Below are 144,179 nucleotides of genomic sequence, written 5' to 3' on the forward strand. Positions count from 1 at the left end.
AAATACAATTCATTAATTTTCTCCTTGGAATCTGTCTGTGTCAATCTATTATTTAGATTAGTATAAAGAATCAAGTGGAAGCTTTCTATACTTTTTTAAAGTTTTTATTATTTATTTATTTATTAATTTATTTATTTTTGTTTGCTCTTTGGGTCACACCCGGCAGTACTCAGGGGTTCCTCTTGGCTCTACGCTCAGAAATCACTCCTGGCAGGCTCAGGGGACCATATGGGATGCCGGGATTCGAACCACTGTCCTTCTGCATGCAAGGCAAACACCCTACTTCCATGCTATCTCTGGCTCCTGAAGCTTTCTAAATGTCAACCAATGGGTAAGCAAATTGTTATATAATGTCCACTAGATTATGACTTAACCATGAAGAGAAAATGAAGTACTACCACATGCAAGTACTTTCACTTTTATGTAGAGTGAAAGAAGGAAGAAACAATGATGCCATTTGTATGAACATTCAGAACTGATCAATCCATTGAAACAAAACACAGAGCAGAAGTTGTCGGGGTATGAATGAGGAGAGAAAGGAAGAGATTGCTCAGTAGATCAGAGTTTTATTCTGGATTCTTTGAGATATTTTAAAATTAGAGAAAGATGGCTGCACAATGCAAATGCACTCAGGCTTCCACATTGTTCACCAGAAAATAGTTACTTTATGTTCTATGAAAAGTTGATCAATATGTCATTTATAAAAGGCAAGTAAATAGATACAACTCATGGCCTATTGCTGGCCATGTCCTATTACAGTGCTTGGGTGAACAGTGAACTTTAATTGCTTGAGACTATTAAAATAATTTATCCCATGTAGAAACAGAAATAAATCAATACTTGAAGTATAGCATTTTTCAGAGCCAAGAATATTAGTGAGCATGAAGATGCTGCCAAACCTAACCAGGTGGGTTTTGGACAAATTTCAAACAAAGTTAAATACATTAAATCTTTTTTTTTAATTCTTTTTTTTATTATGAATTATGAGAACAAAAGATGCAAAGAAAGAGGATAAGGTAAAGTTACAATGGAAGGACAATCACCCATAACATAATTATCAGAAGTCCCCTTGCTGATATCTTAACTTTGAACTTTCACCAAAGAAAGTTAAGATAAATAAAACAGAATCCATGTGCAATTACTTTGTCCCTCAAGTCCCCAGATTGTAGCACATTATAATATTTCTTAACAGCACACAAGGCAATCTAAAGCCATCAAACTTACGTAACTCCTTAAACATTAGAGGCATAGTATTTTTTACATTTCCATGTACATGCATATTAGCTTAAGTTAGCCTCAAATTTTAAGTTGGGTGTGTTTTAAGGATTAGAGTCAAAGGAGCACAGTAAAAACGGTGTTAGAGTGGCAATTGTTGTTTGCATAGGCCCACCAAAATATGAGAGGCATGGAAAGGAATAGCCTTGGCCTAAATACAAAGAGATCCTACCCCTGAAGTTTCCTGGCATAAGACCAGCTCTAGGCCTCAGGAAAGTTATCGTTCGCTCCAAGACATTGTCCGTAGCGCCAATACACTTATCACACAGTCTCTGTTGTCGGTCTCATGTTTCTGTATTAAAGATTCTGGAATCTGCATGTCCTATATTGAAGTCATGATGTGGAGTGCCTTCTCGTTTCACCTCACCATGAAAGGGGAATGCAGGAAGCCCTGTCCTGTAAGCAGGTTGTTGTTGAGCAGGACGATGTCTGAGCAGTGGTAGGGTCTTCTGTGGTAGAGGATTGCTTCCAGGTGATGTTATAGACAAACCTCACCATAAAGGGGCAATACAGCAAGCCCTGTCCAGTAAGCAGGTCATTGTTCTTGTTGTCTTCTCAGTGTTAAGGGATGTCTCTTTTGAGTAGATCGATGTCAGAGCAGCTGTAGGGTCGTCCCTGGTACAGGAATGCCTCCGGGTGATGTTATATACAACCTTGGATGTTTTGTAAATGTCTTCTGTAGATCAAGGGGTAAATGGAGAATGCCCATTCTTCTGAGGCCTGTGCCAGGTCTTTATGTCAATGTTCAGGGTGTAAGGTCTCATTGCACTACAAGATTTGTGTGTTCCCATTTCTATTAGATAAGAACTTATTGGTATGTATAGTAATTTCCCATGTTAGTGTGCCTACGCAAACAAGTAATAAAGCCACGTGGTGCTATCAGATATATGGGGGCATAAGAACATTTCTAACAAGACCCATGACTTGGTTCAAACATAAGTATTAAACTGAGGGATTCTTTCACACCAAATTCCATATTGAGCAGTTCACAAAGAGAAGATAAAAAACATGGGGGGGGGGAATCATCACTGTATAAGAAAGTATTTAGCAAAAGTTATAGCCGTCAAAGAAAACACCCATAAAATGTTGAAAAGATATGCGTCATTTTTATGCCTTTTAAAATAGTTGGGTGGGTGTTAACTCTAAGGCACCACTTTGGTCTGTGAATTAGGACTCAACAGTACTTAAGTTAGAAAGGGTAAAAAAGGAGTAATGATGATAGGAGATAAAGAAGTTAAAGAGAAATATGAACTTATGAAGGGGTATGCAAAAGGGCAGAGTACAAAATGGACATTCTGCATACATAAAAACATAATTCAATGATAGTGAGTACTATTAATGTTTCTTGTGAGAGTACTATTAATGTTTCTTGTGCGCGCGGGGGCTATCGCCCCCGCGCAATTTTGAGAATGTAGACTGGACAGAGATTACCAGTGCCAGCCAAACCTCCTCCTGCTAGACTCCCGGCTCCCAGGAAGGAGAGATTCTTCAAGAAGCTGGGAGACCAGAGGTTCAGAGCCCCACCCAGACCCTCCCTAAGGAGCCGCATGGATAGTGGGGGAAGGCCTAGGGTACCTTCGAGCTCCACCAAGGGACCCAACTCACCGGCTTGCCCAGGCGTGTGGCCTGGGGAAGCCCTGGAGATCTGGAGCAAGGCGGCAGAGGGGTGCTGGGGTTACCCAAGTCCCGAACCCCCCCTAGGCCTGGCCAAGCAGGCCTCCGGCATGGCGTGGGCTTGCCAAACCTCCTCCTGCTAGACTCCCGGCTCCCAGGAAGGAGAGATCCTTCAAGAAGCTGGGAGACCAGAGGTTCAGAGCCCCACCCAGACCCTCCCTAAGGAGCCGCATGGATAGTGGGGGAAGGCCTAGGGTACCTTCAAGCTCCACCAAGGAACCCAACTCACCGGCTTGCCCAGGCGTGTGGCCTGGGGAAGCCCTGGAGATCTGGAGCAAGGCGGCAGAGGGGTGCTGGGGTTACCCAAGTCCCGCACCCCCCCCTAGGCCTGGCCAAGCAGGCCTCCGGCATGGCGTGGGCTTGCCAAACCTCCTCCTGCTAGACTCCCGGCTCCCAGGAAGCTACATTAAATCTTTTGATAATTTCAATGTTAAGGAAATATTACTATTTATAGTGCCTACTAGATGCCTCCAATTCTAATTTTGGGAACGAAAACAATTGGTTCTTTTTTTTGTCTACTTCTTGTTTCTAAAGAACCTAGAAATATGCCAGAAGGTTTCTGTACCATTCAGGAATTTCACAGAAACCAAGGAATAAATTTATTATAAAAGAACCTGAAGAGATTGGATAATTTTATTTAATAATAATTATGGATGGCTTTCTCAAAGACAATTTAAAGGACTAAATCAAAGTGGGGTTCAACAACCCCAAAGCTATGTTCATTTCAGACAGGAAAATAAACTGGAGAAACTCTATGGGAAGAAGAAAACTTCTCACATGAAATGGGAAAACTTAGAAAGACACTACTTTAAAAACATTTTAACAAAAAATATGAGAGAAATAAGCTGTTTCAAAGGAGAAGAAAGGGGTGGGAAACAAATGATGGTTTGGACTTTGTACCTCAAGCTAGTTTTCACAGGTAGCTGAGAAGCCTAGGATGGTCTTTGTCCAAGGAAAACCAGGCTTAAGGGGCCCGGAGAGATAGCACAGCGGCATTTGCCTTGCAAGCAGCCGATCCAGGACCAAAGGTGGTTGGTTCGAATCCCGGTGTCCCATATGGTCCCCCGTGCCTGCCAGGAGCTATTTCTGAGCAGACAGCCAGGAGTAACCCCTGAGCACCGCCGGGTGTGGCCCAAAAACCAAAAAAAAAAAAAAAAAAAAGAAAACCAGGCTTAAGTTTACCATCAGGCCCATAAGGTCATAACAGATAAAGCCTCTAGAAAGACTGATCCTTCTTTTTCTTGGGGGGAGGGGGCACATCCTGTGACACTCAGGGGTTACTCCTGGCTATGTGCTCAGAAATCTCTCCTGGCTTGAGGGACCATATGGTACACAAAAAGATCGAACTACGGTCAGTCCTAACTCAGCCGCATACAAGGCAAAAGTCCTACCGCTGCGCCAACACTCTGACCCCTAGGAAGGCTGATTCTTGACTCCTGAATGAGGACTGCTTCCAGAGCACGGAGCTTCTGCCCCAGATGCTTAGAGTTCTGAGATGTTGCTATTTCTCTTTGTAGAAGCATCCAACAGTCCATATGACTTTGCTGGGAATGAGTTTGAACACATGCCTACTTATATTTGGCTCAATTTAATTGTGAAGTAACAAAGTCTGTCCTGGGTTCTGGCTCGAGGTGAGGGGGGGGGGTCGGAGATTGGAAAAGAACATTTATGAGCAGGAAGCCTCTTTAGGAACCTTAAGTCTTCTATGGGCTTTAGTTTACCCAAGACTAAGGTTGGTCTCCAAAGTGTCGGCACTGGGGTAGGAAATGGTTGAAAAGCTCTTGGAAGAAGGGCCAAAGCTCTGGGATTTTTGATTGGGGGAAATCAGTTCAGCTTTTATACTTAGGGTGCTCTGTGGTTCACAGTCAAGGTGATAGAAGGGTTGTTGGTGACTTGTTTTATGTTTTGCTAATATTTTTATGATAAGCTTTATTATTTTAATTTAAAAGTGATTTTGGGCTAGATAGAATATAGGAGGTAAGTATTTGCCTTGTATTTTAGGTATTTAATATTTGTGGTAAGATTATTATAGATAAAACTCATTTATTCTTATTTTTGGTGACTTCTTAGCATGTTTGGGGTTCACGCTAAAGGACTCAGGGGTCAGAAGTGCTACACTTGACCCTACTGAGTGTTTATAGAGCATTGGTGATTTACTGCAGGGCCTTGGACATGCAAGATATGTGCTCTACTACTTGAACTACTCCTTGGCCCCTCAAGTTTCAATCTTTCATGGAGATGTCTTTTTACATTTTTGTGTATATGTGTGCTTTGTGTGCAGTTAGAATACTAATGCAATTGTGGGGTGATCATGCTGAGGTCACACCCAGTAGTGCTCTAGCGTTGTTCCTGTTTCATTGCTTGGGACCATGCAATGCTGGGGATTAAGCACAGGTCTTCCACACGCAACATTTGTGTTCCAGATCTTTGAGTTACCTCCCCTTTTTGCTCATGCAGTGCTTTAGTCCCCTACAAATGATTTGAGATACATGACTCATCTTTAGTGGAATGCATCTTGATTCTATTTATGAGCCCTTGCAATGAAAGCATGGATGTTGGAAACAGTTCCAGTTTCCACAGACACAGTTCCCCTTGAACAACTTGTTATAGTACTGTTGTAATCTGGGATTTGCACATTTGGAATCTTATGGCTTGTAGTGAAATCAGAACTTTGAGAAGCTTCCTGGGTCAACCAAGGGCTTGCAAAGCAATTTAAGAGTCTAGCTTTCTTTTTCAGCCTGGCATCCTTGGTGCTCTAAGTTGGTGGGGTCATTATGTTTTAAAAATCTTACTTTACATGTATCATTAGATCTCCAAAGTAAATCAGGTTTTGGAGACTGATTCCCAATAATCAAACCTACAAAACTGATGAATAAGCCTACCCCAATATTTGCTTTGGCAAATTGAACAAAGTAGTAGATCTAAAGTTTGCTTAGCTTTGGCTTAGCATGTATAGATAAATGTGCTGGAAATGTTGGCTTCTGTTCCATTCAATAACCCACTAAGCAATATTTACAGCTTAATAAACATTGACAATTATTTTCACTTTGGCTTCTTAGTACAGATTCCCAGATTCACACCATCCTTCTCTCTGGCAGTCACAATGCTGATAACATAGGTCAACTGCAAAGCAGCTCACATTCTCAGAAAACCATGGTCCACACTCTAGGTACTCCAGGCTTTTGATGGTTTCAAGAAGTGCTCTTGTCTCCTGATTATAGCTAGCAGAGCTGCCAGGCTGTTTACAATGCCGAAGAGCTTTGCTTCTGCAGATGGCCACTATAGTCTGTCTCTGTTGACTTTTTATTTTTGTTTTGTTTTGTTTTGTTCTGGTTTTTGGCTTTTGGTTTTTGGGTCACACCTGGCAGGGCTCAGGGGATACTCTTGGCTCTACGCTCAGAAATCGCTCCTGCCAGGTTCGGGGGACCATATGGGATGCCGGGATTCAAACCACAGTCCTTCTGCATGCAAGGCAAAAGTGCTACCTTCATGCTATCCCTACAGCCCCCTCTCTGTTTATTCTTGTTAATATCTGACACCCATCAATGAATGACTCACTAACTGAACTTAAGCTCAGCTCTGAGTTTGTTTGGCACATGGACCTATGACCTATGAACCTGGGTGGAATTTTCTTTCTGTGTTCACATTTAACACTAGGGTATGCCTATGGCTCAAATAAACTCTCAATTTCTGAATAGCATTGAACTCTGATGACCCTCCCATCCTTGCTTTCCATTCAACCAACCTTCAGAAACAGAACACTTGGAGACAGAGGGAGGAGACTGGTTATGGTTGTTAGTAGAAAAGGTGGGCTGGGCTAGGGTCAAAGGTCCTGGGGATTCAGGATCCCACTGAACAGCATGTAGTGCCCCCAGAAAGATGGAGGTTAAGATAATCTGTGCAAGAGGTAGGCAGTGAGAAAACAGGACTGAAAACATCAGTCCTGGAGGTGGAGAAGAATGTAGAACATGTGTGTGTGGGGGAAGACTGTGCTACACTGAGAAGGTAGATGATCTCCTCCTGGGACCAGCAGAGCTGGGGGAGCCTCTGTGGAAGTGTGTGGTGATCTGAACTGGTCAGCAGCATCATAGCTCTGCCAACCACATCAGTTCCACAAACCAGTTTTATTCAAAGGCCAATTTGAGAAGGAAAACACAGACCAAAATACAGTGATCTGTCTCATGCCTGGGGAAGATTCTTGGATGGTTGTTATCAGTGATGATTTCGGGAAGGGATGAGGACAGACATGAGAAATCACTACAAGGGGATCTATTTCTCTTTGTCCCAAAGACCAACAAGGCTATGCAGGTGCTTGCTCTGGGGAGCCAGGCGAGCTCCCCAGCAGGAATGTGTTGGGTACTCCTGGCAATGGATAAGAGATCAATGTTAGACAAAGACAACTATCCTTGTTACAAAGCTTCAATTGGTTCCTTTCCCCCAACGTGGTTTTCACTTGGCTTGCGTTTGTAGGTAAGAGTTCCTCAATGGACAGCCCATGATGACTTTATTGTTCATTTTGACACCCATTTATAGAAACTACCCTTCTTAAGAATGCATTCTCCTTTTCTCTTTTTCTTGTGGGGTGAGAGAGAGAGAATGCAAAGGTTAAGGTGCTTGCCTTGCATCTGGTCAATATAGGTTCTGCCCCAGCACATTTGAACTCAAAACTCTACCAAGGGTTGATCCTTGAGCACAGTCAGTAGTATACCCTGAGCATCACAAATGTAACCCAACCACCTCACCACAGGTTAAAAAAAAATTACAGTATGTTTTCAAATGGATAAGTAGGTCTTTGAATAATTCATTCATTAACAATTCCAGAGGAGCTAATGTGGGTGAGGATCTGTGCTGTTTATGTGGATGCAAAAATAAATCAAGTTTATGCAATCATAAACCACTCTCTTTTTAAGGAAGGTTGAACAACAATGACAAAATTCTGCAGAGAACCTTACTCATCACTTGCTTCTTGCAGTGACTTCTCATACAAGAATCATTCCCACATATAGATGAAGGATCTGCAGGTAAGGGGCACTAAACATCTTTTGCAGCTTAGATGCGGCTGTGTGTCATGAAACAAACACTCAGAGCAGCCACATTCAGCTGCTCATTCGTGACTATATCTGGTGCATTTGCCAATAGTGGGTAGAACACTTACTTTTCACACTGCTGACCCAGATAGTTCCCTGAGCATTGCCAGGGTTAATCCCTGAATACCTAGTCAGAAAAAGTCCTGAGCACTGCCAGGTGTGGCCCCCAAAAAACAAACAAATAAAAGCTCAGTGTGAATCACTGTGGCCATGTGAACCATAATCACCTCCTGTCCACTGCTCACTTCATAAACTACTGACAGAAATACAGAGGGGTGGGTGATGGGGAGTCGAAGTCTTTGATATTGGGAGAGGCAAGTGGCCTCCAGGGACAATTGAAGCACAAGGGGTTAGGCCCTCAGCAGGGTCAGGAAAGGCTGCTGACACTAAGTGACCAAGTGATGTGTATCTAAGTAAACATTTTCATTTTAATGCTGAAAATAATTCCTCCTGATCTGTGGCTGAGTTGGTGACAATGTCATCAGTCTTTTCCCAGATGGGACACATTATTTGCTATTAAAAATCCATTTCCAAGTAATATGACCATTCAGTCTGTTTCAATGTCAGCTTATCTTTTAAAAAGAACTGAAATGGAAAGGAAATGGAAAAAGTTTTTTTATTTTCAAAGGAAGGCCTGTTGGGCTTCTCTGAGGAAATGGCAGGGCTGTGTCCAGCAGAGCGAGGTCAGCAGGACGAATGTTTTTATAGGACATCAAAGACTATTCAAATGGTGGAATCAAAGCTAGAAATGAGGAGTACTTCTGATATACTTTTATAATGCCTGGAAAGGCTTAGAAAAGCATTCCAGTTGTGGAGAGCTGGCCTGAGTTGATACATTAAAATCCCCAATAAGGGAGGAAGGGCAGAAGATTGAAATGCGTGCATTGCTGACGAACATTGATGCTCTAACCTCTACATAGCGGCCACCCTCCTCACAAATTCTGTCCTCTAATTCTAGCCCTCCAAGAACCTTCTCTGGAGCTTCTGGCTGTGCTGAGGGCCTATTGATGGTTTGAGAGATCAAACCCCAGTTGGCCAAGCACAAAGTAATTGAGTCTCAGTCCAGGTGCTCTCCCTCCAGCTCTGATCTTAAACTCTTGCCCATTCTCCTGACTATGGAATCTGGATGTATTAGGGCCCAGATTATGCAGACATTGCCTGTAATCAATTCTTAGTTGCCCTCTCAGCCCTCTCGTTTTACTGTCAAGAGATCTTCAAGTTCATCTCTGTGCACCTGGAGCAGAGGCTGGAGATTGGGATCAGCTTCTTCAGTGGATAGCTCCTGCTGTGCTCAACATTTTAGCTCAGAGATAAGGATATGAGTCAGTAGAAATGTGGGGAAGGGGATGAATCCAGAAGAGGGAAATCACATGATCTCGGGAATCAGCCTGCTTTAGTTTGTTTATTTATTTATTTTTAAAATATTAACTTTATTTAAGCACTATGGTTACAAGCATAATTGTAGTTGAGTTTCAGTCATAAACAGAACACCCTCCTTCATCAGTGCAACATCTCCACAACTATGTGACAATGAACAACTAACCATGTGACCATGAACAACTAACTCAGAGCAGTTCTGAGAGTGCTATGGGGCAAAGCTGACATTTTCTTTGTAACATAAATTTTGCAATAATATAGATAGATGGTCTTCATATTGACAAAAGCAAGCAGATTTTTACTTCAATAGAAATCATTTTCAACATTTAAAACACAGAATCCAACTAGGGTGTGGGTACAGATGGCAAATAAAGACATGAAAAAGATGTATTATTAGCTATGAGGGGAGAGGAAATAAAACCACAATGAGAAGGCACTGCATTCTTATTAGAGTGGCTCAAATAAAGAACAAAGCAAAACAAAAAATGAGGACAGCAAATATTGGCCAAGAGGTAGAAAACTTTTGATGGTGCAAATCTAAGCAATTAACAGTTTCTTATAAAGCTGAACATGCTTTTACCATAGAATCCAGGAATTATACAATTGGGAATTTACCCAGAGAGTTGAAAAATTTGTTTGCTACATGAATGTTCAAAACAGCTTGATTTTCAATAAGTTCATTTTTTCTACTTAAGTTAATGGTAATAGCATCACCAGACCGTATGACATCCTTCCAAATAACCTGACACTTCATACCAAATAGGATTATTCTATTTTTAGATAGTGGGAGAAATTTATAATCTCCAACCTAGAGGGGAATGTGGACAGCTAATCTTCAAAAAGGGAACAAAGAGTATGGGGTAGAGCAAGGAAAGCCTCTTCAACAAGTGTTATTAGGAAAACTGATGAGTATCTGTAAAAAAAAAAATGAATCTAGACCTCTATCTAAACCCAAGTACAAAAGTAACTTCAAAATGAGGTTAAAGCAATAGCTTTACATATGGCAGACCTGGGTTCAATCCCCAGCAAGCATATGGTCCCTCGAGCCTGCCAGAGTAATTCTGAACTCAGAGCCAGGAGTAACCCTTGAGTGCCACCAGATGTGGCTCAAAAAGAGTGGTGTCAGGACATCTACCAAGACAAAGATAGTTGGAATTGATCACTCTGGATAAGAATTGGGTGCTCACACCACAGATACTGGCACACATCACAAAGACCAAGAACAATCAGTGCTGGTGGGGATGTAGAGAGAAAGGAACTCATTCACTGCTGGTGGGAATGCTGTTTAGTCCAGCCTTTATGGAAAACAATATGGAGATTCCTCAAAAAAACGGAAATTGAGGGACCAGAGTGGTGGCGCTAGAGGTAAAGCGTCTGCCTTGCAAGCACTAGCCTAGGACGGACCGCAGTTTGATCCCCCAGTGTCCCATATGGTCCTCCCAAGCCAGGAGTGATTTCTGAGTGCATAGCTGGGAATAACCCCTGAGCGTCAATGTGTATGGTCCAATAAAAAAAATGGAAGTTGAGATCCCATATGATCCAGCTATACCACTCCTGGGAATATATCCTAGGAACACAAAAATACAATTCAAATATCTCTTCCTCACACCTATAATCATTGCAGTGCTATTTACAATAGCTAGACTCTGGAAACAACCAAGATGCTATTCAACAGATGAATGGCTAAAGAAACTGTGGTACATATACACAACGGAATATTATGCAACTGTCAGGAGAGATGAAGTCATGAAATTTTCCTGTACATGGATGGACATGGAATCTATTATGCTAAGTGAAATAAGTCAGAGGGAGAGTAATAGACATAGAATAGGCTCACTCATCTATGGGTTTAAGAAAAATTAAGGACATTGTTGTAATAATTCCCAGAGACAATAAAAATGAGGGCCAGAAGGACCGGCTCACAACGTGAAGCTCACCACAAAGAATCGTGGTGCAGTTAGGGAAATAACTACACTAATAACTATCATGACTATCTTAATGAGTGAAAGAAGTAGAATGCCTATCTTAAATAAAAGCAAAGGTTGAGAAGGAGGGAGCAGGGGCATTGGTGGTAGGAATGTTGCACTGGTGAAGGGGAGTGTTCTGTTTTTTTTTTTTTTTTTTTTTTTTACAGCCTCCTTTAACATTGCCTTTTTTTTCCTTTGGTTTTTGGGTCACACCCGGCAGTGCTCAGGGGATACTCCAGGTTCTACACTCAGAAATTGCTCCTGGCAGGCTCGGGGGACCATATGGGATTTGAACCACCGTCCTTCTGGAAGCAAGGCAAATGCCTTACCTCCATGCTATCTCTCCAGCCCCTAACATTGCCATTTTTAAAATTATTATTATTATTATTTTATTTATTTAAAAACCATAATTACAAACATAATTGTACTTGGTTATCAGTTGGGGGGTGTTCAGTCGGGGGGTAACTGAACAATATCATCAACCAAACAAATGGAAGCCAAGATAAACAATTGGGACTGTATCAAATTAAGAATTTTTTGCAAAAGAAACAGTATCACAAATAAAAAGACACACACACTGGGAGAAAATGTTTTCCACTACCCATTATACAAAGGGTCGATATCCAAGATAAATAAAGCATAAATACAACTTAACAAGAAAAAATTCATCTTCATCAAAAAACAGGGAGAACAAATAAACAGAAACTTCCACCAAGAAGATATATAGAGAGACCAATAGTTAAGTGAAAAATATTGTTGCATCATTTATAATCAGGGAAATGCAAATCTGAATAGCAAGATGCTACCTCATATAAGTGAGACTGGCACACATTACAGAAAACAAAAATAACCAATGGTGTGGATATGGGGAAAGAATGAACCAATCATCAGGTGGTTGGAAAACAATATGGAAACTTCTCAAAAACTAAGAATTGAGCTTCCACATGATACAGCAATTCCACTTCTTGGCTTCTATCCCAGTAACTCACAAACTGTATTTAGAAAAGATATTTGCAATGTTCACTGCAGTACTATTTGCAGTAAATAAAATATGGAAATAACCCAAATGTCCAAGAACAGATGACTAGATAAAAAAAAAAACTAGTATACCAAAGAGACAGTATAAGTAGTGAGGTGCTTACCTTGAACAGGTCAACCTTGGGTGCAAGGCACCTCATGTGGTCCTTTGAATCCTGCCATGAGTGCAGTCAGGAGGAACCCCTGAGTAACACTGGTCTTGCCCAGAAACCAAAAAAACAAACAAAAAATACTCACTGTGGTATGAGAATCTCAGAGATGATGACACATTTCATTATATAATAATATTATGTTATATAATAATGAAAAATCACATTAACACCATCACTAAAATTATCAAAAAAGTCTTTAAGTGTTATACAACTTGCATAGAAGATATAAAATTTTCGAAATTTTACTCTTCGTATGAAAGCTCAAATTTTAAAATTGAGATCAAAGTCAGCTGTCAGTAATTTCCCTTGACTGGCAGCTTTACTTTTTTGAGACAATGCCTGCCAAATAATCAAGACTGAATAATCATAATATTTCTTTTAGTTATACTTTTGAGATGGCATTCCTTGCAAAGAACAGTTGGTTCAGTTTGTAAGTCAATAGTATGATACATTTCTTTAAGACCACCATTCTGGGTTTAAATGGGGGTTGTTGAGAACATGCTAGGCCCCAGAGTATAGTGAGGAGAAGGAAAGAAATTGAGTGGAGCAGGAGAAACAAATATGAAAGGATGGGGGCCAAGGGCCAAGGGGTCTCATATGCATTTGTGGTGTTAAGAAAGTATGGAACTAAAGAGTCAACAACAATAAAAACATGAGACCCAAACTTTAACAACCATAATAATAAAAAAGGCCTATTTTGCTGGCAGGCTGGGTAGTAGGGGGTTGGTGGCATGAGATGGACTTTGGGAACATTGATGGATGGAGGTTGACACTGGTGGTGGGATTGATCCTGAAACGTTGTATGTTTGAAACTCAACTATGAAGAACTTTGTAAATCAAAGTAGTTTCAATAATTTTTTTTTTAAAGCTTGAAAATAAAAGACCACCATTTGATACAGATGAAAAAAATGTAAGGGGCTGGAGAGATAGCATGGAGGTAAGGCGTTTACCTTTCATGCAGGAGGTCATCGGTTCGAATCCCGGCGCCCCATATGGTCCCCTGTGCCTGCCAGGAGCAATTTCTGAGCCTGGAGCCAGGAATAACCCCTGAGCACTGCCAGGTGTGACCCAAAAACCAAAAAAAAAAAAAAAATGTAAAATGTAGTGCTAATGAGACAATATAGGGGTTAAGTTTTTGCTGACCTTGATTCAAATCCTCAAACTCCATATGATCCCCCAAGCACAACTGGGAATGGTCCCTGAGCACCAACCTAGAAGTAATCCTTGAGTAGCACAGGGTGTGCCCTCCCGAACAAAATAAAACAAAAAGTAAATAGTAAAATGGGGTCCTGGGATGGCTCCATAGTAGAGAGCCAGCCATGTTTGGCCTGAGGCTGCAGGTTTCATCCCCAGCACCTTCTCACCTACCTGTGTGTATGAGCCCCTTAGTCGCAATAAGAATGTGGACCACCAAGTACGTGACATCACAGCTAGGTGTGCAAGCACTGAGACCAAGTATATGTGAGGATCACAACCACGAGTGTATCCTCTGATCACTGCAACAATAACAAGAACAATGCAGGGCAGGGGGAAATTTTTTAATAAAATAAAAAGTTCTTAAGCTCTTCCAGCGGGACATATGTAGATGGGAATGGCTCTTTCTCCATGCCAGATGAGGCAATGATGAATACAGAGTCTTTTGCCTTGAAACTGGAAAGGCACCAGTTTTATCAGTAAAAATGTCAGAGAGATAGCATGGAGGTAGGGCATTTGCCTTGCATGCAGAAGGATGGCATCCCATATGGTCCCCCGACCCTGCCAGGAGTGATTTCTGAGCATAGAGCCAGGAGTAACCCCTGGGTGCTGCCAGGTGTGGCCCCAAAAAACAAAAGAAAAATGTCATTACAGTGAGAAAAGCGGATGATGTCTCAGCATTGTTATGAAGTGACTCCATGATGCCACCAAGAGAGAGTCAGGGACTCACAGGGGCATAGCAGATAGCTCCCCAGTAGAAGTAGACCATTGTTTTCTGGCATCAGAACTGTGAAACACTGCATGGCTGACTATTGTGCTCACCTCTGCAGTTCTCTACTAAGGAGCACAATTTCTACCCAGATGAAATGCTAGAGCCAAGAGCCAACAGAAACAGTCTGGGCCTCCCATATCCTAGAAAGTGGTTTGTTGCTGCCTTTACCAACAGCTCGTGTCTTGGGCACCTTGGGCACCAAAGGGGATTTAAAACAGCATTTCTCAACCAGAATCTATATGGCCATCACTGTGAGTCAGGATATTCCAAGGGCCACACATGAATATTGCGTAAATGACAGGAGGGGGCATGGCATGAGACTAGGGGACACAGAAAGGAAACAAGATAGGATGGAGGTCATGATCAGAAAAAGGTTGAGAAGTACTGTTTTAAAGAGCAGGCATAATTTTATTTTTTTTGTGTGTGTTTGTTTGGGGACCACAGCCAGCAGTGCTCAGAGGCTATTCTTGGAGGAACTCCTGGTTGTGCTTGGGATGGTGTTAGGGGAGTTGAACTGGGCCCATTTGCATGTGAAGCATGTATTTTCAGGAAAGAACAGGCATGGAAGAGCAGTTGTGCACTCCAGATTAACATACCAGATTCACATATCACAGGAACTCAAAAGAACAAACTCTGGGGTACCTGATGGGCTCACTCTGTTGCCTTCCTAGGAAGTACCATTCTGTAGCGAGTCCTTGTTACTTGCACTCTGCTCTCCTTTCTCCAGCATTTCATTTTCTGACAACTGTTCGCTAGTACCCTATTCTTTCCCACTGGGGCTTCAGATGACCTGGAAAAGGAATCAGTGCCCATTGGAGAATGGCCATAGAAGTGCTCCGTGTGGAAGGCAGGCATGGTGCTAGTATAACAGGAGATTCCTGGGGTTCTGCTTAGTAAAGGAAATAAGCTGTTTTATAAGGGGAATATTTTTTCCAGGAGGTTGATTGTGGCTTAGGGGCAGTGAGGTGACTCCGGAGTCGCTGAGATTGAATCAACTGTCTATCCAGCTGTACAAAGTCAGCAGCACTGGATGTGCTAATGGAGGAGGGAGACAAAATTTACAGTCTTAGTGTGTTACTTCTGGGGCTGAAGGCTGACACATTTTATTTCCATTTCAAATGAGTGAAAAATTGCCTTGTTTATATTGCCCAAAGCCAAAATGAGCCAGGACCTACATCTCAACTACCTCTGCTAAATTTATGGCTGATCTTATTTCTAACATTTCCATAATTCGCCTTTGAAGACACTGAGACATTATTTCAGTACATCATGGTTTACTATTTGGGGGACAGCACATATTTTCCCAATTCACTGCTTTCTTCCTTAAGGAGGTACTCCTGTTTGCTGTGTAGAGAGGGAGGGGTGTTCCAGGGATCACCTTTGGATAATTCAGCAGCTGTGTCAGGTTTACTTGGCCACCTCTCTTGTTTGGAACAATGGGGATCCTATGCAGGTAAGTTTGGGGAATAGTGTTGCTGAGCAGACACCTTGTACCTGAAATGCACACCTATGTGCCGAGCTAGTGTCCTTCTGTGGCCTCACCTGCAGGTGGCCAGCTGGCATTCTCTCAGGCTCTCAATTATGGAACAAGGCTGTGCACTTTTGGAAAGTCCCTCTGTGGGCACAGCTTCTAGAAGCCCTCATTTGTCTTGCATTTTCTGCTGGTTCTGGGAAGACTTTTCTGCTTCCACCTCTGCTGACCTTATGAGCAGAGAGGAGCATTGGAAATCACTCAGATGCTCTATGTCCCTCTTTTGGAGTTGGAAACCAAGTTCAGAGAAACCAGAAATTCTGGAATCAGGAAGGGAATTACTAGGGTCACAGAGCCCCATTATTTGACATTGTAAAATGGTGCTTAGGGGATCCTAACTCTTGCACCTAGTTATACCCCAGGGGCTCTGATTTTCCTAGTTAAACTCCACTAACAGTTTCCTTGCAGCCTCCACTCTGACCTGCTCTGCTGGCTGCAAACAGAGCTGACTGGCTCTGGCATTCCAGGCTCTGAGTGGATGCAATTCTTTCTGTTTTTCTTGTGGGAAGTGGACTTGAGCTATACTCTGGGATCCAACTGGATCCCGTGTAAGTGCCTTAATTCTGTACTATCTCTGGCTTCTTTTTCTTTTATAATAACAATTTTTATTTTGACCAAAGTGGATTACATATCTTTCACAGTAATATTTTAGGTACATATTGACATTGAATCAGGGGAATTCCCACCAGCAAAGTTGTTCTCCCTCCACCCCGTTCCCAACATGCACCCCATATTCCCCTCCTTTACCTGCTGGGCTGCTAGTATAAGTGGTCCCCTGTGTCTAGCTTGTTGTAGATTGGGTATCGATTCTGTTGTCGTTGGCTTTAGATTTGATGTTTAAGTCCGATCATTTTTTTATTACTACTTAGTGATCATACAACTATTTGGTCTTGGTACCCTCCATTATTTCCCCTTCAATTTGTGAGGCGGAACAAGATGGTTCAAGTTATGTGGTTCTGTTTGAAGAAAAAAAAATAAAATGGGGAAAAAATAAAACAAGCAAAAAATGGGTAGAGTCCTTCTAGAGGTTATAAACATCAATTTGAGAGAAGAAAGGGAAAAGGAAGAGAAACACAACAATACAGAAAGAAAAATCAAACAAAAAACCCAAAAAGCACCACAGCTACATATATACAATGGAATAATATGCAGTCATCAGTCATGAAAACTTCTGTTGAAATGAGCTGAAAGGACTGGGGGCTCCAGTGAGTTCCTGTTTGAGAACTCAGAAGGAAAAAATAAATGCCTTTGTGTGCATGGCCCACAAACCAATCAACCAAACCAAACAAAAATTACTTAAAATAGTATTATTTATATATACTACATTAGAGTAAAGGTAAGTAAGCAAGTTGATGAAGAGAAGAATAAATGGTTTCTAGATTGGCAGTGATTGATTACATGTACATGGAATCTATTATGTTGAGTGAAATAAGTCAGAGGGAGAGAGATAGACGCAGAAAAGTCTCACTCATCTATGGGTTTTAAGAAAAATGAAAGACATTCTTGCAATGATTCTCAGAGACAAAAGAGAAGAGGGCTGGAAATTCCAGCTCATGACATGAAACTCAACACAAAGAGTGATGAGTGTAGTTAGAGAAATAACTACAGTGAGAACAATCATAACAATGTGAATGAATTAGGTAAGTAGTACAGGTGAGGGTTGGGTGGGGAGGAGGGAGATTTGGGACATTGGTGATGGGAATGTTGCACTAGTGATGGGTGGTGTTCTTTACATGACTGAAACCCAACCACAATCATGTTTGTAATCAAGGAGTTTAAATAAAGATATCATAAAAAACCCCAAAAGCACCACATCAATAAAGACAACAATCACACAATAACCATGGTCCTGAAATAAAAACAAAACAAAGCACAAAAATAAATTTTTTTTTGCTGCTTCTTTCTTTTTTTTTCTGCATAGGCAAGTAAATATTGGAGAGATTAGAAAGGGAATTCCCTTGGCCTAAGAGATACAGGGTTTCTCTGCCCTTGAAGTATACTTCTTGAAGTGCATGTTTGTTTGTTTTTAACTGCTCTCTGTCAAGACTCCTGAAAGGTGCTTATCATCTGGGAGAAGTTGATGAAGTTTGGTGAAACTTTCAAGGTTAGGTGGTATCAAAGTCTAACATGAAGTAATTTTCTTGACTGTCAGACTGACTCATCCATCACTAGCTCATTTGACAAAATAGGAATTTTTTTTTATATTTAAGGAAGTGTTGGGCTGCATTTTCCTTGTTGCACCTCCTCTGGATGCTCTTTTTACAGGTCTGAATGAATGTGCATACAAAATTGTCTTAAAATGGCTATGGAGAACTGCCACCCCATTCCCTCTTATTGGCTCTATGCAGACATGCCATGAACCAGGATGGTCCTCTGGTCATTGGTTCGAACCTTCTCAGAACAGCCAAGTTCCATTGGAGCGGGTGTGCTGGGAGGCTGGAGGAGAAGGTGTTTAATTACAGGTATTGTGGAAAGTACATGAAGGTCCTGAGGATGGCTTAGTTCTACTAAAGTATCTATTTCCAGAACAAACATTTGAAAACAGAAGGCAACTAAGTCCAGTCCAATTCCAAGTCACTTGGTCCGCTTTTGTTCTTATGCATGTTGTATCCCATCCAGATCTTGTGAGTTGGCTTTTTTATTTTCTTCACTGTTTGTGATGTCGTTTGGGAGAGAGCTCAAAGGGTGGAGGATGTACTTTGCATGTGGGAGGCTAGGGTTTGATCCACAAAAATTCATAGTCCCCTCAATACCTCTGGAAGCAATTCTTGAGCATAGAGCCAGGAGTAGCCTCCAGATTACCATCAACTATGACCCCAAAACAAGACAAAAAAAAAAAGGAGGCCTAATAAATTCTGTGAAATGAGCTGAGAGGACTGGGGGCTCCAGTGAATTCTTATTTGAGAACTCAGAAAGAAAAAAAATGTAATTGTTCCTTAAGAGTTAAACAGTAGGAGACCGGAAAGATAGCATGGAGGTAGCGCCTGCAGAAGGACGGTGGTTTGAATTGCGGCATCCCATATGGTCCCCCGAGCCTGCCAGGAGCGATTTCTGAGCATAGAAACAGGAGTAACCCCTGAGCGCTGTAAAGTGTGACCCCCCCAAAAAGTTAAACAGTAGAGCAAGATTACTTTATATTCAGCTAAATTGGGTTCAAATCTCCAGCACAACATAAGGCTCCTGGAGTAAAGCCAGGAGTGATCCCTGAACACAAATCAGGAGTGTGCCATGAGTACATAAAGGCATGGCCCACAAACCAATCAACCAAACAAAAAAATTACTTAAAATAGTGTTATTTATATATACTACCATTACAGTAAAGGTAAGTAAGCAAGTTGATGAAGAGAAAAATAAATGGTTTCTAGATTGGCAGTGATTGATTACAACTTATCATGCTTCACGCAACCTAAAAAAGTGATTGACCATATGAGACACCAACAAGCCTTTAAAATAGTGCAAGTCTTAGGGAAAGTCACAGGCATAGATAAAGTTTCAGTACCAGTTGCAGGCCTCTAAAGATAGGCATCAACCTGTAGCACTTCCAGATAAATTCACATTTTATAGAAACTCAGGAAACCATTTCCCCTACCATGTTGGGGGTTACATTATAAATTTAAATAAGCTTGTATCTCCGTACAAGTCTTAAAAATTTTAGTTATTTGTATCTATTTATATCAAATGGCACAAGTGCTTTACATCACAGCAATTCTATACATTCTGAGATAGCAAAAATGTTCATCAGCCTGTTAGATTCTATTTAATCCATTACTCAAGTGAATATTACTTAATAGAGTTTTGTTGAATGGGAAATATTCTTACTATGAAGGGCATTTAGATATTTATATCATCATTCATAGGCCATATAATACAGACGGACTGTGGTCAATGGACTCGAAGCATATGCCTGTCCCATCATGTATCAGGAATCAGGCCACCGTATTCCATGGGTTATAAGGGTCTGTGGGCCAGATGTTACCCATCCTTGGAACAGGATATACAGATAAATGTTAAAAATACTTTTAATTGACCAAGCACTTAATCTGGGTGGATAGAGATAACCTTGATGTGGAACAATCAAAATATAGAAACAACTCTACCTCCTAGGACAGGCATGATCTTAGAACTGTCTTTCATAAATCCAAATTTTTAGTTTACTTTCAAATTATAACTTCCTTATAAAAAGATATCATCTACTTAAGTATAAGCCTACTCGAGTATAAGCCAACCCCCCTCCCCAATTTTACCCTAAAAACTGGGAAAACTTAGTGACTTGAGTAAAAGCCAAGGTGGAAAATGCAGCAGCCACTGGTAAATTTCAAAAATAAAAATATATACCCAAAACAATTACAATAATTGAGGAATCAGTAGATTAAATGTTTTTCAATATTTATTGCTGAAGAAAAACTAAATTAGCAACAATAACTTTAGAACTTTAAACAAAGTGCAGAAAACCATAGCTTAACAGGTAATCTTTTCTTCTTCCTCCTTCGTTCTTCTCTTCTTTTCTTCTCCTTTTCCTTCTTCTCCTTCCCCTCCGCCTCCCCCTCCTCCCCTCCTCCTCTTCCTCCTCCTCCTCCTCCTCTTCTTCTTCTTTTCTTCTTCTTCTTCTTCTTCTTCTTCTTCTTCTTCTTCTTCTTCTTCTTCTTCTTCTTCTTCTTCCTTCTTCTTCTTCTTCTTCTTCTTCTTCTTCTTCTTCTTCTTCTTCTTCTTCTTCCCCTCCTTCTTCCCCTCCTCCTCCTTCTCTTCCTCCTCCCCTCAACCTCCTCCTCCTCCTTCCCCTCCTCCTCCTCTTCTTCTTCCTCTTCCTCCTCCTCCTTCTTTTTAAATATGGAACTCTTCACGAATTTACATGTCATCCTAGCACAGGAACCACGCTAATCATCTCTATATTGTTCCAGTTTTGGTATGTGTGCTGCTGAAGCGAGCATTCTTTCCTCTTTGAATGCAGTCTATCACTAAAGAATTTCTTCTTATATATATATATATTCTATTTGAGTCATTAATGGAAATTTTATCTTCACTTTTAATTAGGCTTTTCTTTGCAAGATAGTCTTATTTGTTCACTTTCTATGGATTTTTCATTCCACTGTTTGGACTTTTGTTCTTGGGCCACAAATGGTGATACTCAGGACTTATTCCTGGTTCTATGCTCAAATGTACTTCTGGAAGTGGCCTGATTATAAGCTCTGGGAATTGAACCAGAGCCAGTCACAAGCAAGACAAGTACTTGAATGTTTTTTGTTTTAGTTGTACACAAAAATTTCTGCCCCTGCATTTTCTATTTTATTAAGTCCTATTCCTATTTCTATGACAATGTGCATTTGATCTGTAACATTGATTTTCCTTATAATGGTTATTATCTTGTCATAGATTCTGTCTTTTTTGTAATTGTTTTGTTTTACCAGTAGGAGACAGTGTGCTCTAGTTTTGGTGCTGTTTTTTATTAAGTACATCGGATCTGTGCAGAGAAGAGTCAATCTATAGGTGTTTCTTTCAGCTGTTGCTCTGAGTTGTCAGGATTTTTTTTTTTTTTTTTGTGGTTTTTGGGTCACACCCGGCAGTGCTCAGGGGTTATTCCTGGCTCCATGCTCAGAATTTGCTCCTGGCAGGCACGGGGGACCATGTGGGATGCCGGGATTCGAACCGATGACCTCCTGCATAAAAGGCAAATGCCTTACCTCCATGCTATCTCTCCGGCCCCAGGATTTTTTTTTAAACTTGATTGATTGATTGATTGATAGGCTTTTCGGTCACACCTGGAGGTGCTCAGGGGCTACTTCTGGCTCTGCACTCAGAAATCACTCCTGTCATGCTCAGGACATATCATATGGGATGCCAGGAATTGAACCGGGTCCCTCCTGGGTCGACAGCATGCAAAGCAAATGCCCTACCACTGTGCTATCTCTCCAGCCCCTGAATTAACCTCAGGATTAATTCCATTCTTGTGACCAGGTCTATTCTGCATTTATTGTATAGTCTTGCAGCCTTCCTCAAATGACCAGGTTATGGGTCTATCCTGCTGTCAGATTTCTGGGAACAGATTTCTCTGGTTTACCAAGGACTACATGGTAAATGCTATAATTAGTCGTTGGTATTCAGTGTCTGGCAGAAGTTTCTTTCTGGTCTCTGGTGGCTATGTAGATCTCTCTTTGCTTAATAAAACAATGGAGCTCTGTCCTGGTCTGCAATTTATATTGCTATGGTTCCACAGATCTCTGTTTGTTAAGATTGTGGCTTGAACTTTGACCTCCCTCACCCTCTCTGCTAACTCCATTGGCTAACCTCATTTGGCTACCCACTTTCAGAAATGTGAGAGATAGCTCAAGTGGTGGAGCACATGCCTAGAATGTGCAAAGCCCTGCATTGGGCTGTTAGATTCCCAGTAGTCAGACTGATACCATGAAGGAAGGACCCTGGTGGTTCTAGATCACCACCAGCTCAGGAATTGCTAGCCTTTGCCTGAGTTTAGTTTTGCTGGAATTGAACCCTATAAATACAATAGGAAATATATGGATTGTTCAGATTGCTCTCTGGTGATCAAATGATGCAAGCAGCATGAGATCCTAGTTGATTTCCAGGGTCTACACCTTGCAGAATTCAGTCTAGTGGTATGATCCTGATGGTTTGGTGCTCAGTGATGCAGAGCTGCTTGGGGCATGTGGTGCAGTGGGCCACCAGGGCTATAAGCAGTGGTGGTCAGGAGGCTATATGGCACTAGGAATCAGACTCAGGGCTTGAGATACCTCCAGGGTTGGCCCTTTTGGTTGTATTTTAAGGTTTTCCCTGACTATTCCACCATATTTTATTGAAGTGTTTCTATATTTGTGAAGTTTAAATCAGAGGTTCTCAACCTTGAAATTCAGAGGAAACCTGTGATTAAAATGTATTTGAACTGCTGGTGGGAATGCTGTCTAATCCAACCTTTATGGAAAACAACATGGAGATTTCTCAAAAAACTGTAAATTGGGGCAGGAGAGATAGCATGGAGGTTAAGGTGTTTGCCTTGCATGCAGAAGGATGGTGGTTTGAATCCTGGCATCCCATATGGTCCCCCGAGCCTGTGGGAGCAATTTCTGAGTGTAGAGCCAGGAGTAATCCCTGAGCACCGCTGGGTGTGACCCAAAAAACCAAAAACCAAAAACCAAAAAAAAAAAAAAAACCAAAAATCCCAAAAAACAAAAACCCCTGCGAATTGAGTTCCCATATGATTCAGCTATATATACCACTTCTAGTGATGTACACTAAGAACACAAAAATACAATAAAAAAAAACCTTCTGCATATCTATATTCATTCAGTGCTATTTACAATAATCAGAATCTGGAAACAACCCAGATGCCCTTCAACATATGGATGGCTAAAGAAACTGTGGTACATATACACAATGAAATACTATGCAGTAATCAGAAGAGATGAAGTAATGACATTTTCTTACACATGGATGGACATGAGAAATATTATGCTGAGGGAAATAAGTCAGAAGGAGAGAGATTGACACAGAATAGTCTCATTCCTCTATGGGTTTTTAAGAAAAATAAAAGACATTATTGTAATAATACATACATATTGTAATAATACAATAGTGATGAGGGCTGGAAGGACTAGCCCTGATATGAAGCCATTTTTTTGGAGGGGGGAACCATACCTGGTGATGTTCAAGGGTTACTCCTGGCTGTGCACTCAGAAATCGCTCCTGGCTCGGGGGACCATATGGGATGCTGGGGATCGAACCACGATCTGACCTGGGTCAGCTGTGTGCAAGGCAAACATCCTACCACTGTGCTATCACTCCCGCCCCTATGAAGCTTACCACAAAGAATGGTGCGTTCAATTAGAGAAATAACTACACTGACAACTACCATGCCAATGGTAGTGAGTGAGAGAAATAGATTCCCTGTATCAAATACAGGCAGGGGGTGAGGGAGGAGGGTTATAGGGGACATTGGTGATAGAAATGTTACGCTAGTGAAGGGAGGTGTTTATTTATTTATTTTTTGTAACTGAAACCCAACTACAAATATGCTTGTAACCATGGTGCTTAAATAAAGATATTATAAAAAAAATACCGAAAGGAGGGAAGGTACAGAAAGAATTTCATATCATTCAACTATATTGACAACTATCATGAGATGCTGGGGATCAAATGCATTGGGTGTAGTCCAAAAAGCAAACAAAAGATAAAGCTGGTCAACAGCTGATTACAAAAAGAATACAAACATCAGTATACCAAGATTTGTAAGATGAATGATGATAAAATTTAAAGTACTAGTTTATAGGGCCAGAGAGACAGTATAGTGGTGTTTGTGCAGTATATATCTTGAGTCCTTGAACCACATGCTCATCAGGAGTGATCCCTGAGTGCACCAGCTCTGAGTATCAGCTAGTGTGCCCCCAAAGCAAAACAAGCCCCCCCAAATAACTAAAACAATAGTTACAACAGATTGAATCACCCCTAAATGCATAGGACAGACCATTTCTTCTAGTCTTCTGCTTAAGTTGCCTTTTAATTTAATTTTATCTTATTTTATTTTATATTTTGGTTTTTGGGCCATATCCAGTGGTGCTCAGGGGTTATTTCTGTCTCTGTGCTCAGAAATTGCTCCTGGCAGGCTCAGGGGGCCATAGGGAATGTCAGGAATCATACCTGGGCCCGTCCCATGTTGGCCTTGTGCAAGGCAAACTTTGTCTTATTGCTGTACTATCTCTCAGGCCCTGTAAGTTGCCTTTTTAAAAACAAAATTAAATGGCTTGGCTATATATGAAAGACAAAGCATGCATTTGCAGTCAAGTGGTTGTAAGTCAAAAAGAGGACAGATACTGAATGGATCTCTGTCATATGTGGGATATAATGAAACATAGGAAAGGGATAACAAACTGCCAAAGGCTACAGAACCTAAAAACTATTCTACAGAACTAGCTATGGTAGGAGATGGTAGGAGAGAAGGACGAGGATGAGGGAGATACCGGTGGAGGGTGTGGTGTTGGAACATTGTATGCAAGAAACCACTATCACGAAGATATAGTAAGTTACAGTAGCAAAAAAATAAAATCTAAAAAACCAAAATTTGTTGGCGGTATAGTGTTTAAACTTTATATCCATTCAAATTTAAATGTTTCTGGCATCTGGAAAACTGATTCTAGAATTAAGCAATGCAGGCTCTAACTTCATCTCTAAGTCAGTAGGAGTTAGCAAGTGACAAACTGACTTTTGAAAAACCTAAGTTTGATGGGTAGGGCTTTCATGAAGCAGTATTTTTGTTTTTGACTCAGGGATCACACCCATCTTACTCAAAAACTACACCATGAACAGTGAGTGGGGCTCTCAGGTGTTTACGTAATATAATTATTTATGTGGTGCTGAATAAATAGTACTTTTTAAAAATAATTTATTCTGCATTGTGGTGCTGAAGATTATGCACTTTGTTTTTTGTTTGTTTTTTGGGTCACACTCGGTAACGATCAGGGGTTACTCCTGGCTCTATGCTCAGAAATCGCCCCTGGCAGGCACAGGGTACCATATGGGATGCCGGGATTCGAACCACCATCCTTCTTCATGCAAGGCAAATGCCTTACCTTCATGCTATCTCTCCGGCCCCAGATTATGTACTCTTAACCCACAGACCTATCTCAATTTTTAAAAGCTTTTTGCTCTTTTGTTTCAAAATAAAAATTTTAATTGAATTATCATGAGATAGCTATGAAGTTGCTCATGGTTGAGTTTCAGTCATCTAATGTACAACATTCATCCCTTCACAAGTGCACATTTCTTTGGTCCTGGATCGGCTGCTTGCAAGGCAAACGCCACTGTGCTATCTCTCCGGGCCCAAGTGCACATTTCTTGCCACCAATGTCCCCAGTTTCCCTCCCACATTTTTCTTCTGTCTCTTTTTTTCCTTTTGACACTGGGGTTCGCAATATTGTTACTGAAGAGGTATCAGAAATATCACTTTATTTCCCTTCATCACGCAGTTCTTTTCCAGAATAATCATTCCCAATTATTCTCTTCCTGCCCTAACTGCACTCCTCCCTCCCCTGTAGCAAGCTTCCCAACATGGACTGGTCCTCCTGGCCCTTGTTTCTATTGTCTTTAGATATTATCATACTTTTTTTTTTTTTAAACTTCAAAGTAAGTGCAACCATTCTATGTCTGTCCCTCTCCCTCTGACTCATTTCGCACAACGTAATGCTTTCTAAATACAATCATAAGCAAATTTCATGAATTCATTTTTCCCAACAGCTGCAGAGTATTCTGTTGTGGATCAGTTTATTTGCTCATCTGTTCTTGGCACATGGGTGGTTTCCAGGTTCCGGCTATTGTGAATAGTGCTGCAATAAACATAGGAGTGCAGATGCCTTTTCTGCATTGTGTTTCTGGGCCCCTAAGGTATAGTCCCCAAGAGTGGTGTAGCTGGGTCATATTGGAACTTGATTCTTGTTTCTTTGAGGAATATCCTTATTGTTTTCCCAAAAATCTGGACCAGTCAACATTCCCACCAGTAGTGAGAGTACCTTTTTTCAGTATCTGCACCATGACTGGCTGTTCTTCTTCTTTTTGATGTGTGACGGATTCTGTGGTGTGAGAGGCTATCTCATTGTTATTTTGATTTGGTCCTGATGATGGCTAACAAGCACGTGAAAATTTGCTTCACATCTTTAATCAATGTTTTAAACCTTTTAAAGAGTGAAAAAAGCATTACGTGGGGAGTGGGGATATAGTTCCACAGTAGTACACTTGCCTTGATTTGTGAAGCCCTAGGTTTGCTCACTTTGCAATAAACACAAATTCTCATTTTTTCCTGTCTATTTACTGTTTAGAGCATAGTCACATTACTAGAGGAGTATTAACTCTTTTGATAGGATTTTGCTTATTTGAGGGCTGCACAGGGTGATGCTCATGGAATACACACTACATAGAGAGAGCAAAGTGGACTGGGCTGTGTACAAAGTAAGCACCATAACCTCTATATATTTCTCTGGCTCAAGTTTTTTTTATTATTTTGCCACACCGAGTGCTTAGGCTTATCCTTAGTTTTGCACTTAGGGATCACTCCTGGCAGAGTTCTGGCATTTGTATATGGTACAGGGGATCAAACCTGGGTCAGATGCTGCAAGTCAAGTTACTCTAACTACTGAACTATTTCACTCTGGCCCCAAATATTTTAATTCATCGGGGTATTTTTTGGTCACACCCTATAGTGCTCAGGGCTTACTCTTGGCTCTGGATTCAGCTTTGGCTCTTTTTTTTTGGAAGAGGGAGGGTGCACACTCGGTGGTGCTCAAGGGTTACTCCTGGCTCTGTGATGAGAAATTACTCCAGCCAGGCTCCAGGGACCAGAATGAGATGCTGGAGATCGAACCCAGGAAACCCTACCTGTGTAAGGTAGAGGGTTATCACTCTGCCCTCATCAGGTGTGACTCTTGGTGAACTCAGGGGACCATATGCAGCACTGGGGATTAAACAAAGTCAGTATTGTGCAAGAAGAGACTTACCAGCTATATTGCACTATCTGCCTTCTTTCTTTACCTTTAACTTCTTTCTTTCTTTCTTTTTTTTTTATAATTATGAGGATGAAGGACACATACAGGTATTAAAGCACAAACCAAAATAAGTCTGGGTCCATGAAGGCATCATTGAGCTTAGTAAAAGGTCTTAGATCTCCAAAATTAAGATACTTCTATTTTATTTTTGATTCTGGGGCCATACCCAGCAGTGCTCAGAGGTTACTTCTGCTTCTGCACTAAGGAATTACTCTTGGTGGGCTCAGGGATACTGGGGATTGAACCCATATTGGCCATGTGCAAGGCAAGTGCTCTACCTGCGGTACTATCACTCTAGCTCCTTCTGGCAGTTTATTAAAAAAAAGTTACCAACTGGGAATAAAAAGGAAATAAAGAAAAGATGCATGATATTCCATTCAATAACGTTATTAAAAACCACTGTGCCTAAAAATATAAAGAGAAGGGAGGGAATGAGGGAGGGAGGGAAGGAGGAGAGAAGTGGAAGGAGAGGGAAAGATGGAGTTAAAGGTAGGGTAAGAAAGGGAGGAGAAAGAGTAAAAGAGGGAGAGAGGGAAAAGAGAGGGATGAAGAGAAAGAAAAGAAAGAGGCAGCTGGGAGTGGGGGTGGGTGGGATGACTGTAGAATAAATGAGGAAACGTGGTGGGAAATGAATACCGATGAAGGAATGGGTGTTGGAACATCATATGATCAAAACTCAAGTAAATTAAAAAGAAACAAAAAACCTTGTCATTTGTTGCTTAACCTGTTTTATAAGATGCTTCCCTCTTTTTACAGCTTCATATTAAGCTAATACATAAACAAGTTAATTTGAAAATTAGGAGAAAAATATTGTGCAATACAGTCCAATAAATGGTTGTTATTTTGGGGAGATTAATTGACTGTCTGCAGTGAATAAAAATAAGATAAACAATAAAGGGAAGTGCTGAACAGAAGTAATAACAGGATAGTGCCAAACAATGCATATAGAGGGGTCTGAAGTAGAGAAGGTAATTAGATAATTTATTTTTAATCCTATGTGTGACAACACAAATTGATATTTATTCACATGAGAATATTTATCTATGAAGAAGACAAGAGTAAATAGTAAAGAGTTTTAGGGACTCTGAGAGTAAAGGTGATTTCCATAAGGATATTTAGATTTTTGAGCCATTCTATCAGTGAATCTAGTACTCATACTTACACAATACTGTCCAAGTATGACTTAAAACAATAGATGAACAAAAAATGACTAAATAAAATGCTGTTACAAAGTTGGCACAGGGTTGAAGTAACAGTGGGTAGGATGCTTTGCCTTCAATATGGCAGAACCTTATTAGATCCCTGACATCCTGATACTAACTAGGCACTACCAGGAAAGATCTCTCAGTGCAGAGCCAAAAATAAGCTCTGATTGGCCCCTGAAAACCAAAAATTAAAGGTAGCACATATATAGTCAGTCATCTTAACTGGTCCTAATGGAAAATAAATTGCTAAAGAGAGAACTACTTTTCTGCTAAAAAGGATGTTCATAACATTAGTCAATCCAGGAAAACAATACATCTGGACTTGAACCCACAGGAATATAACTCACTCATTCTGCTTGAAAATCATAACAAATAATAACAACCACCACATCCCTCCCTCCCCACCAAAAGCCCCACAGATGATGAAAGGAACATATAAAGTGCTATAACATTATGATTATATATATACTGTTAAGCTATAACATACAGGAATGGAAAACAGTTGTTTGTATAGTAGTACTTATTAATGTAGTTTTATCTCATTTCAGGTCAATAGAAGACAGAACCAAAGGTTAAACAAGTATTAAAATGTAGCCTTAAAGATTTAAATGTTAGATAGGAATGACCTACCTAGGACCAAGTGATTAAAAAAATTAAAATTTGTAATAATTAACATGAAGTTATTGCTGGATAATACCAAGGAAGATGGAGAAAGAGAAAAAATAAGATAGGCAACAAATCACAGACAACTATGATATTTTCAAAACTGTAATTAGTATTAACAAATAAAGTATATAAACAACTCTTAAATTAGAGTGCAAAATGAAAGCACCTTCCTCTTTTAAAGGTGCAAAAGCAAGAAAATACAACAAACAGACCCTCCTTTTAAATAGATGTGTGTATGGTAGGTAAATGCCACTTGAAAATGTTTTTAATAGAAAAATGATTTATAAATCAAATTAAAGATCAAAAACTTAATATTTGACATCAATTTTAACTATAAATAACTAAGAAATAAAAAGTTGTCCTGTGACATCCTGCTTTGGCTTGAACATCTATATCTTCTGCTCCTTGCCTTTTGGTGAAAACATTGCATTGTAAGGCTGCCGTCTCTTCGGACGGGGACAAGGATCAAGATCCTCCTTAATGTAACCTTAAAAAGAAACGACAGATTCACAAGATTGTATTTGCAACATCTATATCTTTCAGTATATATCCAGTCTTAATCTAATAAATTATTAAAACAACAACAAATAAATAAATAAATAAATAATCATTAAATTAATTACAAAATAAGTGGTAAATTAATTAATGAACATTAAATACATCCTTAATAATTAATAAAATAATAAAGCAAGTAAGTTATATATTAAGCTTATTTGATTCTTATTTTTAGTGAAATGCTGACAAATTTCACAAATTAGTATCAATTTCTTAATTTATATTAATAGTATACATTTATTAAATTGTGTGTAAATCAACTCAGATACTGTTCATTCTTTTGAAATAGATTCTACTACATCTATTTCGTAGATGAGGAAATGGAATCTTGGAAATTAAGTAACTTACTCAAATTCACAAATAGCTAGGAAGTGAAAGAGTAAGAACCTTGTCTATGAGCTTTCTTCAGAAGCAAAGCTATTAAGTATTATGCACTTTCCTATTTTGCCTACTGGAGGTAGCTAAACACAAACTATTTTTTATGACAAATTCTAGATATTTCTTGAAAAGGTTTTGCTATCACTATTACATTAGATAACATTCTTCCTATATTCTTCAGACTATTAGTTTCCGTGGTGTCTCCCATCTTTGCAGTTTGCTTGGGACAAGTGTGCTTTGATGCATCTCTAGTTCATATAGTAAGGGTCTAAATTGAGGTGCTAACCAGATTGTTCAGTTCTACTTAATCACTGGGTAGAGACATCATGTCAAGGGGGGTTTAATTAGTTTTGTTTTGATAGTGGAAAATAAGGTAATAGCTGTTAAAAGTCTTGGAATCTTTTGGAAAAAATAACTTATTAAATATCTGGGATTTTATTTCTGTAGTACCAGGATTAAACAAACCAGGTCTCCTACTTTAAAACATGTTCTTTATCAATGAGACACAACCCTGTTCCTAAATATCTGAAACTTTAAAACTGCATACATTCTCATACTACATAAAGGTGCCATATATGAAGTAGCTAGTTGCATGTCAATAATCCTCTAAACAAAAGTCTATTTTACTAAGATAGGATTAATAAATACCCAGCTTTTTAGAAAACTAAGTTTTAAAATATAAGATTCAGAGAACTTGTTTTGAACATATGTTCTTATTTTTGGTAACAATTTACCAGTAACTTTGGTAAAGTTATTTATTTAAGTCATTTTTGATGGTACAATAAAAATAAGATTACTTCTCTAAATTTGGATGACTTTAATTTTGAGTGCATATATAATCACATTAAAATAATGATAAACGATCTTTGAGACAAATGAAATTGCCTGAAGAGTTGAAAGTAATCCTTTTTAAATGCTTTTATGTCACAAAACCAGCATGTAATTTAGAGCAGAAGATAAAGAGAACCAATCATAGAGAAAATTAACAGGTAACTTAGGTATATATAGCATTTAAAAAATTTCAAAATGTTACAATCTTTACTTTTACCTCTTTCCATACAAGTTTGAGTAGAAGGAAAACCAACTTCCCAGAAATTCTCTGGAGTGTTAGGAGGAATATATCGGAATCGGTGTCTAGAGCAGGAAGCCAACTTCTTTTCTCTTTCTTCTGCTGGAAAATCTGCATAGTACTATAATAAAAATGAATAAGTTTTCCATTTAGGAATAATAAGCAGAGTGCTATGTGCTTACTGACACTGGAAACTAAGAAATCTATTATTCAATAGGTTACGAATTAATCAATGTATTTACAAGTACTGATAATAGAAAAGGTTTGCTTCATAAATAAGTAAAATTTACCTTACTATGTAAATCAACAAACATACTGCTTACCCATCAAAAAGCTTTAAAATGAAAGTGTTAACTAAATATTACTTGTGGGACAACCGATACATATGTGTATATGTGTGTAAAATTTTCTTATATTTGTCAGATCAGTAATAAAAATGCAGTGTTGTGCATAATTTCTGATACTTTTCTCAACAGTTATTTGGGTGTAACATGTCTTTGGAAGTAACATTTCTTGTTTTTATTTCTAATTAATTTATTCATTTTTATAATACTTTATTTAAAAACCATGATTAAAAACATAATTGTAGTTGGGTTGGATTTCAGTCATAACAAGGAATAACATCTCTATTTCTATAGTTAATGAAAATAAAAATGTTTATCTATAAGTGCTGTGGCTATATGACTTCCTTCCCCTTTAAACTGGATTCCTGAAAGAGAGAGAGAGAGAGAGAGAGAGAGAGAGAGAGAGAGAGAGAGAGAGAGAGAGAGAGAGAGAGAGAAGAGGAGTAAACTTTCATATTAGAATTAAAAGAACAGGGTTTTTCTGCTTTCCTGCATGAGGCAGCAAAGATAGACCCCAGAAAACATAATCTCTTCAGGGCTCATCACAAGGTAGGCTGTCGCTGCTGCAAAAAATAGAAGCTGACTCCTGCCAGTACTTGGGGACAAAAGGGACAGTATAAAACACCACTGCTTTGCTCTCTCCTGATTTCCTGCTTTCCTACATGAGGCAACCAAGAAAGGCCCCAGTGAACATACTCTCCTCATGGCTCATCACTAGGTTGGCTGTCTCCACCCACAAAGGGTGGAGCCAGAGGAGCATGGCCACTCATTTCGCTTCACAGCTACATGCATCTTCTAGCCCATGAACCCCATCACAACACATAGTAAAAACCATACTATAAGCATATCAATGGGGAAACAATGCAGAATAACACCATGCATAGAGAATAAAGATGGCAGTTCAGTTGACCCAAAAAGTACCAACCACCTAGTTAGCCTCTCAGATAAAGAGTTTAGAGAAAAAATATGGAAGATGTTCATAGAACCAAAGAAAGTATAGATTGAGCTGAACAGACCACAAAGACAGAAGTCAGAAAACTCCAAACTGAAATAACAGGACTAAAAACCTCAGTAGATAAAATGAAAACCTCTATGGAAAGACTCTCCAACAGAGAGAGGACAACTGAGGACAGAATCAGCGAGCTGAAAAATGAGATACAGAGCAACTCCATACAGCAGAAGAAACTGGAAAAGAACCTTAAAGCAAATGATCAGACAATGGAAAAAATACTCAAAAGAATGTGAACAGATGAAAGTAGAAGTTCTTGACAAATTCAACAGAAACAACATAAGAATCACTGAAGTCCCAGAGACCCAGGAAGAAAATACCCAGCAAGAATAAACAGTCGGGCCCGGAGAGATAGCACAGCGGCGTTTGCTTTGCAAGCAGCCGATTCAGGACCAAAGGTGGTTGGTTCGAATCCCGGTGGCCCATATGGTCCCCTATGTCTGCCAGGAGCTATTTCTGAGCAGACAGCTAGGAGTAACCCTTGAGCACCGCCGGGTGTGGCCCAAAAACCAAAAAAAAAAAAAAAAAAAAAAGAATAAACATTCAAGGACATCATTACAAAGAAATTCTCAGAGCTAAAGATGGCATGCATCCAAATCCTGCATGCCCAAAGAGTACCAGCTAAAAGAGACCCAAAACAAAGCACCCCAAGACATATCCTAGTCACAATGATGAATCCCACAGAGATGTAATACTGAAAGCAGCAAGATCAAAAAGGGAAATTACATTCAAAGGAGCATTTTTAAGATATACAGCAGACCTTGTCACAAGAAACCCTCAAGGCCAGAAAGCAGGGATGGGATATAGTGACAACACTCAACAAAATGAATGTTTCACCTAGAATATTGCATCCAGCCAGAGTCACTTTCAGGTTTAAAGGAAGGATACATAGCTTTAAGGATAAAGAACAGTTCAGAAACTTTACAGACTCAAACCAGCCTTAAAAGACAAACTGAAAGGTCTACTTTATGACAAGACAGACCAATAGACACAGCAAACTTCTACACAAAGATGACACTAAATTCCATGACAATTATCTCTCTCAATGTCAATGAGCTAAATGCACCAGTTAAGAGACAGAGTAGTGAAATGGATCAAAAACTGAAGTCAACATTCTGCTGCCTACAAGAAACATATCTGAATAATCAAACTGAAGCCTCATCCCCCACCCATATTTCCTAGGTAACTTGACCTTACCTGCAAGACCCCACCCATTCCTGGGAGGGGTCTTGGAAAAGGTAGATAAGCCTTTGAACCGGGGGATTCGGCCCTTTTTGGCTTTTGGCTGGGTCTCTGCCCTTTTGGTCTTTGACCAGCATGGAGGTCAAAGGGAGATGGCTGAAAGGAGTTAAGATGCAGGGCTAAGAATAACTAGTGCTTGAAAGGTTATAATGTAGGCCACACACATGTGGTGAATAGGTTATGAATAAAGTTGATGCTTCCTGATGCCTGTCTCTGGATGAGTCTGATTCCGCCATTCACCTAAACCTGGGACCCGCCGGCTGAATGGGGGTTGCGGAGCCACATGGCCTGGGATGGCAGAGAAGAATCTCTCCATCCTTCACCATCCATTGCCATCCACCACCATCGTTAATTATTTAACACTACATCAAACAATCATAGACTCAAAATCAAAGGTTGAAGGAAAATCATCCAATCAAATAACTCCCTTAAAAAGGTGGATGGCCATATTAATATAAGATGACACAAACTTTAGACTCAGAAAAGTTATAAGGTAAAAGATGAACATTTCCTAATAATCAAGGGGTATGTACAATAGGAAATCACACTCCTAAACATATAAGTACCCAATGATGGACCAGCAAAATATTTAATACAATTGTTGACAAATCTGAAAAATGACAGCAATACAAAAATAGTGGGAGACCTCAACATTGCCCAGTCACTCCTTGATAGGTCAACCAGGTTGAAACTCTATAAGAACAAACTAGTTCTGAAAAGAGCAGTACTCAGAAGAAAATTTATATCTTTGCAAGCATACATTAAAAAAAAAAGAAATTTAAGTTGTTTTGATTTTAGTATTGTAGGTATATATTTAGAACAAATGATTAAGTAAGCAACATTTTGGCATTGTATGCTTATGAGGCAGCTTTATCTAGGAAAATTTAAAATATAAGAATTATCAAGATAATATATTACTTTACTAATTATTATTATTATTATTATTATTATCATCATCATCATCATTATTATAGTTTTTTTGGCCACACCTGGTGATGCTCAGGGCCTGGCTAAGTGCTCAGAAATCACTCCAGTCTTGAAGGACCATATAGAATACTGGGGGATCAAACCGTGGTCCATCCTAGGTTACTTTACTAATTATTAAAAGCACACGAAAATAGGAAAGTTCATCATTAGCAAATAGTTCACAGTATTGTGTGAATTCTCATTAAATTTAAATAAAATACATTTACATATTTGTATTCAGAGTTTTTTGAGGCATGTTGCACTGTAATGAGGATAAGAAACCTGAAACTGTCCTAGTGGTACCTGTTCCTCAGACAAACATAATCAGCAGTATTGTGCTTCTTCTAAGCAAAGAAGGCGTTTTTTTAAAGTTCAAGTTAGTGGCCTTCATTTTTCAGTCTTTGAATTGCTATCTTTGACCTGGTTTTTAAAGTGGTAATGCTAATGGATGTAGGATTATAAAGTTGATTTCCCTTTGCTGTTTTTTGAATTCACAGCTAAAAAAGAATTGACATCATTTCTTCTAGATTTTCACTGATGCTGACAGGCCCCCATCAATTAGAGTATTATAAAACAACAATATTAGGTTAATGTAGCTAGAAGGAAAATGAGCAAATGGGAAATGGTAGAAAACAAAGTGAGAGAGGAAAGCAAGTCTTCTTGATATGTTTCTTTCTTTTTTTTTTTTTTGATATGTAACTTTCATTTCACTTCTCAACAAGATTGAGAAGGCATTTAAAGGTTTGTTGCAGAGAAGTGGTATGATTTTTAACTTTCATTCTAAAATAATTATTAGTATAAAAATTAGTGTAAAAATCATTACTGGTGGGCAAAAGTATACTGTGAAACAAGAATATAATGGAGAAAGACCACAGGTACAGATGCGTCTACACTTCCTGCTCAAGTTTCCTGTGAGCCTAAAACTGCTTTAAATACATATTTATACTATTACATATGTATATTTATATATATATATGTATAAAAGAGGGGGCACTTAGAAGTTTAGCCAGACAGATAAAATGATGCTTTGGTCCAGATGGTAAATGTTAAAGATATTATGTAGCTGGAAAGAGGATATATTTTGCAAACATAATCAGTGAGATTTAATTATAGATTGAGATTATTGAGATAACTAAGATTAAAAAAAAGGAGAGAGGGGGCCGGAGAGATAGCATGGAGGTAAAAGCGTTTGCCTTTCATGCAGGAGGTCATCGGTTCAAATCCCAGCGTCCCATATGGTCCCCTGTGCCTGCCAGAAGCAATTTCTGAGCCTGGAGCCAGGAATAACCCCTGAGTACTGCCGGGTGTGACCCAAAAACCAAAAAAAAAATAAATAAATAAAAAGGAGAGGATAACTATAAATACTTGCATTTAGGGAAAAGAATGACAGTCCAATAAGAAAGGGCTTTGCTTTGAACATGGCTGATTAGGGTTCAATTCTTAGCATTGTTGAACATAAAGCCAGGTGAAAGCCTGAGCACCACTGGGTACTGTTGAAAAACCAAAACCAAACACAACCAAAGCAAGCAAAATTTTGAATTTAAAATAGAAGAATATGGGCTGGAGAAATAGCACAGTGGTAGGGCGTCTGCCTTGCATGCAGCTGATCCAGGAAAGACGGTGGTTCGAATCCTGGCATCCCATATGGTCTCCCATGCCTGCCAGGAGCAATTTCTGAGCGTAGTGCTAGGAGGAACCCCTGAGCCCTGCCGGTATGACCCAAAAACCAAAAAAAAAAAAAAAAAAAAGAATATAGGAGACTCAAGAGTTAAGGTCTAGGAATCAGAGAGAAAGTATGTATTTTATTTATACCTGCTTTTGGACTATCACACACATGCTATAGAGTTAATATGTGGCATGGCAATGTGGTGAATTCACAAACTATAAGCAAATAATATTAAATATATTAGAATGGTCCTTTCAGTCCTGGTCATAAGGGAGTAAATGGGAACAGACTTATTCTACTCTATAAAACTAAAAAATGCAAATTAATCATATGGAATCTCAAATTCTGAGCAACAGAAACTCATGAAATTATTTCTTTTTTTTTTGGGAGGGGGCCACACCCAGCGGTGCTCAGGGGTTACTCCTGGCTGTCTTCTCAGAAATAGCTCCTGGCAGGCCCGGGGGACCATATGGGACACCGGGATTCGAACCAACCACCTTTGGTCCTGGATCGGCTGCTTTGCAAGGCAAACGCCGCTGTGCTATCTCTCCGGGCCCATGAAATTATTTCTAAGAGAAAGCAAATAAGCAGTGTTTTTAAGAGGCAGCACTAGTTCCAGATTGTAAAACTATGCCTAAAAACTAGGAATGGTTTATTTTGTCCACATAGCCCATATTCCTTAGTTAAGATAGCAAGGCTTGTGAAAACTCATTTTATAGGAGGTTTTACGTTACTGTCAAATTACTTTTCAGTATAGTGATTCCAATTTATATCCCTATGCTTTGGGTATCAGAGCATATTTTTTCTAAATTATTTTTTATTGTGACCAAAGTGAATTATGAATCTTTTACAGTAAATATTAAAGGTACATAGTGACAATGAATCAGGGCATATGCTTATCTGTACTATGACCTATTTCGAACATACATTAATGTAGATGGTCATTGAAATTTTTAGTCCAATGTTGTTAATAAGAAAATTTAAAGGGGAACTAAACAGCCGAAGTAGGCAACTGACAGCTAATGTAAGATAACAAAAACAAGTAAAAACAGAACCTATTGGGATTATTTATTTATTTATTTTTTTTTTTTGGTTTTTGGGCCACACCCGTTTGATGCTCAGGGGTTACTCCTGGCTATGTGCTCAGAAATCGCCCCTGGCTTGGGGGGACCATATGGGACGCCGGGGGATCGAACCGCGGTCCGTTCCTTGGTAGCGCTTACAAGGCAGACACCTTATCTCTAGCGCCACCTTCCCGGCCCCTATTGGGATTATTTAATATAGGATAAATGGTTAGTACAATCTACTTCAGAAATTCAAGAAGTCAATATATAAAGAAAAATTTAATTATGTTATAAGGACGAAGAGCTTACATACTTTGTTTAGAAAAGGAAAAGGAAGAAATATAAAGAGCTTATATGATTGTACCATTATTTTGAAAATGAACTATATTCCTTTCTTAGGAGTGCTGGTTGTAGTTATAAATTTACAGTTTCCTACATAAGTAAGAAAATGTTTTCCTGAAATGCAAATATAAGCCATTACTTTAATACCGAGAAAAATAAAAACATACAAATTTGGGCTGGAGAGACAGTATAGTAGAAGGTATTTGCTTTCAATATGGCCAACTTGCTTCATTTCCAGAAATCCCCACATGATCCCCACCTGAACACTGCCACGAGTAATTCCAAAGCAAAACAAGCAAATATATATGTAATATATATTAAAAAATATATATAAATATATATAATATAATATAAAATATGTATATAATATATTTTATATATATAAAAGAGGGGCCTATGAGATATTTCAAAAGGCATGCTGAAGCTTCAATCCGAGCATCAGATGATCCCAAATACTGCCAGGAAGGATTTCGGTAAATAGAGTAAGGAGTAGCCCAGAGCACTGTCAGGTAGCCTCCAAACTAAATAAATAAAAAAGGTAAAGAAAAAAAATGGCACAAATGTCTTTGGTAATAAGATCTAGGGCTTAGGCTCCAGATCTAATTAATTAAAATCTAAGAAACTGAAAGTTCTCACTTTCTTTTAAAATTTTACTTATTAATTTTTAGAAAAGCAAGGTAATTTTTACTGAACAAAATTGTTTAGAAAGAACATAGAAAGTGGGGGGGGGAAAGAAATGGAAAGAGGGGCTGGAGAGATAGCGTAGAGATAGGTCATTTGCCTTGCATGCAGAAAGACAGTGACTCAAATCCTGACATCCCGTATGGCCCCCAAGCCTGCCAGGGTCGATTTCTGAGCGTGGAGCCAGGGTATGTATGACCCACCCGTATGGCCCCCAAGCCTGCCAGGGTCGATTTCTGAGCGTGGAGCCAGGAGGTATGTATGACCCAAAAACCAGAGGAAAAAAAAAAAAAAAGGACATGGAAAGAGAGAAAATCAAGCTCAAAGGAAAACAGGGGCTTGAGAGGGCAAGCATATATTTTATTTTTTGAAAGCTCTCACTTTCATGTATTTATTTCTCACAGGACAAAGTCAAAATCTTTTATTTAGGAATAAAATATCAGGAATAGCCTGCTATTCTTGACTCAAACTAGGTTTCTAAGTACAAATATTTTCACCTACAATTTTAAAATTATGTACTTATGATCTATAAAGCCATTCTTAAATAACTGAAAGAATATCTTACATCAGTACTTACAATTTCACATTCCTTACATGTGTGTCCAAGCAACTTTCTTCTCTCTTCCTTTTTCCGAACTACCTCAATATGAGGAAAATTTTGTATGCCGTTCTCTCTGAGGGAAATAAATTTTAAATTAATCCATATGCTACTATAAAGGTTTCTGGCTTATGTTTTAAATTAAGTAAGGTAAAAACTCAGGGGAGAAATAATTCCAAAACATACATTCATTTTATTGAAACTGCTTAGTTAGTATGTCAGTAAAAAAAATTTTCCTCATCTAGTCTTCATGAAATATTTATTAAATACCAATTGTATGTTAAATATTTTTACCACTATTTTTCTTTAACTGTAAAGGATAACTCCAACTTTCTATTTTTGCCGCTGACCTGATAAAAATACTTTGGAGGCAAGCAAACAAAGAAATAATCAAAAACAGAGAAAAGAGTTTTGGGGGTAGGTTTAGGACACCTGGCTATCTTCAGGGTATTACTCCTGGAGGTGTTTCAGGAACTCTATGTGGTGCCTGCATTGAACCAGGTTGGCTGCATGCAAAGCAAGTGCCTTTCCTACTATAATATCCCTGTGTTTATAATTTAAAATTGATAATAAAAAAAAATTGGGGGTAAGGTTTTAGAGGGTACTTTTTTCTTTTCGTTTTTGGGTCACACCCGGCAGCACTCAGGGGTTACTCCTGGCTCTATGCTCAGAAAACACTCCTGGCAGGCTCAGGGGACCATATGGGATGCCAGGATTCAAACCACTGTCCTTCAGTATGCAAGGCAAACACCTCACCTCCATGTTATCTCTCCGACCCCGATTTTAGGGGGTACTTAAAAACTATTCCTGGCTCCATGTTCTGGAATGACTTCCAGCAATCTTGAGGGAACCACATGGTGCCAAGAATTGAACTAGGATTGGCTGCAAGCAATTTAACTCTTATACTACCTTTCTGACTCAGTAAAATGATACCTTTTTTAACATCTGATCTCTTTTTAAATAGGGAATTAACTGGGTAAAGAGGATAAGTAAGGACAGATGCAAAACTTATCTGAGCATACCTTGTTTTTGAACCTAAAATATATAAACATACTTGAAAAATAATTACCAACAAATTCAATTAATCTTTAATTAAAGGGACAAGAAACACAAAACGAAACAAGTAAGGCCTCTTCAACAGGGTATTGGGAAAACTGGTAAGTGACATGCAAAAAAAGCGAACTCATAGAACAAAGTCTAGGATAGTCTTTCATTATGATTCTAGAAGATTTACTCTGTCATGTTTGTTGTAACCAGTCTTCTGTAATAACTGATCTTGTTTTTTGTACAGATTCTAGGTCCAAGCCTCGGATAGTCTTTTCCTTATGGCTCTAGAAGATCTGTCCAGTCAAGATCTCTAGCTACAGAGGACTGATTTTGTCATCCAGAATTGAGCAGAAAGTTTCTTGGCACCATAAAAAAGACCTTGGGGTTTGATAATGAGCGAGCATGAAGCCTGTAGTTGCTCCCATGATAGTATGCTTCAAGGGTAGAGGAACTCTGTATCTCTTAGGCCTAACCCTTTCTTACTTCCCCAATATTTATTGTGCCTATGCAAAAACAAACACATAAACAAAACAACAACCCCCCCAAACCCCACAAAGCCTTGCCCATCACTCCTTTGTTTTTTTTTTCCTTTTTTCCCCTCTTTTTTTTTTCTTTGGTTGCTGCTAGTGTGTTTTATGTCATTGCTTGTTTTTTGTTGTTGTTGTTTTTCTCTCTCTTTTTTAAATTGATAGTTATACCCTCTAGATTCCTCCCAGTCTTTTTTTTCTTTTTCCAATAGAACCACTGACCTTGAATCATTTTGTTCTCCCTCATAAATTGAAGGGGAAAAAGATGGATGGTACCAGGAGCAACCAGTTGTATGAACATTGAGTGGAAATAAAAAAAAATGATCAAACTTAAGCATCAAGCCAAAGTCAATGACAGAATCGATACCCAATCTACAATGAGCTATCACAAAGGAGACTTGTTACACTAGCAATCCATGGGGCAAAGGGGAGAAGTATGGGACGAATGCTGGAAACAGGGGTGGAGGGAGGACAACACTGGTGGTGGTAATGGCCCTAATTCGTTGTCACTATGTACCTTAAATATTACTGCGAAAGATTTGTAGTTCACTTTGATCACAATAAATATTATTTAAAAAAAAGTGAACTCAGACTTCTAACACTATACACAAAGATCAAATCAAAATAGATTAAAGATCTTGTATCAGATCAGAAACTATAAGGTATATAGAAGAAAATGTAGGCAAAACACTCCAATGACATTGAGACTAAAGGCATCTTCAAGGAGGAATCACCAATGTCCAAACAAGTGGATACAGAGATAAACAAATGGGACTACTTTAAACTGAGAAGCTTCTGCACTTCAAAGTAAACAGTGAATATAATACAAAGGCCCACCCATGAAATGGGAGAGACTATTCACCCAAAACCCATCAGATAAGGGACCAATATTTAAGATACAGAAGGTACTGACAGAACAAAACAAGAAAAAACATCTAATCCCATCAAAAAATGGGGAGAAGAAATGAACAGATACTTCCCCATGCCCAAAAGGCATGCAAATGCCCATATCACTAATCATCAGGGAGATGCAAATCAAAACAACAATGAAGTATCATCTCATGTTACAGAGACTGGCACACATCACAAAGAACTAGCAGTCAGTGTTGGTGTGGATGTGGGAAGAAAGGAACTCTCATTCACTGCTGGTGGGAATGCCATCTAGTCCAGAATTTCTGGAAAACAATATGGATATTCCTCAAAACTGGGAATTGAGCTCCCATATGATCCAGCAATAACACTACTAGGGATATATCATAGGAAAACAAAGACACAATGTAAAAATGGCCTCTGCACTCCTATGTTCATTGCAGTACTATTTACAATGGCCAGAGTATGGAAACAACTCAGGTGCCTGACAACAGATTAGTAGCTAAAGAAATGTGGTACATCTATACAATGGAATACTACAAACTGTTAGGAAAAAATGAAGTCATGAAATTTTCCTATACATGGATGGACTTGGAAACTATTATGCTGAGTGAAATGAGTCAGAGGGAGAGAGATAGACACAGAATAGTTTCATTCATCTATGGAATTTAAGAAAAATAAAAGATAGTATGTTAATAATACCCAGAGACAATAGAGATGAGGGCTGGAAGGACCAGTCCATTATATGAAGCTCACCACAAAAAGTGGTGAGCACAGTTAAGAGAAATAATTGCACTAGCAACTACTATTACAATGATAGTAAGAGAAAGAAGTAGATGCTTGTCCTGAAGGCAGGCATGGGGAGGGAGGAGAAAAGTGGTGAACATTGGTTGTGGCAAGGTTACACTAGTTGAAGGGAGGTGTACATTCAATGACTGAAATCCAACTATAAACATTTTTGTAACCGCAGTGCTTAAATAAATTATTATTAAAATAAAAATTATTAAAGATATTACTGAGAAATTAAAATCCAGATGAATAAAGATAGGTACAGAGTTGGTGGCAAATTACATGAAAGATAATTATCTAAAATACTTCAAAACAATGATCTGAATATGATTGTATTATATTTTGGAATAACATTTTTGCTTGTTTGTTTTTGGGCCACACCCAGCAATGCTCAGGGGTTACTCTGTGTTCAGAAATCACTCCCGGCAGGCTTGTGGACCATATGGGATACCAGGGATCGAACACAGGTCTGTTCTGAGCCAGCAAGGTGCAGGACAAATGCCCTCTAATTGTGCCATCACTCCGACCTTATCTATTGTAATATCTTAGAACAAAAATAAATGCCATAACAATATTTTTAATAATCGTATTATTAGTGACAGTTATTATTTCGAGACTGCTTTGTGTATATGTGTGTGTGTGTGTGTGTGTGTGTGTGTGTGTGTGTGTGTAATGGAATAAAGTCAGATGAGAAAAGATGGAGCCGAGAGGTAGATTTCCAGTAAGCAGGAAAGTAGCTGTAGATTAAACAGAGGTTACATACATACAGAGGTTACTTCCACTTGAAGTAAAATCATCAATATAAATAAATGTAGTTTATCTTCCACTGGGATTTCTGTTGAAATAGCAGAGTCCAGGCTATGGCAGCAAGTATCTAAGAGAACTGGAGCATCTTATTGTAACAAATGGAAGCTATGAAAGATGACTAGGATAGGGCTCATTCAAAGAGGATTCCACTGGTTAAAATAGGACAATGGCATTATCAGTAAATAACTGCAAAAGTTTAAAACTCCTAAATATACATAATTATTTATTGGGGCCTCCTAAGCAGTATTAGGAAGCCTAGGGATTGTTCCTGGAGACCACAGTTCCATACTTGGACAGGTCACAGTTCAATACTTGGACAGGTGATGCAGAGATACTGGGGATGACAGGGTCACACTGCTAATGATGGGCCTGACTGTAGCACAGGGAAGGCTCTAAAACTACACCTGCTGGTGCTCAATGGGCCACCTACCATAGGGGTTTGAACTAGGGTCCTTTGTGTGCACAGTATGTATCCCTGAACTTTGTGCTGGCTCTCCAGCCCCTAAATATATTGAAATTCATGAGTTTACAATGATACTTAGATAAAAAAAAAATTATAGAATTTGAGATGCCAGGGCACTGTTTCTTTGAAAAATTGGCATATAAAATAATCATTTAGCAACAAAATAACAAAATGCTACTAGAGTCTTAAAGGTATCAATGAAAATTTCTAAAACTCTGAACAGAAATGAAAAAATAGTGAACAATCTTACTAACTGAGCACCTCAATTTGCCAATATCATAATGGGAAAGATAGCATAAAGTATTTTTAAGAAATTTTATGTCTTAATTTAGAATGACTATTCCTTATTCTAATATGAATAATACAATGTAGAAAGTTAACAATTTGGCATAAAAAGTACACAGTATCATTAAAGTTCAAAATAAAAATCCTTAAAAAAATTTTTGGTAGGGCCATCCCCATAAAGGTCCTGCTGGTGATGCTGCTTGGGGCTAGAGGTCCTTTTGGGGGCCACCAGAGCCAACCTGGCAATGTTAGAATGGCTAAGTGGTGCCAGGAATCAAACTATAGGTCCTGAATATGCTAGGCATATGCTCTACCTTAAACTATCTCTCCACACATGTTCCCCAAGATGCTGCCAAGAGTCAGCACTGAGCATAGAGCCAGGAGCAGTGCCAGAGAACCACAAGGTGTAGCCTCAAAGAAATACAATAACCCCTCAAATAATAGTAAATCATTTAATACATCCTCCAAGTGCAAAAAAGTTCATGTTAAAACAAAAAATATCCATCACCACTGCTTAGAAACAATGTAATGGTAGGAAAAATTTTCTTATCTGAAAATTTTCACTTTATGCTTGAGTTCCCTTTTTGTTCTAACCATAATGTGAGTGATATGTATTCTATTTTAACCAAGTTAACAGTTTACACTCTGACATAGATAGTGCTGTTTTATCACATTGCTATCAACAATTTCAATGTACCTTTCATTATCCTTAAAATATGGCTCCACTAATGCTTTCCGTTTGACTTTATCTTGTTTATCACCATGACCTGTAAATAAAACAAACAGATCAAAAGCTGAATTGAAAGTTACTGAAAGATGCCCTAGAAATTGTACAGTGCATAGGGTATCTGGCATGCACACTAGCAGACCCTTGTTTGATACCCAGTACTCCATCTAGTCCTTCACCACTCCCTGCCAGGAGTGATTCCAGGTACAGAGCTAGAGAAAATCCTGAGCACCTTCAAACTTTGGTCCAAATGCTGCTCCCACCAAATAGCAAACTGAGTAAATAAAAAGACGATACAGAAAGTAATTACGTATATTAAGAAAATATAATAAGATCTCATTCTTTTGTTTTTGTTTTGGGGCCCACATCTGGTGATGCTCAGGGCTTACTCCTGACTCTTATACTCAAGGAATCACTCCTGGCGATACTTCAGTAACATTTGGGATGCTGGGGATCAAACCTGGGTTTGGCCAAGTGCCAAGGCAAACCTGCTATACTATTGCTCTGGCTTTACAAAATGTCAATTAAATTTCCTGATCTAACTTTTTTCTTTTTTTTTTTTCCAGATGGATGGAAAGGATTTATCCTATTTAACCTCAGAACTGAAAATTATAAAACAAACATGCAAACAAACATGCATACTATAGAAGTATATAGGACTTAAAATACTCTTTTTTGTTTGTTTGTTTGTTTTGTTTTGTTTTTGGGTCACACACAGTGACACTCAGGGGATACTCCTGGCTATGCACTCAGAAATCTCTCCTGGCTTGTGGGACCATATTTACAAAACATATGTAGACATGTATATTTTATATCCACTTCTGAACCGTTCTTTCAAATGTAGGCCATTATTAGAAAATATGCTCGTCTATGCCAGTATAAAACACTATGTCAGTTTAAAACACTTTGTATTAGATTAATATTGTAAAATTATTGTCCCAATGAAAGGAGATCTTAGATATATATACACTCATCGTATATACATACATACACACGTTATATTCATAGTATATCCTTTTATATCACATATATGCATATATACTTACATATATATCTATATATACTAACATAAATATGTACAACTTTAGATGCCTTTTGTAAAGCATTTCCGAATAGAATATGTATCTAATTTTTTGGCAAAACCTTTTCTTTCCACTCTATTACAATTCTATCTATCTATCTATCTATCTATCTATCTATCTATCTATCTATCTATCTATCTATCTATCTATCTATCTATCTAAGTCAGTCAAATTAAGCAGTGGAGGGGTTATATACCAACATTTGTGATACTAACATTAATAAGTTCTGATAAACCACTGCCATCAGACCAGCCACAATATATTTTTATATGCTTTATGCTTATGTTATGAAGAAGCTTGTATATATGATACAAACTTGTATATATGGTACAGTGAAACTAATTTTTGTATATATGATACAAACTTGTATATATGGTACAGTGGAACTATTTTTTATATCTCTGTTAGTGTGAAGTTACCTAAGAAAATTGTGAAAATTTTACACAAGAAACATTAATTGTTAAGGCACCTATATTATAAAGCCTGTTAATCAGCTTTATTTAATTTATAGAATTCAGTGGTAAAAAAAGCCAGTTAGAAAAAAAAAACCAGAGGCCAGAAATATTACAGCAGGTAGGGCACTTGCTTTGTACAAGCAGTCTACCTGGATTCAATACTCAGCATCCCTAATGGTCCTCCACCTCCAGGAGTAATGCAGAGCAATCATTAATTAGGTGTGGCCCCAAAGCCCCACCTCTTCACTCCAAAATTTAAAGAAAACAATCCTACCATTTAATTTCTTTGTGGCAAGTGACACTTCTTCGTCTTCACCTGCTTCTTGTGGGAAGCTACCAGGCAAATAGGATTCATATTCTTCATGTGTTGTTCGATCAAACATGTCTTCTAAACTATCATTCATTGTTCTTTCTCCATCTATTAAAAAAATTCAGCATACAGAAATAAGCAAACTTCTTGCATTCTTTGTGGAACAATGTGAAATTTCTAGTAACTTACATAAAATACATCATAATAAATGACAAAAAAATTGGTGTTAAATAAAATGTGCACAATTATTTTTCTAATATGGTAGCCAAAAAGGTATTCCTTTGCATCACCATTGATGACTGGTAATTTAGTATTGATAGAAATAATAAATTCAATTATATATTTTATATTTAAGGTCCCAAATACATCTTTAGTATATAAAACATTATACTAATCACATACAAAAGTTTATAATAGATACTAGCAAAAAAGAACAGATGTCTACCTATGTTATTCTCTATTAAAAACTACTAACCTCTCTACATTTTGTGCTCTAGCATTTTTATTATTTTGTCATTCTCTGTAGTACCTTGCAGTATGTCTACTACACCATTTATTTGCTTGCCTTTTTATTAAAATTTTTCCATGAAGTTTCTTTCATTATTTACTCATTATTGCCAACAGTTGGAACATTTTTTTTTTTTTTTTTTGGTTTTTGGGTCTCACCCGGCAGTTGCTCAGGAGTTACTCCTGGCTCCATGCTCAGAAGTTGCTCTTAGCAAGCACGGGGGACCATATGGGACGCCGGGATTCAAACCGATGACCTTCTGCATGAGAGGCAAATGCCTTACCTCCATGCTATCTCTCCGGCCCTAGTTGGAACATTTTTGATATAGAATTGTGACTCAATATTTTAAAATAATTTTAAAATTTCTTAATTTTGTGAGCTAAATTTATGAATATTATGTAGATTCTAGATACCAGCCAGTGAGCTAGGCACTTTCAAGAAATTCTGATTACGATGTTAGTAAAACACACTACTGTAAGTCTTTTTTTCTGTGAAATACTATGAATCACATCTCTATTAAACTTCTTGTCATTTAGGAAATTTAAGAGAGACTAGGGATATAAAATTTTCTGAACTTAAATAGTAGCATGGTTGGTAATTTTCATTGATATGTTTCATTTTTGTCTTCTTTTTTTAAAAGAAGAGATACATCTAAGTGGTACCTTGGGAAGAAACTATGTAGTGCCAGGAAAATCAACTCAGAATCTCACACTTGAACAATCTTCCTGGTCCCTGGTACATAGCTTTTATTTTTGAATATTGCAGTTACACTTTCTGATGATTAGATCTTATTCCCAGCTCTGTGCTCAGGGGTCACAACTAGTAGTGATTGGGGAACTACATGTAGTATATGAGACTGAACAAAGGCCAGCCACATGAAAGGCATTACATTATCTGTTGAACTATGTCTCTGGCCCTACCACTAAAAGGGTTACTATGAGTAAAATAAACATACTTTTTCTTCAAGTATGGTTTCAAGGATGTCTTATATTTTGGATCTGGGAAATAGCTCAGCAATAGAACATGTTGGTTTGCACATTGGAGCCTTGAGTTTAGATTCTGGCACTGCTTTCAAATCAACAGCTTTTCCAACAGCTTTTCCAGAAAAATAAACAAACCAGTGATCTTAGGATATGATGGCTATCTGGAGATCTGGCTGTGGACATGTCACTCCCTTGATTACCAATCAGGTCTAACTGATCTGGTTTGTCAGACTGGTGTCCTTTCCTCTCCTTTGTCACTCCATGTGTATCTCTCACAAAGAGGAAGACCCTACCCGAATAGAAACAGAATGTTCTTTGGCTGAGTATAGACAAGAAAATGATCACCTGACAGAGTTTCCAAACAAGCCCTGAAAAATATTACATACTGTGCTGTTCTTAAAATATTATTTCAAATTACTACTGATGAGAAAAGTTAGACTGTGTTTGCTGGCTTTGAACCTGGGCAGATCTTTGTGACATTATGCATTTCTGAGGAAATATCATAAATATGTTCTATATTTCTACCTTAATCTCTTGGGATGTTTATCCTGGGAATCTAGACTTCATGTGAGTAAGAGAGCTCAAAGTACTTGACATGGACAGTTTACATGAATGAGACTAAATGAGATGAAAAGATGACAAGTTATCTCCACCTATTAAACCTATTAAATATTCTGGTTCTAGTTACATCTGCCTACACTGCAAGAGAGAATTTGATGTAAAACCACCCAATTAAGCTTTCTTGAACTAGTGAGCTAGAGAGACTATAAGACAATAATCATTGTTTTAATCCTAAAGCAAGAGCACCAACAGTACTTGATTTGGCCAAAACAAATTCCTATCAGTTCAAGTTCTAATTTCACTTCTACATATACTGGCTTCAAATATACTTGGTTCTAATTTCACATCTATCTATACTTGCTTCAAACGTACTTGGTAAGTTTTCTTCTTTTGAATCAAGTGGATAAATTTGAAGCCAAAGTAGTCATATTTTGGCTTTAAACCCTTTCCTTTTTCTTGTAGGGGGTGAATAAGAAGACCACATCGATGGTGCTCAGAGCTTAAATGGCTCTGTGCTCAGGATCATTCCTGGGGATGCTTTGGGGACAATCTGCAGTACCAAGGATCAAACTAAGGTTGGTTGCATGCAAGGAAAGTGCCTTATTCCTTTACTAGCTCTCTGGCCCTACTTTCCCCCTTTTAAAAAAATGAGAAAAACTTTAATGGAGGTGGTACCAGAAACAAAGTCATTTTAAAAAGAAAGTATACTTCTAAGAATGGTAGGGGTTCATACTTAGTGGAATAAAATAGAAGGAGTAAGACAAATTTGCTGGATGATCTCACTCATATGAGCTTTATAGAGGAATACAAGTCTAACAATGTCAAATGATAAGTTCTTAAGATTCTGATGACAGAACTGAAGATACTAGGTGTGGGGAAGCTAGCTAAAGGGGGCCAACATATTTAGTATAGTATTTCTGGCATAGCGTCAACACATATAAACATTTTCATTCGTGTAAATAGAATTTAACTCATAAAGTCATTTAAACATCATTTACTATTAAAATCCAACAAATCACTGTTGAATTTTGTTTAGGTACTATCCTCAACCCAAGAAGTCAGTTACTTTATCATATGGAATTTTCATTCCTAAAGAATAAAGAATAAAAACAAAACTATTAAAAATTTCTCTCATCTTACATTTTAGGGAGGCAAAAAGTTAAGGAACTTCAAAAGAAATGAAAACAAGACTGGTGGCTTTATTATTTGGCCCTCAGCAGGTAGAATAGAGAATAGAAAACGGATATATATATATTGAAAGATTTTTTCAATAAACTTTGAAAAATAATTACTGCAGCTCTATGTGACAGGTTCTAACTCTGATATGTAAGAGGGACTGAGGAATGACAAGTCTTAACTGATTTCATGTCATATATCTTTGTATTTAGGGATGTCATTAAACATTAAAGTACCTTCTGGAAAATTAAAATTTAAAGAATAAACAGGTACTTTAAAGAGGCCCCTCATCTATCCAATGCTCCTTTTCTACAGAAGTAGAAAATAGCAGTTAATTTTACCACATTAACTATCATTTTTAGCTTATTGTTAATCTGCAAATCTATACTAGTGTTTTTCAGTGCAAACCTGTCCTCTTCCATTATTAAATACTTTAGAAAATCATATTTCTAAAATAGAATTCTTGAATTACCTACCCTTTATGGTTTCTCTAAAATCATTTTTTAGAAAGGGTCAGCAAACTTTTACTTTTTTTTTTTTGGTTTTTGGATCACATCCAGCAGCGCTCAGGGCTCTATGCTCAGAAATCGGCCCTGGCAGGCACAGGGGACCATATGGGATGCTGAGATTTGAACTACCATCCTTCTGCATGCAAGGCAAAATCCCTACCTCCATGCTATCTCTCCAGCCCCCAGCAAACTTTTTCTTAAGTCTGACATATACTAGACTTGTGGGATCATAAAAGTCTGTATTAAGTTCTCAAATTTTCTGTATATTATAAGAAGCCAAAGATAATATGCAAATTAATAAGAAACTGTTCCAATAAACTTTTTTGTTTGTTTTTGGGCCACACCCAATGATGCTAAGGGTTTACTCCTGGCTATGCACTCAGAAATTGCTCCTAGCTTGGGGGACCATATTGGACGCCGGGGATTGAACCAATGTCCGACTTGGTTAGCTGCGAGCAAGGCAAACGCTCTACCACTGTGCTATCACTCCGGCCCCTGTGTTCCAATAGATTTTGCTTATAAAACATGCAACTGATTTTAGTTTGCTGAACCCTAGAAACAACTTAAAATTCTTTCTGAAATAATTATTTGGCTAAAATGTATCCCCCTTGAAATACAGAAAGTGAGCATTGCTATGAAAATCTAATTATTACTAGAATAGGAAAACAAAACAAAAGAAAAAAACCCTCATTTTATAAGAACACTTATTATACTCATCAGGGTAAAGGTAGAACCACAAATTTCCCTCCATATTTTTTTTTAAAACGAAAAGCTACAAAAAAGCTTACCTAGACATTTTTCTCTCTTTTGTTCTTGTTTCGTCATTCTTAAAAGCACAGTTTCACTAACCAATGTACAGTCCACGTCCACAGTCTCTCCCCCTGCTAATTTTGACTGACTTCCATCCTAAGTATTAAAAATATCAAAACTGTAATGCTATCACATTAAGGCCTTATATCTACTTAAAACATTTTGCTAAATGAATATAACTTTCATCTTTTAAACCACCTTTAAGTGTACATTTCAGTAGCACTGCTATAATTTAACTCTAAGAATACAGATAGATTTAGGTTTTATTGACTAAAGAATATTTTATCTAAATAGAAAAAGTATCTTTTTTGGGTTTTTGAGTCACATCCAGGGGAACTCAGGGGTTGGTTACTCCTGGCTCTGCACTCAGAAATTGCTCCTGGCAGGCATGGGGACCATATGGGATGCTGGAATTCAAAACACCATCCGTCCTGAATTGGCTGTGTGCAAAGCAAACACCCTACCACTGTCCTATCTTTCCAGTCCAAACAAGTATCTTTTCTTAAGCCCAATAAGAATGCTACCAGAAAGAGAGAGCTATATGCTAGCTAGCGAACATTCTTCTGAATGTGGACTAGAGCAGTAATTTCATAAGGCAAATTTGATTCTTGATAGGTAAGATCACACAGGCAAATGCTAATACTCATTAATACTCATTAATGCTAATATTCATTATTAATACTTAATAATGCTATTAAGTGGAGAAATTCTCAAATGATGTAAAACCAAGATCCAAGCAAAAAGATATTTTCCTTATGAGTTACATTATTCTTTGAGTTGCTGTTTTGTTTGTTTTGGGCCATATTCAGCAGTGCTCATGGTTTATTCCTTGACTCTATGCTTAGGGATCACTCCTGGTTGGGCTTGTAAGCTGAAGATTCAACTTGGGTCTCAACCCCCAATATCCTCTGAGCCTGCAAGGAATAATTTCTGAGCAATAGAGACAAAAGTAAAGCCTGAGTACTGCCAGCTATGGGCCCATCCCCAAAGTTAATAAAAGTTAAAGACAAATCATTTTTATAGAAAATTATTTAAAATATATAGCTGGAAATTTGATTTTTTACTTAAAATATTTTTATAACTTTAAAGTAAAAAAGAATTAGAATTCTTTCAAATACTAATTTTGAAGTAAAAGATTACTATTTTCAAAACCACACTTTTTAAAAAAGATCTTTAATTGAATCATGAGATACACAAATTCAATCATGATTGAGTTTTAGTCATACAATGTTCAACACCCTTCACTAGTGAACATTTTCTACCACCAATGTCACCAGTTTCCTTCCGATCCTTTCTTCTCCCCTCTTGCCTGCCTTGGTGGCCAACATTCTCTTTCTCTCTCTCTCACCTCTCTCTCCCCCTTCTCTCTCTCTCTCCTCTCTCTCCCCCTTCTCTCTCTCTCCTCTCTCTCTCCCTTCTCTCTTGCTCTTTCTCTCTCTCTCTCCCTTCCTTTTCTCCCTTTTTTCTTTTAGACACTGTAAGAACCCTGATACTTTTAGTCTGTAAATTAAAAAAAAAGAGTTAGTAGTCTTTCAAAATACCACAAAGTTGGAACAATAATCATTTATTTCTTATTTTCTGAATAAGTGCAAATTTTAAGATATATATGATTATCTTAAGGTCACAGAATGAGTCAGGAGGACATTTAACAACTCAATAGAATAAGAACTGCATGGAATTTGGTTTATTTTCGATCTTACCTTTGTATCTATTACAGTAATATCCATTTTATACTGAGAAAGGTCTGCTCCTGGATCTATACTCCATTGGTTATTTTCTAAGGATATATCTTAGATAAGGGGAAAAAAAAATGAAATGAATTTCAAAAGTTTCTATAATTTAAAAATATTATTGAACCCAGAAAGCAGAGAAGTTTATGTTTGATAAAAGATTTCTAACTAAATTATATAAATAATTCTTATAACTCAGTAATAAGACACGGGTCCCAATTAAAAATGAGCATAGAGGTTGAATGGATAATGCTCCAAAGAAGATGGTTCAAAACAAATGAAAATACTTACCTTTATTAGTCATTTGGTAAATACTAATCAAAATCATCTTGTACCTGTCAGAATAGTTATCATCAAAAACATAAAAACAATAGGAGGGGCTGGAGAGATAGCAGAGCGGTAGGGTGTTTGCCTTGCACACAGCCAACCCAGGATAGACTAGGGTTTGATTCCAGGCATCCCATGTGGTTCTCCAAGCCAGGAGTAATAGAATTCTGAGGGCAGAGATAGGAGTAAACCCTGGGTGCCACTGGGTTTGGGTTTGGGTGTGGCCCCAAAACAAAACAAAAAGAACAAAGGACTGATGATAATGTGGAAGAAAAGGAAATCCTCATGCACATTTGGAGGAATGTAAATTGGAACCATCTCACTGGTAAACAGTATAGAGTTGGTTGTTTTTTTTTGTTTGTTTGTTTGTTTTTGTTTTTGTTTTTTGGTTTCCTGGCTTGGAGGGGAATCATACAGGATGCTGGGGGATAGAACCGTGGTCCGTCCTAGGCTAGTGTTTGCAAGGCCTTACCTATAGTACCACAGCTTCGGTCCCCAGTATAGAGTTTCTTGAAAAAAGAAATACTGGGCCGGTGAGGTGGCACTAGAGGTAAGGTGTCTGCCTTGCAAGTGCTAGCAAGAAAGAACTGTGATTCGATTCTCCCAGGCATCCTATATGGTCCCCCAAGCCAGGGGCAATTTCTGAGCGCTTAGGCAGGAGTAACCCCTGAGCATCAAATGGGTGTGGCCCCAAAAACCAAAAACCAAAAAAAAAAAGAAATAAAAGAAAATGAAAAAAGAACTACTTATATGATCTAGCGATTTTCTTATGGGTATTTATTTGAAGGAAAAAAATAGTCATTCTAAAAGATATAGGTAGTCTTCACTGCAGGTCTAATTACAATAGAAAAAGATGTCTTTAAGAAGAGGAATGGATAAAGAAGATGTGGTATACATAATCCTATGTCTCTTAACGATGGAGATACATTCTGAGAGTAATTCCCCAAGCACTGCTAGTGTGGTCCAAATATTAAAAAATAAAATGCAGTATTAAATTATTAAATTCCTAAATTATTTTCATTTTATTTTTGGGACATATCCAGTAATGGTCTAATGGATTACTCCTGACTTAATAATTAGAACAGGTGGTTCTAGGAATGGAACCCAGCCTACTGCAATAAAAGCATGCACTCCAGTCCACTGAGCTATCATCTCTCTAGCCTTCTCAATACATTTTTTTAAAAAAAAAATTAAGAGTCTAGTTATCACATGTAAAATTCATTCTTAAATTTCCGTAAACAGAAACATGTGGAGGAAAACAAATATTTTTCCAAGACAGATCAATCTCACATGTAAACAATATATTACTCAATGTAAGATAACTAAAAAAGACTAGAAATATTAGTGTAATATACCTTGGCTGTTCTGCAGAGACTGTGTTTTAGCAATTCTACAAGGATTTAACTGAAGAACTGATGTAAGTTCACATGCTCCATGAGCTGATCTTTTTTTTTTACTTGGCTCACGAGATACAGCACCCTAAAACATAAAAAATCATTAGCATCTACATAAAATCACAACCCTTTCAAACAAAATCCTGGAATACTTAATATACCTTCATGTCATCCAAAAGACTCTCTGTCTCCAAACTTTCACTTGGACGAAGAGGGATCTTAAAAACGGGGTTTTCTTCCTTTACTTGTAACGGTGTTTTACTGTCTGGAGATTTATTCAGGGACTGAAGGATGCTGTCCTGTAAACATGCCTCTTCTTCTGAGGAATCTTCAGTTGACACAGAGCTCCTACACAGGGCCTTTCGGTTTAAGGAAGAGCCTTTTGAAATGGGCTTTAAAGTCTCATAAAGATTTAATTGCCTTAATCTGGTTATAGTGGACTCCCTTACTTGACTTTTTTCTTGTTCTTTCTCTTGAACAGCTGAAAATCGGTCTGATAGATCCAGAGGTTTATCCATCATATAGTCTCCATTCCCGGTACAATGACTATCCATTGGAAAGGGGAAAGCATTTTCTTTGTCAACAGAGGCTTGAGGGAAGTTTACTCCATCTTCACTATCTTCATCAGTTTTCTTCCTTTTAGATGTTTTGCCTCCCAGTGATTTCAGGGACACTAAATGTTTATCTTTATCAATAATAGCATCTTTGATATGATCTGTATTCTTCTGTTCACCGATGGGCTCACCAGCCTTTTTATTTGTAAACATATGCTTATTAGAAGATGACTGACTAATCATTTTACTCACTTCAGACTCAATATTATGATGTATGAAAAGGGCACCATCTTCAGATTTTGATCTAGCTTTCTCTGATCTAGAATTAAAAGAATTGCTGAAAGGTGCTATTCTCAAATGAGTTTTTTTCTCAGTCTCTAGAAGAGAAGGGGACAAACTTATATTCAAACCTAAACCATTTTTCACATTATGGGTAGCTCCAAACACAGGAGATGACTCCCGAGAAGTCACTTCTTCTTGAGGAAGGTTTGGAATAGAATCTGAAAATCTAAATAGAGTGTGAAACTTATTATTTGACTAAACTAACAAGGTGAAAATAAAAATACACCGAGAAAACCTTTGCTAATAGAGAATATTAAAAATTTCCATTTGAATAAGAAATTGAACAAAATTTATAGCATATTCATAATTATCCATTTGTTAAAGGCAATTAATCAAAATATAACATAAAGTTGTTGGTGCTTCTTTAGTTGTCAGAGTGACAAAAAGCAGAGCTAAATGATAAAGAAAAATCAATACCATGATAATTCTATTTCTATTTCTCTAAGAAAATCTTTTTGCTGAGGCTAGAGAGATAGCTCAAAGAGCTGAAGCACAAGCTTTGCCTTGCATGTTCTATCCCTGGCATCTCATGTCCCCTGAGCAGCAATTGCTGAGAAAGCCCTTGAGAACAGAGCTAGAAGCAGACCCCAAATACCCATCTTCAGAGGCCAGAACGATAGTACAAGGGGGAAGGAGCTTGACTTGCACATAGCTGACCCAGATTCGAGCTCAGGCATCCCATATGGTCTTCCTATCCTGTCAGGAATAATTTCTGAACAAAAAGTACCCTGACAGCTACGGGGAGTAGCCAAAAACCACACATGAAAGACACAAAATAAATAAGAAAACAAACCAAAAACCCAACCCAAACTAACCCTAAGCCAAAAAAAAAAAAAAAACCAAAAAAAACAAAAAAAAACCACCCAAAACAAAACCCCCAAAATCCCTTTCCAAATTATTACTCAAAATTTAAAACTATAAAAAGAGCCACAACCAGCAGTAATTATCTGCCATGATCAAGAAAATATTATTTTAATAAATTTGGCCGAGAATGAAAATTCTTTGGCATGACATCTTGTCATGCAATTACTTAGTTACAAGAAAGAAAAAACTTCTTTTTCCTTTGGCAAGGGTCTGGGCAATGCTCAGAGCTTACACCAGACTGTACTTGGGGACGATTGGTAATGTTCAGGAGGATCAGATGAATGCCAAGAACTGAACTGGGCTTGACTACATCTATCATCTATCTATCAATCTATCTATCTATACTACTTACTATCTTACTATCACTCTGGCCCACCATCACTCCTGGTAGGCTCTGGGGATTGTGAGTATTGAACCCACGATGGCTATGTACAGGGTAAATGCCCTACTTGCTATACTATCATTCTGGACACAATAAGGTTAGGAACGGTGAAGTAGAAATATTTAATATTGACAGAAACACACAAGCACATGCACACATTCACACACTACACATACAATCCCTAAAATAATATGTTCTACTGTAATAAAAAAGTCCTCAACAGTAAAATATTGAAAATAAAAAAGAAACCAAAAACCAACTAAAATAACAAACTTACTGAGGAAAAGAAAATAAAGATAATGAATATGATCAACAGTTTTAGGTTTTACTAAAATTCCTCAAATTACCTTGAAGTATCTTCACTATACCGTGTAGATTTTTCAAAAGATTGCTTGTCACTTCCTTCCAGACAGTGGTAGAGTTCATCGCCAAGAGGGCTCATGGGACCTTGAGGTTCCTTCAATTATAAAATACAAGTATATACTTAGAATAGGCTATTATTCATCCTTAAAAATGAAATATCGATACAAATATGGATGTGGATGAAACTCAAAAATATGCTAAAAAGAAGTCATATTTAAAAGACTCAGTGTATGATTCCAGAACAGTTAAACTCATTAGGAAAGAAATAAGATTTTGGTGATTGCCACGGGATTCTGATAGTAGGAAATGAGAACTGTAACAGTATGTATTACTGATAAAGTATGTTTATTTAATAGGGCTTTTGTTAGAAGTGATTAAAATGCCTTAAAATAAGAGGCAGGTGACAGTTTATATACTATGATAAATATTCTATGTGCTCCTTAACTATATACCTTATTTATTAAAAAAAATTGGGGGGGGGGTTGGGCCATACCTAATGGTACTCATAGCCCCACTCCTAGCTCTGAACTCAAGGTCACTCTTGACAGTGCTCTGGTAAACATACAGTGCTGTGGATCAAACCAAGGCCACCCAAATGCAAGGTAAGTGTCTTAACTATTGTATTATATCTCTTGCCACAAAACTTGCATACCTGAAAATGGTTAATTTTATGTAGAAAATATGAAGCAAGTTTGAAATAAAGGAAAACAATGTTTCATAAAACTACATTCTATTATGAATGTATACAAACTCAAATTAAAAAATAAAACAAGAAAAAGACATAATGATTCATACTGATAAGTAATAAACTTAAATGGATCCTTTAGAGAACAATGTTTCACAAATTTTAGTGTATATACAGTCAACTGAGATTCTTATTAAAAATAAGTTCTCATCATAACAATGTGAATGAATGAGGGAAATAGAAAGCCTGTCTTGAGTGCAGTGGGGGTGGGGTGGGGAAGACGGAGAATTGGGACATTGGTGATGGGAATGTTGCAGTGGTGAAGAGGGGTGGTTCTTTATATGACTGAAACCCAACTACAATCGTATTTGTAATCAAGGTGTTTAAATAAAGATATTAATTAAAAAAATAGGTTCTCTCTTAAGTCTCAAGCTTTTTATTTTTAGGGATTAGTTAAAAAATGTAAATATAAAGAAAAACTAAAATACTAAAAAAGGAAATCATGTGTTTAATTACTTAATTCCTAAGTATTAGGTCAGTTGAACTGGCACTAAAAGGAAGAACAATAAATAATAACAATAAACAATAACTATAATAGACCTAAGAATTCAGTCTGCTTTTTAATCCAGTTATTAGAAAAAGTTAATAAATTTCAAAATAAACGCCAGCGATTTTATTTTTCCCTTAGAATGAAAGGGGAAGAACAGAAATGGTGGAAAGGAGAAGAGGACTATAATCTGTAAGCCACTATTGCTTGCCTAAGTTTTGATTCAACTTTTAATTTATTCCAAATTCTAAAGACTTCACATATGTCTGGGGACTGTCTTAGGTAGTTAATAAAATGGATCTTTTGGGGCCAGAGCAATAGCACAGCAGGTAGGGCATTTGCCTTGCATGCCGCCAACTTGAATTCAATCCCTGGCATCTCATGATCCCCGAGCCTGCCAGGAATGATGTCTGGGTGTGGCTCCCAAACAAACAAACAAACAAACAAAAAGGATCTTTCTAATCACAATGATCTATGGAGACAACATTTTTTTTGCTTAATTCTCTAAGTACTGAGCTAAAAAAATTAATTTTTAATTCATCAAACAATAACTTACAGATTCTTCTTGACTGTTAATTCCAAGTGTCTCAGCAACAATTGTAGAATTATCAAAAGATGATTTAACAGTGGAATAACTTTTTGTTCCATGTGTTCCTAAGTAAGAAATTAAAAAAATCATATTATAATAGAAATAAGATGCATAAAAAATGCTCCCTCCTAAAATGGGAAAAGAAAGAAGCTTTAAGAAACATTTTATAAACTGTATTGGACATTAAAAAATAAACTGTGAGGAAAAAAAGAATTCAAAATATCTATTGCAGATGGCAGTAAGTTGCAAATATAAACATGTATACTTGCCAAACATTTTCAGATAGAGAATATGTGATTTTTATAAGTGAATGTAACAGATATTTGCTAACAACTTCTATATGACTCTCCATCCTAGAATTCTCTGTAAATTCATGTCTACCTACCCACTTTACTTAAATGACCACCCAGCGTATCAAAACAGAATACTGTCAAAACCAAACTCTTTATTTCTAAATTATTAGCAATAATTAATTTGTATAGGGCTATAAAATAAATTGATATAGGATAATATTTTATATCACTTTTCAAACTGAAAGCTTACCAACCAATGTTACAAACAAAATAAAATGCTTACATGTTTTAAACTTGTACAATAATATTATTTTGCTTACTAGTCATTGGAGATTGACTTTGATCACAAGTGTCAGGAACAAGAATTTCATTTTCACCGGGGTTATGTTTTGACTGAGCAGAAGTCTTTGAAACCTTTCTTATTTCTAAGGGAGAAAAAAGATCATATAAAAATAATAATGATAATAAACAAAATCAAACCATTATTTTTCTAAGTCAGTACAAAACTTGCTTTTAAGGTTAATATTCTGGTAAAATAATTGTTGCTTTCAATTCACTACAAAACAAAGCAAGAAGTTAGTAAAGTAGGATAAGGACTAGAAAAGCCTCTTGTAACTTATATTTTTTATATAAGTGTTCAAATATTTTAATATTTCTTTTGTGTTCTATTTTTGAAAATTAAAGGAATAATTTAAAATGAGTACTGTATTACATATCTCTACAATCTTTCTTGTAGTTTTAGTTGCTGGAAGAAAATCATGAAACATTCATCCTCAGGAAATCAATTTTCTACTCAGGGACTTAATTAAAATTAAGTTAAAAGAAGAACAAAGTAAAGAGAAAGAAACTTAGTAATTATAGCTTGAAAGTAATATTAGTAGTCACTCTCAAGTTTTAAGTTTTAAGATAAATAAGCTGGAAATAATGTAGGCATTAAATCTATTTTAAAATAATTGACATAGTTTAAAATTTTTATTTTAGAACAAAAAAAATTTTTTTTGGAGGGGCCACACTCAGCTACCCTCTGAGGTTACTCCTGGCAGGTTCAGGGAACCATATAGGATGCCAGAAATCGAACCTGAAAAGGCAGCATGCAAGGCAAATGCCCTTTCTGGCCCTAAATCAAATTCTAAGTAAAAATAATCAAAACAAGATGAAAATAGCTAAATTAAAGCTTAAAATAATTACATTCTCATATAATGAAGAAATATATCAGAAGTAATTGTACTAGACATGAAAGGATAATAAAATTGTTGTGACTTTGTTTTTACACACAGACTTAAACATGATCTATATTATACAACTGCTTATATGTCAATGATTCATGACTTGTCTGAAGCAGAATAAAAGATCAATGCGTGTGCATTGTAGATGCATGATTTTATAATTTTTTTACTCCAAGTTTATTAACAGTTCTTTTATTTTCCACTAGATGGTAATGCAAGCTCATCTAAAATGGGAAAATTTGACAATATTCTAAGATCAAAGAATAAGATATACTTTATTTTTTAAAGTATAGCTATTATCAACAACTTAAGTTATAAAATATCTATATGACTCTGTCCATCTTTTATTCAATTATTCAATTTTTTCTTCTTTGCTTTTAATCTAGTAACTATGAATTACAATGTTATTCATGATTAGCCTTCCACTCAAATATTTGTTACAAATGTAGGTAAAAAATAAGACACCATTATCATTTATTTTAAAACATTAAAACAGAATAGTCATTACCAAAAGGAGTTAGGACCATGGGTAAGCATTTGTCTTGCATGCTGTCAAATGGGGCTTGATCCCTGGCACCTCATAAGGTACCTCAAGCCACTCCAGGAGTGAGTGATATCTTAGTGCAGAGACAGGAAAAAGCCCTAAGCACAGTAGGTATGGTCCAAAACCAAATAAAAAACAATGAAAAGGAATATTTTATTAATATTTTATTCATTTCAGTTTCATAAAATGTACTTTCTTTTTTTTGGGGGGGGGGGGGGTCACACCCGGCAGCGCTCAGGGGTTCCTCCTGGCTCTATGCTCAGAAATTGCTCCTGGCAGGCTCGGGGGACCATATAGGATGCTGGGATTCGAACCACCGTCCTGCATGCAAGGCAAACATCCCACTTCCATGCTATCTCTCTGGCCCATAAAATGTACTTTCAAAGAAGCAAAAAATGATAATCTGGGCTAAATTAAGGAATATACTTCATCATGATAAATCACAAAGTACTTAATATACTCATGATAAATTATTTCTTTATTGCTTGCTATCAGTTGCTACAAACTAGCATAAAGATCATGCTGGAGAGGCCAGAGAGATGCACAGTGATAGGGTGTTTGCCTTGCAAATGGCCGACCCAGGACCAAAGGTGGTTTGAATGCCGGCATCCCATAAGGTCCCCCGTGCCTGCCAGGAGTGATTTCTGAGCAGATAGCCAGGAGTAAACCCTGAGTGCAGCAGGGCGGGCCCCCCCACCCAAAAAAAAAAAGATCATGCTGGAAAGATATAGGAAGGACCTAAAAGCACTAAGGTTTAAAGTCAGGAAAAGCTATGTATCTTTAAGTTCCATATATGAGCAATCTTCCATTCGGAATTAATTCACTCAGCATGATATCCATATTTAGGACTTAAAGACACACAGCTAGGTAATATCAAATATCCAAAGGCAATATAAAGGGGGAGCTGACCCACAAAATTGAGTTGGAGGCACGATAAGGGAGACAGGATAGGTTCCTTTGGGGGGAAATGGGTACACTGGTGCTATTATGCCCCTGAAAAACCATTATTGATAATACTGTAAAACAAAACTTTGTTTGAAAAATAAAGTAAAATTCATTTGGAATAAAGACAGAAAAGGCTAGATTTGAATTTTGACTTTTGTACTGAACAGGGGATCCAAAGTAATTTAACTTATCTAAAGAATGTATTTGCTTATCTAGGAAAGGAAGATTCAATAGCTAATGCTTGGCCTGGTGATACTAGAGGCCCCCAAGGATACACCAGCTGGTGCTGAAGGAAGAGTATTGGGGAATAAATAATATTGGAAATCAAACAATTTCACAAATGTCTACTCACCTGAGATAGCTCCTTGGTTCAACAGTATTTTTTAAATGAAAATAGAAAAGAAATTCATTATATCTATGAAATGTCAAGCACTTTTATAAATGAACAGTCATGAACATGTCATGAACAGTGCACATCTCTATACCAATGGAAAGTACCGTAGAAAGCATCTTCCTGAGCACTTCACTAATTGTCATGTTTATAGTTATAAAGTGTTACACCTAAAAATGATTAAATAATGCAAAAAATTAACAGATAAGTATCTTCTTATATACAAACATAACTAAAATACCACAGTTCCAATTATTTTTCTGTTTTTGCTTTTGGGCCATACCTGCCAGTGCTCAGTGATTATTCCTGGCTTTGTGCTCGAGGACACTATGATGCTGGGGATCAAACACAGACTGGCTATGTGCAAGACGAGTCCTAACTATTTACTACTGCTCCAGCTCCTCCAATCCTTACCATTTGGACACATAGTGTGCTTCAGTTTAGTTCGTGTATGTTCTACATATCGGACATGAAAGTTTTCCTTTCTTCGTAGCCGGTTAATGCCAGAAAATGAAAAGGATGTTATGGGTGAATCTGGAATAATATTTTCCTCACAGTCACGTTCAGTTGCTTGCTCTTGATCTTTCCTAGAGAAAAAAATGACAATTGAAAGGAAATCACTTGGGCTGGAATGGTGGCGCAGTGGTAGGGCTTTTGCCTTGCAAGTGGCTGACCAAGATTGAATTCCCTGGAGCTCATAGCCAGGAGTAACCCCTGAGTGTCAGTCACCAGGTGTGACGCAAAAACCAAAAAAAAAAAAAAAAAAAGGAAATCATTCAAGATATATTATTTAAAACATCGTGGCACAGAGCTAAAAGAGAATACAGGTATAAAATTAATTCCAAATCTGAATACAAAGATTAGAGAAGCACTGAAATGGTGAAAGTACCAAGTGGGGAATATTATGAGAAGTAAAATACAAATTGTAGTTGGTGGCATTTGAATCAAAATGAAAACAATTTCAAATACAGAGAAAAATCAGCAGAGGATTCTGATTCCTAATTACCTTAACTGTAAATAATGAAGTCTAGTGATTTAAGTCTACTGATTTTTTTTGTTTGTTTGTTTTTATGCTCAGGGGTTACTCCTAGCTATGTGCTCAGAAATTGCTCCTGTCTTGGAGGACCATATGTGACGCTGGGGGATCAAACCTGGTCCGTCCTAGGTCAGACATGTGCAAGGCAAATGCTTACGCCACCGCTCTGGCCCCTTAAGTCTATTGATTTAAAGATTCTAGAAAGCAAGCATTCTAATAAGAAGCCACTTCTAAATATATTTATATAATTTTAGAAATGTAAAATATGGAAGGGGAAGAACTGCTTTACTGGATAGACTATATTTAGAATACTGAGTTGACTAAAAGTATACAGTATTATGGACTTGTGTTGGAGAAGCACTAGCTAGGATGACATAAAGGAGAGTATTCAGCATAAATTAAAAAAGGATATAATGAAGGTTTCAGAACCTGGGAGTAACGTGATATAGCAGCAGTGTGTAAAATTGGTACAGAAAGATAGAAGGCAAGTAAATCAATTAGCAGCCCATCTGAGTTTCTATTGGTTTGAACTAATGTTAAAAACAGACTGTATAGAAACAGACTGAAATTAAAAGCTCTAGAAGCAGAATGAGCATGATTTGGTAACTGAATATGGTGGTAACATTAAAGTTGATAATCACCAACATTTACTGTAGGTTTATACTGCAGAAACCACTTAAACTGCTCCATATATCCATTAAATTATCACAACTGTATGACTTATAATAATTACTCATTTTATAATTGAGGACATTTACTAAAAACTTTTAAACTTTATTTATTTATTGATTAACTGATTGGCTGTTGGGCCATAACCAGCGGTGCTCAGGGGTTACTACTAGCTCTGCACTCAGAAATCACCCCTGGCAGGCTGAGGGACCATATGGGTACCAAGAATTGAACCGGGTCCCTCCCAGGTCAGCCACATGCAAGGCAAATGCCCTTCTGCTGTGCTATCTCTCCAGCCCCATTTACCAAAGTTTTAAGTAACCAAACTAGCATTTTAATTTTGGTAATTAGCTTTACAGGACAGTACTAATGATTTAATGTGTTATTCTTATTATTCTTAGTATGGATCATGAGAGTAGTGACTGATTACAGGTAGGATTCAATCTTCGTTATCTCTATAGACCACCGTACTTCTATTTAGGCCCTCTCATAATTTATTCCTGATACAATAGAATAATCCTATTGAAACTTAATAATTCTATGTCAGAATTTCTCTATTTCACTGAAAAGTATATGCAAAAATCTCTTTAATAATTCAGAAGTTCCTACCTGATTTGGATGTTACCTTCCCCCATTACTATTCTGATCTTCCATGTTATATTCTACTTGGATCATTTTTTCTTCCTTGAGGTATCTCAATTATACAAGAAATATTTAGGTTCTTAGGTTCTTTGCTTTAGTGATTCCATGTTTTGAATGTTTATCTTCAGATACTACATGACAAGTTACTTCATTCTGCTCATGTCTGCTGAAGCTTTATTTTCTCATCAAGACCTAACTATAAAGATGCAAAACTTTCTCCTACACTCTAATACTCCTGTTCATTGGGGTGAATTAACTTTATCAGTAGTATTTACTGCTTACTAAAATAGTATATAATTGACTTTTCTACTGCTTACCTGGTGAAATATAAGCTCTAGAAGCATAAAAATCTTTGGCTCATTGATATGAGTCCATAACAGTAGACAATTAGTAGGTGTTCAATTTGTTGAATGGGAGGCTCTTAAGGTTCACTAAAAATTAATTTGTGCTGATCTAGTCATATATGTCTGCCAAATGCAATTGAGGAACAAAGGTGCTAAAATTACTTTTTGGTTGAATTGTGGTTACTGAATAAAAATACAATAATTATCTTCAACTTAATCATCTCTCCTATGTTAATCCATTACTGATCTTATCTATCAACCAATTCTTTTTTTTTATCAACCAATTCTTACCAGTCTGTCAGCCAATGAGTTTTTATGGGACCAAATCTATCTATCCAAGTTTCATATCAACTGATAATACTATTTTCAACCAATAGAATGAAATTTTACAAAACTTCTCCTAACAAATTCATATCTTAATATTCTGGATAATATAAATCAATGGCTTATAATCATATATGCTATATTAGTTATTCTGGCTTGGCACTCAGAAATTACTCTTGGCATTGCTTGGAGGACCATATGGGATGTCAGGGATAGAACCCAGGTCAGTTGTATACATGGCAAGTACCCTACCTGTGATACTTTTGCTCCAGCTCCAAATATCTAATTTTTCATTTTTTCCTATATTTATAATTCTGGAAAAATGAAGTAAACTAAAGTCACATGAGAAAGCTTTATAAATTAATGAAGTGTGAAATCTATCTGACCTCACATAAAATATATCAAGCCTATTTGCTGATTAGCCATAAAATATGAATTTGTCCGAAGAAACCGATTTCATGGAAGAGTCAATCTAGAAGTGGTTGAAATCACAAAAGGAAAGAAAAAATGACGAACAAAACCAGAGTTCACTAGAAGTAAAGAAACCAAGTAGTACTTTTTGCTCTTTCCTTTGTCCTTCTCTCTCATAAAAGGAAAAAAATTAAAACTAAAACTAAAACAAAACAAAATAACTCCACTGTATTCAACAAGTTTCTTTAAAGCACTGGGTCTCACTTTGATTTTTTGAGCAAAGTTAAATTCACACAACGACCTTTGGCTAGATTCAATGTGCAATATGAGATCTTTCTCCTTTCACTTTTTCTTCTGATAGTCTGTGAGTAACTTTTCCCCAGTTATATACTTCATTTTAGACCTCCTCTTAAATAAAATTCTTTGAAAAAACATAAATTTAGTAGGAATAAGGCTGGAGCTAAACAGTAAGGAACATACTTTGTATGTATGAGGATCTATGCTCGACGATCCCTGGTCCACAAAACAAAAAAAGTTTCAATTGTTCTATATTCCAAATACCTACAAAGTCCAATGTTCTCCTTATAAGCTAGTTTAAAAAGTTAAATATTTGGTTTCTCCCCTTAATCTGCTTATATTTAAAACAAAATTTAAATTTAATGAGGCAGTTATTGCCATTTCCCTTAAATAGAACTTTCAAAAATAAATGAGAAGGGGGCCAGAGCAGTGGCATAAGTGGTAAGGCATTTGCCTTGCACGCATTAACCTAGATGGACCATGGTTAGATCTCCGGCAATACATATGGTCCTCCAAGATAGGAGTGATTTCTAAGCGCAAAGCCAGAAGTAACCCCTGAGTGTCACTGGGTGTGTCCCAAAAAGCACACACACAAAAAAAGTGAGAAGATTCCTTAATATACAGATTAGTAAGTCCGATACCTGAATATCTTGAGATCAGTAGAAGTTTAATATATGAATATTCTTTTGTATTGTTTGTTTTTGGGTCACACCTGGTGCTGCTCAGGGGCTACTCCTGAATTTGTACTCAGAAATTATTACTGGAGGATATATGGTATGCCAGTGATTATACTAAATCTGTTGTGTGCAAAGCAAATGCTCTGGTCCCCTCTTGTTATTTATTTTAAAACTGTCAAGCAAAAAGACAATTTTACTTTTGAAGAGAAGTTGATTTATAAGAGTAATAAGCATTTTAAATTACAGAAAAGAAATAAAAAAAATGTAACAAGTTACCTTCAACACTGTGTTGAGGTATATCCTAAATGAAATAAACATGTGCTGAACTCATACAGGATTAATTTTTTTACTGTATGTTTAATTTTTGATATTTAATATATTTTTGCTTTACTACTATATTTTATAATTTTACTGTATTTTATACTTTGGAATTTGTATATTTTAAAAAATATACATGAGCTACCACTTATCCTAGCAGCCCAGGCGTCAAAGCAGGGGGATATGGGATGCATGCTGAGAACAGGGGTGGAGGGAGGACAAGATTGGTGGTGGGAATGCCCCTGATTCAATGTCACTGATTCAATGTGTGTACCTTAAATATTACTGTGAAAGATTTGTAATCCACCTTGGTCAAAATAAAAATTATTTAAATTAAAAAAAAATATATATATACATGAGCTACAATGGAAAAAAGTAAACTTGAGAACACTATAATGAATTAAATAAACTATAACTACTTGGAATTCATATTTTTACTAAGTAAATGACATCTAATTTCAATATATTACATCCATCTTGGTTTTGAGACATTCACCTTCTGTATTAAGCTTTTTAATTACTCTACACCAGTGTTTTTCAACCTTTTTGTGCAAAGGCACACTTTTTTCATGAAAAAAAAAATCACGAGGCACACCACCATTAGAAAATGTTAAAAAAAAATTAAGCCTGTGACTATATTGACTATATATAAAGTAATTCTCTTGAATAGGAATAAAATAAATACAAAGAAATTATTTTATAATTACTTTATTATGAAATAATAAAGTATTTTATAATGATTGGTCTATTTGTGAGCCAAAGTTGCATGTTACGAATAAAATTGGAATTTTTTCCATGGCACACCAGACAATATCTCAAGGCACACTAGTGTGTCATGGCACAGTGGCTGAAAAACGCTGCTCTACATACTCCTATTTGTCTTTGACATTCATAAATATCAGGGACAATGTGTTCAAGGTATCTTATTAGATGAGTTAAAATTACTTCTTATAATATGCTATAGATTGATAATTATTCATGTGAAATGTTTGAAACAGATGTGATTAAAAAATCAGAATTTGAAGGGAGAGGACCACTCCCAACTGTGCTGAGTGCTTACTCTTGGCTCTATGCTTAGCAAGAGATCACTCTTGATAGGGCTCATGGACATGTGGGGTGGGGTGTAGGGATTAACCCCTGGGTGGGCTACATGCAAGAAAAGTCCCTTATCTATGTCCTGGCCCTTAAGTAACCAGATTTCTTTAAAAAAAAAAAAAAGGATAACAGAGAGCATATAAAACAGAGCATATATAGACTATCATAGCACTTCTTTTTTTTTTTGTTTTTTTTGTTTTTTGGGTCACACCCGGCAGTGCTCAGGGGTTACTCCTGGCTCTACGCTCAGAAATCGCCCCTGGCAGGCACAGGGGACCATATGGGATGCAGGGATTCGAACCACTGTCCTTCTGCATGAGAGGCAAACGCCTTACCTTCATGCTATTTCTCCGGCCCCATCATAGCACTTCTAACAGAACCAGAGGCATCATCCTGCAGTCAAATACACTGACGTTTCTGTAGTAAAGCATAGGAATTCTCGCATAAAGTGGAACAAATAAATACTATAAATTGCATGTTGAGTGTTGAGGTGATATTAGGTTATAAATAACTTTTTAAATGTTTGGGCTTTGAAATCATATATAAAAACTGATGATCTGTGCTCTAGTCTCACTTCAATATACAGCAGGAGTGAAATCAATAAGTACTGGATCAGACATGTGGCTCGGCAGCAAGAGACCTGCCAGGCAAGTGTGAGACTCTGGTTTGATTTCTGACACCAAAAAGAAAAAAAAAATTCTACCTTTGGGCCAGAGAGATAGCTTAGAGGGCTAGAGCTCATACTTTGTATGCAGAAGACCTCAATATGATTTTCAGTATGGTTCCATGACCTGGGGAAGAAGACCCTGGCATTGCTTGATATGGACCAAAAATAAGAGAGAGAGAGGGAATCCTGGGGAGATGGGTAAAAAAGAGTAGTAAAAGGGAGAGAGAAGAAAGGGTAAGGAGCAGGAAGAACAGAGAAAGAGACACACAGATGGAAAGAGAAGAGGGGTGGAGGGAGAACGAGAGAGAAAGAGAGAAAGAGTGAGAGTGAGCGAGTGAGAGAGATCCATCCTATGTTTAATCCCAAAGAATTTTTTCTTCATCTGATTAGTATACCCACCCCTCTATAATTCTTTTGGCTTCCAATAGTCAATGAAATGACCACATGGGGGAAATATAAACATTCAGATAACTACCTAAAAGTATACTAAAAAAACTACCCAGTAATTTTTTGAGAATGTGTTCATGCTGAATAACTATTCTGAGCCAAAATAATGCTACATGTGTACAGTGCTGTCAAGTTATTGTAGATGTTTATTCAAATACAACAGTCTTTATAATCCCTATAAAAATAATTGACTCCTAAATCCTAACTCTTAAATAATACTATATAAGCTTTCTATAGTTGAGAAATCATAAAAATATATATTTATATGCAAAACATATAAAAGCTGACAAAATCTCTATTCTTCATCAGTCAGATCATATCTGAAAAATAAGATTATTATTATTTTGGGAGGGGAAGAGATGGTGTTACACTTGTTGGTATTCAGGGGCTATTCCCGGCTCTTTGCTTAAGAGATTGTATCTGGGGGCCAGAGACATAAGCATGGAGGTAGGGCGTTTGCCTTGCATGCAGAAGGATGGTGGTTCGAATCCCAGCATCCCATATGGTCCCGAGCCTGCCAGGAGCGATTTCTGAGCAGAGCCAGGAGTAACCCTTGAGCAAAGTCGGGTGTGATCCAAAAGAAAACAAAAAAGATTGTATCTGATGCCAGAGATTTAAAACAGTGTCATGGCTATGGTCCCAAGCAAGTCATGTGCCTCATCTCCTGTCCTATCTCTCCAGACTTAATGGTTATTTTTTGAGACTCTATTGTGTAAAAGGAAGAATATGGGCATTAAAACAAAACAAAACAAAAAAAAACAACTAGGATCTGAATAACAACCCAACCAACTGTGAGACATGGCAAATTGAGTTTTGTTTTCTCATCCATACAGATAATAAAACTACCTTGAAGAATAATAATGAGAAATAAAAATAGTAAACATAAAAGATTAGAATAATTAGTACACAAGATAAGTCATTTTTTATCCCCCCACCCTTTGATAAGTCATTATTTTTATTATTTAAGTAAAATAGTGAGAGGGAGGGAAGAAAGCAACAGAGTAAAGAAAGCAGTTCTCCAGGTCTAAAAAGTATGTACTGAGTAAATATTTATTAAATTTTTTAAGAAGCTTTTAGGCTGAAAGAGAGATAACAAAACACAAATATTTATTTGAAAGTTAAGTACCTTACTAATTTATTATTTATAAAATCATGATAAAAAATAAAGAATAAAATACTAGTAGTTAACATATACACTAGAGTTGCTTAAACTTTATATGCTATCAAAACAATAATATGATTTTATTTATATTTTATTGCAGAACACCTTGTAATTATTTTTATTATTGTATTTTTAAAGATTTGGGGGCTATACCAAATGTACTTAGGGAATTCTCCTGGCTCTGTGCTTAGAAGTAACTCCTGCCTAGGAATATACAGTGCTAAAGAGTGAACCAGGTCCTGCTGTATAAAAAACTAAGTTACTGTACTCTGTACCTGTATTCTCTCTCTCTGTGACCCCAACCATTTTAGAAATGCAATCTGTAGTTCTTAACATATATTTATAATTTGCACACCTGACTTAATGAAATAGCAAAAGTTAAGAGGAAAGAGTTTTCTTCTGTAATTCAGAAAAAAATACTTACTCAATTTTCTGTTGCAGTTGTTCAGAGAGCTTTTTATTTTCTTCCTGAAGAGTATTCTTTTCATTCACTTAAGTATGAGATAAAAAAAAGGGAAATAGTGTGTTAACATGAATACAATATGAAAAATAAGGCCAATATTGTGTAAAGATGAATATCAGGATTTCAAAATAATCTTAAGTATGGAAAAACTAAGATGTCTAATTTTAAATGTTAAGATTACCACCCAAAACTAATTAGTAGTTATTAATATATTTCACTTTATGCCAGTTCCATTAATTGACTCATGGATAATTTTATGTAATATAGGTGAAAAAGGAAAAAGTACATCATGTACTGGTAAGTACAAACTAATTATTCAGAGGGAAAGAGCACAATACTCTGGTTACTCAGTCCTACTAATTTTAAATACCATTATAATGAGAGTCATTTATCTTAAAATAAATCTGACCATAAAAGTTATACTGAATAGTCATGTAATTTTTGTATAATGTAAGCATGTTTAAATCAAAATCTCTTCCTTAGTCAGACTCTGCTTTGTGAATAAATTATGGTATTAGTAGTATATATTTCTTGATATAGTAGCTGTTTATTTGACCCTAACTTGACTGAAACTTTCTATACAATCTTATTTAATTTGTTATCAGAAACTCAACTTTGCACTCTAATATCCACTGTGACTAGCATAAAATCATTCTGAATTTCTAAGTATGATGTCACTGATTAAGCATGTAATTTATTAGGGCACATCTAGGAAATTCAAGTCACAGAAAATATAATAGCTCTCTGTCAAATAAAGCTAATTATATTTTAAAATTGTTAATAATTTTGTCACTATGACTGAAACCCAACTACAAACATTTTATATTCATGGTACTTAAATATATTAAAAATAAAAAAATTTTTTCTTATACTGAATATTTAAAATTGTTGGGTTATATACAATAACACAATAATGAGGATGTAAAGATTACTTAAGACAGTGATTTAAAGAAACATAGTATAATGGTTGATAAGATGCCACATAAACATAATTTATACAACTAAGATGATAAGCACAACAAAGTATGTAATATAGTACAAAAGAAAGTCTAAGGAAAAAAGTTTGGCCTGTTTTCCTTTGGCCCTTAGAATGATCAGGAAAGGGGCCGGAGAGATAGCATGGAGGTAAGGCATTTGCCTTGCATGCAGAAAGTCGGTGGTTCGCATCCCAGCATCCCATATGGTCTCCCCAACGAGCCTGTCAGGAGTGATTTCTGAGCATAGAGCTAGGAGTAACCCCTGAGCACTGCTGGGTGTGATCCAAAAAAAAAAAAAAAAGGTCAGAAAAGATCTTTATCAAAAAGAAGATAACTGTATTAGAGAGGTATTTATCCTCTGCAAACAATTAAAGAAACAAAGTTAGAAAGAATTGGGTATAACAATGATAGAAGTCTTCAAAACCAGGCTAAAAAATCTTAACTACACTTTAAAAAAAATTAACAAGTATTATTTTGATGATGCATGAATGATGAGAAGTTTGGTCATAAGTACATATAACCATATACTAGAGTGAAAAAAAAAAAGCTAAAAAAAAAACAAGTTAGGTGGTTAATTAGTAAAAGAAATGAGTCTCCTGACTAATGAAAAAGGAGCAAAAATAGAAAAAGTTGTAAAGGAGCAGAAGTAGTCGATTACTGGAAATACATTTTTGAAGGGGTTAAGAGAAATCAATGATGATCTTAAAGTTTTGATTCAGATATCTCCAAATCCCAATGTAATGACAAACCAGCTCTGAAAATAAGTCAACTGAAATATTGAGAGGCCAGAAAGGGTTCACTAGAGGATGTAAGGAATAAAAAAAATTCCTCAGTAATTTAAAAATAAGTAGGTCCACCCATGATGGCGAACCTATGGCTCCCGTGCCAGCTGTGGCATGAGAAGGCCTTGCAGCTGGCATGCAGGAAGGTCCGCATTTAGATACTAAAATCTTGTTATTAAAGTTTATTTGACGTGCTGGCACTTTTGAGGAAATTATTTGGTTTTGTGCCGCAGTTTGGGCAGTCGGGCTCAAAAAGGTTAGCTGTCACTGGACTGATGGTAAAATACAACAAAAGGCCTTCTAAAAAAAAAGTCAGTTTTTCCAATGTCCAAAACAAAAATATCCTTAAACCCTGACTACAAAACTGAGATTACTAAGAGAGGAGTGAGTGGGCTGAGAGGGTACAATGGACTATCATGGAAGTGTAATAGCACTTTAGCAACAGGCCTGGAGTGGTTACAGAGACCCAAAAACACAAACATTTCCACTTTTGTAAAACCATACAACTGAATTTTTTTAAGTGAATTTTCCCAGTAAAAATGCATTAATTTCATACCAGAGGTAGGAATGCTCAGGAAAGAAATTGACTAATAGCTAACAGTCCTTAGGCTAATGCCCCTAGACTATCTCTACATGTTTTAAAATAGAGAAATTAATTAATAAGTACTAAGAAAAGAATATTATGGCAGAGCTGCTCCCAAATAATTAGTGGCAATCATTGGGAAAGGCACTCATATTCAGAGTATAAATTATTCCATACATAAAAGCTCTTTAGTCTTTTCCCATCTTCATCTACTGAAGGGATGATGTCAAAAGAACCTGCATAAACTATAAGTAAATTGGAACTTTTTACTTGGGCTAAGAAAATAAGATTGTGTATAACAAAAACATCAATGTAGAGACAGACACTTAAAGATTATATTTAAAACGCACGAGCACACACACACACACACACACACACACACACACACACACGAATTGGACAAATAGCTTACTGGGCTGAGCAAAATCTTTGTACCCCTAAGCCCCTCTTTCAAAATACTTTGTTTAATATGATACCCTTTAGTTCCATCCAAGGTATCACAAAAGGCAAGATAATTTTTATAGTTGAATAATATTCCAGTGTGTGTGTATATCTAGAATGAACATAGGTAAGCACGTATTCTTTCAAGTTAATGTTTTCATGTTAATGAATAGATGCCAAGGAGCGAAATCACTGGGTAATATGGGAGTCCTATTTTTAATTTTTTTGAAAACTTCCATACTGTTTTACATAAAGACTGAACTGAACTACAGTCCTACCAACAATGAATGAGAATTTCTTTTTTCACTGCATCCCTGTGGTAACTAAATTTTTTATTTAAACAAAATCTATTTTGTTCTTTACAAGTTAGCCTAGTTATTTTTTGTTTTGGGGCCACATCTGGTGGTGCTCAGGGAGTTTTGACTCTGTGCTCAGGAATCATTCGTGGGATTGCTCAAGGGATGGACCATATGTTGTGCTAGGGATCAAACCTGGGATGGATGCACACAAGGCAAGTGTCTGAACCATTCTTTGTACTGTATCTCTGGCCTCTTGGTTCTTGATTTTAATGAATTTTAATAGCTAGAATATGGAAACAACAACAGAAGCCCAACAACAGATGAGTTGCTGGAGAAACTATGGTACATATACAAATTGGAATACTATACAGCTGTCAGGAAAGAAATGAAGTCATGAAATTTGCCTATATGTGGATGGACATGGAAACTATTATGCTGAGTGAAATAAGCCAGAGGGAGAGAGATAGACACAAAATAATATCATTCATCTACGGGATTTAAGAAAAAATAAAAGACATTATTGTAATAACACCTAGAAACAATAGAGATGAGGGCTGGAAGGACCGGCTCATGATATGAAGCTTACCACAAAGAGTGGTGAATGCAGTTAGAAAAAGAACAACACTAAGAACTATCTTGATGTGTTAGTGAGAGAAGTAGTATGCCTGTCTCAAATACAGGTAGAAGGTGGAGGAGGGAGATAGAGGGCATTGGTGGTAGAAATGTTGCACTGGTGAAGGGAGATGTTCTTTTTTAATAACTGAAACCCAACTACAAACATGTTTGTAATCATGGTGCTTAAATAAAGATATTATTTAAAAAAATACCTAAAGGAAGGAAGCTACAGAAAGAATCTCATATCGTTACATTGATTCTGATAGCTACTAATATTTTGCTAGTTTTTAGCCAAGATAAATTTTAAACTAAAATATTTTAATACAAATAACATCCATCAAGAATTTATTCTCGGGCCCGGAGAGATAGCACAGCGGTGTTTGCCTTGCAAGCAGCCGATTCAGAACCAAAGGTAGTTGGTTCGAATCCCGGTGTCCCATATGGTCCCCCGTGCCTGCCAGGAGCTATTTCTGAGCAGACAGCCAGGAGTAATCCCTGAGCACCGCCGGGCGTGGCCCAAAAAACCAAAAAAAAAAAAAAAAAAAAAAAGAATTTATTCTCTAAACACTTGTATAATTTCTATGAAAAACAATTACTAGTTTCTTATTGCTACAGGTTCTTTTTAGATCTTTCATAGCAGTTTTGTTTATACCTGCTAATATTGTGTACACATATACATATATATGTAAATATATATATATACATAATCTTCTTTTAAATAAATACAATATCTTCTTTTAATTTTTTTCATGACCCTGACACTGACTTTCCTAAAATTATGCATTTCTTGTTTGGGGGGGGGGTTGTTTGCTTTTTTTTTTCCCCATAGCTGCTGGTACTCAAGGGTTGGTTACTCTTGGCTCTGCACTCAGGAATCACTCATAGAGGACTTATGGAATGCTGGGAATTGAACCCAGGTTAGCCATGTGGAAGGTAGGTCCCATAATCACTATACTATCACTCTGTCCCACTTTCTGAGTATGTTTATCTGGCTATCTCTCTCATCATTTTCTTTATATTGTTCCAGGGGTTGAACAATTTAGCTGCAGTTCTCCTTCAAGCTAGGTGATAGTGTGCCTGAGATCATACACTTTGGTTGTGTCTTTGGTATTTCCAAAGAAATGTCTGTAGGTTCACTTGATATGTGAGGCTTTATGGGGACTTCATTAATAAATCATATCCCCAAATCATATCTTGTCCCCGGAGTAAACATTATTTGCAACATTACTTCATAGATTAAACTGTTTACTTCATATTGTATCACATCTCAAATTAATCCCTAGGTTCTGCCTCATAGGTAGATTTTTCCACTATAGTTATATTTTCCCCTTCTACCACTAAGTAGTGTGAATGAGGACCTGGGGTTGATGTATGAAATACTGAAAACATAAAAAAAAAATTATCCCTCAATCTTTTATGATTTTAATATCCATTAGTAGTATCTTTGTCTGAATTATGTTTGAAGAAAGTGCTTTACCCATGTACTATCTCTCCACCCATGCACAATCTTTTATTTTGGGCTATACCCGGTGGTGCTCAAAGGTTACTCCTGGTTCTGCACTCAGAAATCACTCCTGGCAGGCTCAGGAGACCATATGGGATGCCGGGAATTGAACCTGGGTCCATCCTGGGTCAGCCGAATGCAAGACAAACACCCTACCACCGTGCTATCACTCTGGCCCCCCTGCACAATATTTTTGTAACCTATTCTACACTAAAATAGACACAAGAGTCAAAATACATACAAGGTAAAAAAAAAAACCAAAACAAACTTTTGCCTATATAAAACATATAAACAAAAGCTGTTCATTTGATTGTAACTAATAGGTTTTAATATCATACACTTTAAATACTGAATAAATGAAAAAAGGAAACTTACTAAGCTCTGTGATTAGCTTAAGATTCTGTTGCCGGATATTCTCAAACTCCTGCTGTTTTTTCCGCATATGTTCTTCAGTGACTGCACAGCGATCACATAATCCTGCTCTTAATCTAGGAAATAAGAAAAAATATTTTTATAGTACAACTTAAATGTTCTAATAAAATATGTAAGTTAATATGAGAATACATACAATATGATGAATGTACTAAGCTAAATAAGAGAATTACTTCATGGTATGTTTGTAAAATCACCTCAATGTACATAAACTATCTTAAAATTCAATTATAATTAATAAAGCTAAAAAAAAAAATCCAACAACTACTAAATAATATTTCCAAGGCTAAAGTGAGAGTATACCAGGTAGGAGCTTGTCTTTTCCTGAGCCAATCAAGGCTCAATCCCTGGTATCTTACATAGTCCTGGATACTGACAGGAGTGATTTCTTAGTGCAGAGCCAGGAATAACCTCTGAGAATCATCAGGTATAACCCCAAGAAAACAAAAGCAAAACCCAACAACATAAAAAAGTATTTCCTATATTTTGATTCCAATATAAAAATCTAAAAACTGATCTGGCAAAACAAGCAAAAAAACCCCTAGTATAATAATGAATTATACCTTTAACATAATCTCATAAAGTCTGAAATCATGCATTAACATCTTGTAGTCAGGGTGTGGGGGTGGGGGAAGTTAGGCCAAAACCTGTAACCCATTTTCAAGGATTTCTTCTGGCTCTGTATTCAGGAATTACTCCTGGTGGATATGACAAGGATTGAACTAGGTGCAGGACAAATGCCATATCCACTGTCCTGTCAGGCCACACTGATAACATTTTTTTACATATTGATAACATTTTACACATTGAAACTGTCAGTAAAATTCTGTTTTGAATAATGCAATTTAAAATTCTATCAAGAAAACTTATTTACTAAAGAAATGGATAATGGTTTAATTCATTATAGTCAAAATATAACTTTAGTTCAGAAGTGAGGAACAGAATATATGCTAAGAAAGCTGACACATTTGCTTTAACTGATACAGCACACAATATAATGAAGGAACATCTATCATTTTTTTAAGATGAATAAAAGCCAAAACAAAGAATATAAAGGAAAAACATTATCCCATTTTACTACTCCTTCTTAACATTAAAAACATTATTGTAAATAAAAATTCACATTATACTGTTAAGTAAAGGAAAATTTACAAATATAGCTTTTGCTGATTACTTGCTAGAGCTAAAAAAGGAAACTCTCATATTGCAGAAGGAATAGGGAGAAGTGAGAGTATTGAAAAAGGAAGAAAAGATATACTTTAAAGGATAACAGTAATTATCTTATGTTAAGCACTTAAGAGTGCTTAAGTGCTAGTCTAATAACTGAAATTCAATACCCTAAGGAAGAGTCTATAGATATCATGATACAGTTGTATATGCCATTTTAAAAATAACTGAAGGAGATAAAATATGAAAAGAGGGACAGAGAGATAGAGCAGGAGTTAATGCAACTTGCCTTCACATAGCTAGACCTCATTTGATACCTGTTCTATATATGGTGCCCAAGAACAGTTAGGGGTGAACCTTGAATGCTGAGCTAGGAGTAAGCCCCAAAAACCAGTAGTTACAGTGACAAAATCAAACTAAACAAAACCAAACAAAAAAAATTAACAAACAAAAACCATACAAATGGGCTTCCTGATTCCTGCAGAGGCTGCAGAGGAAAACCCACGGAACTTAATCCCATCAAGGTTCAAGGTTCTAAGGCCAGCTAGGTAGTCCCAGGCCACAAGGCAGTACCATCTCCTGCCTGTTGCCTTTAAGAAGCCTCTGCATCCAACATCATAAATCCAAATAGTTGACCTAACTGTGGTATATATACACAGCTTGGGTCATCAAGGTCAAAGAGCACTAAAAACATTATAGGGTTAAATAGTATTAAACAATTTAACTTATTTAAATCATATTCAAGTAGCAGTTCTTTTGAAAAAACAAAACAACAACAACATAAAACATTTTTTTTAAAAAATGACATATTAAAATTCGACAAAGGACTACAGATTAACAATCCTTTCGAACTCCTAGTTTTTAAGTTTAAATATCACTGGGTACCTGTAGAGATAGTACAGAGATTAAAGTGCTTGTCTGGACTATGCCTGACCCTGGTGTGAACCCAAGCAACAAATATGGTCTGCACGCTATTCCAGGGATAACCTGAGCACTGCTGGATATGGCCTCATCTAAACCCACAAAATACAAGTGTTTATAAGAATATCACCAATCAGGGCCAGAATTATAGCATAGCGATAAGGCATTTGCCTTACACACAGACGGCATGGACAGACCCAGGTTGGATCCCGACATCCCATATGGTCTACTGAGCCTGCCAGGAGCGGTTTCTGAGTGCAGAGCCAGGAATAAGCCCAAGTGCTGCCAGGTGTGACCGAAAAACAAAACCAAACAAAAATATAACTGATATAGACAACTATAAAGTGACTTGCTCACTTGTTTATTACTTCCAGTATACTTCAGTCAAATGTCACTTTTGATAATAGCCATGAAAGAGTTTAGTTACTTAAAACTGGAATGAATATGAGAAAATTTGCTAGACCTTTACTCTCTAAAGGGAGCTCTATTGCTTTTCTGACAGCTGTCTTTCACTGCATTTGTTAGAGAAAGAAAAAGTCACTTCAATTTCATAGGAAAATACAATTTCAGTAGCTATCAGCAGGCAGAGAAAGAATAATTCCATGAATAAGAATATTAAGATACTCTGGGTTATATCCAACTTGTTCACAGAGATGATGAAATAAATCTTTTATAATGGATTAGAGAGAGAGTACAGTGTTAAGGTGCTTGCCTTGCATGTGGTTGACCCTTGTTCAATCCCTAACACTACATATATTCCCCGAGTATCACCACTGTTGCACAAAGGCAACAGTTGACTTACCACTGCATGGTATGGCCCAAACCACTTTCCCACACCTCTTGAAACTCTTCTGTCCACAAAAATAAACTTTTATTTTGCAACTAAAAATAATAAATAGCATTTAGAGTTCAGACAAAAAAATAAGCAGAATGTGAAAGTGTTTTCTAATTTAGAATGTGGCTCAAGAGATAGCACAGTGATAGGCGTTAGTCTTGCAGGCGGCCAACTTAGAAGGAATTCCTTCAATTCCTGGCATCCCAAATGGTCTCCCAGCCTGTCAGGGATGATTTCTGAATAAAGAGCCAGGAGTAGCCCCTGAGTGCTGCTGGGTGTGGCCCCAAAACCAATCAATCAATAAACAAAGTTTAAAAAAAAGAATGCTAATCTCAAAGAAGATGGAAAAAGGAAAAATATATATCTGAAGATTAAAAAGATGCCAGTCATTATGTATTCAGAAAGAATAAAACATAGATAAGCTAAATATGGAATATCGAAAGAAAAAACAGTCAAAATAATAAAAAATAACTATAGAAAGTAGGGCATTTGCCCTGCATGCAGACAACCTGGGCTTGATCCCCAGAACCCCAAAAAGTCCCCCAAATACCACCAGGGGTGATTCCTGAGTGCAGAGTCAGAAGTATCCCTGAGCATCACTGGGTGTGGCCCTAAAGTCATAAATATGTTAATAAATAAATCATAAGAATAGAACTGTGTTCTAGGGACCGGAGAGATAGCACAGCAGTGTTTGCCTTGCAAGCAGCCGACCCAGGACCTAAGGTGGTTGGTTCGAATCCCGGCGTCCCATATGGTCCCCCGTGCCTGCCAGGAACTATTTCTGAGCAGATAGCCAGGAGTAATTCCTGAGCACCACCAAAAAAAAAAAAAAAAGAAGAAGCATGTTCTATATATCTTATGGTTCTGGGTCTGATATCAAGGTCTTTAATCCAGGATTAACTTCCTTTTTTTTTTTTTAATATTTTTTATTTATTGAAGAAAACGCATCACATAGTTGACATAACTGATCATAATACAATTGTTTCAGAAAGACCAAAAGTAACATGATTAAAAAAAAAACAGAAAATTGAAAAAAGAACAAAAGAGATAGGAGAGAAAGGAAAGGAAATGTTCAGTGCAAGTATATTTTTAAAAATTATTGAATCACCAATGAACTCATTAAAACACTAGCAGAAAGTTTAGTAAGCTCTTTTTTTTTTTTAAAGGATGAGAGTTAAAAATAAAATATACAGATGGCAATTGTTGTTGTTTGCATAGGCCCAGCAAAATATAGGGGAAATAGACGGAAAAGCCTGGCCTAAATGCAAGGAGACCTTACCCCTGAAATTTTCTTTAAACAAGAATTCTACAAAGTGTGAACAGCCTCACCAGAGTCACACCCCTTTTCTGTGGTGCTTACACACCTGACAGCATTGTGGTCACAGATTGCTTGTGGCAAGGAGGATCATGTATTCCAGAGCTGCCAGGATTGATCTGTTATAAGCACCCCACTAGGATGTGAACTCCTTAAGCCTGCCTGGTGGGCAGCCTAAGCCTTTGCTCGATTCCTTCTAGTCTATCACAGTTTTCTTTACAATAATTAAGATATGTCTTTTGACAAATAAAAATAAATAGAACTCGAAGCAGTTTCTATCTACAAAGAAGTGAAAACAGACTTTATACCTCATGAATTATAACATTTTCTACTCTAAAGCTTGTTCTACATTAAATACCAAATTAAAAAATCAATTAACGGTAAATTGGGATCTATAGAAAAAAACATCTATTAAGGGTAAATTGGGAGCTAGAGATAAAATGGGAGTTAAGGCACATGCCTTGCAGGTGGTGATCCCTGGCCCATATGTTCTCCCAGCATTACCAGGTGGCTCTTAAGCACTGTTGGGTGGCCCTTGGGTGGCCCAAGATATCCTTGGAATTGCAGGTCCCGAATATCACATCCTTGGACCCTTTGTATTGAACCACCTGCCTTATTGGCCTAGATGGACAATAAGATGGACCCAGGTCCAGTGAGCACCAGTCCACTTAGGAGGTACTCTTCTCCCCACTAAAAAAAATAGTAAATTGACATGACTAATGAAAAGACAAGTATTTAAGAATATATCCTTTCTGAAGTTTTGCTTCAGAAAACATTTATCAAAATAGGATGGGGAGGAAAATTACCTTTAATTCTAGGAGTGATGATATAAATTAAAATCTAAGTATAATATATTGGGCAAGAGAGATAACTCAACATACAAAGAATATGCATTACATGCAGGAAGCCTGGAGGTAATTTCAGTACCATATGGTGTTTGGAGCACCGCCAGAACATCCCTGGAGCACAGAGCTAGGAAAAGACCCTAAACACTCTCCAAATTTTTTTTTTAATTAAATAATAAAATCCATGTGCTTTTATAGTAAGGGAAAAATCACCTCTTAGTAGGAACCAGACTCACCGATCTTCTAAAACTTTAATGGTTTCTTGAAGGAATTTCTGTTGTTCTCTCAGCTGTTGATTTTTGGTGAAGAATTCTTCTAGTCTCTGTGCATCTCTAAAAGTCAAGAATTAAGTTTAGGGAAAATTCTCTAAAAAACAGCTCTACTATAAGAACTCCCAAGTGTGCTCTTATGATTTATATATACTACATTTATTCTGTCCAGATAAATAATTAATAAGACAAGGGCTGATATTTTACTTAACAATGTAATTCAAAAATTATACTAGAATTTGCTCTGCAATATTTAAAAAAATATATCTTAGAAGTTTTCTCTTCAGTACAATGCTGGGACAGAAATGAATGAGTACAAATGTATTTTATTGATATCATGGATTCAACTGTAATATTTGCTATAAAATATAGTTTTTACAATTTTCCCCACATTTGTTAATTAAATAACAACTACCTTTATTCTGATGTAACTTCTTTTCCAATTATGAGAATACTATCTTTCTGTTTTATTAACTTTGCTTCAAGAATTTTCCACTGGCTTGGCATCTCTGAGAGATTAGTCTTGAAGTACTGAAGCTGAGCTGTTTGCATAGTGGCAGCTATGGGTATGAGTGCAACTACAGGTACTTTCAGCAGCGTGAAGATTCAGCCCACACTTGTCCCCATAGGTCTCCAGAGTTTTCAGCCTGGAGATTGGTGTACTTATAAGTTTTTGTGGCTTAGATGGCATCTCTTCAGACATTGATGGTAAAGCTATGAGGCTGGGCCATTACTTACATGGCAGCAGCTCTAAAAAGAGCCTTCTTTGGTAACTGTTGAGATATTTCTTTTGGAGGGGCATGGTAACTTTGAACAACAACCAGTAGTGCTGGGAAATTACTCCTGGTTCTGTGACTGGGATCAAATTAGACTCAGCAGCATGCAAAATTAAAGTGCCTTACTTAACCCAGTACTAACTCTCAAGTTCTAGTCAGACAATTTTTAACAAATATAAACATAAAGTAATATCACCAATATTAATTGAAATATAGTAAAAGCCTAGTTAAAATGTTTTTCTAAAGCCTATCAGGAAAAAAAAAGGAAATTCATGTCACACAAGAAATCATACTTAAGAGTTTTAGAGTTCACTTAAATGTAGCAATTTTTTTTGGTGCATATCCAATGCATTTCCTTATTTTCTCCATGCTTCTGTTTTTTGTTTTTTGTTTTTTTTGTTTTTTTTTTTTTTGGTTTTTCGGGCCACACCCGTTAGATGCTCAGGGGTTACTCCTGGCTACGCGCTCAGAAATTGCCCCTGGCTTGGGGGGGCCATATGGGACGCCGGGGAATCGAACCGTGGTCCTTTCCTTGGCTAGCGCTTGCAAGGCAGACACCTTACCTCTAGCGCCACCTCGCCGGCCCCCATGCTTCTGTTTTGATTTGGGTCACCACCTGGCATTATCCTGGACTACTCCCGGCTCAGTACCCAAGAGATCACGTAATGCAAAAATGAACCTCCAACTCCAGCCTTTGAGCTATCGGCCTAACTAATTTGGTTATTTCCAAATGAAAACCATCACATTTGTTTACAATCTATCATTTCTCCCATCTACACCCAGCTTCTTCACCTCAGATGATCTTAGTTCTGCTATCAATTTCCAGGTTCTTTGTTTGGTTGAAAAAGGTGTTTTTTTTAAACTCTTTTTTTTGTTTTCAGTCCACCCTCATGGTGCTCAGAAATAATCCCTGGTAGTGCTCAGGGCACAATACATGGGATCAGCTGTGTACCAAGCAAGTGCCTTAATTCTGTAATATACCTCCAGCCACTCTGGGTTTTTTATTTGTCTTATCAATTTTATAATCTTGTGTTACACACACGTGTAAAATCATCCAATACTTCTGTTTATTTCACTTATAATCCCCTGATACTCCTTCCATTCTACTACAAATAGCAAGTTTTCATCATTTTTTGCAGTTGAATAGTACTTCATTTTATAAATAGATCATATATTCTTTACCCAGTAAACCCCAGCTGTTGTCTAATTTTAACTATTGTATATAATGCTGTAGTAATACTGAGGTAGCTATAACTTCTTGTTTCACTATTTTCATATTCTTCAAATATCTTCAGATAAATTGCTAACCATACAGTGGCTCTAATTTTAGTTTATGAAGAGCTCAAAGTGTTTTGTAAAATAGTTAAGCTATTTATATTCCAACACTGTAGAAGCATTACTTTTCCCCCACACCGTCAATAATGCTTGTTGCTTCTTATGATTTAAGTACATTTTCATAAATTTAGATAGTATTTTATTATGTCATCCATTCCTTTTTGAGATTTTCTTGTTCCTGAAGATGTTTGAGTTCATCTTATAATCTTCATGCTCCCAAACCATGGTATCCGTTAATTCTACAACGAACCTTGACTGCTTTTATTAGAGAATATTATTTAGATATTATGATCTGTGGTGAGGTGTACTTATGGAGCATCACTTAGATGGGAGCCATCACTTCTATTAGGAACCATGAATTAATAGCAACAACAAAAAGCAAACATTTAGTAGCATTAATTTTTGTGTTATTTGTAATAATAGTCTACACACTAGTCAATTTCAAAATTCTTGATGTGCAATACCTAGAATCCCATGATACTATGATCTCAAAAAGCCATATCTTATTGTTATTTATTTGGTTTTTGGGCTCCATCCTACAATGCTAAGGAGTTACTCTTGGCTCTGTACTCCTGCCTCTGTCCCTGTGGGGTTTGGAGGACCATATGGGATGCTGAGAATTAAATCGAAATTGGCTATGTGCAAGGCAAAACCCTATCTGTTCTAACACCATTGTTTTGTGTTTAATAACGAACACAATTCAGAGAAAACTTCTAGCAATTTCAAACTAAAAAAAGGGGTCTTAGAATTAATTTATTCTTATAAATTTAGATATTTCAGAATTACTCCTTGTTTTCTGGGACCTTAAAATTCAGGAGTTAATTAAAACTAAGAAAATATTGCTAATGGATAGGTTCCAGTCAATAAATACATTAACAGAAAATATTTAATATAGTTATAAGGTACACTTTTATGGAAAGACCACATTAAATAAAATATATTTATTTATAATTAAGACATTGAAGTTCAAATAGAAGTTAGATAACAATTACTTCATAACAAGACAACAAAAATATTTACCAATACTTACAAAATTCGTTCTTTTTTTAGTTTGGTTACTTTTACTTGTAAATCTGAAAAACAAAGAAAAGACATTTCACCATTTCTTAAAACAGTCAATCTCAATTTCTTTTGTTTTCGTTTTTTGTTTTTTTGGTTTTTGGGCCACACCCAATGGTACTCAGAAATCACTCCTGGCTCGGGGGGACCATATGGGATGCCAGGGATCTAAACCATGTCTGTCCTGGGTCAGACACACATGTGCACATGCTGTGTGCAAGGCAAATGCTCTATCGCTGTGCTACCACTCAGGCCCCTGATCTCAATTTCTTTAAGCCAAATCCTTCTGTTAAGTTACTTGATTCTGATCCATGAAAAATGAGTCAGATCCCATTAGTTTAAAGACAGTGTATTTACTTACCTGTACCCTGGGGTTACAAAAGTCTATCTATAATGTTACTGCTTTTAGTTTAGTACATGATAGCCAAGAATAAAATTTTCTCCACCTAAAGTGAGTTACTTCCTTTCTAATGGCAGAAGCAAGCATATAATTAGAAGTTCACTATAAATGAAGGCTATGTTCTGACATAGACTATGTACTTACTAATAGCAACAGTGCTTAAGTAGGTTCAAGTCTTCTGGGATTAAAATAGATTGTGGGAGGAAGTCCTGGAGTAGGAACAAAACTGCTTATAAGAAATTATTTAACAAAGGATACAAGTGTTTTTATTCTGAGATATATTATATGCAACTTTAATTTGGCTTGATGCAAAACAAGAAGACGCATCACCTATGCTGGGGTAGTTACTGTGAAGAAAGACGGCTGCTGGGCATTATAACTACAAAGGATGAGGACAAATTAAAGTTGACATTCTAATTTTCAGAAACAATAATTAACAACAAAAATAATCATTAAATAAACATCCAACATTACTAGCAACAAAATATGTCTTTAAGTGAAAAATTAATTGATGGGAATGAAAGAAAGCTCAACAAGTTGGAATGCATGCTTTGGATTCAGGAGGCCCAGGTTTGCTCCCTGGCAGTGCATGGTTTTATGAGCACTGCTAGGAATGACTCCCAAACTCCCAAACCAATGTATGTAAAAAACACTTCCAAACTTTGCTGGAGAAACTATATGCTGGTACAACTCTTTTGGAAAATAATTCACTAATATGTAACAGGATTCTCAGTCATCAATATTTCAGATTCTCAGGCTCTAATCTCTGATTGACTTTTGAAAAAATATCAAAGATTTATTACTTACCTTTGGTTGTTTATCTTATAGATTATACACTTAAAAAGCTTTTAATAAAATAAGGTTGTCATTTTTAAGAACAGGATTTTTCATTATCTAAGAAATAATATTTCATACAACATAATTTAGATAGATTTTTCTTTTCTTTTTTTTTGGTTTTGGGCCACACCCTGTGATGCTCAGGGGTTACTCCTGGCTTGGGAGACCATTTGGGATGCCAGGGATCAAACCAAGGTCCATCCTGGGTCAGCTGCATGCAAGGCAAATGCCCTATCAATGTGCTATCACTCCAGTCCCTAGAAAGATATTTTGAAAACAAATCTGTATAGTTCCCTACTTTTCCTTACACAATGGTGCTGACTAGGTAGGAAAGAGATTACAAGTCACGTAGGGAAGTATCCTCTTGTCCCTAGGGATAATAACCTGATTCTATGTAACCTAGACATCATGAAGAAAAAAATGTTTTACAGAATTGTTTTTGCCCTATATTTCAAATTTCACAAAGAATGTTTAACTGATTTACTTTTACAATCCCACTTCTCTGGCCTAAATTTTGAATAAATAAAATGACAAAAATAAAATGGTTAAAATATGTTGTACGTGGGGTCGGAGAGACAGCATGGAGGTAAGGCATTTGCCTTGCATGCAGAAGGACAGTGGTTCGAATCCCAGCACCCCATATGGTCCCTTGAGGCTGCCAGGAGCGATTTCTGAGCATAGGGCCAGGAGTAACCTACGAGCACTGCCGGTGTGACCCAAAAACCAAAAACAAACAAACAAACAAAAAATGTTGTACGTAAACCTGTAATCAAATGCTTAAAGCATCAAAAAAACATTTTGTTTTTTAGGTTTTTGGGCTACACACAGTGACATTCAGGGGTTACTCCAGGCTATGTGCTCAGAAATTGTTCCTGGCTTGGGGGACCATATGGGACAGTGGGAGAATTGAACTGAGTTCATCCTGGGTCAGCTGCGTGCAAGGCAAATGCCCTACTGCTGTGCTATCACTCTGGCCCCAAAGCATCAATATTGATAACAGTATGAATACCAGAAACAACTTATATATCTTCTAATTAATGAAACTGTAAAAAATAAATAATGAAATAAACAAAAACTAAATTGGGTTGTATCCTTATACCATAAGAACTATTCTGCAATTTTAAGAAATTAACTATAATAGGACTGGAGAGAAAAGTACAAGGTTTCAGGCTCTTGCCAGACATTTAGCAGACAATGGTTCAATCCCTGGCACCACTTACAGTCTCTGAGCACTACCAGGAGTGACTCCGAAGCACAGAGCCAGTAGTAAGCCCTAAGTAAAGCCAGGTATGCACAACACTCCTCCCCCTCCCACAAAGAAATTATGAAGTGCGAGGCTAAAGTGATAGTACAGCAGGTAGGACTTTTGCCTCACATATGGTCAACTCAAGTTTAATCCCTGACATCCCATATCTTTCCCTGAGTCCAATAGGAGTGATTACTGAGTACAGAGCCAGGAATAACCTCTGAGCACTGCCAGATGTGGCCCAAAACAAGCAAACAAAAAATTATGATATATGCAACAACCAGAATGGATCACAAAGAATTATGCTAAGTAAAAAAAAAAGGGGGGGGCAGAGAGATAGCATGGAGGTAATGTGTTTGCCTTGCATGCAGAAGATCGGTGGTTTGAACCCCGGCATTCCATATGGTCCCCTGAGCCTACCAGGAGCGATTTCTGAGCATAGAGCCAGTAGAATTGTCGGGTTTGACCCAAAAACCAAAATAAAATAAAATAAAAATAAATAAAATAAAATGGGCCCACTTAATGGCTAAGACATCTGCCTTTCAAACATGGAGCCTTGAGTTCGATTCCCTGTGTGCCTGTCATATGATTTTATTTGCTGAATGTGGCCTCTGTACTCTGTTGTCTGGGACTCCTTACTCCCCCCACCTACACACCCCAATGTATAATCTCTCAAACATTTGAGCGTTGAAAATGAAGTGAGACACTTTCTTCTCCATAACCAAAGTGAACACTAAAGCTGAGTAAGTACCTTAACCAATGACGTGATGTTCCCTTGCTAAGCACCACAAACAAGCATGTGAGCATCACATCCTAGTGTGTATGGCATCTGGTCATCAGCAATAAGGAATATAGCAACAAAATAAAGTTTGAAGAACAAGGAGGAAAAACACCCAATCTCAAATGCTATATATACCTTAGCCAATTCTACTCCCATAGTATCCTTGAAATGATAAATGAGAGAAAATAGACTAAGGATGGCCAGAGCTCGAGGCATGGGGGTAGTAGAGATGAGGCTGGAGGAATCACTGGTAAATCTTTATGTATAATTAAACCATACAAAACTAAATACACACATTAGTTCATGTTATACTTGGGCATACAGATGAAACTGGTGGTCTCTGAACAAGTCTGGCAGATTGTATTAATGCCAGTTTCATGACAGTAATATAGTAATAACGCTACAATTCTACAAAATGCTATTTTAAGTCTCAGATCGGATCTTTGTGTACTGTTTCTTACAACTATTTGAAAATCTACAACTAGATTAAAAAATAATCAACAAGAAAAAAGAAAAAAATTAAGGTATAAAAATGGTTAAATTAAAAACAAAATGAAGAGGAAATGTTTTTGCTATTAAGAATAAAAACATAAATTTCCACAACTCATATTTCTAGCCTTAGAAGTTTTTTTTTTTTTTTTCCTTCAGGTAATGATGACAAATTCCCAAGAACTTGAAAGAACTTAAAACATCAAATCGTTTTTGGAGAATTAAGAACTTATGACCTAACTAAGACAAAGACCAGACTCAGCAGTTTTTTCTTTTCCTTTCCCCAAGTACATGAAAATCTGTTGACAGATTTTCTAGTTTTTAATTCTGGTGAACTTCTAAAAGTTAGGGCTACCCGTAGAAATGAAAGTGCAGCCAAATATAAAATGGATTTTTGCCATGAACCACTTTAAGAAAAGAAACAATGAGATAGAAAATCCATATAAACTTCAAAAGAAAATCCTTGAGAAATATGGAAATACTAGTCTTTTATCTTGTAAGCATTCAACACCTGTAAGGCATTTGTTCTGTCATGCAGATCAGCTCTGAAACAGGTTTATGTGTATATGTGTGTGTGTGTTTAAATTTTAGCATTTACTATTCATCAAGTCAATTAGGCATCTACAATTAGAACCCCTATAAAGGGTGCTTTAATCCTACTCCACACCCATAGGAAGGAATGAGGCTATACAACAATGCAGCTCCTGTATGAACAGGTAGTCTGTTCAACAAAGTATTTGAGATTGTAACACTGGCAACCTGAGACAACTACTGAAGAAAGCACTCAAAAGACTAAGCATTATACTACAATTAACCCTCTATCAACCCATACAAAATCTAGAATAAGCAAAACAAGTCAGGGATTATATAAGTAGTTACAGAGAAATTTTTTTTAAATAAGGCAAGAATTCAAATTTTTTTAAATAAAAATCTCTTGTCTGTACCAGATTTGGCCATTGACATAACACATAATAATATTTTCTCTCTGGTAAATATGGCAGCCAGTTTCATGAAAATATGGTACAGACAAGAGATCATTAGTTAAAGTGATGGCATTCTGATGATGTTCTAAATTCTATCAGATTACTTATGTGTTTATTTTTTAAGCAATTTATTGATTGATTGATTGGTTTTTTGGGCCACACCTAGTGATGCTCAGGGGTTACTCCTGTCTCTGTGCTCAGAAAATAGCTCCTGGTAAGCTCTGGGGACCTCCAAAAAGAAACCTGTCTTTACTTAAAAAAAGATAAATATATTGTTAGTAATAATGTATTTATCCCTAATGCTAGAAATCTGTCACAAAAGTAACGTAATACATGAAATGCACAGTTATAAAAGAGTAAATTAATCACTAGATAAGTTATAAATAACTAAGGTCAGATAAGAAAGAGCTCAATGGGATGAGCACAGGCTTTGCAGGCAGGAGGCCTGGGTTCATTATCTGGCAATGCATGGTTCCTTGAGCAATACTATCATCCAAGCAGAGAGTACAGGGAGGTGTGGTCCCAAATAACAAACATAAGAAAACATCCCTCAAAACTCCAAGTGACAATATAAGGGAGATAACTCAAAGGGGTGAGTATATGTCTGGTCTGAAGAGGCCCCAAATTCAATCCTGGCACTTTATAGTCTCCACAACTGCCAGGTATAATCCTGGTTACCCCAATACCCCCAACACTTCTGGGACTAAATATCACCACATTAACTAGCCAAGTATCTTCAGGATACTGTGGCATCAGGGCCATCTTCCCTTTCCTACAGGGAAAAAAAAAATCTCAGCAACAAATATATCCAAAAAATTTAAATAAAAACAGGCAGATTTTTTATTTCTGTTCAACAAAATGAGAGACTTCATTAATTTATTCCAAATTTTATTTTATGTTCTTCTTTTTTTTGGGCCACATTCGGCAGTGCTCAGGGGTGATTCCTGGCTCTGCACTCAGAAATAGCTCCTGGCAGGCTGGCTTGGGGGTTACCATCTGGGATGCTGGGGATGCCAGGAATAAAACACGGTTCCATCCCAGGTTGGCCGTGTGCAAGGCAAACACCCCACCACTGTGATTCTGGCCCTATTCCAAATTTTAAAAGAAAGGTATAAACCTTCTAATCTGTGAATAGTATTATTACTAAGTTTTATATGACACATCTGCTAACATTTTATCATGTTTTGGTCAAATAAGAATGGCTAGGTACATAGCATCTAAGTTCCCATGGATACACTGTAGATATCTATGCAACAATTATGTATCTCAAGTACTACCATTAATAATATTTCCTATTTTTTACTAAGTGATGAGTCAAATTTGATTCCTATGTATACTTTAAAACCTGCAAAGTCTGGACAAGTCTATGTTTGATGTCTTTCAAGTAGCCTCTTATACTGATTTCCCCAAGAGGATTCCCCATCTTAAAAAAAAGTTAAGTGCTTTTCAGGCATGTCTTTGATCAGAGTATCAGAGTCAGAGAAAATAATTTTATATAAAGCTAAATGGAACATACTGACAAAAGACTTAAAATTTCCATTTAAATCAGATTAGCTTAGTATCAAGCAAAATGTTTTACAATAATATATTAAGAAAATTCCTAAGTAATTTTTAAAAGAGGGGAAGCAAAAATTGGAAAGATAGTACAACAGATAAGGAGTTGGCCTTGTACACACCCAACCTGTGTTTGATCCCTAGTAGCCTATTTAGTCTTCCTACCCACCAGGAGTGATCCTAGAGCAGAGGGCAGAGTAAGCGCAGAGCACTGATGGGTGTAGCCCAAAAACCTAAATAAATTCTAAAAAATAGTATCCAATCATGCAATACCTTAAAAAAATACTATATAAATTATAAGTAGACTATGATCAATATATTATAATCGATATAATTTAATTCATATTATAATCATATATTATATAGAGATTCTCTATCATTACTTGAAACACTTTCAATACTTACTATTCTATAAAGCACATGTACATTAACAATTGCTATGTATTTTCTTACAATTATTTAAAGCCTTTAGTCAAGGACCAGTACACTGGGCTCACTTGGGTTTGATTCCAGCATCACATATGTTCCCCCACGGACTCCCAGGAGTGATTCCTGATAACCAGGAGCCAGGAGTAACCCTTGAGCATTGCTGCCCACTCCCTAGCAATTTATAATTGTATACAATCTCTCTAAGAAATGTGCTAAGCATAGTCATGAGGAGTATAAAAGGGGAGAGGGACAGAATGCTAGCACAGTGGGGAGTGCATTTGACTTGCACACATCTGACCTAGTTTCAATCCTTGGCATCCCATATGGTTCCCTTAGCCTGCCAGAAGTGATTTCTGAGTGCAGAGCCAGGATTTACCACTGAGCCCAACACCCCCCCCCCCCCCAAAAAAAAGACTCATATACTGTTTAATATTTGAGTTTTATGGTCTATATCTGATATGACATGATATTATTTAAAGATGTATGCAGTTTAAGGGCTGGGGATGTAGCACCACAGTAAAGCATTTGCCTTGCAAGTGTGAGGTCCTGAGTTTGAACCCCAGCACAGAAAGAAAAAAATACACTGTCGATTTTTTTTTGACACTTGTCCATCATGTAATGAACTCCTAGCAATTATTATACTTCTTAGTATGATAAATCAATACTAAAATTCAAAATCTGGGGTTGGACTAATATAGTACAACCAAGAGAGTATTTGCGGGGCCGGGTGGTGGTGCTGGAGGTAAGGTGCCTGCCTTACCTGCGCTAGCCTAGGGCGGTTCGATCCCCCGGCGTCCCATATGGTCCCCCAAGAAGCCAGGAGCAACTTCTGAGCGCATAGCCAGGAGTAACCCCTGAGCGTCACAGGGTGTGGCCCAAAAAAAAAAAACCAAAAAAAAAAAAAAAAAGTATTTGCCTTGCATGAGGTCAGCCCTGGCTTGATCTTTGGAATTTATGTGGTCTCCCAAGTAAGGCTGACAGTAATTCCTGAGTGTGGAGCTAGTAGTAATCATGTGAGAATCACGTCCTTAGTTTGAACTCATGCATGGTATAGTCAGTCCCCTGAAAACCACTATGATTGACCTCTGAGTACTAAGGCAGGAGTAGTACTTGAGCACTCCCAGTTGTAGCCAAATCTCTTCCCACCCCAAACACACACAAAGAAGTAAAATTTAACTAGAAAAATTGAATTTCTAAATTATTTTGTTTTGGGAGGACCTCGCTAGTGATTCTTAGAGGCTGCTCCTAGCAGTGTTCAGGGACCATTCAGTACCTGGATCTAGAAGTTGGGCCTCCTCTGTGCCAAGCATATGCCTAAAGCTACTGATAGCCTATTGAGCTATCTCTCTGGATCTGAATTCTGGATCTGATTGTTTTAGTATTTCAGCCCAACTACTACCTCAGATAAAAGTGACTCCTGAAAATTAAAAATAAAAAAAAAATCAATAAACGATTGACAAGAGAAATATAAATCACTCTTATACATAAGCAAATATTCCCCTTCATAAGAGAATTATTAATTAAAACTATTCTGAAAGCTATCAATTGCAACTAATCACCTTAAGCACACACCCTGTTTTAACATCCAGAGCACACACCCTGCTTTTCCTAAACCCCTTACCCTGTCTTTCCTACACATAGAAGCACACACCCTGTCATGATGTCCTCTCACATCCTACCTGATTGGCTGACACAAACTCCACACCTTACTCTTCCCTAATATAAATATCCCTTTCCCATCAACAATAAACTGAGTTACTCTCCCGAAGTGGCTGGTGGATACTTCTTTGTGAGTGCTCTACTTACTGAGATCTGATACCACCAGTGACTTCTACATCTTGGGATCTGACTTTACCAACCTCATTTACAATCAATAACTATGCTATCAAAAGCAACCTCAAGATGTGTTTTTGATAGTTTGAAGTAATCAATTCTAAGATGTCTTAGATAATTGGGGTAAACTGAACTTTAACACCTAAAAGGTATTATTAAATGCTATTAAAGAATGTATTTTGCTAGTGTGATAAGGGCATTTCTTGCTCAAAAAAATATACTGAAAATACTGAGGTACAATAGATGACATCACAAGTCAGAGGCAACAAAAAAGATGAATTTATAGAATATAGCTAAAATAAGATTGGTTGTGTCCTGATAATAGCTAATAGATAGTATCTTCCCAAACACAGAATCTTAAATTTAGGAAGGAACATAGGAAGAAACACATGAACACAGAAAAGTTAATACATAGAACTGCTGCTTTACAATGACAGCACAACTAATACAGACTGATTATTATCTGCCAAATGTCTTTTCAAATGCTTTACAAGGAACCTGGGGCAAAATAATAGGTGTCAAAATGACTTGGGTCATAAATAATCCTGTGAATAATATAAAGCAGAAATTTTTATTTTAGAGGTTATATATAACTTAGCTGAAACTACAGAGCATAAAATAGGTCAACAAAATCAGAATCAGGTCTCAATCAAATATTTCTTGGCTCTTTTCATATCAATACGTAGCAATACAAGTTGCACAAGAAACATATCCTGCTGTCTGTAGTAAAAGAACAACTTAATTATAAAAATAAATCAAACAAAACTACAATAGCAAACATCCCTTAGAAATAAGACTTTTCTGTCATTCAAAGTGAATTACTATTATAGTATTCAGATACTACTTCTGGGACATTTTTTTAATCATTAATTAATAAGGTTTAATAACAATATATGGAAGTTTTTTAAGTAACATTTTACCTTGTACTTCTTTATCATGGTACTCCTTTAATTTTGTCCAAAGTTCTTTAAAGTCATTCGATATAGCTGCAGATCCAGGGCTTCCACAACTGCTTCCAGAGATGTTCATCTTGCTTAATATACTCCACTCTATTTCCCTAATGTTTTCTGGTCATTTCTGGTACATTTATAGTATAAAGTTGTCTTGAAACAGATGAAATATCTGAAATTAAAGAGCAATATATAAATAAAATTTGCATTTTTATTTATGTAATTTGAAGTTAGGATGATCTTAGTTCTACCAGTAAAAGTTTTCCTTATTTGACTACAATCAATAACTAATAAAATACTTTTATTAGGATTCTCATGAAATCAAGTAAACAACTTGTTACAAAAAAGAAGGAGAACTGAACCAGCATTTCTCCAAAGACATAAAGATGGCTATAAGGCATAAGAAACAAATGATTATTACCATTTATGATCAAGAAAGTGGCAAATAAAAGTAAAGAAAGTTTTCAACTGTTAGAATGACCTATATGAGGCTTGAGATAGTACAGCAGGTAAAGTGTTTACCTTGCATGAAACAAACTCAGGTTTGAACCCAATATTACATATGCTCCCTTAACTACTGCCAGGAGTAATCCCTGAATATCATCATGATGTGATCCAACACCCTGAACCATTGTCTCCCCTTCGTGCTCCCTCCATTAGCACCCCAAGTGCTCACTTTCACACACTATATCAAAAAGGCCAAAAACATCAGTTGATGCTAGGAAGGAGTTATGCAGAAAAAAGGAACACTTATACACTGCTAGTGAAATGTAAACTGGTCTAGTATCTATAGATACCAATATAAAAACTACTCAAATTATTAAATGTAAGTTACTACACAGTACATATACATATTTATATAATATACATATTACATATATTTAATATTTGAAGAACACTGAAACACTTACTTAAAAGAGCACTTATGTTCTTACTGCTCTATTTACAATAGTCAATATATAAAACAACCCAGTGCCAAGTGACAGTTGAATGGATATACAGGATGCAGTATTCACACAAGGCAATAGTACTCTCCTAAAAGATGAGCTCTGACCTTTAGGGACAACAAGGCAATAGTACTCTCCCAAAAGATGAATTCTGACCTTTAGGAACAACAAGGATAGAATGAAAGTGAGGGTCAAATAAGCAAAATAAGTCAAGAGGAGAAAGAAAAAAAATACTTGATGATCTTACTCATATATGGAACATAAAGTAGCAACAAGGAAACAAAGCCAAAAGAAAACTCTTGGACTCTGCAGAACTGAGGTTAAAAGAGGGGTCAAGCAATCTCTCTTTTGGTATCTATCCCTAGAACAGAAAACACTCATCCAAAAAGATGTATATACCCCACTATTCATTGCAGCACTCAGTACAATAACTAAGACTTGGAGTCAACCTAGCTGCCCACAACAAACAAGGGGATCATGAAAATGTGGTATATATACAATGATGTACTACATAGCTTTAATGAATGATGCAATCATGCAATTGGCAGCAACACAGATGACACTGGAAGATACTATGTTAAATGAAATAAGCCAGAAGAAGGATAAATACAGAATATCACTTATATATGATATTTAGAATAATTGCATGAAGAAATGCAATGGTCTCAATGGAAGTTGTCTTTAACAACACCCTTGGCCCCAGAGTATAGTGAGAAAAGGAAAGAAACTGAGTGGAGGAGAAACACAAATATGAAAGGATGGGGGGCAAGGGCCAAGCAGTCTCAAATCCATTGTGAGTGTTAAAAAAAAAAGACAGAACTAAATATCCAAGCCAAAGGCAACAATAATGGAATCAAGAGAACCAAACTTTAACAATATAAACTTAAAATGGGCCTGTTATACTGGCAGGCTGGGGGCTGCAAGGGTGGTATGGGATGCACTTGGGAAACAATGGTGGAAGGAGGTCAACTTTAATGGTGGGATTGACCCTGAAATATTGTAGTCTGAAACCCAACTATAAAGGACTTTGTAAGTCACAATGGCTTCAATCAAATAAAATAAAAAAATAAAAGAGGGGCAAGAGGTATTGGGAACAGAAATGTGAGAGGGTCCAAGGGACTATGGTGGAGGAGAATAATATTTTGGTGTTAAGTGTAATGTAGTAACATATTTTAAAGAAGTGTAAAATTGTAACCCTAAACACACAGTAAAACACATAGTAAAACCTTATAACAACTCAGTTTATTATGGCTGATATTTAAAAAAAATATTCCATTTAAAAGGACTAGACTAGACTTTGCTTGCAGCAGACCGGGGGGGGGGGGGGGGGCTTAAACCCCAGTACCCTATATGGTTTCAGGAGCCCTCCAGGATTCTGAGAATCGAGCCAGGAGTCAGTCCCAAGTATAGCTGGATGTGGCCCAAAACCCAATAAAATAATGTATTACAAAAGGTGAGATTAAGGACATCACACAAATACAACTTTATTTCCAATGAGGCTTGCATTCTATTTTTGAACCCTGAAAGATAAATCAATGACTAATTGTCTAAAAGAGCCAATTAACTATCTGTCGATAATCAGGGATTTGTGCTGCTTTATGTTCAGTTTCACTTTATCTTCAGAACTTTATAAAAATAGAACTTTAGATACTTGGGCAAGGGCACACAGCTGAAACACAGTCATGTCAGAGATGGATCTTAAGTTTTGATGCCACTCAAGTAACCCCTCCACTCCACCCATTATTTTTATTAAGTACATTAGCAAAGCAAGGGATTGGACCCACCCCTATCCCTAACCTCCTTGGAAAAGCATCCCAGAAACAGTCATGATCTGATGACATGATTGAGAGGGGAAGGGTGATGGGATCACGTGATGTTGTCGCAGTGTTTCAAGTACAAATATTGATAGGATTGTACTAAAATAAAAAAAAAGAATTAATAGTATGAAAAAAATATTGATGGGGCCAAAGAAATATACAGCGAAGAATGAACCTGGCTAGCACGGGGCCAACACGGGGTTGATCTTTAGTACCCTTTGTGCCCTGAGCACAAAGCAGGAAGTAAGCCATGAGCCCCCCTGGGTGTGGTCCCTAAATCAAAACAAAACAAAACAAAACAAACAATCCAACACTCACAAATGTTTAATAACAAAATTCCATATTAGAGTAAAACCAGTGGAGTAAACTCAAATGTAATCCACTAAATTCCAAATGGTTTAGAATGCTTTAAGAACTCTAGAAAATGATTAGAGGATTGAAAATGGCGTAGTGCTGGCTCGCACAGACGATATTAACGTGAAACCTGAAATTCTGGCCCACCTCGCCCTGGCACCCCAAACCTGCTCGGCCCTGTCACTGTGTGTGGCTTCTTTCTGAACTCGAACCGTTAGTTACTCTGAGCACCCTGAAATGTGCACCTCGCCTCTCAGATCGTGGTCCGGGCTCAAAGGGCTGCAGAGACCACTTATTTTTTATTTTTTATTATTCTAAAATCTTTAAGCACCATGATTACAAGCATGATTGTAGTTGGGTTCCAGTCATCAAGAGAACACCCCCCCCCCTTCACCAAGGCAACATTTCCACCACCAATGCCCCCCCCTCCGTCCCAACCCTTGCTCACCACAAAGAGCGATGAGTGCAGTCAGAGAAATAGCTACATTGAGAACTATCATAAAAAGTGAATGAAGGAGGGAAGTAGAAGACGCAGGCATTCTACTTCTCCCTTTCATTAACTTTGCCATGCTAATTGTTAGCGGAGCTATTTCCCTAAAAGAGTTTATCACTCTTCGTGATGAGCTGTATGTTGTGGGCTGGTCTTTAGGGTTTTTCACTCTACTGTCTCTGGGATTATTACAATCATGTCTTTACTTTTTTCTTAAATCCCACAGATGAGTGAGACTATTCTGTGTCTCTTTCTCTCCCTCTGACCTTATTTCACTCGGCATAGTAGATTCCACAGACCTATTTCTTTTAAATGTCTTTTCTTCTTTTTATATCTTTTTATTGAAACACCTAGATTACAAATAGGATTGTAGTTGGGTTTCAGTCACATAAAGAACACCCCCTTCACCGCTGCAACATTCCCATCACCAATGTCCCTAATCTCCCTCCTCCCCACCCACCCCGCCTGGCTTCCACTTCCCCCATTCATTCACATGGTTCTGGTAGTTCTCTGTGTAGTTATTTCTCTAACTGCACTCCTCACTCTTTGTGGTGAGCTTCAGCAAGTGAGCTGGAACTTCCAGCCCTCCTCTCTTTTGTCTCTGAGAATTACTGCAAAAAATGTATTTCATTTGTCTTAAAACCCACAGATGAGGGAGACTATTCTGCGCCTTTCTCTCCCGCTCCGACCACCACCACAGCTTCATTCAAAGCAAATCTCCCAGAGCTCCGACCAGGCGGGAAACGCCTGCAGCGCCTCCAGGCGCAGGAAGGAGCAGCGCGGCGCATGCGCGCGACGGGCTCAGTGGGTGGGAGCTCGCGGGAGAGAGAGGCTCAGTGAGCTTCGGTCCGCGCTCCAGACCGGGAGGGAGCTCGAGCTCCAAGTCCTGCCAGTCCCGCTGCCCGCCGGTTGGAACCGGGCGACAGCCAGCCCCAAAGGGTCAAGCAGCAGCCGGTCTCATCCGGACGCCCAAAGCTCTCCCGCTCGCCTGCTGCTGCGGACCGGAAGTAGCCTGCGACCCCGCGCTCCGGCTCCTGGGGGCTGGAGATTCCCCTTCCTCGCTCACCGCTTCCTACCGCGCCCGGAGATTCTCGGAAGTCCCCGGATGCTCTGGAGGAGAAGCGCCCACGCCGGCGTCGCTGGGGCCTCGCGAGCTGCTCCAAGCCTCCCGCCCCTCCCCCTCAGGCCAGCGCGCGCTTTCCGAGGGCGGGGGAGGGCCTCGGGGCAGCGGCCGGCCGGAGTCGGGCGGCCGGCCCCGCCCCGCCGAGCCCGGGCGACGTCACGCGGGAGTTCCGCCGCGTCAAGCCCGGCCTCCGGGCTGGCTCCGGCCCGCGCGGCCCCCCCTGGGCGGGCCCCCTCGGGCTTCGCAGCGGCGGGAGTTGGCCGGGGCGCTGCACGTCCTCCGGCTCCCCGCGCGTCGCCTGCGGGGCTACTGGGCCAGCTGGAGGAAGGGAGGAAAGGAATGGCTGAACTCGCCTGACTCCACCCAGCTGCTGCCTCGGGGCCTTCCAGGACGGGGGGGGGGGGGGGGGGGGGAAGGTCCCGACATGATGCCAAGCCTAGTGGAGTGTTGCTAGGAACATTTCTGGCCCACCCCAAAAGAAATGAAATCAGCTTTGTTGGGACTTTGTTTTTTTGTTTTTTTTTTTAAACCAACCTTTCCTGAGGGTGTTTATAATGAAAATTATAATATAATTTATAATATAATATAAAATATATTATAATATAAAATATAATGATATAATATAGATTACATATTCCACTCTCCAAATATAATCACTATATATAATAGATTATAATTATAAACATCAAATTATAATATGGAATAACTATCTAAAATAGTTTTGTTTTTTTTAAATCCTGATTCCTCAAAGCCTTTTTTTTTTAAGGCCATTAAATACAGGCTGGGTAGTTGAGGAACATGCACAGAATGTGGAAACTAGAATTTAAGATTTAAAAATTTTATTTTTAAAATAAAAAAGATAGCACAGCGGGCACTATGCTATTTAAGTCCTCACTGGTGTACTGTTAACTTGGAAAGAAGCCCTTTGAAATTGCCCCTCTACTTTCATGTTTAAATCTATTTTTTTTACATTCTAGTTCACTTCCTTTGAATGTTTCTGCGACATTTCATGCTGTTAGTGGCCTCTGAAACTCTCAACCAAACTTACCTCCTACTCTACCTCGCTATGTATTAGCTTTTTAAATGTTTTTTTAAGCTTTTCTATTAGAACCCTCTAAAGGACTCTCTTCATCTCTCTCCCTACTTACTCTTTTACAATTTAAATTATATACCTTTGTCTCGCCAAGAGATCAGTTTTCCATTGTTTTGGGGCATACCCCCATTGCCTTGTGCAGGTACTTTGCAGATGTGGGGGGGGAGTGTTTGAGGGGGGTGCAACTAACCTCAGGTTTCCACGTGCAAAGCACTTACTCTAGCTCTAAGCACTATCTTTGACCATAGACCAAATTTATTGCAGTCAAAACTGTGTCTTCATCATTTTTTTTAATCTCCAGAAACGAATATCTACTATTCCCACTGTTTGCCACAGTCAGTACTCTGCATAAATAAAAAATAATTGTGGAATTTAAGTGAAAACAATTGGGGGGGGGGCATAGCTGGTAGTGCTCAGGGATCACTCTTAGCTGTGCTCTGCACCATATGGTGTGCTAGGGATTAAATCTGAACCTGGGTTGGCTATATGCAAGGCAAGTGCCTTATCTTCTTCTGTACTATTGCTCCAGTTCCTAAGTGAATAAAATCTTCAATCTGTTTAGATAAACTTGTCTTCAATAAGTTTAGATTCCTTATGAAATTCTGTAAGATCACTTTTATAGTGGAAAGGATATTGATATATAGAGTCCCCTGTAAGGTGTTTTCAGACCCACATGGTGGAATAAATTATGAAGACTCAGAATATTTATGAGAAAACTTTAGCATAGTCATTCTTTGAGCTCTTCTTGAAGTAGGTTTCTCATATATTATGCCTTAGGAGAATATTTCTTAAACTTATCAATTTCGTTATAATTAAAAAAACACTAGTCACACAATGTAATAAAAGCATACATTTCCTTCCAGAAACAGCAATTGAGGCCACTTAAGTTGAGTACACTTAAGTCCTAATATTGTCACTATGAGGGCTGTCATTTTAGTATCCTAGTATGTCAGTAATCCACTAGAAGGAGGTTTTAAATGGGATACTTGATTTAAGAATTGGTGAAAAGCTTAAAAGGATAAATTCTATATTGTGTGATTTAAGTTACAATAATGAAAGTTGTATAGTAGTAGTAAAAATACTAGAATTCTTTTATTTTTAATTATCGATTGATTGATTGGTTTTTAGGCTACATCCAGTGGCACTCAGGGGTTACTCCTGGCTCTGTACTTAGAAATCGCCCCAGCAGGCTGGGGGACCATAAGGGATGCCAGGAATCTAACATGGTTCCTCCCGGGTTGGTTGCATGCAAGGCAAATACCCTACTGCTGTGCTATCACTCTGACCCCATAGAATTTTGGAACTCAGCTTTACTCTAACTCACGCCACTTTTAAATGACTGATTCTGCAATCTGTTTATCTCTTCCCTTTGAATAAGCTAACAAAAAATCACCAACATTAAAATATCATTGGAATTTCCTGGTTTCAATCTCACTTCAGGCATCATTTAATCCTTTAAATAGCCTTCATTAGTAGTTTCTTTTGCTGACCTCTAAATCTCTTTTTGACCTTTAAATCAAGTCTTGTATAGTAGTCCCTCTCAGCAATGCCCTAGCTTTTAGGATAAAAAATAATGATTGAGCACGATCTTCCTAGACTCCCATATTCCCTTGTTAATTCCCTGTTTAATACTGTTTATATATAAAATTATCAACCCAATCCAATTGCTTCTCAATCCAATTGACTGTGGTCCAAGCTTCCATTACCTAAAACCATTCTTGCTTTAGTAGTTTCCTTTTATTACATTTTAAATCTATGTTTCTGCTTCTAATATCTTCTAACATATTTTCTCTAATAATAGAGTTGTCATTCTAAACTCTTAAATAAGAGTATGACATTACATTGTTCAAAAGCTTCCAGGGCCTTTTCATCACTTTAGATTAAAATACAAACTCCTTGGAATTTAGGAGTGTATTCTATACTGTACTATACTGATGTATATACTATACTGTACTGATATAACCTTATAAAATAATTTCGAATTAGCATTTTCCATTCTCTTAAAATTTTTAATGTCTCTTAGATATATCTTAAAAAGGCAATAACAAACGGGAGGCAAAATTAACTTACGTAATCTAAAATATTTTAACATGAAATATAAAACTTTAGTTTTTAATTTTCTTTTTTTTAGTATTGTCTTCAAAATCTTCATGTATTTTACTTTTACAGCATATTATAGTTCAGATTAGCTATAGTTCAAGTACTAAAAGTCACATGTGGATTCTGCATGGAACAGCACAGGCCTAGCATGTAATATGAATAAATGTATGTTGAAGGCACAAATGAGACTATCTTGAAAAACAGGATGAAGCTAGAACTGAGATATGGATATCTGATTCCAAGCCTCAGGCTATTTCTGCTATTCTTGCTTACTTTCCCATCTTTATCAAACTCTTCAAGCTTTCTACGTGAAATGCCTGTGCATATAGGCTTGGGAAAAACATTTAAAAATAAGTGGTTAGAGTCCAGAGCAATAATACAGGGGGTAGGACACTTGCCTTGCACACGGCCGACCTAGGTTCAATCCTCAGCATCTCATATGATCCTCTGAGCCTAGTAGGAGTGAATCCCGAGTGCAGAGTGGGTGTGGCCCCAAACCAAAATAAAAAGTGATTAAGCCTGTTATGATTATTTAGATAATGTTGTCCAGCACTTCTAATATCAACATATAAAACTGAGGTGATGCAGTCAGGATTATTTTAATAGCAGGACAAAAGACAGGTAAGAGGAAGGAAAAAGACAAAAGAAATGCATTTTAACTGTAAACATTTATGTCAAATGAGCCCTTTATTTTTTAAAAAGTTGATAGTAATCACTAAGTGCTATTTGGGGGTAGTAATAAACAGCAATTAGTGGTTTTGCCTCAAAAGCCAAACATTTATTATTTGAGTGGATGGTGACAAGATTCCAGTTTGTTTGAGCAGTTTTAGAATTCTTTCAATGTACTTAACATTTATGGAAGGTGTTAGTCTAATGATTTTTATTTTGGCTCTCTTAGCTGATCATTAAACTGCTTATCATGGGCATTGAAGATTATGTATTTATATATTATTTTCTTTTAGTTTTTGGCCACACTAACTCAGGCTCTTGGCTCTGTACTCAGGAATCACTCCTGGCAGCCTCCGGGACCATATAGGATGCAGGGAATCAATTCTGGATCAGCCACAAGCAAGGCAAACACAAAATTCACTATGATATTGCTTTGGTCTGTAATTTCTTTTTTTTTGTTGTTTTTTTGTTTTTGTTTTTTTCTCCCTATTCTTTTTTCTTCTTTTTTTTAGTTTTTTTTTTGGGGTGGGAGGAGGAAGAGAAGGAGGAGGAGAAAGAGAAAGGTAAGAGGAAGAAGAGAAGAGGGGAAAAGGAGAAGAGGAGAAGGAGGGAGGGGAGGAAAAAGTTAAGAGGAGGGAGAGGAGGAAAGAGAAGGGAGAAGAGGTGGAGATGAAGAGGAGGAAGAGAAAGGAGAGGATGAAGAGGAGAGAGGAGAAAGTTAAGAGGAGGAAGGAAGAGAAGAAGGGGGAGGAGAAAAGGAGGGGGAGAAGCAGAGGAAGATGAGAAAGGAGGAAAGGAGAGGGAGAAGAGGTGGAGGAGAGGAAAAGGGCGAACAGGAGCATGTAATTTCTTTTTTTAAAACATTTTTTGCCTTATCTATATTTTAGGGTGCTATAATATAGGACTTAATTTCTTTAGTCCTATATTTCTTTAGTTATCTTTATTTTTGACCTTAGCAGTGATGTGTATTACGCTGTACTTCTCAAATTTCATATCCTTGGGGATATATAGTAATATAGGTGGTACATGTCTTTCTGCACTGAAGAATTACTCTTATCTGTGCTTGGGGACTCTATAGGATGCCAGGGATTGAACCCACGTTGGCCACATGCGAAGCAAGCACCTTATCCTGCTGTACTATCTCTCTAGCTCCATAATTATGTATTTCTAATAAATTAGTCTCATGTACTCTAACTTATCTTCTTATATAATGAAGCTTAATTTTTATTTATACTATGGCTGTCAAAATACCACCTTACTCATTTTCCTTTATAAATTACTAAAGTAGGGTCCAAAGAGATAGCACAGTGGCGTTTGCCTTGCAAGCAGCCCATCCAGGACCAAAGGTGGTTGGTTCGAATCCCAGTGTCCCATATGGTCCCCCGTGCCTGCCAGGAGCTATTTCTGAGCAGACAGCCAGGAGTAAACCCTGAGCAATGCCGGGTGTGGCCCAAAAAAACCAAAAAAAAAAAAAAAAAAAATTACTAAAGTAGCTTTTTTTGTTTTTAAATATATTATGCTTAGCTGCTTTCACTTAAATAGTGAGTTAGTGAGTACAATTTTACTAGCTATATAATATGACCAATCAAAAAACTTCTTAAACTTCATAAGAATTAATTCTGTATAATGCACTGTACTGTATACAATATGCAGTGTGTTACATTTTGCCCAGTTGTTTAGGTAGGTTTAAAGGAAGTTGACTGATCAAGAATATTAACAGTCTAGGAGCTGGAGTGATAGCACAGAGGGTAGAGCATTTGCCTTGCATGTAGCTGACCCAAGTTTAAACCCTGGCATTCTCTATGGTTCCTTGAGCCTGCAGGAGTAGTTTCTGAGCTCAGAGCCAGAGTAATCCCTGAGCGTTGCCAGGTGTGGCCCAAAATCCAAAAAGAAAAAAAAATAAACCCACAAAGAATGCTACTGATCATATTGCAAAATGATTTATTGTCGGAAGTGATTTCTTTCAGGTCTTTTATTTATAATACAGTAGTAGATTAGGCCATGTTTAATACCCATGTATGTAGGTTTATGTAGCCAGGAATTTTAAGTAATTAATCCTTGGACCTTGTCTTTAAAACTGTCTAACATTGGTATTTATAAGAACTCCAGAACTTAACTGCTGTAGATATGACATGCAAAGTGTTCACTCATCCTATTGAGTTGTCTTTCTGGCCCAATTTTTCCCGATTAGGGAAAAAAATAGGCTTTGTTTAAAGCATTGTTTTTTAAGGGCTTAAGAGAGAGCTCAGCAGGCTGAGCACATGCTCTGCATGGAGGGAGTTAGGATTCAATGCCCAGGGCATCTGGGGATGACTCCTGAGTACTACTGGGTAAGGCCTTCCCAAAATAAATAAAATAAATCATAATAAATTATTTGCTTTTAAGACAAAAAGAAAGGCCTTTACTTTTTATACATATGTTAGTCTAAAGTTAAAGAAGTTTTGGTAAACAAAAAACAAATACTTATTGGGATTAAAGCAATAGAAGGGTGCTTGCCATGAACACAGCTGGCCTTAGAGTTAAACAGACCTGAGGTTCAATCCTGAGCAGCTCAAAATGATGTTGATTTAATGACAATTTGTAATTTTCTCAGGTTCAAGCTCTAAAGAGACTTGATCTCAGATTAATTATGATCTGAACTGAATTTGTGAAGATCTGAGAATATTTGGTTTCTTTTGAAAATTATACCAGTTTTGGAGGAACTCTGTTCAGCAGTACGTAGAACCATTTTCTTACTGTACTGTGCCCCATTTTTGTTTTATCTTTACTATTTTTAAACTAATTTTAGCACCGTCTTGAGGTGGGAAGAATTTGGAATAGATCTTGAGGTGCTCAGAGCTTAATTCTGGCTCTGTATTCACTCCTGGAAGTTCTGAGGGGGACCATATTTGGTGCCAGAAATTGAACTTCTGTTGTCTGCATGCAAGACAAACAAATACCTTAACTCTTGTACTATCATCTCTCTGACTTTTAAAACACCTTCTAAGAATTAATTTTAAAGTTAATTATGTTAGATAAGAAGATATGCTTTGAACCCAATTTTGTTTTTATTAACTGCCATCTCTCATTTTCTAAAAATTTCTATTGTTAAGTAAACAGAGATGGCATTCTTTAATTAAACACATAGCTAAATGTTCACTTTTCTGTTTTTAATTTATTTTAGGGAGCCTTCATCTAACATCGTTAGAGACACATTCCAAGATCATATTATAGGTTATAATGAATTAGTTCTTGTAAGCAGACCCTCTTGGACAGAGTCCAAGACAAATTTGTACTATTCAAAATTCCATGTTCCACTATAATTAAGAGTGTTACTTGAGGGTCCAATACAGCCAGTTTGTTTTTACCATAATTTTTCCAAATGTAAACTTAAAAAGTAAAGCTTTGGATATAAAAATGTTTATAGAATACTTATTAATTGTTCATTTTCCTGCTGTTTGGACTTTTAACATTTGGCAACCAAATTCAGGAAATGAAACATAGTTTATTAGAAAATACCTTTCTCACAGAAGATCAAGTTTCAGTGCATCTCAGGTTTTGTGGGAATGGATCAAATAAATCAGACAAAAATAGACTAATGTTCCTCACTTCCATTTGAAATTTGAAGCATTTCATTTCCCATCAATCCATTTTAGTTATAGTGTACCACTTAAAATTAGATTATTGAACTAAAGAAAAAGCAATTTGTTCACAACTTGTCCAGTAACGGGTCCTGCTTGATTAACTATGACAGTGGCCACCAGTTGATGAAAGAAAATCTGACAGCCCCTAACATGACTTCAGCCTTGATGGCTTCTCTGAAGTCTTTGGAAGTGGAATAGCACAACCCGAAAGTATGAGACAACCTATGAAATAACCATCAGCTGACAGAAGTCAGGAATTGTTGGATAGATACTCCTTTCTCTAATTTCTGATGGCCCATGGAGATGGGGGTGCAGCTTCCTGGCTTCTTAGAAGATACTGGGATTAATTCTATTTGCCCCAAGTGGGAGATGAATTAAAAATGCACTCATATTAGTCTTCTGTTTCTTCCCATTTCCTTTCATTTAATCCCTTACTCCCATTTCTGGGATTGTCTTCCCAATAAATAATTTGCAAATAGTCTGGAGTATTTAGGCTCTACTTTGCATGGAGTCTTCAAAGAGAACCTAAGAGATAAAGGGTCGGCATGATATTTCCATTTGACCATTTAAAAACTGCTAATGAAAATTTTAACTTGTTAAAAGTATGTGCACAGACAGATCAGATTAATTGAACATAGTAATTTTTGAGACACACCCAGTGGCGCTCAGGGTTATACCTGGCTCTGTGCTCATGCAGGCTCAGGGGACCATATGGGATGCTGGGAATCGAACCTGGATCCATCCTGGGTCAGTCACGTGCAAGGCAAATGCCCTATCACCATGTAATTTTAAAGGATGTTACTGCTCACTCAAGATTAGATATAGGCATTTATGACTTTTTTTAGAATGACAATTCTAGAATTTGAAAGAATTTATATATTCTTGTTTAGTGTCTTAGAGACAAGTGATATTGCACCTTCCCATTTTTTTTAAATGTTAAGATAATTTAGAAAACATTCAAGTATTCAGAAACAAAGAATTTAAGAATCAGAGATTCCAATGTGAATGTCTATCATATCATATCATATATTATATCATATCTATCATATCATAGAGTCTGGTATACTATGGCTGGAGGGCTTCTAAGCATTGCTCAGGAGGCTGGATTCACTGCCAGTTATATTTGGACAATGGTTTTGTACAGTTCAATGTAAAGGTCAGGAACTATGGCACTGCTTAGGTCAAGTGTCTTTGGGGACCTCCAGAACCACTCTGATGATTTTGAAGGGGGCCCAGGATTATAGAAAGTAATGTTACTTGTGGCAGTGAAAGGAATGTGGTACCCTGGGTCAAACTCAGAGTCTTGTGTATACCATGTATATGTCCTGGCCCACAATCTATCTTTCTGGTGGTTTTTATTTTTGTTTTGCAGGGGTTGGCTATTCAGTGCCAGGCATTGAATCCAGGGTCTCACACAAATAAGTGTTTTACTGTTGAGCTACATGCCTGGCCCTCAACCTGCAATTTAAGTAGGCATCCTTCAGGTAAGTTGAATGGCTCATAGACTACACTGTGAGAAACACTTCTACAATATTTCACTGGAAATATTGTAGGGTATAATCTATGACCATAAAATTAATTAAGGCCAACTGGCTCCACAGGACTGAGTTAGTATTATGGCATCATTACTCCCATGTTCCAGGAAAATGATCTAATAAGTCATAGACTCGGAAATCATATTAAAAATAACATTTTATTTTTTTTTAAGATTTTTTTTAAGATTAAAGGTTCGTTACTTTATTTAAAATAAAATATATTTTAGTTCTTAAAATTAAAAAAAATAACATTTTAATTTCAAGAGTCACTGTTCTCCTTCTATAGATTTACACTTGATACTACTTTAGCATTAGCATTAAATAATTTTGTGGGTTGTATGACACCAAGGAGTTCAACACAATTTACTTTGTGTTGTATGCATTTAATTTACTTTTAAATTAAAAGTAAGAAATTAAATTAATTTAAGTTAAATCAAAAGTAAGAGAAATGGGTTTTTAATGCTGTATTTTATTCTTCATAATATTATGGAAATATTCTTTCATTTCTAACAGTTTTAGATTTACTAACTTTTAGACAAATTCTAAATGATGATTAGAGAATGATAATCTGAGTAGCTTAAATGTACAAAGTCATATGCATACAGAAGTAAATAAAACTGAGATTTTTTTAAATCAATATTAAATCAGAAAATGACACAAAGATCCAAAAGCAATCTAAACAAATATGAAAGGAACATGAGGAACTCATCAGTTTGATACAAAATTTTGTGATGACATTAAGAGATTAAGGTATGAGCCTGGGGAGATGAGCAGCAAAGAAAGTGTTTGTCCTTAAGCCTTGCTTATGGACAATCTGTATTTGATCCCCAGCACCACATATGGTTCCTGAGCACCACCAGGAGTGATTCTTGAGCATAGAGCCCTGTGGAAGCCCTGAGCACAGCTAGGTATGACCCCCAAAACAAATAAAATAAGATTAGTGTTTGAAGATTAGTGTTTGTTAGTCACCTCCATTACCAATGGCAGCCTCATAAATTCAGCCTTTCTGCCAAAAACATTAGAGGGCAATAAATATGTAGGTGAAAATATAAAAACAGGACTAGAGAGATAGCTCGATGGACTGAGTACATGCTTTTCATGTAGGAGGCACAAATTCAATCCCACATGTTTCCTCAAGCATTGCTAGTGAAACCTTCAAGCACAGAGGCAGAAATAGTTCTTGAGTAACACTGGATGTTGCACAACTCCCCACCATCCCTGAAGTAAAAATAAAAATAAAAGTAATTTTTAGTTAAATGAATATTCATTAACATAACTGTACAATTTAATACTTTCTTGTACAGATCCTTTAGAACATAGATTAGATGTGTGATACATATCTAGAAGAGTCAGTGCAGCTCAGTGAAAAAACTGGTAACCTGGACTTGTGTTCAGGAAATAGATTTTGATATCCAGTTCTGCACTTAGATTATAAGGTCATAATTTTTGGCCTTTTTATTCAACTTAAAATGAGTGGTAGTATTTATTAGTTACAAAGAATTCCTTTGGCAGTCAGTAATGTGGTTCTAAGTGCTATTAATAGGGAACACATAAAAATATACAGATTGGAAAGAAGTTATAGTTATTTAAAAAATCTAGCATTGTTGACCAAAAAAAAAAAAAGTCATTGTATGAAACTGCAACTAGGAGTAAAGACAAAGGAATGCATTCTCAAGCAAACTTAAATAATATAATTTTAAATGACTAGAATACTTTTTGACCTGGGCTGAAGAATGATATAAAGTTTCTCTTTTTCTCTCTTTCTCCCTCTCACACACACTTTTTGTTTCCCACGCACATACTCTTTCTCCCTTAGTTTGTCTTAGTTTTATTGATAGCTTCATATATTCGTAATTTTAATAAAAATATTACAATGCATAGAGCTTTAAGAAATCTACAGAAATATTTTAATAGGATTATGTATTTGAAACAGAAACCCTTGTTAAATTCTTGGATTCTCTTTCAAATATAAATAAAGGCTGAGGGTATGACTCACTGATAGAAACCTACCTTTCATGCTTGAGGCCCGGGTTTGATACCCAGCATCATAAAATATATGTATGTGCATATATGTTTTTATATAGAAATACAAATTTATATATACATAGAAAAATGTTTTTAAAATATAGAATTAGAGTTGAAAATGTATGTAAACCATAGATTAGTTTCCTAAAGTGCTTTTCTTATATCCATAAACTTAAAAAAGATTCAGTAAAGCAGTTGGAATCCTAAATTAAGTTTATATTTAATTTACAAATCTGTATCTAAACACAGTATGGCTTAAACATTTTAATACTACATAGAACATATTCATATGAAATTTTGAAAATATTTTTGATACATAAATAACTTGTCCAAAAACTATTTGAAAAGAGAAATTTTGAGTCCACTAAAAATTACCTTTATTTTCCCAAAACAATCACAATTCAATTTATGCTGAATAAAATTGATTTGGGGGTTTTCTGAAGCACTCATTTCTTTTGCAAATGGATCACATAGGATTGCTGAAGTTTTGCTGAACTCTCAGAAATTTTATGCAGGTTTTAAATGCTAGTTTGGAAATATGGGCTGTCTTGGGAGTGGGACTAAAAACTATCAAAACATTCCTGCTAAAAATTAAATCTCACTTGAACATTTATTCATAATTAAAACACTTTGAAAATTAATATCCTAAGGACATTCAGAGCCTTTGAGTTAGAGCATAGTGATATATAAGGACTCCAGAGAAGATGAAAAGGTGAGTCAGACTTAAACTGTTCAGAGTAGTAATAGACAGCTAGCTCTTGACAGGAATGTGTTTCAGTATAGATTTGTTTAAAAAGTGATTTGAATTCCCAGGTATATATATTTGTTATATCAATTATTATATTAAAATGAATGTCTAGGGCATGCAGACATTCATTCCAGTCTAATATTAATAACTAAGTGTAGTTGAATATGCAAGCTATAAACCTAAACATTTGGTGCCTGTCATTTTAAATGGCAGTACTAAAATAAATTGGATCAATGAAAGTGAGAGGTAAAATAATTATTTTAAGATATAAATGAAAAATCCAAATATTCTTTAACTTAAAAGTTTACAGACCTAATAGGCATGACAAAACCTGCCTTCATTCCTTTCTATTCAGCTCAGCCAGTGCTTTTGAGCTCCAATAGTTAATCAGTTACTAGATTCCACAATCTTTGTTTTTCCACATTCTCAATTCTTGCTATGCATTGTTCCTCTAATGAATTTAGGATCAACAAACATACATTTGTTTTCTAGACTTGAAAAGGAAATTATTATTTTACCCACAATTAGATTCAGATGTAAAATTGTTACGCTTAGCAACAGCCTGTAAAACATAATAGTATATTGTCAAAGAAGCAGATGGGTTAAGATGAATCATTAATTGGTGAAATAATGTTGACAAAATATTCAATCCCTAACTCTTTAAATGATTATAACCAAGTCAAATTATAAAATGTATAACAAAACTATATACTTTTCTTTTTCCAAAGAAATCTATGAACATGATAGGCAATTGTTACAAATAACATCTTGTCAGGCTTATAGAAAATGTATAAGGTGGGTATTAGAGGGTGAAAAGCAAGGATCTATAACACAGTTTCTATAATGGAGAAATATTAGAAATATAGTCACTTACCCTTCTTTTTATTTAGAAAACCTCTGCTCTTGATCAAAAGGCAGAGTGCGTCTCAAGGCTGACTTTCCTGGAATCTATGCACTGACCTCCCCTTTGAATCAGTTGAAGTCACCTCTCTGGCCCGAGCTAGAGTTTGCGAGACACTCGCTACTGCTATGTGGAAGAGTTGTGCTGCATCTAAGCTCGCTACAGTGTGCAATGGATAACCTAATATGCCTTTCCTTTAACTGGCTGGGCAGGTTTCTGCCGTCTGCGGAACATGGAATCAAACCAGAATATGTTGGCATAACAGGCCAGTCAGACCGGTTTTCCTCTGGGCCCAGAACTCGCCCGACCAGTCTGCATCAAAGGCCGCCCAGCCAGCTCCGGCGGCGCACGGCTCGGCTCAGCTTGTGCGGGGAAGTTCGCCCCGCCTCCTGTCAACTCCCAACAAACTTCAGAATGTCGTAGCCTCCAGCAAAATAATTCAGAGTTCGAGCAGGAGGGGTAAATCTCTGTGTCAGGCAGAGCAAGCATCCATTGTTATAAAGCTCTCTTAGGAGATTCTGGAAAATCATCTTCAGAGGTAGTTTTCCTTCTTTAAAGTATACTCTAGGGCTATCTGCACAGGAAAGCTTTGGGCTTTCAAGATTATCTGCAGAGAGGAAGAATGCATAATTCCTGACCTCTTCCGGGAGTTCACTTGGCTTTATTTGGTGGCTTAGCTTTGAGGAGAGTGGACATTCCCCACAAAAAAAGTAGCCCTGAGAGCTAAAAGGAAGCATGCCTAAAGGGACATAAACAGGAATAAGTTGACCAAACATTTGCCTGGGTGTCTTCCTTGTTCACAATAATCCTATCATTTCGGTCTAAAACTGGAAATTTTATTTCTACATACTAGACTAAGTTGAGAAGGTTTTATTTTGGATATTCAACAGTTGAGCATAAATTTTTGATCAATGATATTTTCAACGTGCCTCAAACTGTGACTACAAAATTAAAATGGTGAGAAAGGCGAATTTAGTAAGATAAAAATAAAGTTTCCAGTTAAGCATTTCTAGTAACCTTTAGGGAAAAGCTGAGTGAAACAAAATCACATTTTCATAGAAATTGTTTTATATTAAGGGGAAATATCTAGAATTTGTCCTGACTGTCCTATACTTGTGTATTTAGAAGCCTTTTTTTTTTTTTTTTTTGGTTTTGGTTTTTGGGCCACACCCAGCGGTGCTCAGGAGTTACTCCTGGCTGTCTGCTCAGAAACAGCTCCTGGCAGTTACGGGGGACCATATGGGACACCGGGATTCGAACCAACAACCTTTGGTCCTGGATGGGCTGCTTGCAAGGCAAACGCCACTGTGCTATCTCTCCGGGCCCGCCATTTTTTTTTAAATCAACGAATGTAATGACTCTTACTCTTCCTTTTTTTTTTTTAACTTGATTGTGTGTGTGTGTGCGTGCGTGCGTGTGTGTGTGTGTGTGTGTGTGTGTGTGTGTGTATGTGTGTGTGTTTGGGCCACACCCGGCAACACCCAGGAGCTGCTCCTGGTTCTGTGCTCAGAAATCACTCCTAGCAGGCTCAGGGGACCATGTGGGATGCTGGGGAACAAACCCGAGTCCATCCCGGGTTGGCAGCATGCAAAGCAAACGCCCTACTGCTGTGCTATCACTCCAGCCCTGATTCTTTTTTTTTTTGGGGGGGGGGGCCCACACCGGGCGGTGCTCAGGGGTTACTCCTGGCCTTCCGCTCAGAAATAGCTCCTGGTAGGCACGGGGGACCATATGGGACACCGGGATTCGAACCAACCACCTTTGGTCCTGGATCGGCTACTTGCAAGGCAAACGCCGCTGTGCTATCTCTCTGGGCCTGCAGCCCTGATTCTTAATCTTTTTTGCTTAAATGCAATCTGAAGTGCAATCTATAGATTTCTGTGCCTCATCTCCAGATTTAATAAATCTATAATGCTTAGCAAAAACTTCAGATTATGATACAGTTGTCACAGGACCCTAGGTCTAGAATCCTTACGTCTTTTCTATTTCTGGTCCTAATTAAATATAGATATTAATCAAAAGTTACTATATTTATTTTTACATTGTTAGTGTCTACAATACTGACACTGGGGCCAAAAAGTGTAAGGCCTTGCACACAGCTAACTGACCTCAGTTTGATCCCTAGTACCACATCTAGTCTCTGAGCACTGCCAAGAGTGATCTCTGAGCACAGAATCAGGTGTAAGTCCTGAGCAAAGCCAGGTAAGACTTGAAAACCAATGCAAAGAAAAAATACAGTCTGACACTTAGAAAGTATAATGCTGGTTTTGATAATAAGTATAATTAGAAAGTATAACATTTTGATACTATGTATCAAAATATATACTTTTGATAAGTATAATATCAAAAACCTAGGGAACCAGTGTGTGGGTTAAGATGTTTGTCTTGCATGTGGCTGACCTTGCTTAGATCCCTGACACTGCATGGTTCCCTGAGCACAGAGCAAGGGGACCCCCCAAGCACTGTTAGATGTGGTCAAACTAACCATCTTTTCTCCTCACCTTAAAAAAGTGCTTATTAAGAAAATTTCTACGCATTGTCAACACTTGCTAGGCTCTAGAAGAATCACAACTAGTAATATTATATGAATTAAACTGCATTAAGTACTATAATTACTATAATTGAAGTTGGAACATAAAGAGAGCAAGTATGATTTGAATATGGGACTACCTCACAAAAGGTATTTTTTCAGAGAATTTCCTTTCTCAGCCATGACCTAAGATTATTATCTTCAAGATCTCTGTTAAAAAAAGATTGTGAAGACAAGATAAGGAATGCCTTTGATTTAATATTGTAATAAAAGTTTTAAGCACCTGAGGACACCATGACTTAAGAACTTGGTAAAGGGGGCTGGCGAAATAGCATGAAGGTAAAGGCATGTGCCTTGCATTCAGGAGGTCTGTGGTTCGAATCCCAGCATCCCATATGGTCCCCCGAGCCTGCCAGGAGCAATTTCTGAGCATAGAGCCAGGAGTAACCCCTGAGCACTGCCAAAAAAAAGAACTTGGTAAAGATTATTTCTGGAAGAAGGGTCTACCCTGACAAGTAATCCGAGGGATCATCAGAAACTAAATAGTTTAGGTTTTGTTGGGCGGATTCGTCTTTTTTTAATTCTTTATCTCTAACATTGTGACAGTAGCAGATATAACTAAACAATGATCATTGAGTGGGTGAGGCTTGGACAGCAGATCTGACCAGTGGATCACAGTTTGCTGGTTCCTGCTCTGGAGTAATCGGTAGATATTAACAAGATTTTATAATTGATTAGAAACATGGATTTTAGGACAAACGAGGCTTGGGTCCATTCCAGTTCTGTTCCATACTAGCTTTGTCAATTGAATCAAGCATTGCTTTTTAATTTATAAAATGTGGGTGAAGGTAGTAGTATGCCTTCTAGGTAATGTATGTCATGTGAGGCTTTATCCAAAAGTCGAAAACATCATTAAGGGATCAAATGACTAAGAATAATGGTCTAGGGGCTGGAGCAATCGTACAACAACAGGTATGGCTACTTTGCACATAACCCACCCAAGTTTCATCCCATATTGTTTCCTGAGCCCACCAGGAATGATCCCTGAATAAGAGCCAGGAATAAACACTGAGCATTGTCGAATATGGCATCTCCCTAAGCTTCCAAAAAGAAAAAAACTGGCAAGGCAAAAACCTCCTAATGCCCTTATCTAAAATGTCTAGCAAATGTCTGGAGCCATAGCACAGCAGGTAGGGTGTTTACCTTGCACAATGCCAAACTGGGTTCGATCACTGGCATCCCGTCTGCAGCCCCACCCCACCCCACCCCCCAGCCTGCCAGGAGTAATTTCTGAGTACAGAGCTAGGAGTAACCCCTGAACGCTACTGGGTGTGGCCCCAAAACAGACAAGCAAAAAAAAAAAAAAATTGCCTAACAAGCTAAGGCTTTCCCTGCTAGCATAATCAGCTATGCTATTCCTTCTGAGAAATTTAGCAAAGCCAGGGACTAGGAGTCTCCCAATCTTTTCACTCTTTCAGACAGCTCTTTGAACTAGCTAAGACACCCTTGCCTCACCTCACAGATTTGGCCCAGCAAGACATTCAATGCATTTGTCACTCAAATCCTTTACTCCCTTCCCAGGATAAACTCGAATTATTTTATAATTATCTTCACATGGTCAGCTCATAACATTTTATATACAATTGATTCCCATCCCAGAATTGGCTACACATGTCCAGCTCACTCACCTCCCAGAACTAATTGATCTATAGAAAGCAGAAAGTTATTGCTTAAAGAAGCTCCAAAACATCTGATAAAAGCCTCCACCCCACTCCAATGCTAGGGAGACTCTTTCTCTGTGGGCTTCTGCTGTGACAGTACAGATAATGTGCTGTTTCTCTTTAATAAACTTGTTTTGTTCTTGCCTAAGCTGTCTTACTTTCCTGATTATTTATTTTATCAAACTAACATATGGAACCAGTGGGCCCAGGTTTGAGCTACAGTCTCTTAAAAGATTAGTTAAACAAACATGATTGAATATGGGTGCTTTGTTCCATTAGTTCTCAAAATCCTTTCAAAATGGCAATAAAGAATGCAGACATCTCTAACTCTTAAGGATCAAAGAGAATGTGAGTAAGTAGACAAGATATGTTGGTAAATAATGAAATATTCAAATGATGAAAGATGATATTCAAATTATGCTAGCAATTTTAGCAGAATATAAAATGACTTCTATTTCAATGTTAAACGCAAGTCTATCTTAGGGTGATAAGACTATCTTAGGGTTATAAAGCACATGGCCTTACTTGTATGAGACCCTTGAGACCCAGGTCCAGTGCTGGGTGTTATTTCCAGCACCACAACTGTGTCATGTCTCCAATCCCATCCCACATAGCAGCAGCAACAGTGACAAAATGAGTTGAAGTATGATACAGAATTATAGAAAATAAATTATAGGTATTAGGAATCACTAAGTAGTTTTGGGGAGTTGGCAATGGGGCTTGAAATATGAGGATTGGTTGATTCCTTTCCAATAGAGAATAGTGAGCACTGCCCCTTATCCAACCTTGACAGATGAGTTAGGTAGGATACATACTGGGAGAGATTGTCCTAGATTGGTTTTGGATTTGAGACTACTAGACAGAGATGATGAATGGTAAAGTAACACACATTGAAATTGTGTTTTCTTTATATTGCTGTTGTAACAAGTTAAGACTTTTGTTGTGGCTTAAGATATAATATATTTATGATGTTATAGTTTTGGAGGTTAGAAGTCCAACAGAAGTCTCTATGGACTGAAATTAAGGTTGTTGGCAGAGTTGAAATTCTTTCTGAAGGCTGTAGGAAGAATTTATTTTCTTGCCTGTTTCAGCTTCTAAAGGCTCTCTGCATTTCTTGGCTCATGCATTCCTTCTGTCTTTAAAGTCAGCAGTAGGTAGATAGAGCTTTTTTGTATTATATTGTTCTGACTAAATGCCACCTCACTCTTTCTTATTTGTAATAAAAGCTAAGTATATAATTTAGGATACTCTCCTCATTTAAAGGTTAGCTAATTAGTAACCTTAATTTAATCTGTAACCTTAATTTTACTATGCTTTGTAACAACATATTTATCAGTTTCTATGACTAGGATGTAGATTTTTTGAGAGATTATTCTTTATACCACAGAGATTAATTTTATATTGAACAGTAAGATGACCAGGTCTATATTCCTCTGCTTGCTTTCTAAGTGTCAGATATCAGGTACACCTTTCTTACTCGGAAGGAAAAAATGGAATGATTTCTGTCTAATAATTTTTAAATTTTTCATTTTTCTAATATTTTGATTATTATATAGGGTGTTTTGTTCTTCTGACCCTGAGGAGGGGTTTCCTACCTGCATCTAGTGGGTCAAGAATGTTAGCAGTGGCTTCTTCTACTGATACCTACAGCCACCCAATTCTTAGTGTTATTATTGTTATTTATTTATCACCTTCTCCATTTGTCAAGAGTTATTACAGGGTCCCTTGCAGGTTGAGTGTAGCTATACTACGGTTGCTACAGCACATCTATTGGCTAGATAGGGCTGCAAGACAGGAAACCAGACAAAGGGTTTTCTTTCCTTCTATCACAGGTGGAAGATAAAATAAAAACTTAAACTCTCCCCATTTTATCTTACAAGAATAAGGTACCAAAGACCCTGTATCACATTCTGTAGCTGCATCATTACCAGAAAGCTACAGAAGACTACTGCAAGACTAGATAGTAAAAATATTAATTCACCAAAATGAAATTAGCAGACAATAATGAAGTAATGTATGGACAATTCATAAATATTAATAAACTAAATAATATTCCTAAATCACTCGTGGTGAAATAAAGTTGAAAATTAAGAAAAGTTTTGGAATTAAATGATGACCTCTATAACCTTAAGAATAGCTTTTTTTAAAAATACTGGGCTATGTCCAGGAGTGCTCCAGGGACTACTTCCAGTTCTGTTTCTGGGGATCACTCTTGATGGTGTATAGGGAATCATGCAAGTCTTGGAAATGAAGCCATGGCCTCACATATTCAAGAAAAGTGCTTTATAACTCATACATATCTACAAATCCAAAAGAACTCTTTACATTTTTATACGTTATTTAAACATCATGGTTTACATAATTGCTCATAGTACATTTGTTCCAGGCATTTCATATTCCAACACTAATCCCCCCATGAGTGAAACATTTCCTTCACCATTGTCTCCAGATTTCCATCTACCCTCAAGCCTGCTTGTTTGGAAGGCACAAAATCATTTACTTTATATTGCTTGTTTACAACTCAGCTGTAATTAAATTATTAAAAAAAACCTTAAGCAAAAATCATTTGTAAAAATTGTTGTGTCTCACAAGGAGGTCATTAAGTCATTGTTTAAGCTGTAACCGAGCTGTCTCTAATCATTTTGTTATTAGCTTTGTTTGTGAAGGATAGGTGCCTTCTTTGCTACTTTGACATCTAATTGGTGTGTTCCTACTGGAGTAAGTATTGAAAAATATGGAGGTTTTGTGAAGTTGAATATACAGCTGCATACTTGAGGAATTCCATGTTTTACGAGTGACAAAGTGGTGTCTGGGGTACATGTCTGTGGCTTCCAGGGTTTCTGGAAGCCTAGAGTGGTGGGAGGAGGCTGCTTTCATTCACTCCAAGAAGACCCTAGAGTTTTCATTCTAAATACTGGCATACTTGGAGATTTGATCAATTACGTATTTCTGCAGAGATCACTAGGAAAGCAGTTCAAAACAATTCTCTTATCTGATTTTGTCTGGGCTTTTTCATAGAACAATATTCAGCTTTCTCCAATGATAAAAATAAATTTAGTCTGCAGTGAAATAGAATTACATCTCTATAAATTAAACAAAACAATAGTTGAGTTATTTTCTACAGTACCATTTAGCTAAGTTGATGTTGAGAAAGTTGGCCAGCTGTGGGCAGAAAGAATGAAAGTGAACCCTTACACCATATGCAAAAATTAACTTTAATAATTTAAAATATATCAACACTTAATGAAACCATAAATTCCTAGAAAAAGACAAATTCCTAGAAGAAGACTTAAATTTTTTAATTGAGTCACTGTGAGATACACAATTGCAAAATAGTTCATGACTGAGTTTCAGTCAATGGTCAGACATATGAATAGACTTCTTGATATTGACCTTGGTAATGATGAATATCATTACATAATATATAAAATTTTATAAACAGTATGTTTACTATATAATATTTATTTCTGTTGATAATATTAATTACATATACAAGTAGATTTGGTAAATTTGTTACATATACAATTAAAATTTTTTGGGATTTTTTTAGGCCATACCTTGATGTGTTTATGTTCTGTGCTCAGGGATTATTCTGGCAAAGTTCAAGGATTCCATATGGAATTAGACTCTGGCCATGTGCAAGTAAGAGCTTTACCCACTGTATTATCACTCAAGCCCCTAAATTTTTTATTGATTTATTTATTTTTTGGTTTTTGGGTCACACCTCAGGGTGCTCAGGGATTACTCCTGGCTTTTCACTCAGAAGTAGCTCCCGGCAGGCTCGGGGGACCATATGAGATGCTGGGATTCGAACCATGGTCCATCCCATGTTGGCCACGGCAAGGCAACGCCCTACCACTGTGCTATTGCTCCAGATCCACAAGCCCCTAAAATATTATTCAGCTACAAAAAAGAAGACAATCTTGCCATTGTGACACAAAGGATGAACTTGGAGAACATTATAGGAAGTGAAACAAGCCAGATAGAGAAAGCAAAATACTTAATAGTATTACCTCTTTGTGGAATCTGAAAATAAAAGTCAAATAAATAGAAAGTATTAAGGTAATTTATAGAGACTCAGAAATTGGAGAAAAGAAGAGGCCTAGTAAAGGAAATATCAAACTTTCAGATATGAGAAAAGCTAATATATTACTTGGTGACTATGATTCATAATACTATTTTGTATATTGCTAAAGTTGCTGATAGTACAACTTTTGTTCTCAACAAACAAAAAGTAAATATGTAAGGTAATGAATATGTTAATTACTTGGAATATGAGACTCCTTTTTTACCATATATACTTACATAAAATTATATATATAAAATGTGTTTTATATATATATATATATATATATATAAAATAGTTATATTATCATCAAAGACCACAACCTGCCACATTTCTAACTCCTCTATCATACAATGAGAAGTATACTGCAGGACACTAGTTTGGAAAAATGACAGCACCTTTAGTCATTATATTGCTATCTCATCAAACGCCCTTTCTAGTAGTAGGTATGTTTAAAACTTCCAATAATGACCTACCTGGTTTTTTTGTTTACTTTATGTATCCCTTATGATGAATATTACTAATATATTTGTTAAAACTTTTCCTGGCTAAGACTAGGGAGATAGCACAGAGGCTTGACTACATACTTAGCCTACAGGAAAGCCCGGTTCAAGCTTCTGCATTGCATGCTTCCCTTGAGCACAACCAGGAGCAACCCACTAGCAGCATGCTGGGAGTAGTCTACATTGCTAGATGTGGCCTAAAAGTGAAAATATTTTTTTCTCTTGTGAGCTTGAAAACTGAGAAAATTTAGCAGTCTGAAATAAGTTGATCATAACTGTGCCCTGCCCAAATTCCTAACTCACAACATCATATGTTATAATGGTGGTTGAGGGCCTGAGCGAAAGTTCAAAGGGCTTGGAGTGCATGCCTGGCATGTACAGGGCCCCAGGTTTGAGCCCTTGCACTCTATGTAGCTTTGTAAGCACTGCTGGATATAGTCCTGATGACCCTCAGCAAAACCGAGTGTCATTTTAAATACAATCATTTTAAATTTCTCAGCAGAAAGCATAAACAATATTTTAACAAACAACAACAATGACAAAAATTCTTTTGGTTACAAATTCACTTGAGCTACTTTAAGAGAAAGCTGGCAGATGAAAAAAAAGCTGGAACATAAGTGGAGGTTTTCAAGCGCATGGGTAGTGTAAAATGGTAACGCTATATCTAAAAATCATAACATGTAATCAGAATAATGGGATGCTTGCAAGAAGGATAGGACTGGAGGTGACATAGGGGTGGGGGGATGGTTATGGACTCTAGAGGCAGGAGTATGCAGTGGCTTTGGATGCCAATACCAGAAATTTAACACTATTTTGGGGGGGGTGCCCACATCCGGTGATGCTCAGGGGTTACTCCTGGCTATGTGCTCAGAAATCGCTCCAGGCTTGGGAAACCATATGGGACACGGGGTGGGGGTGGGGGTGGGGGGTGGAACCGAACCGCAGTCTGTCCTAGGCTAGCACCCGCAAGGCAAATGCCTTACGGCTCTGTGACACTGCTCTGGCCCCAAATTTAACACTATTTTAACTGTATTACCTAAATTACAATTCTTATCTTTCTTTTTTTTTTTTAAAGATGTAAACTACCTGGTTTCTTGATTTATTTATTTATTCTTAAATAATTTTTACTTTGACCAAAGTGAATTACAAATCTTTCACAGTAATATTTTAGGTACATAGTGACATTAAATCAGGGGCATTCCCACCACCAATGCTGTCCTCCCTCCACTCCTGTTCCCAGCATGCATCCTATATCCCCCTCCTTTACCTCCACCCCAGGCTGCTAATATAAGTGGTCCCCTCTGTGTCTAGCATGTTGAACTACAATACTTATCTTAAGAGAAATTTAGAATGTCTCATGATGGTTATTTTCTTTCTTTGAGATATATGGTCTTTTCGTTTCTTCATCTAATCATATGTATACCTCATTTTTCTTTATATGCCATCTCAAATGTCAGCTAAAATATTCAAGGAATTTGAGATTTGGATAACATCAGCATGAACTACATTACTCACTTGTGGGACTATAGAGGCTTCTTTGAAATTTCTATAGGTTTCATGTGATAAGGGTCTTGGACATGCTAATCTGATGTTCTGGTTACTTCTGATTCTGGTTCCCTGTTTCCTTGTGTAGGAAGACTTACTGAGTTAGAGGGTTTCTATCAGTCTGTAACCAGCACTGACTACTGTGGGTAGCTTATCACTTCCAAGAAATTTTCTTGTCCTTTACCAGTTTTTCCACTTCAAACTTTCCTGCTGAATTATTTTTCCTTCTCTCAAGAGGCAAACACATTTTTTTCTGGTGCCAGTGCCTTGAAGAGTGTTTGTTTGTTTGTTTGTTTACTATTTTTCTTAAAGAAAATGAATCACATTGTTGACATAGTTGACCATAATACATTTGGTTCCAGATAAGTGAGAGCAAAGTTATTAAAAAAAAAATAGAAAGAGGGGCTGGAGCGATAGCACAGTGGTAGGGCATTTGCCTTGCACGCGGCTGACCCAGGATGGACCTGGGTTTGATCCCCAATCCCCGGCGTCCCATATGATCCCCCAACCCAGGAGCAATTTCTGAGAACAGAGCCATAAGTAACCCCTGAGGGTCACCAGGTGTGCCCCAAAAACCAAAAGAAGAAAAATAAAAGGAAGAAAAGAAGAAAAAAACTTTTTTTTTTGGTCACACCCGGCAGTGCTCATGGGTTATTTCTGGCTCTATGCTCAGAAATCGCTCCTGGCAGGCTCGGGGGACCATATGGGATGCCGGGATTCGAACCACCGTCCTTCTGCGTTTAAGGCAAACGCTTTATCGCTGTTCTATCTCTCCAGCCCCTGAGAAGAAAAGTTTAATAAAGTACAGTGCCAAGCAAATTTGTGAAAATAATTTTATCTCCAATGAAGTCATTAGGAAATACATTTGTTTCCAAATTAGTAAGAGCAGTTATTTAAAAAAAAAAAAAAAAGAATAGATAGAAAAAGTAAATAAGAAAAAGAAGAGAAGAAAGAACTTTTAAAATAGAAAGTACAGTGGCAAGCAAATTTGTGAAAATAATTGTATCTCCAATGAAGTCACTAAGACAATGGCAGAAGGCTTAGTAAAATCTTGTTGTTAGCTGTCCATTTTGTTATTTCATTCGTTTCAGAACATTAAGTGACTTGAGCTACACTTTGGCACCTAAGTTGGTGTGTTACTATAGGGATGACAGCATCAAACAAATTACGTTATCCAGAATTTAAAGCACTATTACTATTAATATATAGTATGTACTATATATTTTACTGTTACTATATATACTATGCACCCCCATTACAATAGAGGGGGAGGGAGGAAAAAGAAAGAGGAAATCTAGATGTTTGAGCTTAGTGATGTGGTCATTATGGGAATTAGATTTCTCCCTTGTTTTTGCTAATTATTTGTATCTATTTATTTAATTTATGGGCCTCCCAAGTAGTGTTCTGGAATCCTAGGGGCCCCTCCCTACGATTCTCAGTTCTCAGCTAAATGACTTGGCATTGTATTTGAGGGCCTTGGGATGTGGTTCCACTGCTGCTCAGGCCCTGTGATGCTGCGGATTTCCCAGGCCACCCTCATGATGTGTTTTCGGAGGCCTCCAGGGCCAATCCCGGCAGTGCTGGGGGAAATATGTGATGCCACAATCTAACCAGGATTGACTGCATGCAAGGCGTGCACATTAATCCTTGCACTTTACTTTCTTGCACTTTATTATATTTAAAAAAAAAAAACCTGTCCCCCAGCAATTCTCAGGGATGACTAGGGACACATCTGATGTTGCAGGGCCATAGTAAGGTTGTGATGATTAAACTCAGGGAATCCTTATAATAACATATATTCCTGCTCCTATCCTTTTCTCCATAACCTGTTTTGTTTTGTTTCATTTGTTGTTGGTTTTGTTTTGTTTTGAGGCTACACCTGGTAATACTCAGAGGTTACTCCTCTCTCTGCACTTGGGGATCCCTCCTGACAGTATTCTAGTGATGCCAAGGATCAAACCCAGGTTGGTGTGTGCAAATGCCCTACCTACTGTGCCCCTGCTTTTGTTTGTTGATTGTTATAGGCTGTTTCTGTGCTCAGGGTAAGTCTGGTATAAATTTAACTTAATGTCCAGTCTGTTGTTGGGTATGCTGAGTGGTTACATTTTGGGGAAAGTTTTATTTATTTATTTAAATGTTTTTAATTGAATCACTGTAAGATACACAGTTACAAGGTTGTGTTCATGTTATGAGTTTCAGTGATTCATTCACTAGTACACATTTCCTATCACCAGTTTCTCCTAACCCTTCACCAGCTTTCTTCTATGGCAGACATTTTTCATATCCCCTCTCTTTCTCTTTTTCTTTTAAGAACTATGATTTGCAATAGTAGCTTTGAATAGGTATTATGCATATTACTCACCTCCTTTCAGTGCCCAGTTCTTTTTTTTTTTTTTTTTTTGGGCCACACCAGGCGATGCTCAGGGGTTACTCCTGGCTGTCTGCTCAGAAAGAGCTCCTGGCAGGCACGGGAGACCATATGGGACACCGGGATTCGAACCAACCACCTTTGGTCCTGGATCGGCTGCTTGCAAGGCAAACACCGCTGTGCTATCTCTCCGGGCCCCAGTGCCCAGTTCTTGCCCAGAGTGATAATTTCCAACTATCATTGTCAGAGCTGTCCTTTCTCTATCCTAATTGCACTCCCATCACCCAGTGGTCACTTTCTAATTTTCTACATATATTAATTTTCCTTACTGTCTGAGTCTTCTCAAAGAGGTAGGACAAAGAAATATAAAACAAAGGAGGGAAGGGAGAAATGTAGCTCAATTGGTAGAGCATATACCTAGCAAGTGAGAACCTTGGTCCCACTTCTATGAAGTGAGAACTTCATAGATGATTGAGTACCACAAGGAGTACAACTAGATATTGTCTCTACTAAAAGAATAGAATAAATAAATAAATAAAGTAAAAGCAAAGTAAAAGCAGGGGAGACTAGCAGCTATTAAATCCTCTGGTTAGGTTGGAGAGATAATGCAGTGGGTTGGGCACTGGCTATCGATGGCCCTATCCTATTTTGATCCTTGGCATCCCATATAGTCCCCTGAGCCTCTCAAGCAGTAATTCCTGAGCCCAGAGCCAGGAGGAACCCCTGAGCATTACCATGTGTGTCCCCCTACTTCCCTGAAAATCCCCTGGTTGTCATTTCAGACAGAAGCTATGGAGGAAGGTGCAATTAATGGTGGTGTATCTCTTGTCTGTACCTTTCTGATCAGAAGTAGCCAGAAGAGTACTGGTTATAGTCGACTGGGTTTCTTTTGCTCTCTGGCCTTCTATAAACTATGCACAAGAACATAGGCACAGATACCTGCCTTCTGACTAAGGGTAGAGGAAAAGTAATTGATACTGTGTTTGAAGCTGAGAATGGCCAAAATTAACTGCAATTTACTTTTCAAACCTTTCTACTGGAGTTATAAGCTTTCAATAGACAACAGAATTCCAGGATGATTGCATCAGATAGATTCTGCCAGTGCAATTGTTGTCTAGGTCAGGAGTCAGATTCCCGATACTTTTTCTCCATCTTACCTGTATATTCTGGTAACTATTTTTCTATAAGCTTAGATTTAAAAGTATTTTGTTAATAGATAAAAGCTATTTAAATTAGTAGAATTTGGAGTTTCAGTTTTTTTGCACCTTATGTATTATCCTTTTACTTCTGATTTATTTCACTCAGCAGGATACTCTCCGGTTCCATTCAACTTCCATTTGATTCCATCTAACTGCATGACTATATTTTTCTAGTGGCTGCATAGTATTTCATTTCATATATAGGTCAAAACTTCTTGTTGTTTGATATCTGGATTGCTTTTGTCTGTATCATGTCTATAGTGATCTGTAGGTGTTTCTTTTTGGATTAATGTTTTAATGTTTGGTGGATAGATGCCTAGAAGTGGGATAGCTGGGTCAAATGGGACTTCCATTCTTATTTCTATTCTTAATTTTGGAAAAATATCCATATTATTTTCTGTAGAGGCTAGACTAGGTGCCATTTCTACTACCAGTGAATTGAAATCCATTTTCCCCACATTCAATCAACATTTGTTGGTTGCAGGTTGTTCAATTATATGCCATTCTCACGGTGTGACATGAGAATTCACTGTAGTTTTGGTTTGTGTTTACTTGATACAAGTAATTATAAGCACTTTTTCATATGCTCACTGGTTATCCATATGTCTTCTTTGTCAAAGAGTATTTTTATTTCTTGTCCCCATTTTAGATGAGGCTTTTTCTATTTTTGCTGAGCTTTGAGAATGCTTTATTGATTTGGCAAGTTAGTCCTTTACCTGAAATTTGTGAAAATATCATCTCCAGTCAATTTAGTGTCTTTATTTAGTGTCTTTATTTTAGCCAGTTTCTTTTTGCCATGTAACTTTATATAGTACCACTTGCTTATTTTTTGTTTTGTTAATTTTGCCAATGGGAATCATGTCACTGAAGACCCTTTTGATATCCAGATCTTGGAGGGTTCTCCCTATGTTTGAGTTGGGTAAAATTTTATAAGCACTAACTATGAAATGTTATATTAAGCGTAGTTTTATAAGATTGTTGGCTTCTTATTTTTACAAGTGGAGGAGAGAGAAGTGGAGAAGCAACTAAGTGTCAAATTTAGAATGAAGTTACACTACTGAAGAGGAGGAGAGCTAGGAGAAATCCATTTCATTTAGAAATAGAGTAAGACTACTAAAGAAAGCAATTGTATCTAACTACTCATTCTTTGAGCTAGGTAGTGATTCAGAGAGTCATAGATTTAGAGTTCTAGAATATATAAAATATTTTCTTGACTACTATCCTTTGTATTAAGACAAACATGGAGCAAGAATATCCATTAATGATGACTTGTGAAAATGTATATTATTTGAAATACCAGGCATGCAGAACAAATTTTTAGTTACTTAGCATGACTTCATGTACTTTAAGAGAATTCAACTACCTGAAGGTTATGTGACCTGTTAAAAAAAAAACAGAGGGAGTCAAAGAAGCCAAATTAAATAGTCAAATTTAGTAAGGAGAAAAAAATATAAGGAGGCATTCTTTTGTATTTAGGGATATATTTTAAACAATAAAACACATGTAATACTGTATTTTTAGTAAGCATCACCTGATTTGTTCTTTAACCAAACGTACAAGCTACAATGTAATCTTTTAAAATTATAGGCAATTACAAGAAGGCATATTAAACCTCAGTTAATCACAGTTATTTCAAAAATATGTCCCTTCTCTTAAAAAAAGGATAAACTGGTATTTCCTTAGATCACATGTTTCATTCCTAAACACAATGTTCCTTGTGTTTTTTTTTTCAGGTGTCCATACTTTCTCTGAAAAATAGATATCCATTTCCAAAGCTTGAGCATTATCTGCTCTTTGTTTGAAAATAAATGCATTGTTCATGTGTGGACTAGTAGCACAGGTGTTTTACTTCTCTTTCCTCAGTCAGGCTGATTCTTAAGCCTTTCATAAAATCAGTTCAGTACATTCACTTTTCATTTCTATTTCCCTTTATGACCACAATATAATACCCAAATACAAACAGATCACCTTTCTTTCTATTATGTCTATTTTTTTTATTGTCTTAGGGGTTGCCAACACTCCACTTCTTTTATAATTATTGCAGGCTAACCCCAAGACTAGGTTCTAAACTTGTTTTTTTTTTTCATTTTTTTCTGAACTTCTAACTGATGTGTTATGGTTCCTGGATTTGCTCCTGACACTGGATATTCCTATCTGAAGCTTCATATGAAATTAAATTCCCTCAGGTGTAGTTAAAATAAATCAAGCCACAGAATGTACTGAAAAAAACTCTTCCTGAGTGGGACATGTGAAACACTGATATTCTTAATGCAGCAAAGATTAACAAAGATTGAATATCAATTGAGTCTGCCTTTTGAAGTATTAGGTTTCAACTCCTTGTTTGATTTTCAAACAATCACTTTTATGTTATATTTTTAGAGAATGAGGATGTTATGACTCTCAGATCATGGGGCAAGCTATCAATGCGGAAGAAAAAGAAGGTATAATTACCAAAGATTTTATCTATTCAACGTGAAAGATAGTAAATAATATAATTTATCAAAGTTTCGTTTTTCTAGCTGTGTATCTTGAAATTTCAAATTTTAATTGTCATTCATGCCTCTAGACTTTTTTCATGATTCCTACTTATTTTATGCTTCCATAAAATACAGTGTTTGTTTTAGATTTATTATTGCTTTTACTTCAATGGCTAACTGATTTAAAAATTTTATATTCCATTTTTACTTTAAAATTATTAGAGGTTATGAAAGTTAAATGACAAGTAATGAGTGAAGAATCAACTTCTTTATTTTTTTAGTTTGCAATAATTTTATTGATACCACATACTCAATAATTTGATAACTAGAAAGGAAAATGTCTTACATGTGTGATGTATCTGATTTCTTCTTTGTTCAATGTACCAAATCTAAAAAATCTGAACTAGCGTGTGAAATGGTATTCTGTAGTAGGTGCATTTCTGTAATCCCTGTAATATATTTAAATTTCATTCAAAAACTTTGTTCAGTAGTTTTAAAATGTAGACATTAACAATTTCAAAATTAATTTCACTTTATAAAAGTTTAAAGTATAGTCTTTATATTACTGGAAATTATTTATAATACTGTGGACCTTGGTTCCGATGGGCTATAGTATGAAGGCATTATATAAAGATATTAAGAATTACCTGGGGGTTAAAAGAGGGGTTATAAAAAGGGGGGGGGTTAAAAGATGCATGCTGGGAACAGGGGTGGAGGGAGGACAATATTGGTGGTTGTTATGCCCCTGATTCACTATCACTACGTACCTAAAATATTACTGTGAAAGATTTGCAATCCACTTTGATTAAAATAAAAAATATTAAAAAAAAAGTTTTACCTACTAAGAGCTACTATTTCTCTAGCTTTAAGGCTAATTAGGGCATTTTTCTATTTTTGTTTTTGTTTTTGTTTTTTTTTGTTTTTTTTGGGCCACACCCGGCGATGCTCAGGGGTAACTCCTGGTTGTCTGCTCAGAAATAGCTCCTGGCAGGCACGGGGGACCATATGGGACACCGGGATTCGAACCAACCACCTTTGGTCCTGGATCGGCTGCTTGCAAGGCAAACGCCGCTGTGCTATCTCTCCGGGCCCGCATTTTCTATTTTAAGATTTTGATATCAGTGATCAAAGTAAAATCTCAAAACAAAATCATATGAAATCTACGGTTATGCATAATCTCTTTTCCCAGTCATGCTTGAGCTGAAGACTAGTGTATACCAAAACTCTGATTTTTTAATATCTTTATTTAAACACCTTGATTACAAACATGATTGTGGTTGGGTTTCAGTCATGTAAAGAATACCCCCCTTCATCAGTGCAATATTCCCATCACCAATGTTTCAAATCTCCCTCCTCTCCACCCCACCCTGCCTGTGCTCTCTCTAGTCAGGCTTTCTACTTCTCTCATTCATTCACATTGTTACAATAGTTCTCAATGTAGTTATTTCTCTAACTGTACTCACCACTCTTTGTGGTGAGCTTCATGTAGTGGGCTGAAACTTCTAGCCCTCCTCTCTTTTGTCTCTGAAAATTATTGCAAGAATGTGTTTTATTTTTCTTAAAACCCATAAATGAGTGAGACTATTCTGTGTCTATCTCTCTCCCTCTGACTTACTTCACTCAGCATAATAGATTCCATGTACATCCATGTGTAGGAAAATTTCATGACTTCATCTCTCCTGATGGGTGCATAATATTCCATTGTGTATATGTACCACAGTCTCTTTAGCCATTCATCTGTTGAAGGGAATCTTGGTTGTTTCCAGAGTCTAGCTATTGTAAATAGGGCTGCTTTTTTGCAAGTGGCTAACCAGTTGTGTCAACACCACTCGTTGAAAAGGCTTTTCTTGCTCCATTTAGGATTTCTTGCTTCTTTATCAAAAATTAGGTGATTGTATGTCTGAGGAACATTCTCTGAGTATTCAAGCCTATTCCACTGATCTGAGGGTCTGTGTTTATTCTAATACTATGTTGTTTTGATAACTATTGCTTTGTAATACAGTTTAAAGTTTGAAAAAGTAATGCCTCCATATTCCTTTTTCCAAGGAAAAAGTTTTTCCTAGTTTTTAGCTAGTCAAGGGTGTTTATTGTTTCAAATGAATTTCAGAAGCGTTTGATCCACTTCTTTGAAGAATGTCATGGGTATCTTTAGAGGGATAACATTAAATCTGTACAATGCTTTGAGGAGTATTGCCATTTTTATAATGTTAATCCTGCTAATCCATGAGCAAGGTATGTATTTCCACTTCCTCGTGTCCTCTCTAATTTCTTGGAGCAGGGTCTTATAGTTTTCTTTGTATAAGTCCTTCAAGTCTTTAGTCAAATTGACTTCAAGATATTTGAGTTCATGTGGCACTAATGTGAATGGGGTTGTTTTTAATGTCCATTTCTTCTTTATCATTATTTGTGTATAAGAAGGCCATTGATTTTTGCGTGTTAATTTTGTAGTCTGCCACTTTTCTATTTGAATCTATTGTTTCTAGAAGCTTTTTGGTAGATTCTTTTTTTTTTTTTTTTTTTTTTGCTTTTTGGTAGATTCTTCAGGGTTCTCTAAATATAGTAACATGTCATCTGCAAACAGTGAGAGCTTGACTTCTTCCTTTCCTATCTGTATGCCCTTGATATCTTTTTCTTGCCTAATTTTTATGGCAAGAATTTTCAGTACTATGTTGAATAGGAGTGGTCAGAAAGGGCATCCTTGTCTTGTACCAGATTTTAGAGAAAAGGCTTTTAATTTATCACCATTGAGAATAATATTTGCCATTGGCTTGTGGTAGATGGCTTTGAGGTCTGATCAATTTTTATTTCCACTCAATGTTTATGTGACTGTTTGCTCTTGGTATTATCTACTTTTTTCCCCCTCAAGTATTGAGACAGAACAAAATGATTCAAGTTCTGTGGTTCTGTTGGGAGAAAAAAAGAAGCTTTGAGGAGCCCATCTAGGAGCTATAAATATAAATTTTAAAGAAGAAAGAAAGAGAAAAAACAAACCCAAACAAGCAATGACAAAAATACTGAAAAGCAACTGAAGAAAAAAAACCAACAAAACAACAGCACCAAGATAAAAGAAAGAAAAAAGGAAGGGGGGCTAGTGTGGCAAGGTTTTGCCTTTGTGTGTGAGGGGGCACAGTAAATATTGGGGAAATTAGAAAGGGAATTCCCTTGACCTAAGAGATACATGGTTTCTCCACCCTTGAAGCATAATGTCATGGGAACAACTATAGGGTCCAGACATGCTCATTGTCGAACCCCAAGGTCTTTTTTTATGGTGTCAGGAAATGTTATGCTTAGTTGTGATTGTCAAAATCAGTTCTCTGTAATTATAAATCTTGGTATTTGTGCAGATCCTAGGACGAAGTCTAGGATAGAGTTTTTCTTTAAGGTTCCAGAAGTTCTGCTCCTTTAGAGTTGTAGTTGTCTTCTGTAATTAGTAATCTTATTTTTTTTTTTTTTGCACAAATCCCAAGACAAAGCCTATGAGAGTCTTTCCTTATGGTTCTAGAAGTACTGCTTAGTCATGGTTGTTTAAGTCAGAAATGTGGAATTAGAGATCTTGGTTTTTGCACAAATCCTAGGCTAAAGCCTAGGCTATGGTCTTTCTTTATGGTCCCAGGAAAAGTACTGCTCAGTCGTGATTGTCAAAGTCAGTCTTCTTTAGTCAGTAATCTTGTTTTTGCACAGATCCACGGATGGAGTGTCTTCTGATTTCATCTTACTGTTAGGTGATGAGGTAGGGCAACCTACTTTTAGGACACGTTGTTGTTGTTTCCTCATCATCAGGGTGTCATATCGACCTGGTGTAAGTTGGTACCAGGGTGGTATTAGGCACTACCCATAGGGTGTTTGCTGTTGCAGGGATCTGTGTTGGTTCAATGGTTGGGAACTGGGGTTCAGGGTTGTTCGATCATTGTCCAATCACATGGATTCTAAGTCGAGTCCCCTTAACGAAAGTTCAGCATGAGTGCTGCCTCTTTATTATACAATTATGGGTTCTTATCTCTAGTAGATAAGAGTTTATTTCTATACATAAAATGTCCCCCTTTGGGGGGGTGGTCGGAGCAATAACACAGCTGTAGGGCATTTGTCTTGCACGGCTGACCCAGGACAGACCTGTGTTTGATGCCCAGTGTACCATATGGCCCCCCAAGCCAGGAGTGATTTCTGAGTGCATAGCCAGTAGTAATCCTTGAGCATCACCAGGCATGGTCCCAAGACAAAACAAAGCAAAACAAAACAAAAGATTTCCCCTTTTTTTAGTATGCCTATGCAAAAGGGAATGGTACCATATTATATTGCTGATGCCTTTGGGGGTAAGAATGACAGGCTATACAATCTTTATGCCCTGGTTTTGCTCCCAAGCAAGACTTTTTCTTTTAGAGTTTTGTACCATGCATAACCAAAGCAAGCAAAATTAATAAAAAAAAAAAAAGAAAGAAAGGATGGAAGAGGCTACCTTTACCTTGTGAAATAAACACACTAAAGGATATAACTGTTGAGCTATTAACATGAGAAGAAAATGTAGATATCCCCATTTAGTCTTTTGAGGTTTTTTTTTTGGGGGGGGGGGGAGGATGACTTTCTCTCTTGGCGATAGATACCCAAGAGTGCAATTGGTTATATGGCAGCTCAATTCTGAGTTTACTGAGCACCCCCCCATACTATTTTCCACTTGGGTTGGACCAGGCAGTGTTCCCAACAGCAGTGAATGAGAGTCCCTTTCTTGTGTCCCAGCCAACAGAGATTGGTTCCAGTATTTTTGATGTGTACCATCCTCACTGGTGTAAGGTGATACCTCTTTGTTGTCTTGATTTGGGTTTCTCAAATGATGAGTGATGGTGAACATATTTTCATGTGTCTATTGGCCATCTGTTGGTCTTCCTCAGAGAAGTATCTATTTATTTCTTCTCTCCATTTTTCTATGGCTTTATTAGGTTTCCTGAAGTTATTAAGTTTTCTGAGTGCTTTGTATATCCTAGGTATCAACCCTTTATCTAATGTGTTGAGTGCAAAACTTTTTTCCTATTCCATTAGCTGTCTTTTAGTTTTAACCAGTATTTCTTTAGCCATACAGAAACTTTTTAGTTTGATGTAGTCCCATTTATTTAGGTTTGATGCTTTAGCTCCTGCCATTGGCATTCTATCATCAGGGGCTGCTGCTTGAGTGACTTCTGGGCACAGAGCCAGTAGTAACCACTGAGCACATTGAGTGTGACCCCAAAATAAAAAAAAGTATTTTGTTTTCAAACTAGCTTCCACTATTTTATGCTTTCTGTAAATCTTTTAGTTGTACCTATCCTACTTGCAGTTCAGATAGGTTGTATGAAGTCAATGGTTTTCAAAGTGTGTCTTGCAAACCCATAGCATCAGTACCCCTGGGGGCTCAATAAAAGTGAAATATTTTAGGCTTAGCTTAGGTCTACATAATTAGGAGTTCTGGATGTGTTATCAGCAATATATTTTAAATACCTAGTACTCTAGATGATTTTTTGCTGGACAATATCTGAGAGTCACTGAACAACATGTAAAATCACTTAGTATGAGACCTCTGAGTAGGGTTTGGTCATGAGGGAGCATGAGTAGGTGGATTGTGAGTAAAAGTCAGTGAGTCTGGGCATTTATTCCCCAATTTTCTTCTTGTGGGGATCCTTTTGATGTCTTCCTCTAAGCCTCTGCACAGTTACTCCTTGATGATTGTGCTGAGCTCTTCTGGGGCTCCTGCTCTTGAGAGCCTCCCATGGTACAATATTATAACTTATTAGTGTCTCTAAAATTACCCATGCTTTTGAAAATAGTTTTTTAAATAAACTCTAAATTACTCTGTTTATTGTTTGAGGAGTTCCTGAACCATGACTGATAATGGTCTCAGTGTGTGTGTGTGTGTGTGTGTGTGTGTGTGTGTGTGTGTGTGTGTGCGCGCGCGCGCTATGTACATATAAATGACTCACTCTAGCAAAGCACTTTACTTTTTTCTTTACATCATAAGGCCTGTTTAGGAGTAAAAATAATAAATTATTATTTATTGCTTATTCGCAGTGCATTGTTCATAGACTTTGAAAATATGTAGGAGGTGTTTTGTTTTGTTCTGATAGAGGTGTTGCAAATAGAATAGATATTACCTTGTAAAATTTGCTGAAATTATTTTTTACCATCTCCCATCAGTGGGATGGTATTTGAGGTGGGATTTTTTTTGTAGGTTTGTGGTCATAATGGTGGAATCCCCTTGAATGGAGTAGTATTTTTATGAAAGTAACCCTAGAAAGTCCTCTTGTACTTTCTTATATATTTACATGAATGAGAATAGGGTTATTTATGTACAAAGAAGCAATTTCCTCAGCTGATATGTCCATTTGCTGGTCCCTTGATCTTAAAATTCCCAGCTTTCAGAACTGTAAAAAATAAGTATGTTGTATAGAAGTCACCCAGTTCATGGTATTTTTATTATAACATCAGAACTAAGAGGTATTTTTGTGTGTCTTTGATGTATTCAGTTATTAGATATCAAAATGTTCTCAGTTCCTTTCCCTTCCTTCACCTATTCTACTACTCCTTGTCTTTCTAGTATTAAAGTTCATCTCAATGTTGATTATTGATTCAGAGAGAGGAATATGCAAGGAATATATCTGAACTATACAAATTTAGTATTACTGGATAGTTAAACACTAAAGTTCATTTAGTCGAACTGAAGATGTAGTATGGGCAGAGGTAAAATGCTTGCTTTGCTTGCCGCCAAACCAAGTTTGATACATGACACCACATATGGTTTCTCTCAGAGTACTTCTGAGAGTGATCTTTGAGTATAGAATTAAGAGTAACTTCTAAGAACTGCCAAGTATGGCTCTTCCTAAAAAGTCTCCATATTCATTCAATTTGTTTGACCAAAATATAAATAAAATCAGTTATAAAGCAATTAAAGCTTCTAATTTTCTTACCACACTTTTCTTCTTTTTTATTGATGCTATTATAACTTCACTTAGATACTAAATCAGAATGGTATGTATGATCATCCTAATAAGTTAAAACATCTAGAGTGTGAGTCTTAACATTGACTTGTGCTTCACTTGTATTTCCATACTTCATTCATTTGTGTTTCACTGTGCATGTGAACTGTGCAGTCACAGAGAAACTTGCACTTAAAGGGCTGCTGCTTTATTTAATGTTCTGTTGTGTAATTTTATTTATTTTATTTTTTTTATTTTTTGGTTTTTGGGCCACACCCGGCAGTGCTCAGGGGTTACTCCTGGCTGTCTGCTCAGAAATAGCTTCTGGCAGGCACGGGGGACCATATGGGACACCGAGATTCGAACCAACCACCTTTGGTCCTGGATCGACTGCTTGCAAGGCAAACACCGCTGTGCTATCTCTCCGGGCCCCGTAATTTTAAAGAATTAGAAATTTATTCTATTGTCTTAACATTTCTTACAATATTATGGATAAATTTTATTATTCTTTCAAAAATCAACTTAGTTTCTTTTATATATATTTTAAAGCAGTTTATTTATTAATTGATTGGTTTTGGGCCACATCTTATGCTCAGAGGTTACTCCTGGCTCTGTGCTCAGAAATTGATCCTGGCAAGTTCAGGGAACCATATGGGATGCTGGGAATAGAACCGGGTCCGCCCTGGGTTGGCAGCATGCAAGGCAAATAATACCTTGCCCCTTTGCTATCTCTCTGGCCCCTCAGCTCTTAGTTTCATTGATTTTTTTTTTTGTATTGCATTTTAGTTTATTTTTTATTTTTTCCTGATGTAACCTTTCTTTTGTAGGGACCATTCCTTGAAGTGCTAAGGCCCAGGTGTGCTCAGGCACTCATGGTGCTCAGGGCTATCAGGGCTCCAACTGACAGCAATACGGTGGGGGTGTGGGGGGTGCAGTGCCAATACCGTTACCATTTGAGCCATATACCTAGTTCTTCAATTCTAGTTGTTTTTTTTTTTTTGGTTTTTTGGCCACACCCGGCGGTGCTCAGGGGTTACTCCTGGCTGTCTGCTCAGAAATAGCTCCTGGCAGGCACGGGGGACCATATGGGACACCGGGATTTGAACCAACCACCTTTGGTCCTGGATGGGCTGCTTGCAAGGCAAACGCCGCTGTGCTATCTCTCTGGGCCCTCAGTTCTAGTTTTAATGATTTTTCTTCTTGCTGCTTTTTCCCCATTTTCAGATATGAAGTTAGGCATTTATTTCTGACTTTTTCTCTATTTTCAGTTTTTTTTCAATTATGAAGTTAGACATTTATTTCTGACTTAAAAATTTATTACACTGTTTATAACTATTTTCCTCTTAATATCATGTATGCCCCATGTCACAGGATTTTATAACTTGTCTCTTTGTTTTCATTGTAATACAGGTAAATTTTAATTTTTTTCTTGATTTTTTTTTTTTTGTTGTTGTTGTTGAATCAAGAGTTACTCAGAAGCATATTATTTAGTTTTCACTGGGGGGTTTTAGCATTGTTTTCTAGTTTTGTACCATTGTGGTCTGAAAAATACCTAATATTATTTCAATCTTCATTATTTATTAAGAATTATTTTGTGTACCAGAATATGATCTATTGTTGAGAATGTTCCATGTGTGCTTGACAGGAATATGTTTTTACTCTATGAGGATGGAAATTTCTAATTATATCTATGACCTCCATCTTTCATATTACTTCATTTAATGTCATTGTTTCCTTATTAATTTTTGTCTGGTTAATCTGTTCCTTGCTATAAATGATGTGTTAATATCCCCTATAATTGTGCTATGTTCAATGTAACCCTCCGGTAACAAATGTTTTTGAATATATGGGTTCCTCTGTTTTGGGTGTACATATTTGTGCATATATATCTTCTTTCTGGATTGACCCCTTGATTAAAACATAACATTTACATTTGTCTTTTATTTTCTCTTTTAATTTGGAAGTCAATTTTTTTTTTACCATACATAGCAGTTTCTGCCTTTTCTACAACATTGGCTTAAAGCACCTTGCTTTAATTTTTCTTCTGAATGTACGTTTATTTTTATTCCCAATGTAAGATTCTTATATGTAAAATTATGCATTCTATTTTGGGGGTTGTAGGGAAGAGCACATCCAGTGGTGCTCAGGGTCATCCTTAGCTCTCTTTTGAAGGGTCACTCCTGGAGGTGATTAGGGGATCAGAAATTGGAATTAGAACTTCTCGTGCAGAGTATATGATTAGTCTACTAAACTCTCTCTCTAACCCAGAAGAGAAAGGTTTTTGTTGTTGTTGTTGGTATTTTGTTTGTTTTAAATTTAGCCACCTTGTGTCTTTGATTTTCAAGTTCTAAAAATTCACATTTAGAGTGAGTATAATGGGTATTACTTTCTAAATTCTACCTTTTGTTTTCTGGTTATTTTACATTTATTTTTTTTTTTTGATTGTTTCTATCTGCCTTTTCAGATGGCTGTCTATACTGGTTGTGAGTCTCTGCACTTCTAAATTTCTTCTTTTAGATATAATTGGTTTGTCATTGTGATAGACATTGTATCACACTTTCTATATTTAAAAGAAATCTTTTTTGGTTCTAGTATTGGTGTATTATCATTTGACAGAAGTTTGTTTGTTTTTCTTACCCCTCATTTCAAGGCTCAGTATCATTGAAAGTGACCCAGATTCCTGGGTTCTGTTGGAGGTCACCAAAAAAAGTCTTCCTATTCAAAACACTAACTTCTGTAGGCTGCCAGATATCCTTGAAATTTCTTGGATTATAGATGTATCACTTCAAATTCCATCTCCATATTTACATAGCTTTCCATTCTTAAGGTTTCTGCTCTTGTTTTATTTTTATTACTATAGATTAACATTTTTTACTACCTTGTACTCATTGACTAAAAATTTCTTTTCATTTAGTTTGTCTTTTTTTTTGTTTGTTTGTTTCAGCCAGGAGAGTTTATATTCTGCATGATCTCCTGTTCCAGAAACTGAAATCTCCAACAAACCCTAAATAGTACACAGTATGTGCAAAAACCTCCATGAAATCTAGTGTTCCTCATTCTGAAAATTACATTTATGTCTCACAAAGTGTATATCACATATACAATTAAATTGTTTTTTAAAATCCAGACTTGCTTAATATAATAAGTGTTGTCAGCAACTATATCCTTACACCTCTTTTGAAAAATTAAATATTCAAGTAATTGGGTCATACATATTCGTGATCAGAATGCATACTTAAAAACTATACCTGTAATAAAAAAAAAAAAAACTATACCTGTAGGGGAAAAAAAAACTTACCTGTTCTTAAAAATCAGGCAACTTCTGTAAAATCCAACAACTTGTCAGGGAATAGAAATTGAGTTTAAACTATCCAGCATATTTATCTTTGAACTCTTCTAGAAGAACATGGTATTTGGATATTGTACATATATATTTGTGTAAGAAAGAGGATATTTAAGCAAAAATGTTTAAAGTCTAGGGTTGTCAGAAAATCCATTTAGAGGATGCTTATTTTAGTAAATTGATTACTCTTTATTATAATGGGGTGCCCATTCTGTCAAAATCAAATAGCCTACTTTAGTTATTTAAAAGCAATAAATAATATATTTAAGCAAATGTTTTCCTCAAAACACTTCTTGGGTAATTAATTCAATAAAAATGAATACTTAATTTTAATCTATAAATTTTCTATAGTATAGTTCAATCAACAAGTAGAAGGGGAAAAGTTCTAGGTAAAATAAAACCTGAAAGGCTAATCCTTCAGCATTTAATTCTAGGTGATGTAACTAAACACCAACATGAGAGGCCTCTTGATTCTACCCACACATTGCATGCTTCCAATATATCTGTCGCTGCAAGCCCAGACATTCCTTTAGCCTACAGCTGCTTTGGATAGTGAAATTTTTTGACTTGCCATGGCACGGTTCCTTGCTCATGAATATATTGTAGGATGAAATTATTTGAATGGTCACAATTGTATACTATACTGTATCCTACTAGGACACTGGTGAGAACAAATATAGTTTTAGAGCCAACTGTTCAAACTACAGTTAAATAGACTGTTTCTTCACCATGTTGGGGAAAAACAGTTAATTGGCACAAATATTCTTTTACCAAATTTGTGAATTGGATGCCAAAATAATGACATTCTGAGTCACACTTATATGAGGTATTATATAATTATTTCTTTAGGAAACACATTTTAACAAAAAATTACATTTATTTCAAAATAAAATATCAAAACATTAGAAAAATGCTTCTCAACATTAAAATATATTCGTTTCCAGCTATTTTAAATTACTCAGGGAAAGTGACTGATTGCTTAGATGAACTACAAAATATCTGTTTCTTATTTTCTTTCAAAAAATATAAAATTTTAAGGAAAATAAAATTTAAGCTTGTTTTAAATTTTTGAAATAAAATACTGTTTATTTTCCTAGAGAAAAACATTTTTTTCATTTGTTCACCTAGATTTGAGATAGCTTTGAAGGTTTGGTTGCTTGCTACCAAAAAAGAACACTTTCTAGGGCCATAGTGCTAGTACAATGGGTAGAAGAAACTTGGTTTGCACACAGCCCACCCATGTTCTATCCCCAGTAACCCATATGGTACTCTGATCCCTGCCAAGAGTTATTCCTTAGTATAGTGAAGCCAGTGGTAAGCCAAACACTGCCAGGGAAGAAGGGAAGGAAAGAGGGAAGAAGAAGGAGAAAAAAAAAGAGGAGGAGGAAGTGGAGTAGGAGGAAAGGAGAAAAGGAGAATTTGAAGCCCAGTGTTATCAACAAAATCTTTAAGCTTCTCTTACTGAATCTCATTTGCCTTCTTATCTTATGTATTTGGTTAGAAGCACATCAGCTTCTGCATCTAAAAGGAAATAGTGACTAGGATACAAAAACCACCCACAGAATGGAAGAAACTATTCACACAATACCCATCAGATAACTGGCTAATATCTAAGATATACAAGGGACTGACAGACCTTTACAAGAAAAAAAAGCATCTAACCCCATCAAAAACTGGGAATAAGAAATGAACTGCCTCAAAGAAGAAATACAAATGGCCAAAGGGCACATGAAAAAATGCTCCATTTCACCAGGTAGCATCATCAGGGAGATGCAAATCAAAACAACAATAAAGTACCATCTAACACTACAGAGATTGGCACACATGACAAAGAACAAGAATAATCAGTGCTTGCAGGGATGTGGAGAGAAAGAAACTCATTCACTGCTTTGTGAATGCTGTCTAGTCCAGCTCTTATGAAAAACAATATGGAGATTCCTCAAAAAAACTGGAAATTAAGCTCCCATATGATCCAGTTATACCACTCCTAAGGATATACCCTAGGAACACAAAAATGCAATACAATAACGCCTTCCTCACACCTATATTCATTTAAGCACTATTTACAATAGCCAGACTCTGGAAACAACCAAGATGCCCTTCAACAGATAAATGGCTAAAGAAACTGTGGTACATATACACTATAGAATATTATGCAGTTGTCAGGAGAGATGAAGTCATGAAATTCTATACATGCATACACATGAAAACTATTATGCTGAGTGAAATAAGTTAAGAGATAGACACAGAATAGTCTCACTCATCAATGGATTTTAAGAAAAATAAAAGACGCTATTGTAATAATGCCCAGAGAGAATAGACATGAGGGCTGGAAGGACAGGCTCATGATATGAAGCTCAGCACAAAGAGTGGTGAGTGTCTAGAAAAATAACTATACTGACAACTATCATAACAATGTTAACGAGTGAGAATGCCTGTCTAGAAGGCAGGTTTGGGAGAGGATGGACATTGGTGATGGTAATGTTGCACTGGTGAAGGGGGATGTTTTTTTGTATGACTGAAACCCAACTACAAACATGTTTATAATCATGGTGCTTAAGTAAAGATATTATTTTTTTTTTAAAAAAGAAGCACATCAGAATTTTAGGGTTTGTTTTCACTGAACATTGTCCCTTCAGCTTCTTCAATAGAGAGCCAAACATGTCTTTTGACTTCTGGACTTCTGAATTAGGAGTTAAAATTTTAATTGTTTTAATTTTAATTTTGTTACAGCCTTGTGAAATAAACTAACTCTCTCTCTCTCTCTCTCTCTCTCTCTCTCTCTCTCTCTCACACACACACACACACACACACACACACACACACACACACAACACACGGTGCATGCCAAATCCAATAGTGCTTCAGAGATATATGGAAAACTTCAAACAGTTTAATATTCCAGAATATGTACTTGGAATCTTCAAAGGAGAGGAATTGGAGGGAGAAATAAAACTTTTATCTGAAGAATAGTTAAAAACAAAATTCTTGGTATGCAAGAAACTCAGCAAATTTTAGGCAGATTTACAGAGATAAGTAACAATAAAACTTATAAATAAAAATATTTTAAAAAGCACTAATAAAGAAACTATTAAAATTTTTTAAAAATATTTAAAATAAAATAAAATAATATATTATGTCCTGAGAATGAAAATATATTTTATAAACATAATGTCAGTGATATTTTATTTTACTGTGACAATGACAAAAATTTCTTGTTGGAATGATGAAAGACTTTTTTTTTTTTTTTTTTTGGTTTTTGGGCCACACCCGGCGGTGCTCAGGGGTTACTCCTGGCTGTCTGCTCAGAAATAGCTCCTGGCAGGCACGGGGGACCATATGGGACACCGGGATTTGAACCAACCACCTTTGGTACTGGATCGGTTGCTTGCAAGGCAAACACCGCTGTGCTATCTCTCCGGGCCGATGAAAGACTTTTTGCTGGAAACAATATAACCTAATACACAAAGGAGAACTTTTCAGTGTTAGGTGAGAAAAAGGCAATTGTTAAATTATAATTCTCTACCAAATAAAAATATTTATCAGAAATGAAGAAACTGAAACAATTCCTTACTGACAAAAAATTCTAAGATATGTTGAAGATGTAAATCCATATCATACAAGAAAGTGAATCACTAGAAATGATAATTATATCCAAAATATTTAAACATATCTTTTGGGCCTGGAGAGATAGCACGGCAGTGTTTGCCTTGCAAGCAGCCGATCCAGAACCTAAGGTGGTTGATTCGAATCCTGGTGTCCCATATGGTCCCCCGTGCCTGCCAGGAGCTATTTCTGAGCAGACGGCCAGGAGTAACCCCTGAGCACCGCCGGGTGTGACCCAAAAAAAACAAACAAAAAAACATATTTGGGCCTGGAGAGATAGCACAGCAGCGTTTGCCTTGCAAGCAGCCGATCCAGGACCAAAGGTGGTTGGTTCGAATTCCGGTGTCCCATATGGTCCCCCGTGCCTGCCAGGAGCTCTTTCTGAGCAGACAGCCAGGAGTAACCCCTGAACACCTCCGGGTGTGGCCCAAAAACCAAAAAGAAAAACAAAAAACAAACAAACAAAAAAAAAACAAAAACATATCTTTTGGGGGCTGACAAATATTAAAGGAGGTAAGTTGCTTGCCTTGCATATGGACAACCTCAGTTTTTTAAAATTATTTTATTGAAACCTCTGTGATCTACAGAATCCTTCATAGTTGAATTTCAGATTACAGTGACACAGGGCCATTCCCATCACAAGTGTCAACCTGCTTCCATGAATGAGCCCACAGTGCATCCTATACCACCAAACTTTGCTCCCTGTCTTGCAGATATAACAGGCTCATATAAGTTTAGATTATTAAAGTTTAGGTCTCTTGATTCTATTGTAGTTGACTTTGCTTGATATTTAGTTCTGTCCTTATTTTTTTTCCCACCAATGCACCTGAGACCATTTGCTTCTGGCCCCCAGCCTTTATTTTTTCCTTTCTTCTTAGTTCTATAAAAAAAAATGCAGCTTCTTCCTGCAGAGCCAGCACAGGACACCAAGGAGCATAATCCCACCAGGACCCACTCCCGGTAAGATGTCCCCACCTGTTGAATTAAATAAATTACGATGGGGCTGGATGGCGGTGGATGGCGATGGATTTGTCTCTGCCATCCCAGGCCACGTGGCTTCGCAACCCCATCCAGCCGGCGGGTTCCAGGCCCAGGTGAAAGGCGAAATCACTCACTCACAGGCAGGCATCAGGAACCATCAACTTTATTCATGCCCTAACCACCACAGGTGTGTGGCCTATCTCATAACCTTTCAAGCATTCGGCCATTCTTAGCCCTGCATCTTATAATTCAGCCATCTTCCTTTGGCCTCCATTCTGGTCAAAGACCAAAAGAGGCAAAGAAACTAAAGCCAGCGAGCGCAGCATGGGAGGGGTCTTGGGTAGCTACACGTAAATCCAGGGTGGAGTAACACCCACCCAATGAATATGGGGCCAATTCCTGCCATGTGATTGGGCACCCAGAGACTTAAAAAGGATGGCTGCCCCGTTCTCTGCCTTCTTTCTGTGGAGCAGCACAGAGTCACCAAGGAGCATAATCCCTCCAGGACCCACACCTGCTAAGATATCCCCACCCAGCGAAGGTGGGGTTGATTCCTGCCATGTGATTGGGCACCCAGAGACTTAAAAAGGATGGCTGCCCCGCTCTCTGCCTTCTTCCTGCGGAGCCAGCACAGACACCAAGGAGCATAATCCCTCCAGGACCCACTCCCAAAAAGCGCTGCTTCGCTCCATGGCCGCACTTATCTTTTAACCCCCGAACTCCATTTCTCCACATTGTAAGAGGCAATTTACAGCCTTAACAATGAGGAAAATTTGCAGTACAACCCCATGTTT

General features: G+C 37.1%; 1 protein-coding gene and 1 non-coding gene across 2 annotated transcripts; both read right to left on the reverse strand.

The window, feature by feature from the left end:
• Positions 1-20,888: 20,888 nt before the first annotated feature.
• Positions 20,889-20,995, reverse strand: LOC126004834 (U6 spliceosomal RNA). The gene has a single exon (XR_007494079.1). It is a non-coding gene; the product is annotated as a U6 spliceosomal RNA (small nuclear RNA).
• Positions 20,996-29,567: 8,572 nt separating this feature from the next.
• On the reverse strand, positions 29,568-99,402 carry RBBP8 (RB binding protein 8, endonuclease). The gene is made up of 19 exons (XM_049770021.1): positions 99,358-99,402; positions 94,654-94,855; positions 85,153-85,195; positions 81,979-82,074; positions 76,603-76,715; positions 70,988-71,054; positions 62,889-63,061; positions 59,689-59,793; positions 59,043-59,140; positions 57,239-57,348; positions 54,911-55,811; positions 54,711-54,834; positions 52,999-53,087; positions 51,277-51,394; positions 46,716-46,859; positions 44,875-44,944; positions 39,369-39,465; positions 31,457-31,598; positions 29,568-29,962 (listed from the first exon to the last, which is right to left on the reverse strand). The coding sequence occupies exons 2-19, from the start codon at positions 94,760-94,762 to the stop codon at positions 29,865-29,867; spliced, it is 2,697 nt and encodes an 898-aa protein (XP_049625978.1). The 5' UTR covers positions 94,763-94,855; positions 99,358-99,402; the 3' UTR covers positions 29,568-29,864.
• Positions 99,403-144,179: the final 44,777 nt, after the last annotated feature.

Source organism: Suncus etruscus, chromosome 3, assembly GCF_024139225.1.
Source record: "Suncus etruscus isolate mSunEtr1 chromosome 3, mSunEtr1.pri.cur, whole genome shotgun sequence".
NCBI lineage: Eukaryota > Metazoa > Chordata > Mammalia > Eulipotyphla > Soricidae > Suncus > Suncus etruscus.

Bases quoted from the DNA above. Each gene is read 5' to 3' on its own strand.
- RBBP8 (XM_049770021.1), bottom strand. From the start codon at position 94,762: ATGAACATCTCTGGAAGCAGTTGTGGAAGCCCTGGATCTGCAGCTATA. The intron at 57,349-59,042 runs GTAAGTTATTGT...TTATAATTGAAG, and splicing joins TTAACAGTCAAGAAGAATCT to GAACCTCAAGGTCCCATGAG. The intron at 39,466-44,874 runs GTACATTGAAAT...TATTTCCCTCAG, and splicing joins TATTTTAAGGATAATGAAAG to AGAGAACGGCATACAAAATT.